Below are 115,203 nucleotides of genomic sequence, written 5' to 3'. Positions count from 1 at the left end.
ACAACGTGGAAAATTTTGCGAAAGCATTTAGGTGTGAAGCCTTTCAAAATACAGCTGGTGCAGGAATTGAAGCCGAACGACCCACCGCAACGCAGAATTTTTGGTGAATGGGCTCTTGGAAAGTTGGCCGAAGATCCACTTTTTTATTGAAAAATTGTATTCAGCAACGAAGCTCTTTTTGGATCAATGGTTACGTAAATAAGCAGAATTGTCGATTTTGGAGTGAAGATCAGCCAGAAGAATTGCAGAAAAGGTCACAGTTTGGTGCGGTTTATGGGCTGGAGGTATCATTGGACCGTACTTCTTCAAAGATGCGGCGAATCGCAACGTAACTGTGAATGGTGAGCGCTACCGTGAAATGATATCCAACTTTTTTTTGCCCAAACTGCAAGAGCTTGACTTGCATGACATGTGGATTCAGCAAGACGGTGCCACATGCTACACAGCACGCGTAACAATGGACTTTTTGAGAGGCGAGTTCGGTGAACATTTTATTTCACGTTCGGGACCTGTCAATTGGCCACCCAGATCGTGCGATATAACGCCTTTAGATTATTTTTTGGGGGGCTATGTTAAAGCTCATGTCTATTCAGACAAGCCTGCTTCAATTAACGCATTGGAAGACAACATTAAAGCATTTATATGTGAGATACCGGCCGAAGCATTGGAAAGAGTATGCTAAAATTGGACTAAGCGGATGGACCATTTGAAGCGCAGTCTCGGTCAACATTTGCATGAAATAATCTTCAAAAATTAAATTATATGGACTGTACTAACGATTTAAATAAAAATTTCACGCATTTTTCTGAATGTTACGTGTGTTTTTTTGAAAAACTTTCCTATAGCTCTTAAAAAATCACCCTTTAGTTCTACAGTCCGTTCAATTTTAGTCTAATATTGTGCCGCTTTAAAGTAGCTCGTAATTCGCTTTAATTTTTATTTAATTTTTTTATGCTGCTATACGTTTTTTTCTATCTTATGATTGCTCCAATTTTATTCGTATGGAGAAAATGCACACGACCGCTGGTAAAACAAAAAAAAATGTCCTAAAATTAACACAATTTCTGAGCCACTTTATACTTGAATATTATTATACCAAAATTAATTGGGCTGTAAAACTGCATACTCGAAGTTTTTGTAAAGATTCTCATATTTTCGTTCATTTATGTTTTTATTTTGTACAAAGTTTGAAACTTGAAGTTATATTATATTGTAGTTATATTGAAGGTTTTGTTGTAGTGTAAACTATATTTTCATAAACGGAAATATTTAAATAGGAAATAAATGAATAGTCGCGTTGCCATTATTGTGAGCACAGGTGTATGTATGTGAGCTGTAAATTTGTGCACTTCACCCTTTACATAACACTGAATGCAAATACGTACACCCTAGAGGACACATATGCATGCATTTCGTATATTTTCTATTTCTGTACACATTTTCAATATTATAACTTGATTAAAGTTTTTTGATACGTCATTTGCCTATTATTAGGGTGTAGGATTTTCGAATTTTTTAAAAAATCAGAAGGTATTTACATGAAAAAATTTCAAACTTTTTTTTAACCAGTTAACTGTGGCGCTCCCATTTAAAAGTGCGCACAGTTTTGTGTCGCCAGAATTGAGCTATGACGAGTATATTCGTCAATCACAGAGTAAGTTGCGCTGGTGAGATATTGGATGAAAAAGATGGGTTAATTTTATAAAATTGGAGACAAATGAACTAAAAATAAAAAATAGTAATTTACAGAACTTCTGGACAACTTTATAATATTTACGCACTTGAAATTCTTACGTTGCACTGTACTTATTTGATAAGAACCGCCGACACTTGGTAAGATATGCACTGACACACACGAGTTAGCCTTCTAGTTTACAAGTCCACTTTTTGACTTTTGCCTTTGCCCCTTTTAGGTTAACATCTAAAAAACGTTATCATCGTACATAAATAAATTCATTATGCGAACTGGTGAACTTTTTCAACCAGTGCATACGGGGAAGCGTGACATTATCTCAAACTTTATACTTTCTATTTGTTCGTTTTATTCAGGCATAGCCTCAAAATATTCTAAACATCTTGAAATTTGAGAATATGTGTTGTTTTTCTCAAAAATTGTAATATAATTTAAATAGCCAATGGTCACTAATTTATACGCATGACGAGTATACTCGTCAATACACAAAATTTTGCCACTTCTCCATGACGAGTATACTCGTCAATCACAGTTAACTGGTTAAATGAATACTTTGTTTATTTATCACTAACGGACCCGACAGACTTCGTTCTGTCAAAAAAATTTTGAATGTGGCAGTTAATATTTCGACCTTAAGTCGTTTTTAGAATTAAAGAAAAGGGTCAGCTCGGGTGACCTAAGTATCTTCGCTTCCACGAACTTTGGCGACTCTTTTGGGACCCACTAAAAACCCCGACAGGGACGTTTGCCAGAGGGCGTCAAACTAAGAGGGGAACTTAAGGTTCAAACCTGATTGAAAAATCTAAAGGGATAGTGGGAACCTAAAGGTGACAAATATTTATATATTAAAATGGATGCTTCAATGACAAAACATAGAGATAATTAATTATTTATTTATTATTATTATTAACATAGGGTTAAGAACCGATATAATAAAGATTAATGAAATAAAACGTATATAAGTATGTATTTTTAGTAATCGCTTTATTGTAAAACAAGTGAATCATAATTATTAACAAAAAAGAGGTTGTCTGTAAAGTCGGTTTACTGACGATAGTTTAACGTGACAACGTCATAAGAAAATATTGATGTAATGGTTGCAATTTTCAAAACAAAATTTTAATTTTATTTGTTTGATAGATATTTTGTATGGATATAGAGGAGGAGGTAAATGGAATTGCAATGGAATAGGTCAAGTTACATTTACCCAAACGTGAAAAATGACGAAACATTTATCAAATTCATGAAAGATATCTTCAATTTCGATTGTGCATCAGACGTTAATAAGTCAACAACACTAAGAGGCATGATCATCGATTTGCCTTTTTCAAGACACTTTAAACTCGAAAAACTCCCTTTCATTTACTACTTTTTCTACCATCGTCCTATTCTCGACAGAGGAATGGTTCATTACCATGCACACAGGAAGAAGGCATATGCAAATACAAGTATGTGAATTTATATACAAATGCGCATATACATATGTACATATATATGCTCACTCAAGTAGGACAGAGCCAGATGTCGAACGTTGCCGAACGCGGGGGCCGATTGTGCTCTTTGTCGTTCGTTCCGCGCTCTCGCTTGCAGTGCAAGCACATTAGCTTACATTTGCTTGCGTACGGAATAGATTCGTATATAATATTTGATATGCCCATATGACTTGTATGCATCTTTACATATAGATTTGTTCTTTTTGAAAATTGCGCGAAATTGTATATGTATATGAATGTTTATATACATATATTAGTATACAACATATCTTATAAGGTATATGGTAAATATTACCATACATTTTTTCCTTCATATATAATAAAAAAATTAATAATAATAACATAAAAACAACAGGTATTATTAACAAACTTGGTTTTATTTTAAATTCTTCAAGTAAATCAAATTAATAATAATCAATAAGAAGGCATATGCAAATACAAATACGTGAATTTATATATGTACATATGCGCATATACATACATATATACGCTCACTTAAGTAGGAGAGAGCAAGATGTCGAACGTTGCCGTTCGTTTGCTTTGTTTGCTTTGTCGTTCGTTCCGCGCTTTCGCTTGCAGTTCATTCAAGGTAACGGCAATGAGCAAGGTAACGACAAATAAGCAAGGTAACGACACATGAGCAAGGTAACACTAATGAGCAAGGTAACGACACATTTTTTCGTGCGTGCAGCCGGCTAAATCGAATTATAAGACGTTATCACGTCAAAATCTGTTTTATTTTTATTGTAGTGCTTTATGTTTTTTGTTTGATTACCTGGTGAATATATAAACAAATCTGATGGTTTTCCAACACGGGAACAGGCAACATACAATACCACAAACACCTAATGATTGCCCCTGGGACTTATTTATGGTCACAGCAAAAGCAAGCGGCACTGGAAACTGTAGTCGTTTAAATTTAAATGGCACACCAGTCGGAATCATTGGGATGCGTGGTATCAAAACGTCTTCTCCTTATACTTATATATAATAGTTACTATAGTACTGTAGTTGCTTCTATCACGTTGTTCAATAATTTTTTTTATCGCTAACCGTGAGCCGTTGCAACATTATAACTACCGATCCAACCTTTAATTGAAGATTGTGAGTTGGCAATCCTGGTAAATCCTCAATTCGACTGTAATTTGTTCTTGAATTTTGAAATTTAATTCATTTACATCTATGTTTTTTGCAGCCAATATAGTCCGTTCGCTCAACCAATCATTGTTTCTGTAATTTTGAGCAACATCTGGAAACACCTTTTGAATAAGTTAATCTTTTGATCGAGTTAACTGACAAAAACTTTGAGGAAAGTTAATGCGAGCAGTCAAGGTGTCTATAGGAAATTCGCCATTACCAATGTCAATGAGTTGTTTAGAGAATATGTCTCCATATTGATCATTTTGCAACTCGACATGCATATTCTTGCTTAACCGTAATACCTTGACATGTTTCCACAAATTGGAGGACTTTAAACATGCATTGAGTTTATCAGTTGGCGTTGATCGAGGAATCACTGACAATGTTTGACGAAAATCTCCTGCTAATAAAATCATTGCACCACCAAATGGGTTATGATTGCTCCGTAGATCTTGTAAAATATGTTTATCTTTTGTTGTTCTTAAAATATATTTGGATTTGTTCAGGCCTACATATGATTATTTTTAGAATTTACTTAACTATTTTTATTTATTATTTGTGAATGAAATCATTCCTTAAATCTCTCTGAAACTAAAACAAAAGAAAGAATATTGTGAGGCCGATCAAATCTATAGCTCTTACATTTTTTGACTTTTCAATTTGGTCGGGGTCACGATATTATCACTTTTGTGTGAACGCATTAGATCCTCCAACGCGAACACGCACACACACGGACGCGCAATATTTTTATGGGAAAAAAGAAAAGGGCTGTTTTAAGGGTTTCCCGGAAATTCTTCGAATTTTTCTCACCGTACAAACCATCCTTGGACTTCCAGGAACATTTAAAAAAAAGAATTGTTAAGATTAGACCATGCGTTGTTGAGTTATGCGCTTATCAACACATTTTGCGATTCATTTTTATATTATAGATATGAGTACTTATAAAGGGTGATTTTTTAAGAGCTATAGAAAAGTTTTTCAAAAAAACACACGTACAATTCAGAAAAATGCATGAAATTTTTATTTAAATCGATAGTACAGTCCCATATAATTTAATGTTTGACCGCGACTGCGCAAGGAATGGGCCATCCGCTTAGTCTAAACTTGGCATACTCTTTCCAATGTTTTGGCCGGTATCTCACATATAGATGCTTTAATGTTGTCTTCCAATGCGTTAATTGAAGCAGACTTGTCTGAATAGACATGAGCTTTAACATAGCCCCATACAAAAAATAATCTAAAGGCGTTATATCGCACGATATGGGTGGCCAATTGGCAGGTCCCGAACGTGAAATAAAATGTTCACCGAACTCGCCTCTCAACAAGTCCATTGTTACGCGTGCTGTGTGGCATGTGGCACCGTCCTGCTAAAACCACATGCCATGCAAGTCAAGCTCTTACATTTTGGGCAAAAAAAAGTTGGATATTATTTCACGGTAGCGCTCACCATTCACAGTTACGTTACGATTCGCAGCATCTTTGAAGAAGTACGGTCCAATGATACCTCCAGCCCATAAACCGCACCAAACTGTGACCTTTTCTGAATACATTGGTAGCTTTTGCAATTTTTCTGGCTGATCTTCACTCCAAAATCGACAATTCTGCTTATTTACGTACCCATTGATCCAAAAATGAGATTCGTCACTGAATACAATTTTTCGATAAAAAAGTGGATCTTCGGCCAACTTTCCAAGAGCCCATTCACCAAAAATTCTGCGTTGCGGTAGGTCGTTCGGATTCAATTTTTGCACCAGCTGTATTTTGAAAGGCTTCACACCTAAATGCTTTCGCAAAATTTTCCACGTTGTTGAGTAACAGAGGCCCAATTGGTGCGAACGGCGACGAATCGATAACACTAGTTTACACCAAAAATGGTCCTCGACCAAAAGGCGTTTTTTAAACTAATTTGAGGTCGCTGAAAGCAAAAATGAATTTTTTTTTTTTTTTCAAAGAACGGTTTCCGAGATATTCCCAAAAAACCTGTTTTTTGGGCAATAGTGCAGTTATCACCTGCAATCTCGAAAACAGTGCGCGCCATTTCTTTGAAGTGCATAAATTTCGAAAGGCACATACATAACCTACATGGCAATATATAATTCGTGTCAATGGAAGTCGTAGTTTTCGCAAAACAGCTGTTGAAAGTTAAAAAAAAAGGCATTTTTGACGTTTTTTACTAAATTACACTAGTCTACAAGGAAAAGTATCCGAAATAATTGAAACTAATATCTGCTTCTCTGTCCATGCAAAATTCGGATTGATAACTAAAATTAATTTATTAGTTTGAGTTTTTACGATAATCGTATCTTTCGTGTTTAATGGAACTAGGCCGACAAAATTTAACCAACATTCAGACCCAGAAACCAGACTATATATTTCCGAAGGTTTATGATGCGCTGAATCCAAATCTGGCCTCAGAATTGCTCTATCAGCTCTGGTTTTCGAGATATCCTAACCTAAAAGTGCAAAAAATACAAAAAAAACATGAAAATTTCAAAATGCGATATCTCTGCGAAAAAAAATGATATTTGAGCAAACAAAACGCCATTTGAAAAAAGAAGGATTGTATTTAAAGATGCCATCCTTTAATTTTGGTGAAAGAAAACATCTGCAAGGCTACATAACCTCAAATATGGGCAAAAATGGTGTTTTTTGCACTTTTAGGTTAGGATATCTCGAAAACCAGAGCTGATAGAGCAATTCTGAGGCCAGATTTGGATTCAGCGCATCATAAACCTTCGGAAATATATAGTCTGGTTTCTGGGTCTGAATGTTGGTTAAATTTTGTCGGCCTGTGTTATCAAAGTTTATTAACTTTTTTCTGGAACAAACAATTTTTTTATATCGACATAGGATAGGTTTTCTGAAAGATAATTTTCTCACCTACATTTGAAGTCTAAGTTTGTTTGAATCGACGAAAAACTGTAGAAGTTATGACCCATAAAGTCAACACGTGTGATTTTGCAGCTTTTGACTTGGCTATGTTTGAGGTCGAAAATACGTTTTTACTCTCGAGCTTCTTCTTTTATGTTGCACGGAATCTTCACGAAGTTGCATCCAGCAGTAGTCGCTCATCATTCCTTGATCCCGAAGTCCTCATAACGCTTTTCAATCGTAGCAATATCTTGATGAAATCGCTCACCTTGTTCAGCCCCCAAATTCCATACGCTTCGGCCAAACTTGTTGAGTGAAATGTTTGTCATCCGCTCTGCTATCCCAAAGACACAAAAAACAACTGTATTTGGTATAACCACCCTGCAGACCAGTCAGTAGAGCGACAACTTTCAAGTCACAGTATATTTTCCAGTTATACGAACTGTAGTCAATTAATTGAAGTAGCTCTTTCATTGTCTCATAAGTTTCTTTGACATTCGTAGAATGAGCAACGGGGATCGATGGTTTCTTGTTGCCATTGTGCAGTAAGACAGCCTTAATACTATACTTGCTACCATCAATGAATAGACGCCACTCATTTGGATCATGAGTTTCTCCAAGTGCCGCAAACAACTTATTAACATTATTGCTGAACAAAAATTTTCTGTTCACTCACATGATCAATAGGATTCCTCCACTCAAATGGCTTAGCAAAAGATAAGTATGACCGTGAGCCTTTGGTAAATTCGTTCAAACGTGCAGAACATGTAGCGCAGACAGAGTTTGGAGTCCACGTTTTGTCCATATCTTTTGCTCGTAAAGAAAAATATTGCTCGTAAGGTGGTAATAAATGCGTGGTCAGCTTTTTTCGAGCACTTTCTTTGAAGATATATAAACCACAAATAAAACAGAATTTATCTGGTGCGTGCTCGCACATTTCAGTGTATTTTCTTATAACACAGATATAAACAAAGAAAAACAAAGTAAGTTCTGCTCTAGTGTAAGGCGCAATCTCAACTGCCCGACCGCCTGACGGACTTACGAAAGGAGCCTGTATAATTTCATCATCTCATTATTCTATTGCTCTCTTTCTTTCACTTATGTATTCCGCGCCTTACGACCAGACCTTACTCGACAACAGAGTCCGTCTCTTTTCCTCTGTCGTCGTGCACAAATTTATACTTGCAGAAATATGGCGTCACCGAAAATTGTATATTATACAGACGTACAATGGTCATACCTACAAGGTCATACCTCTTATTTAGCTAGAATTGGTACAATGGGCAAATAAGCCTATTCTGCGACATATATGTATATATATATATAAATATATATATCTATTTGTATGAAACAAATATTGTTTTTAATTATAGTGAGCCTAAGAACAGTTATTTTGCGTGACTCACTACGCAGGCTGGCATGAGGGTAAGACTCCGTCAGAAAATATGAGATTTGCAAGTGGTCTTTCGATTTCTTTGAAACTTTGGGAAATATTAGTTCTAGGTAAGATACATTCAAGCCTAAAAGGATTTTGAAAAATTTTCAAAATTGAGTCATCTACGCCATGTTGAATATCGGGACCGTGTTTTTTCAAAAATCAATATTTCTTGAACCGGTGGATGGATTTCAATGCAATTTACAGACAATATAGAAACAAATAAGTAGTTTAAATTAGTATTATGTAAAAAAAAAATTTCGAAATTTTGACCAAAAAAAAGTCAAAAAATTTTTTTGAATCAATTTTTAGTTGATTTGGCCACTTTTTTAGATTTTCTGTTATACACGTAACGATTCCTTATGATTTAACCTTTATTTTGAAAAAAAAAATTTTATGGTGTCTATAATAGTTCTCGAGATATTGCGATTTTAGTGGAAGCGCGCACGCACTTTCGCGTACGCACGCACGGTTCGCGCTGCGTTATGTGTTCCTGTATGAAGTGACTGGAGCAGACTGCTGCAGGTCTGTGCGCGTTTTTCTACTCCTGCGCTGCGTAACCGCGAAATTCACGGTGCGCGCTTCCACTAAAATCGCAATATCTCGAGAACTATTATAGACACCATAAAATTTTTTTTTTCAAAATAAAGGTTAAATCATAAGGAATCGTTACGTGTATAACAGAAAATCTAAAAAAGTGGCCAAATCAACTAAAAATTGATTCAAAAAAATTTTTTGACTTTTTTTTGGTCAAAATTTCGAAATTTTTTTTTTACATAATACTAATTTAAACTACTTATTTGATTCTATATTGTCTGTAAATTGCATTGAAATCCATCCACCGGTTCAAGAAATATTGATTTTTGAAAAAACACGGTCCCGATATTCAACATGGCGTAGATGACTCAATTTTGAAAATTTTTCAAAATCCTTTTAGGCTTGAATGTATCTTACCTAGAACTAATATTTCCCAAAGTTTCAAAGAAATCGAAAGACCACTTGCAAATCTCATATTTTCTGACGGAGTCTTACCCATGATTTACTTTTGTTCGAAACCGTATTGTATACATCAAAAGGATATTTGACAGACGATGAAATTGTCTTCTTTCACATAATATGTTATAACTTCTACAATTTTTCGTCGATTCAGACAAACTTATGCTTCAAATGTAGGTGAGAAAATTGTCTTTCAGAAAACCTATCTTATGTCGATATAAAAAAATTTTTTGTTCCACAAAAAAGTTAATAAACTTTGATAATTTATTAAAAAACGACAAAAATGCCTTTTTTTTACTTTCACCACCTGTTTTGCGAAAACTACGACTTCCATTGACACGAATTATATATTGCCATGTAGGTTATGTATGTGCCTTTCGAAATTTATGCACTTCAAAGAAATGGCGCGCGCTATTTTCGAGATTGCAGGTAATATCTGCACTATTGCCCAAAAAATCGAATATCTCGGAAACCGTTATTTGAAAAAAAAAAAATAAAATTCATTTTTGGTTTCAGCGACCTCAAATTAGTTTAAAAAACGCCTTTTGGTCGAGGACCATTTTTGAAAGTGAAAAATTGTAAACTAGTGTAATTGATGCTCATCATTAACACTGGCCGATACAGCTGCTATATTTTCTTCAGTTCGCAGTCTACGTAAGCGCGTTGGTGGTTTGATATCCAATAATGTGAATTTGGTTCTAAATTTAGTCACAATAGCTCGAATAGCCGCTTCAGTGGGTCGATTAAACTGACCATAAAATGGAAGAAGCGCGCGATAAACTTTTTAACAGAACACGCATTTTCATAATAAGATTCAATGATTTAAATTATAGACCAAACTGGAGACGTTTGACAGTGAAACAAAACACGAAACGTGCGTCAGCTGTTTGAACCAACTGTTTAAAAAGATAATAGCTAAAAAATCACCCGTTATATTATTGTATTACTATTATTATAAAGGGTGTTTGTGTTTCAAAATAAAACATGCACAAATTTAGATTCTTTCAGGTTTCACTTTTTTTATTCAAAATACGATTCTTAACGATTACATGAAAAAAATGACATCATTTAAATGTCCACCTATTTCATATTTTACCTTATCTACAGATGAAATCCGCCAAACAGTCGGTTCATGAATGCCTAATTGAAGAGAACGTCGAGATATAGACAATGTCGAAGGCTGTTCAGCAACACTTTGCACTACAGCAGCAATATTCTCAACGGAACGTCCAGTTTTCAGTCTGCCCATCCTTTTTCTATCCTCGACATAACCAGTTTCTTGAAATTTTTTCACCAACCTTTGAATTGTCAACTTATTCGTAGGATTATTTTCACCAAAAAAATCACGAATTCATAATAAGTTGTAAATGATTTTAAGCGTTGTTCTGTCGTGTAAAATTGTGTATCTGCCTACTTGACATAAGGGGTTAGGGGTAGTCAGAATTTTCAAAAAATTGGATTTTTTTACATTTTCTTGAAGTATAATATCTTAAAAATATTGTGTGAAAATTTGAAGTGAATCCGACAAGTACTTTTCGAGTTATTCAAGAATTAACAAAGGGCGCTCGGCCGCTCCGGAGGGTTCGTATGCTGAAAAAATGGATGGTGCACATATGAAAGTGGCAGATAAGCGCGCTAACGATAACACTCGAGAAGGTAGAATGCTACGTAGGCAACAGCAAATCAATACTTTGCCAGCTGCTATGGCGGCTGAAGACTTATTATAAAGGGTGTTTTTCTTAGAGGTTAGGTTTTCAAGATGAAATAAAACGTATATAATTTAATGTTATGGCTAAGAATTTAGCTTTATTATAAAGATAAGGGTTTGCCATTATGTTTTAAAAATGATTTTGGGCAAGTGGCCGCCGCGGCTGACTCGAATAAATTCCAGCCGAGAGGCCCAATTTTCGACCACTTTTTGCAGCAATTTGGGCCGTATGTCAGCAATAACGCGCCGAATATTCTCTTCCAAGACGTCAATCGTCTCGGGCTTATCTGCGTAGACAAGCGACTTCACATAGCCTCACAAGAAATAGTCCAGCGGTGTTATATCGCACGATCTTGGAGGCCACGCCACAGGTCCACGGCGCGAGATAATGCGCTCACCAAAAGTTTCCTTCAATAAATCGATTGTTGCGTTGGCTATATGGCATGTAGCGCCGTCTTGTTGGAACCAAAGGTCGTCCACATCAACATCGTCCAATTCAGGCACGAAAAAGTCATTAATCATGGCTCTATAGCGCTCTCCATTGACTGTAACATTATGGCCGGCTTCATTTTTAAAGAAATATGGACCAATGATTCCCTCTGCCCATAGAGCACACCAAACAGTGACTTTTTGAGGATGTAACGGCGTCTCAGCAATGGCTTGTGGATTATGTTCACTCCAAATGCGACAATTTTGCTTATTGACATACCCATTCAACCAAAAGTGAGCTTCATCGCTGAACAAAATTTTCTTGTGATGCGTCGCGCGAACCGAACCATTATTTTCGTAATAAATTTGCACGACTTGCAAACGTTGTTCAGGTGTAAGTCTATTCATTATGAAATGGCAAACCAAACTGAGCATAAATCAAGTGACAGCTGTCAAAAAGACCATCTACGAAAGAAGTAGTGCCAACTTGAAAACCTAACCTCTAAAAAAAACACCCTTTATAGCCCAGGAATAGATGATTCAGTTGAAGTAATTAAATAATTCGTATAACTCTACACAAATCGATAGCAAAACTATGATATAAATGCGTTTTTCTCAAAACTATGTTTTTTGAATTAGTGATCACTGTAACTTAACAACTGGTTGGTTGATTTCAATAAAATTTATACTGCTTTTGAAAATCATACAAAACTCGTGTCTGATCGATGGATTTGTCTTATCAAAAATTACGATTTTTTTAAACAATTAATTGTCGGTTTTTTTCTTTATTTTCAGAGGCCGCCATATTGTTAATTTAAAAAAAAAAGCTTCGATCAGGCAAAAGATTATCTATTAATAAAACTAATTTAATTAATTGATTTTAGATGAATCTCCACGGACTTGTAATGATCAACGCAAGGGACGTCTGGCTCCACACAAACAGGGATAACTTTTACAATTATTATACTTTTTTTTTAATTTTGCTAAAGTCAAGTCGAAAAATGATGTATTCATGCTATGTTTTTATTCTTGTAAAATAAAGCAACTGACTAGCAAAACACAAATTATTAAAAATCATAATTTTTTTCGGCCCTCTAACCCCGTAAGAAAAGATACCGTCTAGAAATCACTCACTACTGACATCTAGGCGTAACTTTAGAAATACCCTTTATTATTTTATGCCTACTTGAGCTCTAATATAGGGTACGTTTGTTGCTCCAGATAAATTTTGGTTTTGACGACGTTTGATAGATGCAGAGAGTGGTCGAGTTATGTTCATTGGAAAACAGCGCTTCGTACCACTTGGGGGTTTAGTGTGTCGTTTACCCAGAGACAGACATATTTTTGCCAGCGGCAGTTCTTGTTGGACAGACTATACAGACTTTATGTGACTCTTAAAGCGAATTCCATTAGATGTAGTAGATGCTTGATGGCAAGTGGCGCAAAATTAATCACCTTATCGGAAGATTTCAAATTTTAGTAAATTGCTTCGTACATCAGTCATATTGGATACTTGTGAACTAGACATCTGTAGTATACAAATCAACAAAATCGGAGCGTGTGAAGGTCAAAGTAAAGATTTCCATTACTCAAAATTATTTTGTTGTTGTGGTAAGAAATTCTCTTTAACTTTAAACTTTAACTCTATTTAAGGAGTTGGCACATAAAGCATATTAAGCTAAATTTTTATGAGCTTTTACCTTTATCGTGTATTGATGAAACTATTTTTAATTACGCATCCTGTGATTATGTCAACTTAAATAATTCCCTTTTAGAATTTAAATGGGATGCATTATTGTCAAAGCTAATCCGAAGCCATTTTGGAATTTTGTAAAATCTAAAATGTCAAGTTCGAGTATACCTGCTTCGGTGATGTTGGATAATAAATTAGCAAGTACACCTGCTGAAGTAGCTAACTGATTTGCAGACTTTTTTATGTCTAATTATGTTTCAGTTGATGAGGTATCCCCTGACTTTCCATCCGAGATATCCTCATCTCTAAATTTTGCCAATCTGCACATCTCCTCTGATGACATTTACAAGGGGATGCTTTCTCTCAAATCGTCGTCAAATACAGATGCTGATAGTCTTTCAGCTATTTTGCTTAAGAATTGACTAGCGTTAGCAATTTCTCTAGAGTTTATTTTTGATAAATCTTTATCTACTTTCACTTTCTTAAATGATTAGAAGTTTCCAATCATTACACCTTTTTGACGTGATAACGTCTTATAATTCTATTTAGCCGGCTGCACGCGCGAAAAAATGTGTCGTTACCTTGCTCATTTGTCGTTACCTTGCTCATTTGTCGTTACCTTGAATGAACTGCAAGCGAGAGCGCGGAACGAACAAAGAGCACAATCGGCCCCCGCGTTCGGCAACGTTCGACATCTGGCTCTGTCCTACTTGAGTGAGCATATATATGTATGTATATGCGCATTTGTATATAAATTCACATACTTGTGTTTGCATATGCCTTCTTGCTGTGTGCATGGTAATGAACCATTTCTCTGTTGAGAATAGGACGATGATAGAAAAAGTAGGAAATGAAAGGGAGTGTTTCGAGTGTAAAGTGTCTTGAAAAAGGCAAATCGATGATGGTGCCTCTTAGTGTTGTTGACTTATTAACGTCTCATTCACAATCGAAATTGAACATATCTTTCATGAATTTGATAAATATTTCGTCATTTTTCACGTTTGTGTAAATGTAACTTGACCTATTCCATTGCAATTCCATTTACCTCCTCCTCTATATCCATACAAAATATCTATCAAACAAATAAAATTGAAATTTTATTTTGAAAATTGCAACCATTCCATCAGTATTTTCTAATGACCTCTTTTTTTTTAAAAGGGGAAGAAAAAATTATGTTCGTAATTATTGGCCGATTTCCAAGTTATCAATCATTTCTAAACTGTTTAATTAACCCAAATCAACATGGTTTTGTAACTGGCCGTTCTACAGCTACTAATCTTGCTGTTTTTAGCGCAGAACTCCAAGTTGATTGCGTCTACACTGACTTCTCTAAGGCATTTGACAAAGTGTCGCACGAGATTTTAGTAAACAAGTTGGTTTGCTTGGGCTTTCACTCCACCTTTCTGCAAGGGCTTAAGTTATATTTGATGGACAGACGGTGTGGTAAAAATTGATAGAGTTTTATCGAACCACTTTATTGCTACTTCAGGTGCCCCCCAAGGCAGCATCTTAGGCCTACTTCTTTTTGTCGTTTTTATCAATGACATGAGCAAATGTTTTACTTTTTCTAATTTCTTGCTCTTCGCGGATGATTTAAAAATATTCTCATTTGTTAAGGACTCAGTGGATGCTCAGAAGCTTTAACTCGACTTGAACAATCTTCATCGTTGGTGCAAAAGATCGCGTCTGTTCTTAAATATAAAAAAATGTATTCATTTAACATTAACGAGGCGTCGGTGCAATTTTAGCACATCCTACACCATTTCAAATGATGTACTACAAAGTGTGACGAGTTTAAGGATTTTGGAGTATTATTCGATTCAAAATTTTCCTTCAGTGGCCACAATATTTTTATTCTTTGATTCTTTTATTCGGTTCTAGGCTTCATCCGTCGCAATACAACTGAATTTTGTGATCCGTATACCTATAAACTGCTGTTTACGTCTCTTCTTCGTTCTCACCTAGAGTACGCTGTTATCATTTGGAGCCCTTACGACCAACTCTCGAGTAATAGAATAGAACACATTCAAAAAAATTTTCTTAAGGTACTTGACCACCTTGGAAAGCTAAAAAGTACAACATATTCAATAATTTTTTTTCCATGTTCTGTATAATATATTAAAATAAATTTTTTTTTTAATTTTTATTTAGAGCTTATATAATACAAAAAAAAATTGATTTATTAAAATTTCTTTTTTTAACATATATCCAGGAGGCGCCAAAATCGAGGCCTGAAGAAAATCATGTTTTGCGGCGGACATTTAATCTTAGAAATGGTAATTCTAAAACAAAAGAGAGAAACAAAATTTTCAAAAGGAAGGTTCCTTGCGTGAGAATTTACCACAAACTGACAAAAAAAAAATAATAAAAAAATGGCGGATGTTTGAAAAAAAGTTAAGAAAACACCCCTGTTTTTCACAATGTTATGCTTAAAAAGCAATACTTTATTAACTTTTTTTTTGCAAAATGTGGTAAATTGGCATACAAAACATCTTAACAAATAAAACAAGACCAAAATCATTAAAATCGGCTAAGCAGTTTCGGAGATAAAGTGTCCGCAATTCGAAAAAAAGTAATTTTTGGAAAAACGCGTTTAAAGTTAAAACTTGCTATTTTCTTTCCGCTGAGTCAGCAAGTAATGAGGATGCGCCTGCACATTTCACTTTCGCCCTGATTTCACTTTGTTAGAATTCGAATTTAAAAAAACAGTTTCAGGTGATGATTTTTAAAAGTATAAGGATTGAAAAAATGTAAAAAAAAAATTTAATTTTTTGAAACTTATAAGGTGGTCAAGTACCTTAAGCAAGCATTACTTTCGCTCCGATTGAATCGCCTGTTCCATCCTATAATTCTCGGCTAAAGTTAATTAATCTATAATCTCTTGAAAACAGGAGGACAGTCCTTTCTATTCTTCTTCTTAATTGGGACGATAACCGCTTACGCGATTTTGGCCGAGTTTAACAAAGCGCGCCAGTCGTTTCTTTCTCGTGCTAACCGGCGCCAATTGAACACACCAAGTGAAGCCAAGTCCTTCTCCACCTGATCTTTCCAACGCAGAGGAGGCCTTTCTCTTCCTCTACTACCACCATTTGGTACCGCATCGAATACTTTCAGAGCCGGAGCGTTTGTTTTCGGACGACATGACCCAGCCAACGTAGCCGCTGGATCTTTATTCGCTGCGCTATGTCTATGTCGTCGTAAAGCTCATACAGCTCATCGTTCCATCGCCTGCGAAATTCGCTGTTGCCAACGTGCAAAGGTCCAAAAATCTTCTGCAGCATCTTTCTCTCAAACACTTCAAGCGTCACTTCATCGGATGTTGTCATCGTCCACGCTTCTGCGCCATACGTTAGGACGGGCATGATGAGAGTCTTGTAGAGTGTAAGTTTTTTTCGTCGAGAAAGGAATTTACTACTCAGTTGTCTACTTAGTCCAAAGTAGCACTTGTTGGCAAGAGAAATTCTACGTTGGATCTCAAGGCAGGCATTGTTATCGGTGTTAGTACTGGTTCCTAAGTATACGAAGTCCTTTACAACCTCGAAATCATAACTGTCAACAGTGATGTGGGTGCCGATACGCGCGTGCGCCGACTGTTTGTTTGACGACAGGCGGTACAGTCCTTTCACTTTCGTTTATTTTCAGTGTTGTTAATGGCATCGTCGACTGTCCAGATCTACTTGAGCGGATAAGCTTTAATGTTCCCCAAAGAAGACTTCGAAATTTTTACTCTTTTTATGTGGAAAACTTTAAGACTAAATTTGCGAGTAACGCACCCCGCGTACTTCGAGACTATAATTCATTATGTAATACCAGTCTGCTTGATTTTGCATTATCCAGATCTAATTTTGTAAAAAAATTAAGATTAATTACTTAATATTGTATTTATATTCATTGCTAATATTATAGTTGCCAAATTTGGCTTGCTTTTCTTTACATTTGTGTCTAATCTGTAAGGTAATTTATACTGCAGATTACACTATGTGACAAAAAAAAAAAATTAAATATACTTTTATGGAGACCTAGCACAACTTGTGGCTATAGAAAAACTAAGCACAATGGTATAAGAGAAATTTGATACAATGTGTCGTTCTGAAGACTTAGAACCAGACGGAAAGTACTCTTCATCATCAGGTTTATTGCTATCAGTTTGATCATCATCAGCAATGAGTTGAACTTCCTTCAGTTCATGACCTGCAGTTGAGTCAATCATATCGTCCAAGACTACGGGGTTCTTAACAGTTGCAGCATCAGCATACTTTATGTGCTTTCAAGTTTTATAATGATGACCGTTTACGTCCGTTTTACAAAAATAACAATCATCTGATTTATGATAAGGCTGATGATGCCACATCATCGGAGAATATTGAGAAATTCGACTTTTCTGGCAACGTTTTGATTTATATCTCTTGAATGTCAATGAAACAAACAATAAAACTTTGACGTTTTAATAAGGTTAAATTATAATAACAAACTTCTTTTGTTAATCAATGTACAGTGTGAACTTTGGTACACTTGGGAGCTTTTCCATATTTCCATTGAAAAAAATGTGCTATAATATGTCAGATATTTTCGTAAGTTCTAACCAGTTCTGTTGTGTGCAGTACAGTGTACTCTTATGTATACATATACACTCCAATAAATATTACGGATCTATAATAACGCATCAAAACACGTCCTTATTCCCATTTAGAGTAAGTTATGCCTACATACCAAATTAGTAAAAAAAAAAAAATAAAATCTTAAAACTCACACAACTCTATTAATTTTAATTCAATTACAGTCAAATATAGCGCATTTGACGCAAAATTAAATTTACTATAACAGTAGAGTACTAAAAAAATCCTCAATATCGGATAATATCGGATAATATCGTAAAAATTTTGTCAAAGTTGAAAAAATAGAGAAAAAATAAAAAAATTCCAAATATTTCCGTCTACACTCTCGTCAGTTGTCATTTCAGAAAATTTTTCAACACACTGTCAAAAAGGCTTGTTTTTGTTCTTTCGAACTAAAAAAGCAAATTCGAAATCGGATGGAAATTGGCGAAGTTAGGAGTTATTCTTCACATCAACCTACTGAAAACGGTTTTATGGCCATAAAATGAGATTTTGGGGGTGTATTGGAAATTTCTCCTATACCATTTTTCTTAGTTTTACTATACCTACAAGTTGAACTAGGTCTCCATAAAAGTATAATTTCACTGTCGCACAGTGTTATTAAAATAAAATAAATAAATAAATTTGGGGATAAAAAAGATTAAATTCATAGTTCTAACAGTTACTGAAATAATACAAATAATAGAAAATATTAGGGTATTCACAGTTCCATTTTAAAGTAAATATGTGATAATATTAGAAAGATAGGACTATAAAATTTGCAACACCTCTCTGAATTTTTCAGTTATAATTTTGTAAAATCAAATCTGTTAAAAATCAAATTAAAGAATTCTTAGCTCTGGTTGAACGAAGAATGCATTAAATGTATTAGGTCGTTGCTTCTATTATAAAAAGCTCCTCATAAAAATATCTGCCGTTCGGAGTCGGCTTGAAACTGTAGGTCCCTCCATTTGTGGAACAACATCAAGACGCACACCACAAATAGGAGGAGGAGCTCGGCCAAACACCTAACAGAAGTGTACGCGCCAATTATTATTTTTTTTTTTAATAAATTCAGTCTCAGTTCAAGTCAAATGTTTTAATCCTTTCAGCACGAGTAATTCTAAAAATCGTCAAAAATACAATTTTCGTTCTATTTAAATAAGAAAGAAGAGTTATTTTATTTTTTTTCTTTATGCAATACAAAATTTTTATTCTAAAAAAATTAATGAATTCAAAATAAAAAATATATAAATGTACTAGCGAATCACTGCCTCCAATGCCTCAAATGCCACCCAACCAATAGTTCTAAGGACACTAGTAGAATCTGAATGACGAGCTCGGGTTAAATGTCTGCAGCAGTCAGCATTGCCTGGGAAATAATTGGTCTGTCGTATTGGTGGTAAAGTCAGTAGTGAATCGGCAAAGTTTAACTATCGACATTTTCTTCAGGGTTGTTTTTCATTGCAATTCCTTCACAGTAAACTCCGTTGGATGCGCACGAAATCAATATAGCAAACAACCCAATGGGACATATTATCCCAAGACATGTTTTGCTACTAAAAGATGCTAGATTAAACCGATATTTAAAGCAATTGGTTGGCCGGTTCTGAATACGCTGCGATCGACTGACCGCCTAACTGACCTGTCAGAATAAAGCCATCAGGATGTTACTTGATGTTTCCCCTGTAAAATCTTCGCAACGACGCTTCCGTACTCCCGATTAAGGAGATGCTCAGCAAGCAATTTCTGCTGTGTTGCTACCGCAGGAATCACCCCTGCTGGCGCTTCTTATTCTTCTTGATTGGCGAGGTAACAATTTAAGCGATTTTGGCCGGGTGCTAACCAGCGCCAGTTGGACAAATCAAGTCCTTCTCCACCTGATCTTTCCAATGCAGAGGAGGCCTTCCTCTTACGGGGTTAAAAGGCAAGAAAATGCCTTGATGATTTCGCAGGAATGTCAAAATTATCTTCCATCAGAAGATATCTTTTAAGGCGCAAAGTAGAAACTGTTTTTAACAAAGTTCCAGCCTATCTATGCATGCAAATTTGGTTAAGCATAAAATTCTCAAAGGTTGGCAAGGACAAAGGGTGGCAAAACACTGGGTTGACTCAATAATAGAGTGCCAAAGTTATTTGACACTGCAATTTTTCATACGTCTTCTGCTACCACCAGCTAATATCGCATCAAATACTTTCAGAGCCGAAGCGTTTGTATCCATTCGGACGACATGACCCATCCAACGAAGCAACAGGATGGTTCCATGTCATTCACTTGGGAGTGACCTGGGCATTTCATCTGCATATTGTCCAAGCAGCTAACAACTTCCGAGCTTCGCCCAAGTATCCTCTGGGTAGATTCCAAACACCCGTTCGAGTGCGATCTAATGTGAGAAGACGAAGCAACCAAGGGTAGCTGTTTATGCGCTGGGTTTGGTATTTGCTAGAGGTTAATCCAGCTACCAAGCGAGTCAGAAGACATCTCTTTGAGTATACTGACGAGATCCAGGTTCGAGTATAACTACAACTACGGCTTAATAAAACCCCTCTCACTCTGAACACAACCCGTCGAAACAGCATGCTTTCTGGGTCCGCCGTTAGATGAGATAGACGGTGACGATCGGTGACTGCGCCGTACTGGCAGGGCTTTATAAACTGCTACAAAAGCCAAAACAACAAAGAATGAGCATCCTAAATATTTCAAAAAGCTAGCCTAGTCGTTAGCCCTAAAAGAGTAAATTAAATTGAAAAATTTAGTTAATCGACCCCACTGTGATTCGATATGAATGTGCATAATTTAGAGCGTGGAGAAATAAAAAGAACTATAGCAACCGGAGAAAAAGGAAACAATCTTCCATTTTCTCTGTGAATGCCCTGCCCTATGGGAGGACAGAGTGCTAATCCTGGGTAAACCGCCGTTCGAGAAGCTCGAACAACTGTCTGGCTTAGACGTCAACAACCTGATAAGGTTCTTAAACCGCACAGCATGGCTATAGTCTTGCTGTAAATAACTGTTAAACAAGTTGGTAACGAGGATGTGGTAACAATATGATGCGGAAGCGCTAGCTGGATTCTGGATGAATCACTCTAATCAACCTAACAAACCATAGCACCCTGCCGCAAACACGTTAGACCCCTGCACTTCAACGCAATTAAGGCGCACACTACAAATTCAAGGAGAAACTTGGTCTAAGCACCTTTTAAGGGCCTGTCTTTTATTATTATTATCACCCTAATGTGAATACTTTGTAAAGTATATAAATTTCGCGCCATATGCACCTACTCGTATATTAAAGACATTCATTGGACTGGTATGGGAAACTGGAGAAGGTGAGTGGTTACCGAAAAAGTAGCGCTTGTGCAACTGCATTCCAACAAAAATAATATAGAACTGTGTGGACCGAGGAAAGTCATTAACGTATGCTTATTTGTTTGTCTTTACTCAGGTACCTACCTAATAAAAAATACATAGCTGTAAAAACAATGGGAAAATTTAAATTTATTTATTATAGGTGTACTATTTACATATTTACGTATCTATGTATGTAGGTATATGCAGTTTGAATAGCAGGTGGCGTATCCATTTGGTGGCATATGCAAAACAATATGCCAACATTTTTGTTTACAAAATACATACACACACATATATGAACACACTAGAGAGCTTGTTTGTGGTTTGTGTGCCATCTAGATATATATGGAGATACATTAAGAATAACCGAAGGGCTTCCAACTAAGACTGCAGCACACTTCACGCATATGAATTTATTTCTGCTAAGGCACAGATAAAGGGAAAATCGATTCGATGCTATGAGTTCTGGAATATAACGATTTTCAGCACTACAGTGTACTTGATATTTGTGCGTTAATATTGACCTGCGGCTACCGTAGACGAGCGAGACTAACAAACACGTCTTATCCAACATGTTAAGCTCACATACCATTCAAAAAAAAAATAAATAAATAATTGGCGCGTACACTTCTGTTAGGTGTTTGACTGAGCTCCTCCTCCTATTTGTGGTGTGCGTCTTGATGTTGTTCCACAAATGGAGGGACCTACAGTTTCAAGCCGACTCCGAACGGCAGATATTTTTATGAGGAGCTTTTTCATGGCATACCACATACCATTCGCATACCATAAATTGGAGCTCGGAGCTTGGTCAAACGCCCAACGAACGATATAGGTACGCGCCGACTTTACACTTATATGATATCATATGTATGTATGTATATATAAGAGAGATAATTTATTTAAGAAAAAACGAGAAATTTCTCTCTCTAAAAATTGCTACTTTCTACTAAGTAGATAATTAAGTAGTAAAGTCCTCTATCACGAGCAATAACGCTAACTGAGGCCAAGTGGCCAAAAAGGCGGCCTTTGGAGTGTTTAAGAGAAAGATTTACTGGAATATATTCGGACCTTTGCACGTTTTCGATGGTGAATATGGCAGATGATGACACAATGAGTTGTGTGACCTTTCGCCGGAATGGATGCAAACGCTCGAGCTCTGAAAGTATTAGATGCGGTACCTGCTGGCGGTAGCAGAGCGAGAAGAAGGTCTCCTTTGCGTTGGAAAGTTCAGAAACAGAACGACGAGGCTTTACTTGGTGTATCCAACTTCAGGAAGAAACGACTAGTACACTTTTTAAAAGTTGAATTTGAGGTGCCATAACCACAATCACATAAATCCGCTGATCGAACATAAATTAGCGAGCAATCTATTAGAGGTAACATACCCTAATCTCGTAGCCATAACCGTGACCGTACAGAACAACTAAATGTTGGTTCTTTGCCATAACCATAACCAGCTGATTATTGGTTTGCTGATCCAAACCCATAGTTTCGAAGGATACTTGAGTGCCCATAAGTGAGGCTGAGGCTAAAGCCATAACTTCTCAGCCAGATTGAGGTACGTGCAGCGGCAGTTTTACTCGCGATGTCTCTACAGGCATCACATTTCATATTACATGAAGCGTTAGAGTAGGAGTGTTTCGAAGCGCCGCACTGATTCCTTTGAACTCTCTCAGCTTCTTTACCGATGTCATCATCTCCAGTGAGTTCCACCAGACAATGACTCCATATAACAAAATTGGCTTTATAATGCTATTATAGAGCCAAAATACAACTCTATGCGAGCGGCCCCATCTTTTTCCAATGGCGTCCTTGCATCCATACAGGGCTATTGTTGCCTTTCTTATCCTCTCCTCATTGTTAGGCTTCCAGCTTAGCTTGCTGTCAAAGATTAGATCCAGGTACTTCATCTTGTCAGAAAGCATCAACGAAGAAGTTGAGCTCTGGGTATTTTATATTTCCTCGTAAATAGTACGAGCTCCACCTTGAGAGGATTCACCAACAGCCGCAATACGCTACCCATCTAACAATTACGTTGAAATATCCCTACGTCAAATCCTACAGAGTATCTACAAACTTTCCTATAAGAACTAGTGCCACATTGTCAGCGTAGGCAATCACCTTGTAGCCCCTTCTCACAAGCTCCACACACACCGCTCACAGAGAACACCGCCTTTCGGAGGTGTGAATTATCAATTTATCAGAAATCATCGGATACCGGATATCGGAGCGTTTAATTCAATATAAAATATATACTACTCTTCATGTGTAAAGCCGATCACAAATCGTGATTTTTTTTCTTATTCACTCCTCTCGGGAGCATAGGGCCCCGACAAGACATTTGTCTTGTGTTGGTTTCCTTAATCTATTTTGATTTCTGACAGGGTAGGTGATTAGCCTGCCGCTACCAGTCCTAAACTTAGGAACAACGTCTTCTTACTGCTTGGAGCGCCTTCTGTGTTTGAAATTTTTCTGCCAGAAGTTGATTTGTCGTGAATACCATCCCAATAATTCGCGTTGCCCGGTGGATTTTGTCGCAAGCTTCTGCTACCTTGGCTGCACTATCATGACAGATGGCAGAGCAGATGAAGATGTCAATTCCAGACTAAACAAAGCAAGGGCGGCGTTCGGGCGAATGCATACAGTATGGGCGAGTTCCCAAATCTCCAGGCGCACTAAACGCCGAGTATTCAGCAAATGTGTTAAGTCAGTATTGTGGTACCGAAGTGTAACATGGCTGGTTTCCAATACCATCACACAGAGGCTACAATCCTTCCTCAACGAATGCCTCTGCATCATCTGCAGAATATTGTACTTTGGAGATTAACGAACGAGGAACCCATCTAATGGCAAATCAAACGCAGAAAGTGGTGATGGATAGGTCACACATTGAGAAATCCACCAGATAGCATCACAAGAATGGCACTGGACTGGAACCCGCAAGGAAGCAGAGGTCATGGTTGGCCAGACATTACTTGCAGAAGGTCGATATTGCGGAAACACCAGCCTAGAACCGTGTACGATGGGAGAGTCTTGTCGAGGCCCTATATGCTCCCGAGCGGAGTGAACAAAGATATAAACAAAATTCGCGTTCATTTGAATTTTTTTATCAACAGCCACTTATACTTCACTCACTCACTGTTTTCATTTAAACTGACACGGCAATTGTCACTACTTATACGTACATTCGACATCAGGGAATTCCGTGCAAACAGTCTGAATCGAAACAAAATTTACACCCTTCATACTCTTTTTTGTTTTTTGTTAACAGTCGCATTTGTCTAAGGCTGACCAGTGCGTTGCGTTGCGTTGACAAAACCTTTTCTTCTTCCATACTATCCATAATTTGGGCAAAATATTTTCTTTGTTTTGTACTACTACTCAAAAGCCAATACTCAATGGGGAGTACTATAACCGCACTGGCGCTGGCAATACTTTAATTTTATCCCGTCACTGTTTCGCTATTACCTTCAAAGATCGCGTGTTAACGAACTTTGGTGGTTTGGTGGTGCACACCTGCACAATTTGGCCACTTTCCAGGCTTTTGTTGTGAATAAAACAATTTTCGAGTAAAGTATTCGGCTGCCGTTCTTAGTGAATAGTGGGCTGGCGGCAATTGTGGTGGATGTCTTCGGGCATGGTCAGTCATTGTCGCGACTTAGTCTGCGTTATCCAGTACTACATATTTTGTATTTTCAGCTTTGGCGGCAAAAAGTTACCATGTCAAAGTACAAACAGTACTGAAGTGACTGTCTACCTGGTGATGGGGATGTCAATTACTTACATACAAACAATAACATACAATTAGACTCCTTTTATTATTTTGTAGTAGCCGAGTTGTCACTCATTGTTTGACCCAATTCGTTTTGATATACCTATGTATGCATTTTGTTTTTATACCGTAAAGTTGAGGAAATTGAATTCTTAAAATAGTAAGGAAGCGAATGACGTTTTCGATGAAGAGCTAACCACGAATATATTTTCAAATATACAAAATAAATAGAATAGCGATGTACATACATACATACGTACATATACACATGTATGAGCATAATTGGCGCTTACACCCTTTATCGGGTGTTTAGTCGAGCTCCTCCTATAATTTGTGATGAGCGTCTGTATGTCTTCCCACAAATAGAGGCATCCGCAGTATTATGCCGCCTTCGAACAGCAGATGGGTTTTTCTGAGGAGTTTTTCAAGTCCAAACTGCACTCGGGGACTTACCATTGCCTGCCGAGGGGCGACCACTATTACAAAAAATTTCTTCTACAATATCATTTGGTGTTTCATGCCCGAAGGTTTGAGCTCGGGTACTATCGAAGGATAGTCACGCTAATAAATAATAAATTCCATTTCAAAATATGTATCCAATTCAATTTAGAAAAAAATCTTACTTAAGATTTGGTGACCAGGTAGCAATGATGATTTTTATTACTTTTTTTTTTGGAAAGGCAAATCAAGAAGCATCGAGAGATTGCTAACTCCTAAAACACACAAGCTAAAAGGCTCATTGTACGTATTCAAGGCTCTGGAAACTAAAAGGGTAGATAGTCAAGGAGAAAATGAGGGAACAAAAAGAAATAAATAGGATAGAATAGACACAGAGACAGAGATAAGTTGTCCTTTGAGAATTTTCCAGATTTTTTTGGTAAATCAGAAAATATCCTCCAGTTTGAGACACCGAATATCATCATTTTCTTGACATCGGAACCCAAAATTCGTAGCCTTGCTCTAGCAAAGGCAGGCCACTCACAGAGAAAATGATCAGTTCTATCCGGCTCCTCTAAGCAAAACAGCCAAATCGAGACCTCAATGATTCCAATAGTGGTCATATGCTGACTCCACGGGTTGTGTCCCGTAATAATACCGACCATCAACCGAACGTCTTTTCGATCAAGTTTTCGAAGAAAGTTTGACAGTTTTCTGTTCGGGTATGTCACAAAACAATTTGCAATTCTAGACTGGACCATCGCTCTCTGTGTAAATTCCATACATAATCGCTGATCGCTGCTGCATTCAGAATAGGAGAAATTTCCGTTAGGAAAACAGTTGTCATTCCTCCTGTAGCGTAATGATACTTATTAATATCGTTTATGTATCATCTGGCTCCAGAATCTAACGTTGTATCCAAGCTGTGATTCCAATAACACCCGCCAGAGGCCATACCAGGCCATTCTGGAAGATATGAAGGTGATATTTTTCGGCTGGGTTATCTGGGTTAGGTGAGCGTTAATCAATTGTCTTGTGCGACGAAACGACTTAATTATTTTCTCTGAGGCTACTTGTAGTTTTTAGTTTACGCTAATAAGCCATCCTCTTTGAACGAGCTCAAGGTCAACATTCGAGATGATATTGCCCGAATAATACCGCACATATTGGATCAAATCATTAAACATTAGGACCAATCACTTGAAGTACTGGCAGCAAAGCTCAGGCGGCCATTTAAATGATTGCTATTCCACGCAGCTCCGAAATAAAGCCAGATACCTCACAACTTTGTTGTTTTATTTAAATTTATTTTCTTATCATTCGTACCTGGTCACCCTATATTACAAAATCAGAATACATATTAAAATTTTTTTATCGACGCATTTTTTTATCGGTCGCAGTAATCGAGTGGGCATTACCCACATTCGCTTATTTCTTACAAATTCCGGATGTATTTTTGTCGGGAAAAAGTCTCGTAAAAAGCCAACTGCCACTCGAATGTGGCATACAATTTTAGACCCTTCGATTTGTAGAGCCACATCAATAGCGGTGACTAAGGTTTACTGTAGAGGAAGGGAACAAGAAAGATTTTAATGTCTTACACCAAAAGAAAAATACTGGGAGGATATGGAGTTTAGCCACGGTGGATCTATCTATAATCTATCATCCGTGGGGTTCACGGTGAAGGGAATACAGAAGGTGTGGTCAACTTCAGACCATTAACCGGCTCTCAGCGATTGTAAAGGAACCAGCTGATTTGCTGACGTAACAGAGAATGTGACCGCGGTTTGTTTACAAACGAGGCCGACAAAAACTGAGCAACAATCAACACAATCTGCGCCCAAACTGCTTCGTTGCCATCGGAAAAAAGACTGATTGGATGAGTATATGAATACGTGTGAAATGAGCAGGCAGAAGTTACTCTCACAATTTCGTTTTTCACTATACTCAAAGGCCAAAGCTGGAATCTATCATCCGTGGTATTCAATTAACCTTACTTTACACGTTTTTTTCCATTTAATTCATCTCTCTCTCCGTTGAATCTGCTATTACGTAGTAGCCACAGTGATTTTCACAATTTTCCTTTGGATTGAAAAACCTGTCATCTATCATCCTTGCTTGGTGTTCCCTACTCGAGTCTCAGATTGGATCTATACAGCTGTTATGTATACGGCAAAAGAGCCAAGATAGCGAAACTTTTCGCGACTGGACATAAGGAATAGAGAGGAATTAACGGGCAGATATGTTGGCCAAGTCAATCATCGGAATTGAGCTAGACATGGCAATAATATTATAAGCTAGAACTACCTGGGATGCGCAAATGTGGCCTGTAATTAGTCCTATCACGGCTCGCTCACTCTTTCTCTGTCTGAGAAGAAATTTTGCTACCACCCTATTACTGAGAGCCTTGTTGTACTCCGGTTCAATTGGACACTTCAAGCAAACGCAGTTTGCCAATTCATCAGCCAGTTTGTTGCCTTGAATACCACAGTCTCCGGGTATCCACATAAGTTTAAGCTCATACTACCTTGGAACAGAGTTTAGCCTCAATTTTGGATGTATCCAGTTCCAGACACTATTATTTTATTTGACTAAAATTTATTTTATCAAACTATCATGTTTAGAATCTCTTTTTTGTTTAATTTTATTATTTTATAATATTGCATCTCAATGAGTTGAAAATGAAATAAAACATATATACTCTTAAGATCTTTAGGGAATCCTTATCTTCCGGGTATAACCCTAACTCATCGAGGAAGGTCAGGTTAGTCTTTATTCCATAGGCAAAAAAACCGAGCCATAATACTGAGCCAATTAGCGCTCTTCGTTTTTACTCGAAACATTAGAAATACATGCATCAGTTCTGTTATCGGTGGAACTCCTGCAAGACGCATCGAAAACGGACTATCTGGTTCCGAAGATAGATCTGAACAAAGGCTATAAAATAAGAATACTCGGCAGAAATTATTGGCAGACCAGAATCATATTAGATGCTAGTTGTCACCATGTTTATACCGACGGCTCAAAGATGGACAATGGCACTGAATAGGGAGGGTACTCGGAACAAGTATTCTTAAAGCCTTTAGACTCACAGACCGGTGTGGCGTCTTCCAAGCTCAGATCTACGCCAAAGACAAATCAGCAAAAACGATAAGACTAATGGACTTACCTCCAGCAAGACCATTTTCGTCGATAGCCAAGCAGCGATCAAGGCACTGACCTCAGCGCACCTCAATTCAAGATGTGTTAAAGAATGCAGGAGGCCGCTGTCGCTTATCCAACAACACAACACCACACTTTGTTGGGCCCCCGGCTCTAGAGTGAGTGGAGGGAAATGAAATAGCGAATGAGTGTGCAAGGCAAGGCTCTGAGCTTGACCTTCAACGAGTGGTAGAGGACATTAGCATACCTCTAAACGAATTGTACACTGTGATTGAATTGAGCGTAATCGTGGAAACCAATAGACGACGGTGGTCTCTGACTACTAACTGCAAGGTCTCCAAAGCTTTCATGCCCAAATTGAATTTTTAAAGGACAAAATATCTGTTTGGATGCAACTGATCAACTACCAGCAACCTCACAGATGTTATAACGGGTCACTCCACAATTGGCACTCTAGCCGGTAGTGTGGGTGTACCTAACAATGACTGCAGGAGTTGTGGGGATGAAGAAGAAATTGAGTCGGTACAACATCCTCCCTGTGAATGTCCTGCACTTCAAAGAAGCCGTGCCAAATATCTTGGCAGACCTGGGAAATGTGAAAACGTCTTACGGGAGGGGCCAGTTAAAAAAGATCTAAGTGGTTTAAGCAACTTAGTTAGGGGATGGAAATCAAATGCAGGTATCACTATGCACTTTAGAGCCATCAAGTGTCTTGTCTTAGATAAGCAATCTGGCTGACATAACCTATATAGAGAAAAGGAGAGGAAAAAACCTCAATTTACATATCTGAACGATTTTTGAGGAGGCGCGAGTGTTTTCGAGACCTTTCAGCGCAGCTTGGCTGTCACTAGATCTTACTTATGGACATCTCTCAATCTTCGCAAATTTGTTTATGTTGTATACAATTTTTATTCGATTTCTATTTCACCTTACTTACAGTATGACCCACTACTTTACTTATTGTAGTATTACATTTATTTTACAACAGGGAAGAGCACTTCCATTCCACCTTTATTTTACAACAGGGAGGAACACTTCCATTCCACCTTTTTCTTATGGCGTTTGCTGTTGCAGTTGTTATTCTTGCCACCCACACCGCTAGTGCACCTTTGTTCTCTAACTATAATAACTTCACTACATACAAATGTGCACACATTACAGGCAGGTACATACATTCATAGCATGTTGTTCCTGTTCACCTGTAGTGCCACAAGTCCATGGAAACGCCATCACTATCCTCACCACCATCACCACCTCATAGACGCCAGTCCGGCAAATAACTCACCCACTCAAACGACGGATACAAAAATTACAAAAGCCTGTTGTGGGTTCGTTTCACTCGCTTGGCTAGTCGGTTGGCCTGTCGGTCGTCGCTGTAGGAGTGCCATAGGAAAGCACCTGGCAGATAACAACCACATACGGCAATGTGGCAACACCAGTCGCTTTTAAAGACTTTTTCGAAAAGGTTCAAAAATTGAATGACCGCGATATTCGAGTTCACGTTGTCGAGTGCGCTAGGTAATACACAGCAGTAGCTAACCAACAATGTTAGTTGTAACGGAATAACCTTAAAGCAAACGTGGAGATTTGTGTGTACATGCAAGGGATATGCATTAAAGTGCTAAATATTAATATTAAGGAAATATAAAGCGCTGCTTACGCGCATATTGAATTCAATTTGATATTTGAAGCAAGTAAAAACAAAAGGAATAAATATTAAAAGGTTGTGTGATTTAATTTTTATCTTTTTCCCACAAAAGAAAAGAAAGCAATTACAACCCAAGAGCTCTATGTGTGCATGTAGTAGTCGACCATTATGAGTGAGCTATCAGTGAGCGACAAGTAAAAGTGGCATATGCACACGTATGTACATATGTATGTATATGTGTACGCACATAAGGATTAACGCGTAAAAAAATTTTTGTAGCCATAACAAATTTTAAGTACACCGTTGTTGTTTGTGTACGTCAATAGACTAGCACTAATTGTTAGTGTCAATTCCGCTGTCAATTCTGGTGTCGGTACGAGTGCTAAGTGCGCTTTGAACCTTTTAATTGGTTTCGTTTAAAGTGACGTTCAGTGTGATTAGTCTATTAAACTGGCGTAATTGCGAAAGCAAATAGAAGAAGAAATTTTTCAACAAGATTTTTAACGCATTTATGTACATACAAATGTAGTGAACAACAATATAATATAAATACGAATGTAATCGGACTCTATTAAAGCATTAAAGCCGCGAAACTATTTCAAGTACCTTCGACGAAAGAAAATAAGATAAGCAAAAAATATACGTATATACATATGTGTGTGGGGTTGAGGAAGTGATTAATTATATTGTAATAACTAGTTTTCGGCCAATTTAATGATTATTGATTGAGTGGAAAAGAGGAAAATGAAAAAAGTAAAACGAAGGTCGTATTAGGGGTTGCTACAAATAGACAAAAAAAAAAAAACAAAATAACCTTAATATTACGACAACAGCAAAATTGTATTTGTAGATAAGGTGTTGCATGATGTATGCATGTAAAGTCAAATACTGCAATACAGCGCTGGAATACAAATAATGCCGAACAGTAAACTAAAAAAAAAAACAACAAAACAAAAAAAAAGGCGCAACGCTGAAGCAGAAAAATTATAAAGTAGATACATAAAAAAACGAAAAAAAAACTAAAAAAAAAAAAATTTAAATAAACAAACAAAAATGTGCAACGCTGAAGCAGAAAAATTATAAAGTAGATACGTAAAAAAAAAAGAAATAAAAAAAATTTAAAAAATAAACAAAAAAAGTGCAACGTTGAAGCAGAAAAATTATAAAGTAGAAACATACAAAAAAAAAACGAAAATAAACAAAACAAAAAAAAAAAATTTTTAAGTAAACAAACAAAAATGTGCAACGCTGAAGCAGAAAAATTATAAAGTAGATGCGTAAAAAAGAAGAAATAAAAAAAATTTCAAAAATAAACAAAAAAATGTGCAACGCTGCAGCAGAAAAATTATAAAGTAGATACATAAAAAAACGAAAAAAAAACAAAACAAAAAAAAAATTTAAATAAACAAACAAAAATGTGCAACGCTGAAGCAGAAAAATTATAAAGTAGATGCATAAAAAAAAAGAAATAAAAAAAATTTCAAAAATAAACAAAAAAATGTGCAACGCTGAAGCAGAAAAATTATAAAGTAGAAACATACAAAAAAAAAACGAAAATAAACAAAACAAAAAAAAAAAAATTTTTAAATAAACAAACAAAAATGTGCAACGCTGAAGCAGAAAAATTATAAAGTAGATGCGTAAAAAAAAAGAAATAAAAAAAATTTCAAAAACAAACAAAAAAATGTGCAACGCAGAAGCAGAAAAATTATAAAGTAGAAACATAAAAAAAAAACGAAAAAAACAAAACAAAAAAAAAAAAATTTAAAAATAAACAAACAAAAATGTGCAACGCTGAAGCAGAAAAATTATAAAGTAGATACATAAAAAAACGAAAAAAAAAAACAAAACAAAAAAAAAATTTAAATAAACAAACAAAAATTTGCAACGCTGAAGCAGAAAAATTTTAAAGTAGATACGTAAAAAAAAAAAAAATTTCAAAAATAAACAAAAAAATGTGCAACGCTGAAGCAGAAAAATTATAAAGTAGAAACATAAAAAAAAACGAAAAAAAACAAAACAAAAAAAAAATTAACAAAAAAATGTCCAACGCTGAAGCAGAAAAATTATTACATAAAAAAAATTAAAACAAAAAAAAAAAAAAAAAAAGATATGTAAAAGTGCATTTATGGATTTATGGCACTAAAATTAATGAAATAATATGAGGAAAAATTCAATTAATTAAAAGAAAAAACAAAAAAAAACAAAAAAAGGTTTAACAATTTGTTCAACTTACCACAACTACCACTAATAAAAAACACGTCGAATATATTTAAACTGGATTAATGCTAGAAATCAGCTCATTGCAGCATTAAACCGGTATGTGTGACCTGCAATTCTCTCTTAAGCTAAAATTACTATTTTTTATTTTTTTATTTTATTTTTTTTATTCCTTGATAAATTATACATGGAGATGCCACTCTCAATTAAAGATAAACAAACTATTTAAGAAAACCTTTATAATGCATATTAGATCGTTTCTAGTCGGAACATAGAGCGGCAGATTACAGTGACCAAATTGCAGGGGGGGCCTTCCCAATTTCCATTTCGCGTGTATTTCGATGCGGAAAGCTATTTAGTTTTTTAATGTTTATAGCACTGCCGTTATGTTATATGAGTTTTATGCGTGCTTTGCATGAATCCATTCACAAAAGTAGGTCAGATTTCCACACTTGGTTTTTGCAAGGACACTAATGTGGCGCTCCATGCATTGTATTCACTATACGTGCACGTGTGACTAAAAACTCAACCGACAGACATACATACATATATTCTATAATAAATATTTAGTTACTTCAGATGACTTCTGGCTATTCAATAAATTATAAAAAAACGCTGCTTGCACACCGTTCCAAGTCCACATAATGGATTCAATGTGAATTATTGGGTAAGCTGAAAGAAGGTCGGAAAAATTTTGGAAAAATAAAGAAAAATTGTAAAATTTATAAACAAAGGAATGTTTCTGTTGCCAACAGTTAAATAAGATAATAGAACCTAAGCAATTTATTCGTGCTTTGTTAAGCCCAGGGCAGTGGCAGAGTAGATGACAACCAAGTTTGTGTTAATTTAGCTTTTAATTTATTCTGAAGCACATTTTTCTTTGAAGTTGCATAAGAACAAATAATTAAGAGTATCTGGTCGTTGGTAGATTTACCGCTCTTAATGCTCCTTCACCCAACGAAAAATCGCCTAAAACGTGGGGATGAGGAGAGCATTGTACAGAATTCTATCGAATTTTAGGAATACTATCAGCCCGATTCTAACTTTGGCTGCTACGTCATAGGGCTATTGTCGTGGTTCAAACTAGAGGTCTGAAACTGTCGATAGTGGCGCCTCCGATAGTGTGCGATAGTTTTTGGCTAACCATCGATAGTTTTCGATAGTACAAACAAGGATATAAAGGTTGTCAAAAAAGTCTTGCGGTATTTTTATTGATTTTTTAATTGTTCATAAAATTGGTTATAATAATGCGATTTTAGTCAAATATGCGCCGTTTTGTTCGATGACGAGTTCCCAACGAGATGCCAACTTCATAATGCCCCTCTTATAGAAGCTCGCTTCCCTATTGTCAAAAAACTCGGAAAGCCAATTTTCACAGGACTCTCTTGTGGACTATACGGTGGATGCAAAAGAACCTCCCATCCGAGCTCCCGGAGCTTCTAACGCGTCACCAAAGATGTGTGTGGCCTGGCGTTGTCCTGATGGAAGACAATTCGGCCTCTGTTGATCAAAGATGGCCTCTTCTGCATGAGTGCTGCATTCAAGCGGTCCAGTTGTTGGCAGTACAGGTCCGAATTGAGCGTTTGGCCATAGGGAAGCAGCTCATAGTGGATGATTGCCTGCCAATCCCACCAAACACACAGAAGAACCTTCCTTGGCCACCGTCTGGCCAGCTTCACCGCTTTTCTACCACGACCTTTTGCGCTTCACGTTGTCGTAAGTGACCCACTTTTCATCGCCAGTCACCATCCGCTTCAAAAACGGGTCGATTTTGTTGCGATTCGCATGCATCCATACGGACAAAAACGTTTTTTTGCGTCAAGTGGTGTGGCACCCATACATCGAGCTTCTTTTTGAATCCAAGCTTCTTCAAATGGTTTATAACGGTTTGATGACTCATGCCCAGCTCTTGGCCGATGCTACGGCTGCTACTATGCCGGTCTCTTTCGATCAATTCAGTGATTTTATCGCAATTTTCGACGACAGGCCTTCCGGACCGTGGCGCATCTTCGATCACCTCTGCACCAGAACGAAAACGTTGAAACCATCGTTGTGCAGTGGAAATGGAAACTGTATCGGGTCCATAAACTGCACAAATTTTATTGGCAGCATGAGATGCATTTTTGCCTTTATCGTAGTAGTACTGTAAAATATGCCGTATTTTCTCTTTATTTTGCTCCATGTTTGCGACGCTGAAAAGAGCTTTCCAAAAAGCTCTAGCGTGAACCGATGCGACGAATACAACTAGAACTACGCGCTTGCAAAGACAAGCTTGCGGAAATACCACAAGACTTTTTTGACAACCTTTATTAGTTTGGAAAAAAAGAAATCCATTATTGTTACGTAAAATTTTTGCGCAAATGGTGTAAAACTGTTTTCTGATCGATCTTTAGCTTCTGGGCGATACTACGACACTTCCGATGATGGGCCTGCGAGGTACATTTTCAACTTTAAAAATGCCTGAACAGAATCGACGAAACTAAAATTGCACGTAATTAGCTGTTACAGTAACGGCACCATAAACACCATTCACAATTTAAGCGGCCTTGCTTGCATTTTCGCCTTTATCAAAGAAAGACTGTAAAACGTACCGAATTTTCTCTCTGTTAACTTCCACTTTAACACCCTTTAACTCACAACTGAATAGAACAAGCAAAAAACAGCAACAGATTTTATTTAGTGAGAAATGCCATCTTGACAACGAGCATAAACTTTGAATTGCTTGATCGATACTTTACGAGTTATCGATCACTACATCCATCTACCGTGAAAATAATGCATTTCTTTTTTTCCAAACGAATATTTATAGGTAAAAAATTTTGGAGAACTTATTTTTATTTAAAAATAAGACTATATCCACATGTTTAGATTTTAATCTGGGTCTACAGTCCGTTATTATAAGTTCAACCCTGCTGAGCATTCAGTTGGATTCAACAGCCGTCGCTGATTTGCAAAAATACTTCGTCATAATCGTCTGTAATGGCTTTAAATCATCCGTTGAAGCCTGCGCAATAAACATATAATGCATTTATTATTAGTCTACATCCTTTTCAGAATCCAATCTTTCTATAGAATGTAAAATTTACTTACTTCCCAAATAAGAAGTGGATCTGTATCTCTTGATGCATTTTGACGTTCGAAATACTGTGGCAATAGCATAATTGCAACTGCCCGAGATGACATTCTCTTTTCTTCGAGCCTTTTCTCAATAAAATCAAAGAACGATGATCTGTTGTGGCATCTTTCTGTTGACTTAGTATTTCCAACGCTTCTCTTTTCGTTTGCAATTATTTTCGAAATTTTTTGCTCAAGAAATTTTGCTGCTTCATTTGCATTGCTTTTGACTTGAAATGCCTCTTTCTTGATCCTAAGGTTCAATGGAGTGCCTGATCTTGTGACGGTCCATAATTAATATGGTGAGAGTCTTTTGGAAACCGATGCTAGTAGAATATTACGAAGCGAATTAGCCTCCGGCGTTGTCAAATCCGTTTGCATTGCATTCAATTTCTCACAGAATCCAAAAGAAATTAGTATTATTAGAAAAATAGTAACATAACTACTCCCAGATATCTGTTAAAATATCACTGCTAAATCTTATTTTAATTCCATTTAGGAGTTTTAAAACAATAAGAAATTTAAATACAATCAATCAATCAATACTTGGACTTAGAATGTGGACAAAATTTGTGAAGCCACCACACAGTATGTTTATGGGTTGTTAACCCCCAGTCACTAAACGAGCCAAAGTGTAATCGATGTCTTTTTTTCTTTTTGAGTCCTTGGCATATTCAATGGCTCGATCGACTATTTCCAGAGGGGCTTAGATAGTCAATGTTGAAACACCTTCGAGTGTATTTCTGCCATGAAAAAGCTCTTCATAAAAAACCATATGCCTTTCGGAGGCTGTGAGTAATTATTCTTCTCGCGCCAGTCGTTTCTTTCTCGTGCTAACCGTCGCCAGTTGGACACCCCAGGGGAAGCCAAGTCCTTCTCCACCTGATCTTCCCAACGTAGAAAAGACCTTCCTCTTCCTCTACTACCACCAACTGGTACCTCATTGAATACTTTCAGAACCGGAGCGTTTGTATCCATTCGGACGACATAACCCAGCCAACGGAGCCGCTAGATATTTCTTAACTGTGCTATGTCTATGTCGTCGTAAAGCTCGTACAGCTCATTGTTCCATCGCCTGCAATATTCGCCGTTGCCAACGTGCAAAGGTCCAAAAATCTTGCGCAGAATCTTTCTCTCAAATACTCCAAGCGTCGCTTCAACTCATGTTGTCATCGTCCACGCTTCTGCGCCATACGTTAGGACGGGCATGATGAGAGCCTTGTAGAGTGTTAGTTTTGTTCGTCGAGAGAGAACTTTACTCCTCAATTGCCTACTTAGTCCAAAGCAGCACTTGTTGGCAAGAGATATTCTACGTTGGATTTCCCGGCTGACATTACTAGGTTCCTAAATAAACGAAGTCTTTTACAACCTCGAAATCATATCTGTAAACAGTGACGTGGGTACCAATACGCGAGTGGGCCGACTGTTTGTTTGATGACAGTAGGTATTTCGTTTTGTCCTCGTTCACCACCACACCCATTCGCTTTGCTTCTTCATCTAATTTGGAGAAGGCAGAACTAACAGCGCGGTTGTTAAGGCCGATGATGTCGATATCATCGACATACGCCAACAATTATACGCTCTTATAAAAAATTGTGCCTGAGCAATTAAGTTCTGCAGCTCGCACGATCCTCTCCAACATTACATTAAAGCAGTCACACGACAGCGAGTCACCTTGTCTGAAACCTCGTTTGGTATCAAACGTCTCGGAGAGGTCCTTCCCAATTCGCTGCTGGTGTTGAGCAACATCATCTTGCATAGCCGTATTAGTTTTGCATGGATACTAAATTCAGACATCGCGGCAGACAATTAACACTTTCCGTACTGTCGAATGCAGCTTTGAAATCGACGAAAAGATGATGGGTGTCGATTCTCCTTTCATGGGTCTTTTCCAAGATTTGGCGTATTGTGAATATTTGGTCGATGGTAGACTTTCCAGGTCTAAAGCCACATTGATAAGGTCCAATTAGTTGGTTGATGGTGGGCTTCAATCTTTCTCACAATACGCTCGCTAGAGCCTTATAGGCGATATTTAGAAGACTAATCCCGCGGTAATTGGCACAGATTGCAGGATCGCCCTTCTTATGGATTGGGCCGAGCACACTTAAATTCCAATCGGCAGGCATGCTTTCATCCGACCATATTTTGCATAGAAGCTGATGCATGCATCTTACCATCTCCTCGCCGCCATGTTTGAATAGCTCAGCCTGCAGTCCGTCGGTTCCCTCGGCTTTGTTGTTCTTTAGCCGCTAGTCTCACCTCGTCATGGTCGGGTAGCGGTATGACCATTCCGTCGTCAACGATTGGGGGTCGGGATCTTCACATTCTCTGAGACATGCGCTGCTGTCGAGAAGTGTTCCCTCCATAATTTAAGTATAGTCTGGATGTCAGTCACCAGATCGCCGTCTTTATTCTTACTGGAAAACGCCCCGGTCTTAAAACCTTCTGTAAGCCGCCAAACTTTCTGGTAGAATTTCGGGCTTTGTTCCTATTCGCCAATATCTCAAGCTCCTAGCACTTACGTTTTTCGACCTCTCGTTTTTTTTATCTGATAATACGTTTTTCTTCACTTTTTAGGTCCCGGTAGCGATCCAATATGAGTCGCGTTGCGCCCGATCGCAGCATGTCTCTAATGGCAGCATCTTTTCTCTCTGCGGCAGGCAGATTTCTTCTTCGGCGGCGGTACGTAGAGAACTTGAAACGTTGCTCCATTGCTCGTGCATACCGGTTTGTTGGGCGGAAATTGAGCAATTTCGCCGCAGTGTTGCCGTTTTATTAAAAGTTTGAGCACAGTTAGAGTGAAAAGCGGCATATTTGGTGGTAGCTCAAAAACTGACAAACGTAAATTAGAGAGTATAGTATCGAAAACTATTCATAGTCCTAAAAACTAACTATGGCTGCGCGATAGTCAAAAACTTTCAACAGTGTCGATAGTGTCATTGATAGTTTCAAACCTCTAGTTGAGACAGCAACGCAGTAATATGGGCAGTGGCTCTTAGCAGCAAATCAGCTGCTTCCTTCAAATTCGCTGAGAGTCGAATAACTGCTTGATGTTGGCTTCACCAGTTCAGTCTGTACATCCTCGCTAATTGGAATGTCAAAGTGTCTTGCTTCTTTGTTGTTGCCTTATTAGTTTTTGACATTCTCATCGAAATGTCGACATTCGAACGACCAAAACGATAACCCGCCCAATCCGTTGACGGTAAGCGCATTTCAAAGAAAACCATCCAATGGCACCACTAGACCCCAATACGGACCAAAAAGTACAATACATGAAAGAGATGTAAGGGCTTCTCAACATATTTTCGCGCACTTTCAATGCTTAAATATTATAATTTTGTTCGTTTACGTACTCGTTCATTTACCAAACTTTTCGATAAAAGGCACAAAATATAAAGAAAAGGGAACTCTCGTATAATACAATTCATAGTAGGAATTTTAAATATTTTTGTTTCGTGAAGCGAAAATAAATTTATTTTAAACGACTGCCACTATTTGAATAATTCGGATATGAGCGAATACTTATAGTGCGCACAGTCAACAACGTAAACGCAGGTCCGTGTCAGCTGATATGACGCAACTAATAAGAGCCAATGAATTCTCACCACCGTTCCGTAGTATCGTAGATTTTATCGCAGGATTTTGGATAGTTCCGTAGAATTGTGTCAGCTGATTGCTCTCTCGCCACACAGTGTGGCCAAACAGTACATTCCGAAATCATTTACAAAATAAATTTAGAAAAATTTTAATTTTTATTAAAATAACTTTAAAATAATGTTGAATAATGTTAATTATAGATAAATGAACTATTTGCGTTTGGTGGTTTTCGACTTTGGCATACTATAGAAAAATTGTAACTGATAACGCGGATATGCGTAAAAGTGTGTATGCAAATATATCAATTTTTTTTTTCTACAGGATAAGTTTTGCTCAATTTTGTATATCCTACGGGCTGCGGAAAGGGACTACGATACGTAGGTGAGTGTGAGCACCATTAACCGAAGGGGAATGAAAGTGGCAAGTCGGTTACTTATAATTCGACTATGAAAAAGTGGATAAACGCTTATTCAAATAAAAAGCCTCTTTTCACGAGGCTGTAAGTAGAGTTCTCACGCATAGTGAGGCGCTGGCGCTGGAAATGACCAGAAGGGAATTTATGTTTTCACACAGTAAAAATTAAAAATTTATGTAGTTGCTTACGTGTGTCTACAAACCCATTGAGTTGCTATTTTTACTACGTTTTTATCAATACCCTTTTTTGTTTTCCAAGATTTCAGTAGAAACGTTGCAGTTAAATTTTAAGACACTTACCAATGAGCTGGAGACTTAAAACTTTAAATATATCTACATAGATAAATTCTATATTATTGTAACAATTTATTGTGCACGAGAGAACGAAGAAACAATGCTTGCATTTGGATGCCGAAGTTTTAGTTTCGTCATCGGTAAATGATAGGCCAGATTTTGTGTGTAATTTCTTGATTAATATTTTTGATACTTTGGCACCTTACTGGCTCACTTGGACTTTTAAAAGACGCGCCTAGTTGCTGTTTTAAAATAAAACATGTAAAAAGTAAGATTTTTTCAGGTTTCACTATTTTTATTATGTGAAAAAAATGGCAGCAAATAACATTTAGAGTACGTAGTGCGGGACTTTAGGTCGCCCAAGATTAGTTTTTCTTTAATAACTTCGTAAATAATATCTTTCTCTCTTTTTCTCTTTAGGTAGTCGAGTTTTATTTTAAATCCTGTATAAAAACTTATTAGTGGCATTCTATTTTTAATTTATTTCTAGATATAAGGCAAGTTTTTCGTTTGAGGGACCCAAGTTAATCCATCCTTTATGTTATAAAACACACTCCGTACGCTAGTGGGTAAATTCCGTCAAATAGTCAATTCGTGAACGCCTAATTGTTGAGGACATCGAGATATGAAAGCTGCAGGCAGCATCATACGTATTCCTCTGACGAAAAATCCGAGTTATTTTGATTTGATCCATTCATTGAACCAGTTTGCGATGCTCTCATAAGAAGTGAGCCGCTCTCCAATAAGGGCTCACTGCTTTGATCGGAACAGATTTTAATCCGAAGGTGCAATGTCTGGAGAATACGGCGGGTGTGGCAAAATTTCCCAAATCAGTCCCTCTAAATATTTCTGGACCGACTTAGCAACGTGTGGCCTGGCGTTGTCCTGAAGCAAAATTAGTTTGTCATGTCTACCGCCCGGTTTCGGCCGCATTTCTTTGAGAGCTCGATTCAAACGCATTAGCTAACGGCTTGAGAAAAATAGTTACTTATGTCACTAATGAGGAGGGCAAATAGCAGTGGACCTAAAACACTCTCTTGAGGGAACCCTAACGAAGTGAAAGAGAACGCAGAAGATGTATTATCTTTTGTGATCACGCAAAGATTATTGGGTGCAATACAAAAAATACGAGTGAAATCCTAAACTGGAAAGTTTACTTATAAGAATTTCATGTGACACAGTGTCAAACACTTTAGCAAAATCTGTATAAATCCAGTCCACCTGGTAACCAGCAGCGAAGGCAGAAATACAATATTCAATGAATAGGGATATATTAGATAGATAGATAGAAAATGTGTGCCTATTGGAAACAAACCCAGGTAGGTTAAGATTGATCAATGATTTATGAATGAAACAAAACATGGGCATAGTTTGAAGACAGTCACTACAGAGTGCGCCATCTTTTATGTCGGAATGTAAACCTTTGAATAGCTTTGTCATTTACCAACCGATAGACTTCAACATACATGTTTTCGATACGTCAATTCAGTACAATTTCAACCATGGATTGCTTTACACCGAAACAACGCGCCGAAATAGTGACGCTATACATCGAAAATAGCCGTTCTATTGTTCTAACTCAACGCGCATATCGCAAAAAGTATCGCGGCAAACAGGCACCGTCTGACAATACTATTCGCCGTTTGGTGTCCAATTTTTTTGAGCACATGACAGTAGAAGATCGTCAATATGCCGTTCATCAACGACCAAGACGTTCCAGTGAACTTGTTGAAACAGTGAGGGGGAACGTTGCCCAAGAGCCAACAGTGTCGTATCGTCATCGAGCTCAGCATTTTGGCGTCAGTGGAACCACAATGCGCCGCATTTTAAAGGATGATTTAAATTTTTTTCCGTATAAAGTGCAATTAACACAAAGAATATTGCCGACAGACCATTCACGTCGCTTGGAATACGGCCAAACAGTCGCTCGAATGGTTGACACTGAACCCAATTTTTGGAAGCAAATTTTAATGATAGACGAGGCACATTTTAACCTCTCTGCCAGTATGAATAAACAAAATTGTTGCATTTGGGGAACTGAGAATCCACACGAGATATATGAAACGCCATTGTCTGATTGGAAAGTAACTAGTTGCGCCGGCATTTGCGCCAAAACCATCATTGGGCTATATTTTTATCGAGAAAACGAAACGGCCGATTGAAACCGATATCGATGGATGTTGGCTCATTATTTCGGCCTGCAAATGCGTGAGAAAGGTTTTGACGGTGGCTGGTTTCAACAAGACGGTGCACCATGCCACACTGCGAATGCAACAATTGAATTTCTGCAACGAAAATTCCCGGGACGTCTAGTGTCAAAAAGAGGCGCCATCGACTGGCCCCCCAGATCACCTGACTTAGCCCCCCGGCACTTGTGGCGTTATGTGAAAAGTAAGGTTTACGCCAAAAAGCCGCAGACTATTGACCAGCTTAAGGCAAACATGAACGAAAAATACTTGACAAGGTGGTGAAAAACGCAGAAAAAAGATCTAATAAAGGTGGCCACTTGATTGATTTTGTATTCAAAAAGTAGTTTTAATAAATTGTAAATAACCAAACCAAATAAAAATACCTCACTTATATATACAAATCAGTTGTTTTTTTCAAAGTTATTCAATGTTTTCATGCCGACATAAAATATGGCGCACCCTGCATTTTGAGAGAAGTCTATAATTTCGTACATAATTTTTTACCATTCTTGCGAATTGAGGTAATGGAACTTGTTTTATACTCAGCTTTAAGCTTGTCTAAAGCTAGAAACTTGTTAAAAGTAATTTTAGGGAGCCGAATAACTCAGTAGAGAAACCATCCACATCGGTCTGTACGGAAAGATTAAGGGATATTATTCCCTTAGCAATATCTACAGAAGATGTCATTAAAGCACTTTTACTTTTTTTTGTAATATATATGAATCCTTTTAATGTGAATTTTAATTAAATATTGAAATCTTTCAAATAGAACCAAAGACTTGCTTGCCACGAGGATTTGCCATGCCACGCTTTCGCTCAATTGCTTGGATTTGTATAACTTATTTTTGTGCAATATACATATGTGCCTACATGTATATGTATGTATGCAGGTATATGCAGTAACATCCATACGTGCAACCGCAACGTCGTGCCTACACTCATTTCTAGTGACGAAGAAACTATTTATTTTTACCTGTGATGTTTTTTCTAGAAATACTTGCATTCAAAAGTTTATATTTACTCATTATAATTAAGTGTTTTCAAGTTGCACTTGAAAGTTCATATCTCTGATGACTGTATACAAGTTATACAAACACGCACACGCACACACACACTAACATAATAGCAAGCGCCTATAAATGTGTCTGTAACCGGGTGCGGCTATACCTAGGTAATATACTTATGTATGTGCATACATGCACGTATGGGTGTCGGTATTCACATATTTTCTAGCCATTCCATCAATTTCAAATCAAATAGGAGACAAAATGAAAACAAATAAAAATAAAAAAAAAATGTTTTTAAAAGAAGAAAAATAACTTTTAAACTACTAACCAAGAAGTTTTGGTTGTCTTTGTCGTTGTTTATGCGGACTATTGTATATTTGCTATTTATCTACTGTACATATATACATATATGATTGTTGTAGTTGTTGTTATGGGTTTTATATAACAGTAAGCATGGCAACGGACTTTTGGCAGCGCCTCAAAGTAACTGGGTGGCAAGCCTATTGTTGAAAGTGCTACTGGGTGTACCCGTTTTATTACGACTGTGGAGCGCTGCGTTCGCGTGCAAACTAGCAGTGTGTGTGTGTGTGACTATTATATATATATATATACATGGAGTTGTTGCAAGTCATTCTCACACATACACATCTTCACCGAAGCAGCTGCCCATTTTTCAATGCGACACTTGCCTTTCTTACTACTCGAACGAGGATTTTAGCGCGCTTTTATAACACCGTATACATATATACATATATGTACATATGCGCATGTGTGTCGATACAAATGTACGTATGTACTATCTGTTTAAACATTTATATACCAATCCATTAATAGTGAAACACATTCATATCGATTACTCACCGATTTGGTGGTGACTATTATTTAATATTGATAATTATTACATACACACGTGCATACATGCATATGTGAATACGGGATGTGAATGCATACATGCAGATGCTATTTGTAAGCATTGATGTGCGTATATATACACATACATGCGAATGTATAAATAAGGATATTACATCAAAAGCCTAAAATTAATTAATTATTCTCACTGTAATTTTCCCAATCATTCGAGAGCGAACGCACTCAGTTTTAAAGTTAAACGCCTGCCAAAAATTTTACCCACTAGAGGATTTCTGTCTTTAAGTTTTTTGAAAGCAAAAGTGTGTGCCATAGCCCAAGAACAATTTCTGAACTGAAAGAGAAGATTCGATGCACGAATGTTGAAATTGAAAAAAGGACATATTCCATTCCACGCATAGCCTCCATTTCTGCACTCCTGTACAAAAAAGCTTTGTAGCAAACATTTTGTTATTCGAATTATAAAATAATCCACCATAATGGAACACCCAATACTTACTTTACTTCACCCTTGTTGTTTTATCGACGGAAGTACGCCTTTGAATTAGTAGGTAGTACTAAAATCATCACTCTTGTCTAAAATGGGCTGGGTCAACGGGAATATGAAGGGAAGTAAACGTTTTCCGTATTAGCTTTATTAATTAAAAGAATATCTTCATAAAGAGATTGCACATCTCTTCAACATTTCATTATAAATCAAAAATAAAGCAAGAGTGGACATCAAGCGGTACGATACCAATTTTAAAAAAAGGCAAGGATGATGATCCACAGAATTATCGCGCTATAACCCTGCTAATCTCAGTTCAAAAGCTTTTCACTAAGATTTTATTGTCGCAATTCCGTCCTTACTTACAAGAAAAAAAACTTAGTTATTTATATTTCTATATTTTTTTATTAATTAATTTATAAAAATATTATACTGCATTCAAGCTTTAATAAAATATACTTACAAACGTCCTTAGTTGTTTGCTATTCTGCATTTTTTTTGTTTTAAAAAATCGCACGCTTTATATGCAATTTCAGTAAGTATTTGATTGCGTATACGCAGTGTAGGCCAAAGAGCCCGGGTAGAAGCTGAAAGCATGCAGTGGCCTTTTGACTTATTTTTAACTTTCGCTATTCGCTATTCGGCATTCAAATATTTTTATGTTGACAGCATTAGGATGATTTACAAAAATTTCTCAATCAAAAAATGTATTTATTTCGCCAACTAAAACTTTCTTATTATTTGTTAAGGGCACAAAATTACCACTCTTATATAATAGTTCAAATTGAATTAACGAATTCATATTTTGAATATTCATTTATTTATATAGAAAGTCTATGAGCAACAAATTCTTACAGACTACTAACACAAATTAAGTAAGATTATTATAAAGGGGTTTTTAATAAGAGGTGTTATTATGATATTCAAAGAAAATGATATTTTTTAATATTATATAAATGATCGGATGTTTATTTCATTATAAAGAGGAACATATGCCATTAATAGTGGAAAATAATATCAGGCAAATGACTACCACGATCACGCTTACAGACCAATATTCTTTTCATGAAATTTTCCATAACCGAATTGCAAAGTGGCTGCGCTATGTCCTCAATAGCCTAACGAATTCCATCTTTGAGGTCTTGAATCGACCCTGGGCTTGTGGTGTAGACCTTCTCTTTCACGAGGCCTCAAAGAAAAAAGTCACAAGGTGTTCAATCACAAGATCTCGGTGGCCAATTGTGATCACCTCTTCGGGAGATGACACGGTCCGGAAACTTTTCCCGTAAAAGATCAATGGTTTCGTTGCATGTGTGAGACGTAGCGCCGTCTTGTTGAAAATAAACGTTGTCCAGATCAATACCATCCAATTCCGGCCATAAGAAATCGTTAATCATCTTCCGATTTCATCGTTAATCATCTTTCGACTCTATTCACCTGTAACACCTGTTATTGGAAAACCCTTTACAAGATTTCAGAAGGTTAATGAAAATATCATTAGACATTGAAAAATCAAGGGATAAGAGGTGAGATCTGGCTGAACTCATTAAGAGCGCGAGCAGTTGGTGCGTTTCGGGCATGGTTGGTTGGTTGATTAGAGTGGTGATTCATCCAGAATCCAACTAGCGCTTCCGCACCATTTTGTTGCCACATCCTCGTTACCAAATTGCTTAACAGTTATTTACAGCAGGCCTATATCCAGTCTGTGCGGTTTAGGAACCTTATTCGGTTGTTGACGTCTAAGCTAGACAGTTGCTCGAGACTCTCGAACAGCGGTTTGCCCAGGGTTAACATTCTGTCCTTCCATAGGGCAGGGCATTCACAGAGGAAATGGAAGATTGTTTCTTTTTTCTCCGGTTGTTTACAACTATGACAGTATGTGTCGTGAGGGATGCCCATTTTGGCGGCTTGTTCTCCGATAGACCAGAAGCCAGTTATGACTACCGTAAGTCTACAGGTGTCCCGTCGTTTCATGTTTATCAATGTCGACGATTGCTTGATGTTGTAGGTGCGCCATAACGTTCTGCTGATTTTGCATTTCGCCTGGTCTCTCTATCTACAATCTGCAATTCGAAGGTATTTTAGGGAAATTGCATTCTTGACCGCACCTAGTGGAGTGAATACTGGTACTGCAAGAACGCTATTCATGGCAGATCCCCCTCTTGCCAGTTCATCAGCTTTTTCGTTACCTTCTATGTTCCAGTGTCCCGGGACCCAAATTAAGGTAACTTTATGGTTTTCACTCAAGCTGGTGAGGCTATTCCTACTTTGCTCCACCCTTTTAGAGGTTGTTACAGTCGCGTCTAGCGCCTGGATTGCGGCTTGGCTATCCGAAAGAATAGCGATATTGCCCTTAAAAGAGAAATCTGCGATTAGTAACCTACAGGCTTCCCCAATTGCTAGTACTTCCGCTTGGAAGACGCTGCTGGTATTAGGGAGACGCACAGATTTTTCAATTCCAAGTCTATGAGAATATATACCAGCTCCAACACCACAATCCATTTTACTGCCATCTGTATAGACTGTGGTATCGAAGTTGTTTAGAGAGAATCCCTTATTCCTTTCTTTTTTAGATGGAAAGAGTGTGCCAAAATTCCTATTGAATGTTACCGTCGGGACGATGTAGTCAGTCCTCACCGAGGTTAACTGAGTTTGTCGCAATAATAGACTAGCGTGACCATAAGTTTTTGAAGTGAAAACTTCTTTAGAATCGTTGGGAGTGATTTGAGAAAAAGTGAAACGGAAATAGCGACCCTCTTGGCTACGAAGCGTTATATTATATGTTGATATAAACGTAGCGACGAACTAAATAACTTTTATTTTTTCTTGTGATTCGAACCAAGGATTTTGGATCGGAAGCTCACATTGCTAGCCGCTCGGCTACCGCGCCATGCTGTCGGCGCTGGCCTAAAAGTTATTTAGCTACGAAGCGTTATATTATATGTTGATATAAACGTAGCGACGAACTAAATAACTTTTAGGCCAGCGCCGACAGCATGGCGCGGTAGCCGAGCGACTAGCAATGTGAGCTTCCGATCCAAAATCCTTGGTTCGAATCACAAGAAAAAAAATTTTTTTATACAGTTATTTTTTTTTTTTATGATATGTTTATGAGGAGCTTTTTTTCATGGCAGAAATACACTCGGTGTTTTGCCATTGCCTGCTGAGGGGTGAGCGCTATTAGAAAAATGTTTTTCTTAATTTTGGTGTTTTCACCGAGATTCGAACTGACGTTCTCTCTGTGAATTCTGAATAGTAGTCACGCACCAACCCATTCGGCTACGGCGTTTGTTTAATTTTACTGATGCAAAAATGAGGGAAAATATTTGAATAAAGTTTGCTTACTGTTTACACATTTTCCAAAGGTGACGGAGAACCAAAATCAATAAATAGCATCACGGAATTCATTCACGAAAATTTAATAAAGTATACACCAGAAGTATCGCGGATACGATAAAGTTCCAATGATTTTAAGAGGTGATTTCAACGTAAATTTTGCATTGGACACAGCGGTTCCTTCAATTGACTTTCTCAATACAACATTCAATTTAAAAATGTGTAACAATCGCACTGAATCGACAACACGATCAAAAACAACAATTGACGCGGTATTTCAAAGATATGTTGACAACATCGAAACCAAAGCATTTGTATCATATTTTAGCTATCATAAGCCACTCGTATCATTTGTTGAAATTGAAAACATTGAGGATGAATAATAATAAAATGAAGAAAATAAAATATGAACTTTATATCAATATTATAATGAACCTATAATTATCCCGCCCCTAATGCTGTTTTCGTCTCATTCTCTCTCAGTTTGTTTTACGGAAGGTTTCACTTCTATCGCGTCTAACCGTTAGACTGGTATTTTTTTTCTTTCCAGCGACCCGCTTCATTTACTTCATGCACTCATGGTTGCCGTCTTCTTTATATGTAGGTCTATTGGTTTTGGGCATATTTGTTTTATTATTATTTCCATAAAAAGGGTGGTAATTTCGAAGGTCTCTTCTTGAAACATTCAACTTTCTTTTTGCAGAAGGCCAGCACAGTCAAAATCTTCCTTTACAACGCCATATACAAAAGTTAAGGAGATAATAAATCTACTTTCTAGAGGTTTGAGATTTAAAAGAAGTAAACGAGCAAGTTCAGTACATCGTAAAGATCGCAAAGCATACTTAAGAAAAACTTTCTAAATTCTCTTAATCCTGTTGATTGAGATTTGTTGATAAGGCCACCAAATAGTGGCATACTCAAGTTAAAGTTATTCGAGTTAAAAATGTCGATAATTAAAAAAAAAGTGCTTCAAAGCTTATTGGACATGTTTTGGGCAGTAAGATGTTAAAATCTTAGTTCGATGCGAGGGCACACTGCACCTCACATACGCCACAGAGCGCGAAAATTTTTCGCCGATGTCTAATACAGCCTTCGCAAATATGTTTTAGACGAATTCCAGTCATTATTTACGTGCCTAATGCAATCAAAATGCCTTATCAAAGCTGTTATAGGACTAAACCAGAGTAAAGTTTCCACGAATTTACTGATGATGACCCACGTTTCCTCGCTACTGGTCGCTCTTGTCGAGAAGCTTAGGTTAGGTTAGGTACAGTTGGCTGATCTGTAAAAGATCTCACTTTCCATTATCCATTGTGCTACCAATGCTATATTTTTTAATGCACGTCGGCGCAAGTTAAATAAGCCGCTTCGCTTTTTGTGAGCAAAATCCTTCAAGGATGAAAAACAAATTGATCCTAGACACATTTGTCGCGTCCTACAAAGAGGCAAGGCAGATGTTCCAAAGTACCCCTAGCATTCGCTTCATTGCCTGTGTTACACGAGCCCCATTTTGGCTGCATGATGTGAGGTGAGTTAGTGTCCCGTCAGTACTCCAACCAATAGTTTGCAAAGTTTCTTAGACAGTGATAAAATAAAGTTTGCAATCTTCGTATTCCAAATCTTTAGCATAATTTTGGCAGTTTTGTACGGGGTGAATTTTCATTGGAACTTTCAGCCGGAATTCTTGAACTCGTCACGAAAGGACGAACGGTGAAGAGGTGTCTGTGTGAGAAATTTTTGACCAAACAATTCGTTAAATCGGCATGACGACAACTCATCTTTGCATGGGGCAAAGATTATATACGAATTCAAAGTAAAAACGACATGAATATCACCGATTGCCAAAACAGATATGCTTCCGTGTGAGTTTTTCCCTTTCCCAAAATAGAAATCACCAATGAAAGTTTAATACAAAATTCAACATGCAGCGTTAGCTTATTAAAAAACTCCGGTTGAAAGATTCAGTGATTTCAAGGGGTTTATATTGTTATTACTACATATTGACCGTGTTTTACCTAGTACGTTTAACGCATAAAAATATACATTTTGGTGGCATAGTACCTTTTCCAAATAATAATCTTAGATGCCTTAAAATACGCACATATAATAAATATGTTTACCTAACTCATTTAGTGAATTGCCCTTTTCAGCGATATAGATATATTCTGTCAAAAAAGTACCGGGGCTTGATCTTTTAACCCTTTGGGAACGAGTGTCGACATAGAGCCGCCCTAGCCGTTTTACCGTTCCGGACGCGTGTCGGCAAATTACTTCGTAGCTGCAAGGCTCGCGACGTCTGTCGTTCTGAGCCATAACATAAGCAGATGTATAGTAACGGAGTCACGTTCTCATTCAAAGTCATTAGGGGCCATTAGCGATGAAGTCTTATCTTCCTTATAATGTAAACTTACGATGTGAGACGGCGGTAGAGTCAGAGTGAATTTCTGTTCTTCGATTCCGTCTCTCATCAGGGTCTCTGCCAGAGGAACCAGCAGACTTTTTATATATTTTATATTTTATCCTACGCACGATGGCTAAGTGATCTAGGGATGATACGCTAGATAGTGACAGTTCTGACGAATATTACTTTTAATCTGATACGAGGGGTGCCTTTTATATGTCGGGATTAGAGAACAAAAACAAATTTGAACCATCGAAAATCACTTTATTGTTTTTCAAAATATTCTCCATGAAGATCAATACACTTTTGCGTGCGTTTGAACCAATTGTCGAAGCACTTTTGCCACTCTGAATGAGGTACCTCCAAAACATGCACTCTGAATGCCGCAACCGCTTCTTCAGGTGTCGAAAAACGTTGACCTCTCAGTTTGTTTTTTACGTACGGGAATAAAAAGAAGTCATTCGGTGCCAAGTCAGGACTATAAGGCGGATAACCCATTAGTTCGATGTTTTGGGTGCTCAAAAATGCAGTTGTTTGAGCCGATGTGTGAGAGCTCGCATTGTCCTGGTGAAGAGTGATCCGTCTTTGGCGATTGGTTTTCCTAATTTCTTGGAAGACAACTGGCAAACAAATGGTTGTGTACCACTCAGAATTTACTGTACCCCGCGTTGTTCCAATGGTACGGTTGCGACAAGTCCAGTTTTTCCGAAAAAACAGGCGACCATTTGCTTGGAAGTGCTTCTGCGCGAACAACTTTTGCTGGATTTGGCTCATCTTGAAACACCCATACAGTCGACTGCTGTTTACTTTCGGGCTCATACGCGTAAATCCATGATTCATCACCTGTCACGATGTCATAGACGTGTTTCGAAGCCCCGCGATCGTATTTTTTGAGCATTTCCTTCGACCAATCGACACGATCCTTTTTTTGAGCGATTGACAAATTGTGTGGGATCCCACACGAAAAAATGTTTTTAATAGTCAAATGTTTAAGCAATATTGAATGTATGCTGGTCCCACTAATGCCTAAGATTGTCGCAATCTCACGATAGGTCACATGACGATCTTGCAATATCAGTTCGCGCACAGCATCAATGGTTTTCGGAACAACAACTGATTTTGGACGACCTTCACGAAATTCGTCTTGGAGTGAACTACGACCACGATTGAATTCACCATACCATCGATAAACACTGGTCCTTGATGGAGCTTCATCGCCAAAAAATGAATTAAGTTCATCCATGCAATGTTGCTGAGTTAATCCACGTCGAAAGTTGTAAAAAATAATCGCACGAAAATGTTATAATAAAGCCTTAGTTTTTATAACGTTCAACGTACATATTTATTTTCTTTATTGCGCACTCCAATACCTCTCGTTCTCAACGACGCTCGTCCGTCGAGCGACTTCGTTCCCAAAGGGTTAATAAATCTGTTAAAAGGGATCGCTAAAAATCAAAATAAAAAAGTCAAATGGTATATAAAAAGCTGGGCATTAGAGAGAGAGCAAATCAAAGAGAAAATTCATCAGAAATTACCAGGTTTGTGCAAAAAACTCTTAGATTTTGTAGCACTGTAAGGGACCACTTCGTTCTTGCAAGCATATTTCTGCTCAAGAATTCAACAAATATCATCGAATATCACCGTTATTTTATTTATATAATTTAAAATATTAATAGAATTGCCTTTTTTTATTTGCTTCCATAAAATGTTAGAGGTGTCTTTAGACAATGGGTATAATAATTTAATATACAAGGCGATGGAATCAGATTGATATTGAAGAACCAATGCCCTCAAGCTCATTTAGAAGAAATTTACTTAGCATTTAAAACAACTGACTAACAAAAATGACAAATACGATTTGTTGATTATTAACTTAATAGATTTTGCAAGATCTGTTGGTGGTTGACGGTTACGCTGACTTTGGGTAGATTTCTAGATATTTAGGAGTCTTCTCATCATAGGATTAGTGTGCGTCAATAGTCTATTTATGTGAGCGATGTCTCGTCAATAGTAACGATATAAAGGTCGCGATGAATATCTGCGTTAGGTAAGTACCAAGGTGAATCAGACATGGTCCTAAGTATTTTAGACTAGACTCGTTGTTGTATACTTAGATTACCTTTTGCAGCTGTGCCCCAAACCTCAATTCAATATTTCCAGATCGATGCATTTATCGTTCGATAAATAAGTAACTTATTTTGCCAAGATAATTTGGACTGAGGTCCAAGCAGACAGTACAATTTTTAAAACGATTTTTAACCACATTTCGTTTTTTCTTTACATGCCCCTGCCAATTTATTTTGAGCCGATCGTAATGCTCAGATATTTTGCTTTGGTGTGAATTTGCGCGCCGTAACTGCCAACACTAATTGGCTCGGTGGATATTCTTCGATTTGTGTAGTTTAATGGTATTGATTGACATATCTGCGTTAATCTCGCTGCTTAATTTTTTGAACCAGTTAAATCTCACATTCAACTCATTTTGTAAATTTTCTTTTGCGAGTTTTTCATCTTTATGAGATACCATTAGGACTGTGCCATCTGCAAATGTTTTCTGTTTTCGATACCGGTAGATCAGCAGTGTATAAGAGATACAACTTTGGTTCTAACACATTGCCTGGGGAGCACGGTTGGGCATTTTACACTACCACTAAATGGCACTATCACTAATTTTTCAGTGGGTAGTTAAAATAGTGGTTTCATTATCACTAAGCCTTCAGTTTTACAGTGATTTAACTACCTGCTTATTGCATTAATAATAATAATAAAAGTGCACTATGCCCTGCGTTCATAGGTTGGATGCCTGAACATACGTCATTGTATTTCACATAGAATTTCCTGTCTCGGATATAACTCTTAAGGGGTCCGATGGTATAGAGCTTGAAAATTTAGGGTATTTTCAGATATTTTTTTACAATAAAAAAATGAAAAACGATATTTAAATTTTTAGACTTTTTATTTAACTTATTTTACATCCAAAAATGAAAAAAAAAATGTTTTTTCCTAATTTTAATAATTTTGACCCTCCCGAAAAATTGGACCTGGGCGGTGTTGTCCATTTTGGCTCTTCTATTTATCTGAAACACAAAAACGAAAAAATTAATATATGAAACAGTATGACTGTAGCTATGTCCCATACTAGAATACAAAAAAAAAAAAATGTTTGCAAAATGGCGCGGTTTTGCATTTGACACTCCAAAAATCGGGGTTTTTTCAGTTTTTTAATCAAAACGGCGAAAGCCATTGATGTTGCACACGATTTCAGACGATTCAGCTGAATAGTGTTTTTTTCGACAAAGTCGTTTCAGGACAAATGAGTCCAAAGTTTAAGGTACAGGAGCGCGTGGACCGCTCTCTATCTAGTTAAGGGGCTGTAGAAGCTATAATAATGGGAGTTTCTGTCTGAAAATTTCACAGTATATTCTCAAGATACTATGCTTCGAAAAAACAAAAAATCGATTTTTTGAAGCATCAGTCTAAAGTAGCCGTGTTTTTAATTTATGGAGCAACCCAGAGTGTCATTCTTTGCACACTTTTTTTATTCAAGACATCAATAATTTTGTGAACTACTATGAATCTGCTGGATTGTTGAATGATTTCATCTAAATCCAAATTGATGTTGGGGTAACAGATTCATCAAATTGTATTTTTTTGAAAATGTTTGATACCATCGGTAGTAAAGGGGTTGGCCGATGTGATGTTGCTAGTTTAGCATTTTTGTTTGATTTTAGGATCGATATAATTTTTGCTTAACTCGTAAATCTTACGAGCCAGTTGTAAAAAAAAGCAGTAGCATCGACGCCTTGCGCTGGTCATGTGCGCACAGATTTACGGTACTTTTCTATCATATAATAAAATCTATTCTATTAAGACTATTGCCTTATATGGGTAGTGCATATTTGAAATGGAGTAGGATATCGGGTGTCGTAATTTTTATGTCCGGATTGTACGTGCATCCATTCGCGTTAGAGTTAGTCACGAGATGTTCGTGTGTAGTCTTTGTGTGTCCAAGACGGAGTCGTTCGAATTTTATGACCTGTACGGAATATCACTGCATTCTTTTCATTGTTTGCAGCTAATTTTTTTCGCTTTCAAAAACTCAGGGACACGCATTTTTAATCGATTACTATTTATAGTTGCTATCGCGACGGCTCTGGGCGATAGTCGTTAGTGCCGATAGCTGATAGAAGAGACATCAAAGAGAATTTGCGGTTTGAAGTTGGTTGTGAAAAATGCGTTTGAAAAATATTGGGATTATTCGTTCGTATAAGAATTTTATTTCGGAAAGAATCTATTTTGAAGAAGAGGCAATAAATGTAAATGAATAAAAAATATTATGTATTTTCTTGACCCATTCCCAGTACCTTTTTGACAGAGTGTAGAGTGAGTAGTATTATAAAATTCTTTATTGTTCACTTGTTAACAATGTATAAATATTAGCCAGATAGCGAGATTTAGATGACTACAGGTGTGTTTTGGTGCAGGTGCTCGTTACACAGCAAATTCTATGCTTTAACCCTTTCACTACTATTGGGTTTTGTATCACAGAAAAATATTTACAAATAATTACAAAATATTTATGAGTATATTACATTCGGTTTAAACAAAAATAAGGCAATACACTCTCAAAGGCGTTTTGATTTAAGAACTAGTAAGAATTGTAAGAGAAAAAAATAAAAAAAAACTTTTCACGGCTCAACATATTAGGGCTACTCACACCAATTTCATTCCTTTGTCGGTTTGCTAGTTAGTCTTAACATTGTCGAATTTTTCACTGAAAAAATAACTTATTAACGTTTTTTCTTCTTCTTAATTGGAGCGATAACCGCCAGTCGTTTCTTTTTCAAGTCTTTCTCCAACGCAGGGGAGACGTCCTCCTTCCTCTGCTACCACAATTGGTATCTCATTGAAAACTTTCAGAGCCGGAGCGTTTGTATCCATTCGGACGACATGACCCAGGATCTTTATTCGCTGCGCTGTGTCTATGTCGTTGTAAAACTCATACAGCTCATCGTTCCGTCGCCTGCGATGCTCGCCGTTGCCAACATGCAAACGTCCAGAACTCTTGCGCAGTATCTTTCTCTCAAACGCTCGAAGCGTCGCTTCATCGGTATTGTCATCGTCCACGTTTCTGCGACATACGATGATGAGAACCTTGTTGAGTGTTAGTTTTGTTCGTCGAGAGAGGAATTTACTACTCAGTTGCCTACTTAGTCCAATGTAGCACTTGTTGGCAAGAGAGATTCTACGTTGGATTTCCAGGCTGACATTATTATCAGTGTTGATGCTCGTTCCTAAATATACGAAGTCTTTTACAACTTCGAAATTATAACTGTCAACAGTGACGTGGGTGCCGATACGCGAGTGGGCCGACTGTTTGTTTGATGACAGTAGGTACTTAGTTTTGTCCTCGTTCACCACCAGACCCATTTTATCCAGTTTGGAGAAGACAGAACTAATAGCGCCGTTGTTAAGGCCGATGATGATCATCGGCATACGCCAACAATTGTACGCTCTTATAAAAAATTGTGCCTGAGCGATTAAGTTCTGCGGCTCGCACGATCCTCTCCAACACAGGTTAAAGAAGTCACACTACAGCGAGTCTTTATAATACTATAATATATTATACGAATACTTTATTTACTAAATTTAATACTCTGCCTAACCTCACATCTACACCTTCTAAATAAGACTACCAGCCAAGACTAGGGGAAGCATCCGTGCCCGCTTAAAAGCTGCGTCAGGAAAAAATCAACGTCTCCATGTTTTCGTGCATCGTCTGACACCGTCCTGCAAACACATGCGGTGAGGTTTTTGGAATGCTAGGATATTTGGTCATAGTGTTATCTTTGAGAGCGAAAGGCTTATTAGCATCTCATCAGATTTTACTACCGCTACCCTAGACTTTAGAAATGGGATTTGAATTCAGTGGTCAAAGAGAATACAACTGCATGTTACACTGATGGATTCAAGATGGATTGCGGAGTCGGCGCCGGTGTGTATTTGAAAGACCTCGAAACTTCCAAGTATTTTCGTCTGGAGGATTGGAATCTTTCAAGTATAAGTTCTTGGGATAAGGGAAGCTTGCAGCCAATTAAAAACTGTCGAGAACAACTGTCGAAAGTAAGCTTTCGTCAAGCAGGCATCTCAGCTTTAAAGTCACCTAAAACCTATTCAAAAATCGTCAAGCAATGCAAAGAAGTACTTAATGCGTTAGCGCGCACGACAGACACCACTCTCATCTGGGTACCTGACCATAGAAACATAGAAGGAAATGAGAAAGCTGATAAACTGGAAAGACAGGGGCCATTCTATAACGAATCTGAAGCGGTAGAAATAGGCTGTCCCCAAGGCGTGCGCAAAAGTGAGATTTTTTCCCTTTTTCAGAAGCAGACCGTTGACGGATGGACCACCACGGCTACCTGTACAATAACTAAACAAAGGTGGCTCAATTTCAGCAAATCCAGAACTGATGAGTGGTTAAGAAAGCCACGAGCAACCATTTTCAGAATTACGTCAACAATAAGCGGTCACTGGACTTTGGGAGACCATGCCAGGAAGGTGGGGTGGCCGTACAACGATTTATAATCTGTGTCAGAAGAAACGAACCGATTTTTTTCTTGTACCTTCATGATATATTTCGTTCTGCGTTTTGCTGCATAACAGTCCCACTCAAGGGCTACGAAGCCAGTGCTAACTCAAATGAGTGAGAAGTACGCGAAGCATTTTGAGGCGTTATTTTTATGCATGCATTCGAAAGGGCAGAAATTATCTTACGCCACGGCTGCAAAAGTGATTAAAAAATCAAAAAAGTTTGTTTTGATGTGGAATCAGCGGTTTAAAGTGTACAAGAAGGTAGATGACTCTTCCGAGCGCGGCTTGAAGCGAGTGGCGACAAAAAAGCAGGATAAAGTGATCGTCCAACTTTTTAAGCGGGACCCTTTTTTGTGACTCCGCCAAGCACAATCAGTTTTTGCTAAAAAGGGAATAGATGTGAGTATCAACACCATCGAACGTCGACTGAAGGAGGCCAACATATCCTACCGTCCACATCATCAAAACCACTGCTCTCAGAAAAACGCATTGAGAAACAACAAAACAAGAAAATTGCGTCACAGTATTGGACTGGCCTTCGCAGTACCCAGACGCCAACCCCATTGAAAATGTGTGGAGAACTATAAAAATGCATCTTATCGGAAGGCCAGTATATGATCTAAAGCAACTCGTGCGTCAAGTTCGCAAAATCTAGTGCTGTTTATCGACTATCTACCCAGAAAAGCTGATTCAAAGCATGAGGAAAATACCAGGCTATACTCGACAACGATGGAGACTACACGGTTTATTGAGTAATTGCATTCTCTTTGATCTCCTCCATCGACTGAAATCTCCTTCCACGAAGTGGTAACTTCAACTTGGGAAACACAAAGAAGTGGCACGGGGCCATACCAGGTGAATACGGTGCTTGTACGATGGTATTTACTTGGTGTTTGGTCAAATAATCCAGTACAATTTGGGCTCTGTGCGATGGCGTGTTATCATCATGCAAAATCCAAGAATTGTTGGCGTACATTTGCATGTAAGGTATGGTATTATGTTTTTCTTCCGTTACTGGTTTAGGGGTGGTGTATAATGGAAGTAATTTAATATTTTTGTGTGTTTTTGGTATTGATCTTTTAGGTGAAAGATCCAAAACGTGGAGTTTAGAATCATGTAAAGATACTTTGTAGAACATTTCATAAGGTTAGTTTTTCAAGAAACGCATTGATTGAGTTTTCAGCAAAGAGACGGATTCACCCGCGGTTACTCTTTTTGTTATTGATTCTTCTAGTGACTTCGTCGAAATAACATCCGGCTGCGTCATTCGTTTTATCGAAAATGGCCTTTTCCTTCTACACTTTTCCATCAATTCATAATAATGCTCAGGAATGTATAATTAAGTTGCTTTTTTTATTTTCATTTCTATCAAACCGAAATCACGATCACTCGGTAGAAAGGAATGACCCGATACCAAAAATTTGTGGTCTACCGTTTCAGTATTACTATTATTTGACTGAGCAATTTTCATCCATGTTAATGCTATTTTAATGTACGATTTTGGCCTGAACACGCATCCCTGTAAGCTACCAAGCGTTTTTGAGTAGTTATCCTCCATTTGCGCTAAAATGCTTGATGCTACTCCCTGTGCCCCTCTTGATGCTGTAGTTTCATCCCATACATACATCTTGACATTGTCATTATGGAAATTATGGAAGCCCAAGTTGCAAACATGCATTATTCGCTTATAATAGACTAACGAAACAGACCGTTTAGGGTACGGAAGTGCCTTTTGTAAATCATATGAGAATCCATAGTATTCGTTGGAATTTTCTTTCGCTTTTTTCTGGCCCTCTGCAAGACAGTTCCTAGCTCTTTTGGTATTTTGTAAATGTACATCGTGACTTTCTTTAAGATGTAATTGCTTTTCCCCATTATTGCACACTTGGATTTTTCCATTCAGTAAATATCATGCAAATTATACCTATGTAAGCTCTTCAAATTGTTTTACTTAGACCACTTTCATAATTATGGGCACATATACACTCGATGTTAGTGTAAGGGTTAAATACAATAACGAAAACAGGCCACATACATATAAGTATATACAGAAGGCCTCAACGAGCAAGCAATAACGACTAATTATTCGACAAGATAAGCATAACACCCAAATAAGTAGCGAATCGGTTAGACAAATGTAGTTTTGTGACTAACTCACTTCGATTTATTGTGGCGATACAAATGAGATAAACACCTGCTAAACTTGGAAATTCTTCGATTTCGATTAGATTATTGTAAACGATTAGGAAAAGTATTGCTCTAAGACTTAGAGTCTAAGTAGTGATGAATTGGATGGTGGGTTAATGTATTTTGCTCAGTTACAGTTAGAAACTCACAAAGTGAATGTGCATTTGAAAAAAATGACGCCAACAAGTTATACTCGCGGAGTGGTGGTACTGCTTTCCCTCGGCATCATTGCAGGTATACGAGTGCAAAGCCGCGACTGCAGTGATTTATTTGTGAATTTATTTGTGTAAAAAGAAAATGTACGATTTGTACGATCACTTTCAAGGAAGATCCGAATAAATCGGATATATTTCTTGTTATATTAAAATCTATTGCCAATTCGCTAAATACAAATTGGTATTGTTTAAATCTGCCTTATGGAAGTAGGATGCGAAAAAACGAATTTAAAAAAAAATTTTTTTTTTGTCAATAATTAATTCATACGAGTACTTCTTTTTAGGTGTTCTGAAGTTATCTTTTCATATTTTCAAAAAAAAAAAAAAAATATATAATAATAATAATAAAAAGGTGTGTGTGTCAGCTCCGACACGCGACTGGAGTTTACTCCTTAAGAACGATTACCGTGATATTTAAAAATATATTTAATATGCAAAATGAGTAAATGAAGACCTTTTCTATATTACTGGAAAAATATAAATTTATTTATACTATTCGCTATAGTAAGCCACCTGGAATGAACAATTTTTTTGGGGTTTTTCTTTTTTAAGCTGTCGCTGCAATGTCCACTTATAATAGCACTACAAATATCAAATAGGTATTTTTGATCAGTACTTAAATCTTTTTCACTGGATATATCTGGTAGTGTGAATATAATTGGTTTATAATTGACGAAAGAAAGCTTCTCACAATCCTTCAATTTTTTCTCTATTTCACCGTTAAAGCTTTCAGACGTAGAGCCATCAATGTATTCAAACAAATGTCTAAGCGGTAGTTCATTGGCGTGTAATTGGCAGATGAACCATTGTAAGGGTTTTTGAAGACAATCTCCTCCAAAGGTTCAGACGATATCACTGGTATATGTAGGTTCTCAACGAACGCACAAGCACTAGATAGGAAACGGAAATAAGCACCAAAATGTGGGCAGAAATTAGCACCCACAAGGAAAATATATTTCCTACAAGTTTGCACTAACAAAGTAGCGCCACAAGGTAGGCAGTGCTTTTTCTCACTAGAATATAGAAAAAGGGCAACGCGTCACTTCCGTCAGCGTACACTTCCGGTGATTCACGATTTTACTACCCATATTTTTCATACCATGGGCCTTATATATCGTTTCTTAAGGAGTAAACTCCAAAAAAAACGATTGTAGCGTAATTTTTTGTTAGAAGTGTTCGATATTTTTTTGTAATAAAATGAAAACAGACATGCCATTATCGCTTAGTGGACGAAATCGACAAGCTAATCAAAAATTTTCTTGTAAATTGCGTATATTACTTGATATTTACATCTCCATATATACAGAAATTTAGAGTAGATCCAGTCAACATAATATACTTTAACATAACATAACATAACATAACATAACATAACATAACATAACATAAGATAACATAACATAACATAACATAACATAACATAACATAACATAACATAACATAACATAACATAACATAACATAACATAACATAACATAACATAACATAACATAACATAACATAACATAACATAACATAACATAACATAACATAACATAACATAACATAACATGCTGTTCAAGCAAGGTAACGACGCATGAGCAAGATAACGACGCATTTTTTGGTGCGTGCAGCCGGCTACATAGAATTATAAGACATTATCACGTCAAAAAATAATATTGTAATAACATCAAAATAACAGGTATTATTAACAAACTTGGTTTTATTTTAAATTCTTCAAGTGAATCAAATTAATAATAATCAATAAGAAGGCATATGCAAATACAAATACGTGAATTTATATATGTACATATGCGCATATACATACACATATACGCTCACTTAAGTAGGAGAGAGCAAGATGTCGAACGTTGCCGTTCGTTTGCTTTGTTTGCTTTGTCGTTCGTTCCGCGCTTTCGCTTGCAGTTCATTCAAGGTAACGGCAATGAGCAAGGTAACGACACATGAGCAAGGTAACGGCAATGGGCAAGGTAACACTAATGAGCAAGGTAACGACACATTTTTTCGTGCGTGCAGCCTGTTAAATCGAATTATAAGACGTTATCACGTCAAAAATAAATAAATGGAAATCCTCGCTAAAACCGTAACATACAAAACTCCAAAAAACACGAACTGACAACACTTAAGCCCATACGAGGGTCGCATTTTATATTTTGCGCCCAATAATGAAAATACAGTAAAATAGTAATGAAAATGGCTTCATTATTTTTCAAATTTTCCCTAATAAAAAAGAAAAAATAATAATATGGAAGCCAATAAACTTCTGCATTCGCTTGAACCAATTTCGAAAGCACTGTTGCCACACAGAAGTGGATACCTCCAAAACGAACTGCTTAATGGCTTCAGTAGCTTCTTCAAGCGTTGACAAACGTTGATCTCACATTTTATCCTGTGTGCCAAATCAGTTTAAACTGTAATTTCATCCTACAAGGATCGATGACCTTGTTGAAACTCGTTGTACCAGCATTTCACAGTGACTAAGTGTAGTGCTTCAACGTCAAAAGTCGAAATAAGTTGATCAATAGACTCCTATCTCGATAAACCACATAGAAAAACGTAGAATCTCCCGAAGTTTTCGCGTGCTAATTCTGAGATAAATTTGTCTACTCATTGAAAAAGAGCAAAGAAGGTTCGTAAGAGAAAATATTATATGTACTTATGTTAAGTTTATGCCAGAAAATATCAAACTTTTCGATAGAAATATCAAACTTAGTGTTGCAAAGGCGCAAAATATAGAGGGAAACCCTCGTAGGTGATACTTAACCACAGTGGATACTTAATCGTTCCGTAATTAATATTGGGTATGGGAATAAGGTTCCGTTCTTTCTAAGCCAAAGCTACAACTTTACTCCATATTTCAGGCAGCATACGGATTCCGTTGACGAAAAATTCGAGTTCTTCTGACTTGATCGATTCATTGAGCCAATTTTCGGTACTCTCGTAAGAGGTGACCAGCTCTCCTATAAGGGCTGACTGCATTGATCAGAACAAATGGTAATCCAAAGATGCAATGTCTGGGGAATACGGCGGGTGGGACAAGATTTCCCAATTCAGTCCCTCTAAATATTTCTGGACCGATTTAGCAACATGTGGCCTTGCGTTGTCATGCAGCAAAATCAGCAAAATCAGTTTGTCATGTCTACCGTCCCATTTCGGCCGCTTTTCTTTGAGAGCTCGATTCAAACGCATTGGCTGCAGTCGGTAACGATCGCCAGTGATGGTTTCAGATTCATTCCTTATCACTCACGTGGAAATTGTTGTATTTGATGGAGTGTGATTACCGTAAATATTGATCGACATATCGAATATATCGAGCGAATATATGACACGTTTCAATAAAGCAGCATGACTTACCGCAAATGCTGTTTTTTCGAGATGCACGTAGATGTTTTTGACGTCAGGTAAAAAAGGATCATTACGCTTCAAACGAATGACAACTACTGCAATCGAGACAACACACATACATCTTCAAATAGTATCAGTAAAGACACCTCTTTTACGAGGGCGGAAACTTATTCCCATACCCTATACTTCTTTGCACAATTATGTACTCATAAACTAACATAAATGTGGAAATATTTCAGCTCATAAAAGGTCTCTCAAAATACGCGCAAAAATAAAACATAAAAAACTTTTAGACTATTTCAGATTTCTCTTAACAATTTTATGTGAAAAATAGGATGATTTATTCTGAACAGAACGACCAGTTTTAGGTTTGCCAGTAATTTTTCTATCCTCGACAGAACCAGAGTCTTGAATTGTTTCACTAACCATAGAATTGTCAACTCTTCTTCTTCTTCTTCTTACCGTCGGAGCGCTTGGTGAATCATTGCTTCATTCACAACCAACGCGTTAAGCTTTTTAAGGCCCATTTCCACATCTTCGAGCCATATTTCTCTGGGACGTCTTCTTCTTCTGCTTTCAACAGGGCGTAATTCAACAGCCTTTCAAGTTTTTCTCTCCTTGGGCATTCCAAGCATATGTACGAGCCATTTGATCCTCTCAGATTTTATAAATTTTATCACAGTTTCGTTTTGTCGACTCATTCGGACGATTATTTCCACTAAAAAGATCACGAATTTTGCGACATGTCGTCTAAATGATCGAGCATTTTTTTTATAAATTTCTATATTTCTATTTTAACGAGTTGCTCTATCGTGCGAAATTGTACAAATCTCCAAGTTGACATAAAAAAGACATTATTCACTATTGACATCTAAGCGTCACTTTTGAAATATGTTTAATAAGATCAAAGAGGAGCATCTAACTATGTTTTTATCTACGCCATCAGTTCAAAAGTAGGCAATAAAGTAAACTTTTAAAAATAATTAATATTAAACAAAACTCTTGAAAGTCTCTTCTAATTGTTATAAACAGATTAGTATGTAATAATAAAATATCTGGCGAAGACATACATAGGCGGATTTGTTAAAAACCACTTTGCACACAAAAATAATACACCAACACTCAGCATAAGCCACTTAGCGCCATAGCCGAATGGGTTGGTGCGTGATTACCATTCGGAACTCAGAGAGAACGTAGGCTCGAATCTCGGTGAAAGACTAAAAAGAAGAAAAAGTTTTTTGTAACCTCCGAGTGTATTTCTGCCATGAAAAAGCTCCTCATAAAAAATATCTGCCGTTCGGAGCTGGCTTGAAACTGTAGGCCCCTCCATTTGAGAAAAAACATCAAGACGCACGTCACAAATAGGAGGATAAGCTCGGACAAGCACCGAAAAAGGGTCTACGCTCCAATTAATATATATATACTAGCGTACCCTCGCCCGCTTCGCTAGACGATAAATTTAATGATTTGCTGAAAGAGAATAAAATTAATACGAAACAAAGCAAATTCTTTGATACAATTTCATTCGAACTTTATTGTAACACTTTTTCGTAGAGAACGTTTTTGGTTTTTTCATCTTTTGCGTGAATAATGACGATGGTTTGCCAACTCGTGAGCAAGCTACATACAATTGTCCATGAGAAAAAATTGGGTATTCTAAATTAATACCTCACATTTGTAGAGACTGTCCTTGCGCCTTATTAATTCTCATAGCGAAGTACGGCGAATAGGGAACTGCAAACGTTTGAAATCGAATGGTAAATCCACCGGAATCAGTGGAATTCAGGGTATCAAAATGTCTTCTCCTTTGTACTTCCCTTTCAAAATTGTTGCTTCGATAACGTTACCCATTAGCTTCTTCACAGCGAGTCTGGTACCGTTGCAAAGTCGGGGCACATTACTATTGCGCAGCATAATAATCGGTGCTCCAATTTTTAATCGTAAATTATGAGGTGGTAAGCCTGGCAAATCGAGTGAGTTTAAGAATGCAGTTGGATAATTTACGACCTCATCTTGATCAGTAATAGTGTCCATTGACTTATACGCAACTATGTCACCAGGTATTTGATCTAAAATAGCTGAATTTATATCATTGACGTCCTTATTTTTCCCAGCTAAAATTGCTCTTTCGCTGAGTCAATCATGGTTTTTGTAATGTTTAACTATGTTTGGAAATACACTCTGTATCAATGCCTCTTTAGACTGTGCAAAAGTGCAGAAATTGTTAGGCAATGTTATCATTCCTGTTGTTTTTGAAAAAAGTTTTATTTTTTTGGTTAAAAAGTGTTTTTTGAAGTTTTGAAAAACACTTCGCTCTAACAAATTTCTTCTCAGTTAATTGCTGAAAATTAAATATTTTGAAAAAACTATTGTATTTTTTTTAATTTAACGTTTTTGAGAAAATTTTGTTCTTGAAAAAAGTTTGAATTGATTTGTTAAAAAAGATTTTTTTCCGCTTTGAAAAACACCCCCTCGAAAAAATGTATTCTCTATTAATAGTGGAATATGAAATGCTTTGAAAACACCATTTTTTTTTTTAATTTTGTTTGGTTTTCAGAAAATTTTGTTTTGAAAAAATTTCATACCCTTGAAAAAGTTTTATTTTATTTTATTTGTTTAAAATTTTTGAAATTTTTTTTTGTAATTTTAGAAAAACACCTCTTCGAAGAAATTTCTTTTATCTTTTTGAGGAAAATTTGGTTTTGAAAAAATTTCATGCTTTCGAAATTTTTTTATTTTACTTTATTTCTTCAAAATTTTTGAAAACAATTTTTTTTATAATGTAATTTTCGAAAAACACCCCTTTGAAAAAATGTTTTCTATGTGTCATAGTGGTATTCCATTAACTTTTAGGATTATAGTCAAATATCTACGCTTTCACAAATAGCAACAATAAATAAATTTCCTCAAAACCAAAAAATTTACTTTTTTTCTAAAAAAATTCTAAACAAACAACGTAATAAATTTAGAATTTTGTGTTCACGAAAAAACAGTATTGTTTTTATTGTATTAACTGAAAACCAAAATGTTGCAAAAAATCAAAACAAAACTAAATTATTTTTTTGTATTCATTTGGTCCATATGTTCCATAAAAAGTTGATATGGTAAATAATATGCAGGGTCTGATACACACAAATTCCCATTGACCATTATAGTGACAAAATTATCGATCACCAATTCCAACAGGATTTCAAAATCAGAGTTGGAATGAGTTGTTGTGTGGTGTACTTCTGAAAAAATGAGAAATAAACAAAATAAATCTAAAAATTCGAATTCTAACTTTATCTTGTGTATGTTGTTATTACCTTTGAATTTTTCCAATGAAGCACCATTCATTTTAAATTTTCCAAGATTTTTTTTTATCATTTCGCGTTTCTTTCCTTTTTCATTCGATTCCAACATTTCTTCATAGCCGAAAACATCGTTTGCAAACGCATTCATTTCCATATAGAATTGATCAAAGAAAGCATTGCTCAATTGAATTGAAACATTATTTTCATAAGTACTTAGGACCTTAACTAATGCACCTTGGTACATACCTAACGCAGATATTCATCGCGACCTTGACATCGATACTATTGATGAAACAATACAAAGCGCTAGCAGAAGACACATAAATAGACTATTAACGCATACAAATCCTATGATGAGAAGACTACCAAATAAAGAAAAATCTACCCAAAGTCGGCTTAACCGTCAAACACCAACAGATCTTGCAAAATCCTTGTAATCAATTGTCAACTAATCGTATATGTCATTGTTTGTTAACCACTTGTTTTTAAATAATATGTATATATTTCTTCTAAATGAGCTTGGCGGCATTGGCCCTTCAATATCACTCTCATTCCATCTTTTTGTAAATCAAATTACTTATTGTCTAACGACAGGTGTAATATTTTATGGAAGAAATAAAAAAAAAAAAAAAAATTTTCATTCGAATCATTTGAAATTTCTGTATACAATACATTTCTGTATCACAATTTAAATACAAAAAATTCAAAAAAAGTTGTACACATAAAATTACACATAAAATGAATGTCGATTCGAAACTTACTTTAATCTAACAATCGAGCAAGTTTTGTTTTGTACAATATTTTGATTTTTTCTTTTTTTTATATGAAGAAAATATTTAAAAGAAATTTTTTTTTGCTAAAAACCTTCCCCTAGTGGATCCCTATAATATGAAAAAAGAACGAATAAAATTGGCCTAGTATCGGCCCAAAAAAATGCGGACAAACGAACATCATTTCATTTTTATATATATAGATAATAATATCTATTTTTTCTCTTAAGAAATTTATTTAGTCAGAACATATGTATGTAAATGAAAAAATTAATTTAAGTGAGTTATAGAAAAGAAACTAAAAAGTTCGAGCCAAATTGGGGGACATCAGAATTCGTTTTAGAGGTATGGTTCCTTCAGCAAAGTTTCTTATTTTGATCCCTAGATTATGATTTTCACAGAGCAATGGGCGATTTTTTTGCCTCCCCACAAATCGACCCGGCCTAATATATATATAAGCCACTTAATTTCAAATGCCCCAAATTTCGATCTTCCACAACTCGAATATTTCTAAACTTCAACTCTCTGCTTTTCGATTCAATTTGGTCAATCCTGCTTCCTCTCTCAATCCATACGACACACAAAGTATAATAAAGTTATTAAAATCCACTTATTAAGACCAGCACGTTTAACAACAAACCAAATAAAACCAACACATACTCAACATGATTTAAACTCTGACGCAACAACATCCACATATGTGTGCATGCACTTAGTATTTATAAGCTGCGCAGGTCCAGCCAAAGCTGAAACAAAAACTATTAGTACAGAATTTCAATTTTTAGCTAACCACAAAACGCCACAAAATGGAACGAAAAAAGGACAAGAGTGCTGTGTGGCAATGATGTAAGAGGAAAAATTAATGTTGGACCACCCGCCATTTTGTCTCTATAAGTGTATATAACCCCTTAACCGCTTCAAGCTACCCATAGAATCTACCAGGTGTGTGATATCATACTTAAACGCCAATATCCGCAGGTGTAGCAAAAAAGTGACCGTCCAGATGTCTAAATATTTGCCAAACGTGAGCAGGCAAGAAAGGACTTGAAGCATTCCCAAGTCTCCCCGCATGGACTTCTAACGGACAGTGTTCGGTAAGGATACCTACCAAATTCGAAAGCTCCGGCTTTGTAAACTTTAAAATTGTCTCATCAACTGTGACCGGAAACTCAGATGAGCCTTATATCGATATATTCGAATGAAGTCGAGAGAGAAGTCAGGCATTCCCCGACTAATTCCGAACGCACAAATTGGCCCTAATTACCGCTTGGCAGTCGGAGTAGGTATTTACGCCTTTTACAGTAAGCAACTAATCCACTGCTGCCTTAGTTGCGGCTACCTTCACTTGGAAAACACTACGAGGGTCTGGAAGCTTAAATTTGAGCTTCATGGGAAGCTCCTCGCTCCTCCGTAAACATGTTTGTCATGTCCTTTCTCCAAATGTTGCATACCGGAGTGGGTATAGTGGAATATGAGTGGAAAATGTACCAGTCGGACCCACTAGCTTCCCAAATTATTTGGAAAAAATATTGCCTCAGAGAAAACAGAGCTAATATTTCTAACAAAGAAGCACATCCTGTTAGAACTTAGCATGCAAACTTGCTTAAATACGTTAACCACAAAAAATGTTCTGAAGTACCTAGGCATAAGACTGGACCCAAGACTAACCTTCTGGGCCCAAATTAAACACGCAGCAGAAAAAGCCGCTTAGATCCATCCCAACTCAGTAGACTGATGACAAACATAGGCAATAATTATGATTACCACGCTCTCCGGTCTCTTATACGGAGCTGAACTATGGGCAAATGTGCTCAAGGGAAATTACCGGGGCAAGCTCCTAGCACCGGCACTACGAACGGCAGCTCTAAGAGTTGTGTCTGCCTATCGCACAATATCAGGGCCAGCTGTTGGAGGGATAAGTTGTTCGATACCGACAGATTTATTAGCCTTTGAAAGGAAAAGTTGTTAGGCATTAAAGAACGAGAGAGTGGAAGAAAGAGTAAGCAAACATGCACGGAATAAAGGATGAAACGATAAGGCTACGGCAAGAACGCTGGAGAAAAGAAACACGAGGCAGATGAACGGCTAGGCTAATAAAAGACGTCACTACATGGTTCAGCAGGAAATTCGGTGAAGTCAATTTTTATATTGTACAACCTAAATGCTTTCAGGGCACAGGTATTTCGAGAAATACCTATTCGAAATAGGGTAATACGAACACTGTAAATGCATATACGGTGCCGCAGCCGAAAATGACGCTGAACACTCCTTTTTCCCGGCGCATGCATTGGATGGATGATGCATAGAACCACTGAAAATGTAATCGACAAGATACTAAGCACCGAGGAAATGTGGGAAATCATCAGTGGCATAGGCCTTCTAATGAGGAAGATGGAATGCCACTCTGAAGTAATGCGAAAGCGGTTCAAGTGTGGACGACGGTTCCAAACGAGGGGGACTATTTTAGTCTCCGGATATACCATTGCTGCGACGGTGGCTTAGTTATTTTAAACCTCCCCATCCGCAAAAAAAAAACATAGCAAATATTTAAATCTATAAAACACACTTCCCAGCACCACATTGGCCTCATATTTTATAAAGTCCAACGAATTCTAACAGATTCAAACAAATTCTAACAGCTTCAAACGAATTCAAACAATTTAGGAAAACTTCAGCACTTTGTAAAACAAACGGTAACGTTTCGGTTCAAAACGGTAGGTGGCCCAATATTCCTCTTTCGTAATTTCTATGCCGCATTTACATCCTTTTTGGGCTACTGCACGACGTAATTCATTTAAATACGTTTAATAGAGTAAGATTAAGCTACTTAAATAAATTCACATATGCATTAGGGCGGGTATATTGTTTTTTTTGGATATCGTTCGTAGGAAATTCGGTTTGGCTATTAAATTCTAAGAAAAAAGGCCGGCTCTGTAGTCAATTTCGAGCGTCCCAAATTTTAAAATAAATTATCTTTACTTATTTCGAAGTTAATATGAAGATATTGACGAATGTATTATTAATATACATTTTTTTTGCAATAATAAAAGTTTGTACTTGGGAATTTTTTTCATATCTAGTTTTCTTTTAAAGAACCGCGTGGCGCTAATATTGCAATGGAAAAAGTTTTTGTTTTCTATTATTATTCCACTTGCGAACATAGGTCTTCAACAAAATCTTTATCTTTTTCTATTAACTGCTGTTCTCTTTGCGACATCCCACCTTTGGTTAACTGCTGCTAAGTAACAAAGATTAAAACACTTCCAGGTATTTCGTGGACGACCCATCGTCTGTGTCCTTGAGGGTTCTATTCCAACACTGTTCTGCTTATGCTTTCCTTGTCCTTTCCATCGCCACATACGACCTCTTATCACCTGCTCGGTGATCTGCCACCAGTCCACATTTCTCATAATGCGCGGCCAAAAAACTTTACATATAATCCGAAGTCATTTGCTTGTAAAGCTTTGCACTTTCTGCGTAATACTTCTCGACACCAGCCACGCTTCACTGCCATATACGAGTGAGGATTTTTCACATGCATTAATTATTCTTATGCAGTTTTTTTCGAAATTTGTAAACCTTAAACGTTTTCTAATTGGCTGTAACCATCCAAAAGCTGACCTAGCTTTACGCAGATGACTTTCCGCCTCTTCTTCAGCTCTTCCCTTAGTCGATACTATGCTCCTAAGATAGCAGAAACTTTCAGCATACTGCACCGCTTCTCCCTCGGTTACAATATTATTGTGATTTTTATTATTGAGTCGTATTGCTGCCGTTTTTTTGCTGTTTATTACCAGGCCAACGTTTCGTGGCGAAGATCAATTTTGGTCTGCATGTCGAAGTGTCTGTGTGAAAGCAGCCAAATACCGTTCGCGTAGTCCAGGTCATGTAGTTGGCGGGATAGCGTATTTTTAATTTTTTTTTTATTATTTTAACTTTTAACAATAGTTTTATTTTTCTAATTTCTATCTTCATTACCATATTTTCCGCTCAATTTTCGTATTAATTAAAAATTGTTTCTTATCAAATTTGGGAGGTTTGAAATATAATTTTTTCATAGAATTTTATAGAGCATCCGAATATGCTCGGGACAACATCGAGAAAATTCGTTCCATACAAATTGGCCCATCCTAATATACATATGTACAGTCACACAGCCATGCATGCATATATACATATGCATGTAGACACACCTGCCTCACAAGCAACAACAATATTAGTGAAGTTATCTATAAATTAATTCAACTCGGAAATGTGAGTAGCAACAATGAATGTCGCATTCATGTAACAGGGATGCCAATCCCGAAATCCGATAATCAGAGAAATTTTTCAAGTGTCGAAAATCCGGAAATTAGTTGATACGACTCTTGTGGTACTTAAGAAATATTTGAAAAAAAGATTCATCGAACGAAAGTTCATTTGATCCAAATTAAAACAAAAAAAAAATGATCTTTGCCGTGCTAGGTTTTTTTTCCTTGTTCACTCCTCTCGGGAGCACAGGGTCTCGACAAGACTTTTCCATCCATTTTCCATCGTACACGGCTCTGTGCTGTTGCACATGAGATGTCGGCATATCTGCTAGTTCGCGCAGCATCGACCTTCTACAAGTGTTTTTTTGGTCGACCGTGACCTCTGCTCCCTTGCTCACCACTTTCTGCGTTTGATTTGCCTAAGAATGCGTTCCTCGTTCGTTAATCTCCACAATGCGTCGTTACTGATGGTGTTTGACCAGACTATTCTGCAGATGCTAAGTTAGTCCAGGTTATATTGGCTGGCCGAAGTCATGTAGAGTGCTTTTTGGCCCATAGCGATACCAGATCAGGGTCCTATTTTAGCGAAAATATGAATCACTCAAGATGCGTGTACTGTTCGCGAATTTTAGGAGTCGCTCAAGTGCCAGTTCAGGGATAAGTTCTAGTCTTTCAAAACTGAGAGTACCCTGGTAGCATAGTCCAGTTTTTAAGAAAGCCAGACAACAGCATAGGGGATGATCCAGGGTTTCTTTTGTACCCGGCTCATTACTTTTCCTGCAAGCCGTGATTTGCCGTGCTAAGAACCAGTACAAATTTGCAGCATTGCTAATTCGAAAGGCTACAGAAATGGATGTCAGGTCCTCCCCTTGCTGTGCAAAAAAGTCATGGCAATAACATATGGAAAGGGTCTTTCAAAAGACGCGCAAAAATAAAACATGTACAAGTTCAGATTCTTTCAGGTTTCACTACTTGTATTCAAAATACGGCTCTTAACAATTGCATGTGAAAAATGACATCACTTAAATGCCCACCATCAGCACGTCTTCAGATAAAATTCGCCAAAAAGTCGATTCATGAATGCCTAATTGTAGAGAACGTCGAGATATTGATGTTGAAGGTTGTTCAGCAACACTTTGCACTACAGCAGAAACATTCTAAACAGAACGTCCGGTTTTTGGTCTGGGAGTTTTTTTCGTATCCTCAACAGAACCAGTTTCCTGTAAGTTTTTCACCAACCTTTGAATTGTCAACTCATTCGTACGATTATTTCCAATAAAAAAAATCAAGAATTTTCCGATGTCGTTCTTAAAGATCGACCATTTTCATAATAAGCTTGAATGCGTTGTTCAATGGTGTAAAACTGTATCTCTGTCTACTTGACAAATGTCACAGATGACAAAAAAAAGAACCGTCTAGCAATTATTCATTACGGAAATATTGACGTCACTTTTGAAAGACCTTTTCTTAACAGCAGGTATCGAAGTGGATAAAATGTGTCTTTATTTTTATTTAAGGTTGCATAGTAAATTAAAAACTTCAAACGTTTTTCTAGCTAAGAGCGATATGAAACACTCGACGGTTTAGAAGACTAATTTTTAATGAATTTGTTATTCTTACCAAAATAGTTTAAATGTAATGTACTTCTCCGTAAATGTAATGTAAATTTCCGAATATTGACACTCGTGTTAGTGCTTAGGCTCGAATCTACGTACATGAAATACCAAAATGATAGAACAAATTTTATTGTTCCCACGACAGTCGGTTCTACGTAACCGGAACGACCCGGATTTATATCCGGCCAAGGACTGTCACTTCAGCAGCATTCCTCGTATATGCACGAGGAATGTTTATGCTGCTACAACAACAACAACAAATTTTTTTTTCGGTCGACCTTCGGCAGGCAATGGCAAATCTCAGAGTGTATTTCTGTTATGAAAAAGCTCCTCATAAAAAATTATTTACCGTTCGGAGTCGGCTTAAAACTGTAAGTTCCTCCATTTGTGGAACAACATCAAGACGCTCACCACAAATACGAGGAGGTGCTCGGCAAAACACCCAAAAAGGGTAGCAGCGCCAATTATTTATATTTTATTGCTTTTATTAGCGTTTTCAGTCAAAAGGGAAGTTTAAGAAACTTAAAAACCAAATTTTTTGAATGTGCAAATATTACACAGGTCTGCGAAATTTAACTTTTTTCAGTTTCTAGAATGGCTGTACTTGTTTCTTGTAGTTTTTTATGCGCTGAAAACGAATCTGGCCTTCAAAATGCTCCATCACGTCAGGATTTTTGGTAAATGAAGCCTAAAAGGTCAAAAAATGGCCATTTTAGCCATTTTTGATAATTTTTTTTGGGATAGAAAATTTCTTTTTCAATTTTCGATGAAAAGGTCGCATAGTACCACTCTTTAGCTTTAAAACCCATTTTTTTAAATTTTTGTACGATTTTTTAAAAAAAAGTTATGACATTTTGAAATTAACAGTTTCAGTTACGCCAATAGACGTTATACCCAACGTATACGTAACTGAAATTTTCAATCCCAAAAAAAATTATCAAAAATGGCTAAAATGGCCATTTTTTGACGTTTTAGGCTTCATTTACCAAAAATCCTGACGTGATGGAGCATTTTGAAGGTCAGATTCGTTTTCAGCGCATAAAAAACTACAAGAAACAAGTACAGCCATTCTAGAAACTCACCGTCGCAGGACTGTGTTATTTTTGCTTATTTAATTTCTATTGAATTTGAGATTTTGTACCAAAGTAAATTCTGGGAATCCCGAAATTTCGAGAGCAACGATTGCGAGCTATATTGACTTCGCTAGTATGTACGAATATGTACTCATGTACACATATGTATATGCCTACACGTGCTTGATACATCACACATAGCTTTTGACCTATTGATTTTTACATTGGCGTTACGGGTATTATTAAACCATTAATATGGCGCAATGCCATTCCATTAAAAATATATTTAGGTCTTGAGTCGAGAACTTATTGTACCAAAATACTTCATTTAATACACCTAAAGTTCGAGTACTTGACTGAATTGGGTGTTTTTGTTAATATCCTAAAAAAAATGTCTACGTGATATTAAAGTTTCTGTGTGGTTCAGTTGTTGTTTATTGGTGAATTGCAGAGACTTCTCAGGTGTTAATGAACTTTTGGAGGTACCCCGTTATTGCACTTATCGTGGATAATAATAACCTAAACCCAGCGAAATGTGATCACATTTTCAGCTGAAATTTACTGATGCCCCCTATGCCAAATCCCACAGGGGGTTGTTTCACAGGAAGCGTAGAAGAGTTTCCTTTCTATTGACCTGTTGACATCTACAATAGATCCTTCTATATATACAAGGTCCGGCACTCGAAGTGTAACCAATTAAAAAGGCCATAAATTTAGTTTGGAAAATTACTTTTTCTCGGCCAGGTGAAGCAACTCCTTCGCTCTTTCAAGTCTGACTTGTTGCTGCTTTGGTGTGAGATCATGCGCCTTTTGGATCTTGTAAGGCTTGACTCTGTTATCATTTTTCAGTATGTGGCGGATGCTACGGTCAGATATTTTCAGTTTTTTCGCCATTTGGTTGGCACTTCGTCGGGGACTTCGCTGAAGTCGCTTCTTCACTTTTTGAACCATTTCACGTGACGTTGCAGTCTTTTGATGACCACCTCCATGGCGTTTCACGATACTACCAGTAGCGTTGTAACGATTAATATTGCGATAAATAAAAACTTTATTTACTTTAAGGTGCTCGAGCTGACGAACAATCGCTGGTTGTGATTTTCCAGCCAAATATAATTACGTTTGAGATCCATTACTGATTTTCTTTTTTCGCGTTTACTCTCGGCAAAGTGCTTCCACGCGCTTGTACACAATACTCTGGACTATCATTTAGCCAACTAACAGATATTTGATGCCCGTGCATCAGTTGCGGGAGTGTTAATTACACTTCGAGTGTCGAGCCCTGTAGTATACGCAGATGCAGCACAAAAAATATTCCAGAAATTGTATACCGTCTAGAACAAGATAGCAAGAGAAAATCAAATTCGTAGTCAGAGAGAGAAAAATTTGTTTATTCTGTTCTTAAGTTGGGTCCTGAGAATAATAAAAATGAATATATATATAACAGGTGGCGCTAAAGTAATCCTCCTATAAGAAAATGCTATAAATTTTGCGATTGGCCCCTAATGTCAGTTCTGTTTTGACATTTGTGTAGCAAACACATGCGAAATACACGTTAATAAACAATGTTACGCCACACTGCTCCAGAACGCGGAATATTGCTGACTATTTATTTGACCAATAATCGGTCGGAGACTTTGGCACAACGTGAATTTCGTCGCAGATTTCCTCGCCGTCCAACGCCTACTGGTGAAACACTGCGACGTTTAGGCGCTCGCCTCGAAGAGACTGGCACAACACGAGATGCTGCCAGGCGTGGCAGACCCCGGAATAGCCGTTCTCCAGAGAATATTGCTGCTGTAGCCAAGGATGTCATGGAAGCGCCGTCGACATCGACCAGACGACGTGCTACGCAAATGGGTATCAGTCGACGGTCTTTACAGCGAATTTTGGTACAAGATTTGAAGATGTTTCCGTACAAAGTCCAGACGGTGCATCAGCTGTTAGCTGCTGACCGCCAATCGCGTCTAACATACGCTCAAGCCATCCTTAATCACCACCAAGAGGAAGATGATTTTTCATCAAAAATAATCATGAGTGATGAGGCCCATTTCCATCTTAGCGGGTACGTAAATAAGCAAAATTTACGCTTCTGGGGCACTGAAAATCCACGTGTAACCCACGAAGAGCCATTACACCCGCTCAAAGTCACTGTATGGTGTGCCGTTTTCGCTGGAGGAGTCATAGGACCTTTTTTCTTCGAAGACGTCGCGGGCCAAACGGTTACTGTGAATGGTGAGCGCTACAGAGCAATGATCAACGAGTTCTTTTTGCCGCAACTTGATGAATTAGGATTGGAAAATATGTGGTTCCAACAGGACGGTGCAACGGCACACACTGCACGTGTCACAACCGATATGCTGAAGGATGCATTTCCCGGGCGCCTAATCTCCCGTTTTGACGATTTGCACTGGTCAGCAAGATCGCCTGATTTGACCGCTCCAGACTTCTTTTTGTGGGGCTTTTTGAAGTCGCGGGTTTATGCCAACAAGCCTCAGACTCTTGCAGCTCTTAAAGACAATATCCGTCAAAAATGTGAGGACCTATCGCCGGAAGTTTTGGCCAAAGTGATGGAAAATGCCATAAAAAGGGCTCAAATGGCAATCAACTGTGGCGGCGGCCATTTACATGACATCATATTCTCGACTTGATGTAAAAAAAATTAAAAGACCAAATAAAAATAATCCACAAGAAGAATCAAAGTTTTTCATTTTTTTTTTAAATTACAGCCAAAAAAACATCGCAAGGTTACTTTTGCGCCACCTTGTATAATATAAAATTATAACAAATTGATTAACATCGGTTATCGGTGTTATGCTAAATGAAAAAAGGTTTGCGGTTGGAGTCTCGGAAAACATGGAATATTGACTCCTACGTATTTCGATGAAAATTTGCTTTATCAAACTTGAGTATTAGTCGCCCTAGTACTATCCAAAAAATTTTGTTGACATAACGGTGAAACTTTGGAGAGTGGATCAGAGAAATAGTTAAATGCATGCTCCAATATTATAAGTCGTCTAATTTTCGTGTGCACTTTGAACAATTTTGCTACAATTCTGGGTTATTTTGTATTCCATAAAAACAATTATAATAAATAAAAATATAATATAAATAATAATTTAATTAAAAAATGACTAATGAAAAAACGTTGACAGAATTCGTTTTGTACATTCGATTTATGGAAAAAATATTGGCTTAAAACTGTTTTAAGGTTGATCTTTAGCGCCTGGGCGATGCTAACATGGCGGTCAACTTCGATTATCTCTACGATTTTATCCACACTTTCGACCTTATCGACATTTTCTTTAACGACGAAACCAAAAGTGCTTATAATTAGCTATCACAGTAACCGTTCCGTAAACACCACGCAAAATTTCAGTTATCAAAGGATAACTGTAAAATTATTAACACCCTGTAACACAAAACTGAATGGAACAAACAAAACAAAGCAAAACAGTTTTTTTTAGTTAGAAACGTCACCTTTACAACGAACGTAAACTTTAAATGTTTGATCGATACTTTTCGAGATATGGATCACTACAGCCATCTACCGAGAAAATAAAAGATTTTTTTTCTCAATACATAGAACGAGCTTGTACTTGTATATCACTCTGCAACCAATTGGGCCTTGTTAAGCGATTCCCCCATTTTTTTTCAAAAATAAGTAAATACGAGTAAGAATAAAAAGGTATTTTTTTCTGATTGTTTTTAACTCTGATTGCCTTAAATTTGTAATGGAATGCCATTTTAAAAGAAACGCCCAATTTTTCAAAAGAAAATGTCGGCATTGGAAATGCCCTGGTATGGATGCCATGGGTGATTTGTCCCACAAAAACATTGCATCCCCAGTTTTGTTGAAAATAAATGAAAGCAGCGACTACAGACATCTCTAATGCAGTATTATTCTTCTTCTGGCCTACGTGATGAACAAATTAAATAGATAATCAGTTACTCGATAGGCCGTCATGTTCTTCTGATAACCGATGTAAAATATCTGTGGAATCCTTTTTTTCACAACAGTCGGTTCTACGTTACCGGAACGACCTACATTTACAATGTGGCGCAAAAATCAATCATCCATTTTCAATTTTTAATCACTTTTTTGCTAAATAAAAAAAGATGATTTGGAGCGATGGAACGGTTTATTTCGTCTTTTACGAGCTCCATTACTTGTATACTGCAACTGTCTAGTTCTTCTCGCTCTTGGCGCGATAACTGCTTACGCGAATTTGGACGAGTTTAACAAAGTGCGCCAGTCATTCGTTCTCATGCTAATCGAAGCCAGTTGGATATACCAAGTGATGCCAAGTTCTTCTCCACCTGATCTTTCCAACACAGAGGAGGCCTTTCTCTTCCTCTACAACCACCAGCTGGTACCCCATCGAATACTTTCAGAGCCGGACCGCTTATATCCATTCGGATGACATGACCCAGACAACGAAGCGCAGGATCTTTATTAGCTGCGGTATGTCTATGTCGCCTGCGATACTCCCGTCTCCAAAGTGCAAAGGTCCAAAAATCTTCCGCAGAATCTTTCTCTCAAACACTCCAAGTGGCGCCTCATCGGATATTGTCATCGTCCACGCTTCTGCGCTACATATTAGGGCGGAGATGATGAGAGCCTTGTAGAGTGTTGGTATCGTTCGTCGAGAGTGGACTTTGCTACTCAATTGCCTACTTAGTCCAAAGTAGCGCTTATCTAGTTCACAAGTGTGAAATATGATTGACGATCGACGATAGAGTGAATGAAATTGAAATTTAAATAGGTTGAGCCAAGGAGCACCAAGAGGTTTGGTGGCTCCTAAAATACTCAAGCTAAACAGCCCATTCTATTTAAAGCTATGAAAAGAGGGTAGATAGTCAAGGAGAAAAGTATCTTTGACAAATCTGTAAATATCTTCCAGTTTGAGAGAACGAATTTCACTCCTTCTCATGACGTCGAAACCCAAAGATTGTAGCCTTGCTCTAGCAAAGGCCGGACAGTCAACGCGAAAATGCTCAGTGCTATCCACCTCCTCTAAGCAACAAGCAAATCAATAATTCTTATGCTGACCCCATGGGTTGTGTCCTGTATTAATACCGACCATCAACCAAACGTGTTTTCTGTCAAGTTTTAGAAGAGAGTTCGACAGATTTCTGTCTTTATATAAATTGCATACATAATCGCTGATCCAGTTCATGATTCCTGTGGAACTGATTCCCATTATTGGCTCTGGCCCAAGTGGGGGAACCGTTGGTCCACGGTTGGCCAATTCATCGATTGATTCATCATAATTGAACACCGGAGTGTTCTGGAACCCATATAAGTAGAAGCTTAATTCTGTCGCAAGACAGCACTGAGTATTCACATTCTTGAACAATATTTGAGGTTTGCTTCGCGCTCTCCAGGGGCCTCAGTGCAGCCTGACTTTCAGTGAAAACTCCAATCTGTTTCCCGCTCCATCTCCTCTTTATTATCCATTCAGCTACTTTCAGGATGGCAAAAATGTTCGTTTGGATAACAGTTGCCGTTTCCCTTATAGCATAGTGATACTTATTACCATCGTTTAAGTACCATCCGCCTCAAGACCCTATTTCATTCCTTGACCCATCGGTAAAAAAAATATCCGTCAAACCTCAATGAATGCATTCTGGATTGCTCTATTGCTCACGCAATGGAAATCTGACATCAAATTTCCTTCTAAATGAAACTATGGGTATCAGGTCGTTTTTATGGTGATTAATTTTGCGCCACCTTGTATACCCGACCAAGGTCTGTCTGTCACTCCAGCAGCATAACCAAAATATTTGTGGTTTCATGCTATTACAACAACAACTACATCTGAGAAATCCTTGTGCGCCGAATTTGTGAAAATATGCAGGAAATCGTCAACATCTGAGTAATAACGTCGAGGAGAAACTAATAGCCGCCATCAGCGTGGAATGGGACAGTTGGACTCCATCTTGACAAATAACTTTGTTTTAGTTACAAATAAGCAAATTTTTTAATTAATTAAAGCTAAATGAGCGAAAATAAATGATTAAACTGAAAAGGGTAAATTTTAATTTACACCTAGGCCAAGTGTAATGAACAAATACTTGAGCGGCCTTCTAATTTTGTGGCACATGCTTAACTAATTTTCTTTTCCACACTCCAAAGTTTGCTCAATATGTTATTAAAATTATTTGAATACTCGTAGTACTCGAGTTGTCAGTACACAAGTTTCATAAAGGAAATTTTCATCGAATTACCTACCGGCTCTCGGACCCATAATTTTTCTACAGGATGTATATATATATGTATGTAAATGTAAATATTTTTTAAAGCGACAAAATTATTGATGTTTACTATCTTCTCTGTCTTTTGAAACAGTAACTGACGCAGCCATCTGGCCATGCTCGTCGAGCTCTGATTGCACGGCTGTAAAATCAACATGCAACACAGAGACGGCAAATTGTGAATGTGACAGTTTTGATTATGTACTTGCCAGCAACTTGACAGAATGTCTGAAGACGTCACTGATTGGTGACCAATGCGAGGACACAGTTCAATGCAATCTTATGCCATCGGGAGCCAGTTGTAAGTCGGGGGTCTGCGATTGCGCCGATGGATACACATATGTTGGTGGACGATGTAGACTATTGAATGGTTTGAATAGCTCCTGTGAAACGGTGAGTAGAGCAAAGAGAAGGATAAAGAAGAAGAACGAAAGTTTTGATCGTTTTTTTGCAATTGCAGGATATCGATTGCTTATTTAGTTACGATCGTGAATCGGTTATCTGCAGCGACAATGTTTGCAAATGCGCTGACGGTTATTATCACAGAACTGGAAATATATGTCGTCGTAAATCAATGAGTAATTATAGCATACTCGTATTCGTATATGAAATAATCCATAAGCCTAATCACTGTTTGCATTGTTTGTAGAAATTGGCGATGCCTGTGTCGTGCATACGGACTGTGAAGATTTAGGAACGAATGTGCAATGTAATAATTTGATCTGCGCAGAGGCATCACAAAGCGACTCAGGATCATCAAAAACGGTTTTAAATGCCCGCACATATACACCCACATCTACCGGTGCAAACACAAACGCAGGCACGACGAGCACAAACACCCATACGAAAACGGATGTTGGCAATGAGAAATCACCGTCATCAGATGGTACATCTCAACTCTCAAAATCCACGTCAACCAATAGCACGAGCAAAGATACATTAGCACTGGTGAATGGACGTAGTGATTTAACGGACGATACAGAAAACGAAGCGGAACACGAAGAGGGAGGTGAAAGCGAACAAAAGCGGAAATCACGTGAAATCGCCGTACAAACTAGCATCGATGCTTTTGAATTGAAGCCATTGGCGACACCGTTAGTGAAAAATGTTGGCACTGGCACCACATCGAGCAGCAGCAGTCGACGTTTCTCACGCTATAGGCGCCGTCAACCCGCATTCCGCTACGACTACGAGGATAAGAGTTTCTCGACTCTATCGAACACGGATGATGATACGGAGGATAAGCAATGTACGTAAATAAATACCATGAACAGTATTGTGTAATATGTAAGCGATGAGAAATTTGAAAAATTCATATCTAAATAGCATTTATTATCACACAAGTGTTTAAATATGTATATTTTCGCCCAAACAGACGGCAGCTCTTGCACAGAGAATGGAAAAGTGTGTGCCGGACTTCCGCATTCGATTTGCTCACGTAATATTTGTTTCTGCCGCACTGGCTACTATCCAAGCAATGGGAAATGTTTTGCGGGTAAGTTTGCATTTTTAGTAGTCAAAAATGTATATATCATATATTTGTTCACCATTTTACAGAGCTGGGCGAGATAGCGGAGAGTGCCAACGAATGTGAACACACATTCGATACGTCAACCAAGAAATGTATTTGCCAAACTAATTACTTCTACGAAAGCAATCTACGCTCTTGCCGAAAACGTAAGTCTTGTAAAGGGTGACAAGATGAGAATGATAGGAAAGATTTAAATACAGCAACAACGGTTTGTGATATCAAATTGCTTGTGTGCGGCGTTATTCCATCAAAATAGTCTCGAATTTTGGGCTCGAGCTCAATCAAAGTGATTGGGTTGTTAGCGCTAAAACGCTAAAAGCATTTACGGTTCCAATTAGTAGTGTGGAATGGACACACAAGCCAACATGGTGGGGTTTGAGGCCTATTTATACTTCTGCCGTATTATGGGACCTGCACCCGGCTGCAATGCAACTCCACGTTGAGCAAGCAAAGCTCTACCCGTATTGGGGTATTAAACCATAACCACCTCGATATTGCCCGAGTGTTCGTCCTCACGAGTTTCGAGGGTTCGTGTTCCACGTGACATCAGATTTAAGCCTCCGGTCAGACTTCGTAGCCAAGACTACTACTCAGTTGAGTTTCTATACAGCTCTGGACTGGTTGCCATACCCCACACAAAACAACAGCATAACTTGTTAGTGTACACGAGGAACTTTTTATCGACCATAGAAAATAACCGTCGCATGATCGCATCGATCAATTGATCAGCGTTCGTTGTCAGACCCAATCGCCAGAATTCTTCGTGATAACTTCAAAGTGTTGCGTCGCCTATATCCTATGTACCGCCACACTGTTGAAACCCCAGCTCGAGCATCTCGATGTTGTCGCGCTCTGGCCACAGAAATTCAGTTAACTTTGCTGTATGCCGAGGACTATTGACGGTAACGTCCTCCTTGCGAAAGAGCACAATTTATTTCTCAGGAAAGCGGATAAAATATGGAGCTCTATTTCCTCATGTGCTATTTGGAAAACCCGCTGGCCCCAGTACAATAGATGAAGGACTCAGAAAGTCCTGGGGACTTCACGCCATTCAATTTCCAAACTCGTAGCTGTGTTTATCGCTCATTGGACGAGCGGTGCACATGCGGAAAAGCTGGGTTCACCATTTAACTCCATTGCAGAAGCTGTGGGGCCCTTTCAGAGAGTAAAACTGTTGAGCACTTTCTCTGTAAATGCTCGGGTTTGGCAGCTAGACGATTAAGGTCATTGGATGTTCCTTTCTTCGACAGCCTGTGGCAGTGCGCTAACCTAAATTCCATCAAACTTTTTCATTACCTCTTTTCCATTACCCTGGCTGACTTTGTAGATATCTGCCTGTTGGAGGTCTCATAATGGCTTCAAAACGGCGCTTTAGTGCTACTTGGGGAGTCTCAGACTGCTACTTCAACCATTTCACCTACCTACCATTTCATTTACCAAAGAAGTAAGATCTCACGATCTAGACACGCCTTAATGCTTGGTCGAAAATTGTGAATTGCAGATTGGGCTCGCCTGAGAAGATTATTTTGCATCGCATTTACGTATTTCGCATTTGCAACTAGCCGCAAGTTCGATATTTCTTTGCAATAACTTCCACACCTGACTGAATACTTTGACAGCAGATGTCATTGGTGACTTTGATGGCCGCTGAAATATTACATTTGAAAACAACTGTTATTACTATCTGGTTACCCTTTAGTTCATAAGCAAATAGTTTGAGAGCTTAATATGATATTCTTAATGAGATGGTAGGCTTTATTATTAAGTGCTTTTTATTGAAAGTTTAGTGTTGATTATGGAGGCAGTATTTTACGACATTCTCTATGCTAGGCCAAAGCCTTTTGTAGTTGCCGTAATATTTACCAGTGCAAGCCTCCGTTTCTACTAAACTAAAAATTTACTTCAGCCAATTTTTTTTGGATCTGCGTTAATCAGTTTTTGTAAATGAGAAAAATGTATTCAAAAACCATTTTTCCAATCACCTGAGCAGGTAAACTGATGCTATGGTATCACAATGGATCGGCAACGGTGAGTTGGATTAAAGATCGACTGCCACTTCTACCTACCTACCTAGGAGACTTCTATTGGTATTCGTTGTACAAGCATTCATTTTAGGCTAGACATTTAAAACAAGTAAATTTTCAAACTCTGCTTAGTAATAGAGGGATTCTAGACATAGCAGGCTGATTTCATAGCTAAATGCGGAAGCTTACGGGATTCTAAAATAGCACCGAACGTACTAAGAGAATTGTTAATGGCCAAAATTTGAATATATTTAATCATAAATATCTTCTTCTTCCTGCCCGAAACAGCACACACTTTTGTGGTAAGAATAAATCAGGTGCCAAACTGTTATCAACTGATTTTTCTTTAAAAATTGATAGAAAACAAAATTTTATAAAAACTTTGGATATTAAAAATATCCTAAAAATGTAGGTAATCAAATTTTATTCTCTTGCAGACAAAGATTTTTTTCTCTAATTAAGATAAAGTTTTTCTCTCGCCGTGCCATATGCGAAATAACCTAATATTCACGCCCAACTATTCACATTACAGATTTCTTGTTCATTTTTTGTGATTGAAGTTAACCATATAATTCCATTTCCGGTAAATAATTACGTCAGACTTCTTCTTTTGAAACCGGAATATTTAAACTCTTACTCCGCTCCTTTAATAAAGGGTGTTTTTTTTAGAGGTTAGGTTTTCAAGTTGGCACTACTTTCTTCGTAGATGGTCTTTTTGACAGCTGTCAGTTGATTTATGCTCAGTTTGGTTTGCCATTTCATAATGAATAGACTTACACCTGAACAACGTTTGCAAATCGTGCAAATTTGGGCCCAAAACGAGATGGCCACCGATCCCGATTTTCACAAGAAAATTTTGTTCAGCGATGAAGCTCACTTTTGGTTGAATGGGTATGTCAATAAGCAAAATTGTCGCATTTGGTGTGAACATAATCCACAAGCCATTGCTGAGACGCCGTTACATCCTCAAAAAGTCACTGTTTGGTGTGCTCTATGGGCAGAGGGAATCATTGGTCCATATTTCTTTAAAAGTGAAGCCGGCCATAATGTTACAGTCAATGGAGAGCGCTATAGAGCCATGATTAATGACTTTTTCGTGCCTGAATTGGACGATGTTGATGTGGACGACCTTTGGTTCCAACAAGACGGCGCTACATGCCATACAGCCAACGCAACAATCGATTTATTGAAGGAAACTTTTGGTGAGCGCATTATCTCGCGCCGTGGACCTGTGGCGTGGCTTCCAAGATCGTGCAATATAACACCGCTGGACTATTTCTTGTGGGGCTATGTGAAGTCGCTTGTCTACGCAGATAAGCCCGAGAGGATTGACGTCTTGGAAGAGAATATTCGGCGCGTTATTGCTGACATACGGCCCCAATTGCTGCAAAAAGTGGTCGAAAATTGGGCCTCTCGGCTGGAATTTATTCGAGCCAGCCGCGGCGGCCACTTGCCCGAAATCATTTTTAAAACATAATGGCAAACCCTTATCTTTATAATAAATCTAAATTCTTGGCCATAACATTAAATTATATACGTTTTATTTCATCTTGAAAACCTAACCTCTAAAAAAAACACCCTTTACATCTGACTCGCTTGAAGAAAGTCAAAGAAAGTAAAATTATAACTAGATGTACATATAACACATGGGCTGAAAAGTCCCGGGCCTAAAAAAAAAATACGTTTTTTTTGTTCAAAAATAATTTTATTTATCAACGTAATTTCGACCAAGATCAACGCAATTACTCCAGCGACGCTCTAACATTTCAATACCACTTGTGTGGTATTTATCTTTTGCCTCAAAATACTCGTAGGCCTCAATTTCAGCGATAACCTCTTCATTTGAGTGAAATGTCTTACCGCCGAGCATTTTTTCGGTCTACGAACAACCAATAGTTGCTGGAAGCCAAATCTGGCGAATGCGGTGGATGTGAAAGCAATTCGAAGTTCAATTCAGGCAGTTTTGCCATTGTTTTGATTGACTTGTGACACGGTGCGTTGTTTTGATGAAACAAAACAGTGAGCATACGCGGCAGCTACTTTGAACAAAGCTTTCTCATAGTCAAATGCTCATGCAATATAAAGCCCAGACGTTCTTTTGATATCTTTACGATGCCAGTTAACTCACGGAACTTCACTTTTGATCATTCAAAACGATTTTGTGGATTCTTCTGATGTTTTCTGGTATTTCCCCCTCATTTGGGCCGCCACTGCGTTGTACATCATCGGTGTCTCTACGACCATGTTTGAGCTCAGCAAACCTTCGATTTTTTGTTGTTTCTGATGAAGCGGAGCGCCCATAACACTTTTCAAGTCATTGGTTCGCTTGAACGATATTTTTTTCTGTCAAAAAGAAGTGTAAAATTAAAACATGAAATTCTTTTTGATCCATTGTTTTGAAAATAACAAAAATAGCGTCACTTTTAGCACAACAACTCACGAACTAATGAAAAGAATATCATGAAACTCTAACATCTGTGTTTTTAAAGTTAGCACTAACTGAAAAAGAGGTGCATACAATAAAACGAGTGCCATCTAGGTGTTAGGCCCGGACCTTTTCAGCACATGTGCTACATATAACTTTTATTCACCTCATTTGTTTTTTTCTTTAGCTATAGGGCAAAATCAAGGTGAATCTATTAACACATTCACTGCCACGTCGGCCATATATGTGTGACACTGTACTATGCGGTTTACGCCACGTCGGACACATATGTCCGACACGACTATTATTCTCTCTCGCCATGTCACACAGCAACGATTGACGATAAATATGATTTTATTGCAATAATAAAATATATGGCTTCCCATCAAATTTCTGTTATAGTGGCTTCGGCGCAGCTCAAAAAACAATTGGAAAAAATTGGTTTTGAAAAAAAAAATTAAATTCATTTTATTGCAGTAACGAACAATTTTTTACATATTATTTTTACAAAGTAGTTATACAAATGAACAAATTAAACTTGTTTGTGGTGATTCCCAAAACATTCTAAACACATGAATGGCTCTTGGGGACAATCCGGGCAATACGTGTATACTCTTTTAGCCTTCTTTCTGGCGATCTCCCTTCCTTCCATTTGTTTTATTCTGGAATAACATAAAGTACATGTTCGACGTAATTTTGTATGACTTGCACATAGTTTTATTTTTAAAATATGAATATTGCCTGATTTTGGCTTCATATGTTTTTCTGGCTTCTGCAAATTTAGAAGTGATGAAGTAATTTGTTCTCTAAACCATCGTATTTGTGCATTATTTTTGTTCGTAGCTTTCTTGTACACTACAAAAGCATTTACTACTGATAGTCCAAGCAGATATTCTATACCCAGTTTGCGGTACCACTTCACGCCCTTCTTCAAAGTAGTAGCATAAGAACAGTTCGGGTCTGATAAATCTATACCTGCTTTTCCTTTGTTGTAAGCAAGTATGGCAGAAGCTAATGCTTGTTCGCCATTATCTTGAGCTTCTTCTACCATTATTGGACTGTGTTTTGTTGACAGAATCCGTACATCACGAGCATCGCGCCATTTCAGTACCACAATTCCATTTTGCTCTTCTCTATGAATTACCTGACTTTTTTCCAATTTGCCATCAAACATTTCTTTGGGCATATATTTTTTGTTCGCTCTTGGTGTACCCACAACGTGTGTATTTTGTCGTAAAAAGGAAAGTGCCAACTCATAGCTTGTATAGAAATTGTCAACAGTGTTCTACCTTGATTTAGTAAGTCCTACGAAAGTTCTTCGCAAACTGATCGTCCCAGGCCAAGATTTCTTGCGTAAACCTCTGATTTTCCTGAGTAAATCTTACTTACCCATGTATATCCTTCTGTAGAACGTAGCTTGAATAATTTTATGCCATACTTATGGGCTTTGTTTGGAATATACTGTCGAAATACTAAGCGACCCCAAGGCACAGAGTCTCATCAATTACAAAATCCTCAGCTGGGTATAAAGTTTCTTGGTATTTTTTTTGCAACATATCTATAAGTGGTTGAACTTTTCCAGTCCTATCCCCTTTTGGAATGGTTTCATTGTTGGCGAAGTGTATATTTGCTAGTATTAACTCAAAACGGTTCCGCGGGATTACCTTGGGCGCTACATGGTTCTTATAAATTTCACTTGTAGACCAGTATGATGGAATACTACCACATTGAACAAGACCCATCCATAATACAAGTCCCAAGAACTTTTTCATTTCATCGCTATTAGTTGGAGTAAATTTTTTCATTCGACTTTCGCGTTTCAACTCTTTTGCAATCAGTTGTTGCTCAGAGTATCTATGTGTTTCTAATACGATGAGGTTGATTATTTCATCGTCAATAAACAAACGAAAAACGTCAAATGGGGTGACACTTTGTGGGACATCTACTTGTAGGCCTGATTTTCCCGAAAAAGTAAATGTTTTATGACGTACCTTCGTATTCAGACCAGACAGCATTTATAATTTGGGGTTCACCTGATTTTCTTGTTCTTCATCGCTTTCTTCCCTATTCTCTTCTAGTGCTAGGCTTTCAAGAACTTCTTCTACATTATTTATGACTTCCTCATCTTCTTCACTTTCCGAAGAGTATGCAGTAGGATTATACATAGGATCCTTTACAGAGTCATCAGAGCTATAATCTTCATCTTCTTCACTTTCTGGAATTGCGAGTATTTTTTCTAACTCAGTATCTGACACAAATTTTCTTTTCGACATTCCGTAACACAAATATTATCAACCAATATAACGCGATCAAGTCTTCTTGTTTACTGAGCATGTAATAAGCTTTGACTTGTTTCTGTTTGCAAAAATAACGGATTCAAACATCAAAATACATTGTCGTCATATAACGTTGTTTGGTATTTGTTTGCAAAAACAACATACTCCCAATTGTTTTGTTTTTGCAAAACGAAGTAGAGCTTGTATGACGACGATGTATTTTGATGTTTAGCCAATGTTTTTGTCGTGCATATATGTCCGCCATGGCCCTGAGTTAAAAAAAGTCGGTAGTCGCCACGTCGAACATATGTGTGTGACATACTAATTAGTTAAAAACTGCCTGTTTCCAAGCAGAAAATATTACCAGCACTACCCTAAATTCCAATTTTGACGTCTCTGATGAGATTTAAAAAAAAAAAAATGCTGTGGCCCCAGAGCATCTTATTTGCTGAAAGTGCCTTGGCAGTCAATGTGTTAAAGGTGGTATCGTTAAACCAGTTGATTTGCTTGTTTTCATTCATGAAATGACGAAAATCAGTTCCATTCGCACTATCGTCGTTTAGCTCCAATTTTATGTCGACTGTACAACATAGTTCGACTTTTTCTTTTCTACTTCTTTTTGTCGTTATATTTCTATGTGCAACACGTTGCGGTTGGCCTAGTGCCGCCACCTTTAATGAATGGGCCTTGGGCAGAAATCAAAAAAGGTAAAAAGACACGCATGCCATTCGAACTAAATAGACCAATTCGCTTTTGGCTCTCATTTTCTTTGGATACATTGACTCAGGACTCAGGACGTCAGGATTTTCCGTTCTCTAAATGTGGCTATTCTGTTTGTTAACCTACATAACTGCCCAGATGGAAATATGCCTTTTGAAGAATAACGAGTCTTCATCCTATTTACACATTTCTTTCGAGCTGTTCTGAGGTCGAGACTGAGTAGCGGATGGGTGTTTGTCACCAATCGCTGATTGATTTGATCCTTTTAAGCGAATTATCTGAAATAACTATGCAAGATTCCAAAATTCTCATTCGGCTGGTGCGCAAAGTGTAGAAATGTTTAGGATGAGTAGTGAAGAGTTCTAGCCTAAGACTATTCAATTAAAAATACTCCCATTTAGGAAATTTTAAGGTATACAATTCTAGACTAATGCTTAAGCAAATATGAAGCCTTAAAAATATAATACCTTAAAATATTTAATTCACTATTTTATATTTCACCCAATTTGTAATAGCAATTCTATACACCTTATCGTGTACCTCGGATAGCCAATGCAGTCCCTTCGGCTCTGCCTATTGTCCTACGCAAATTCCCAGACGTTGCACCTGCGAGGAATATGCCGAGTACGATGAACTAAATCAGATGTGCGTCTACAAACGGGGATTGGGCGAGTATTGTGAAACGAATGACGTCTGCAGTACGGTTACGAATGCGGTCTGTACGAATAATTTATGTGCATGCAAGGAAAACTACTTAGCGAATAATAATACCTGTGTACCCGGTAAGCGCATTTTACACATACAGCTCAAATGAAATATCCGAGAGTCCAATGAGGTTGAACTGTTCTATCTCTTCTACTTCTAGGCATCGGTGCCACGTGCACAGAAGATGTCGAATGCGGAGTAGACAATTCGGCTTGTGATCTCACCTCACCGACAAGTGAGGAAACCGGCAGAACTTGCCAGTGCAAGAAGGGATATGTACATTTTAAGGATGAGTGCCTAAAGGAAGGTAAGTTAAAGCGAAAGAAATGCAATTTTTCTATAGTCATTTCAAAACTCGATCCCTTTAACGCATGCAGCGGAGGAACTAGAAGACGAGTGCATTGAAACAGAGCAATGCACACCACTGTTGGCCACCTGCATCGATAAGAAGTGTTCTTGCACATCCGAACAACACTTTAAGCTCGGAGTTTGTCAGGAAAAGAAGGGTAAAGTTTACGGTTTTTGTCCCTGAGGATGTCAAGTGTTTTCCAACTTTTTACTTCGATTACAGCTCTTGACGATTCTTGTACTCGGTCCACTCAATGCTTTGTTGAAAAGGAACCGGAAAATGTTGAATGTCGTAATTCGGTTTGTCAATGCAAGTTTGGCTATCAAGCGGATGAAGAACAGAAGACTTGTATACGTGTCGTATCCAGTACCAAAAGTAAGTAATAGTATTATATGAAAATACCATATTTTGTCATCAAATACAGCACGAATATTTCGAGAAATAGTATGCAAACAATTCACTTCTCTTTGATTTATATTACTAACATAATGCTATGCCATAGCTTTGAGATGGTCCAGAAACAAATCACAAACTGCCCGACTGACTTGCAGGTATTTTGGCCCACTCGTGGCGTTTTTCAGCGATTCGAGACTGGATAATCTTTTACTTCGGACCTTGCCCTCCAAAATGGCCCAAAGAGAATAATCCATCGGATTCGCGTCTGGTGAATTTGAGAGCCATTGTGTGGACGTTATGAAGTTCGGAACGTTGTTTTTTAGCCATTCTTGGTTCACTCGAGCTTTGTGAGTCGGTGGTGAGTCCTGTTGAAACGTCCATGGTCTGCCACTGAAGGGTTTGTCTGCCCACGGCTTCAAAGCAACCTCCAGAATACTTTCCCGATAATATTTCGAATTTACCTTGACGCCAGGCTCGACGAAAACGATTGGAGAGCGCCCTAGCTGCGGTTACAGCGGCCCAAACCATTACCTGTGGTGGGTGCTCCCTCCTGGTGGCCAATCGATGACTCAAATTCTCGTATGAACGGTCGGTCCTATCGTTTGGAGAGCTTACGAATTGCTCGAATTGAAAAATTTTCTCTCCAAAAAATACAATTTTCGGAAAGTGACTGCTTTCGGTGAAGCGAAGCAACTTCTTCGCTCTCTCAAGTCTGACTTGTTGCTGCTTTAGTGTGAGATCATGCTCCTTTTGGGTCTTGTAAGGCTTGACTTTGAGATCTTTTTTCAGTATGTGGCGGATGTTACGGTCAGATATTTTCAGTTCTTTCGCCAATAGTTGAATATTTACGTATGTTTTTCACTGCGCCGCATCACTAGTATTTCACCTTAGCTCATTTTATAATTGTCCTAATTTTAAGATTGATCTACTTTTTGTACTTCAAGACTTGAACTAAATCTATGCAACAAGTCTGTAAGGTTCTTGTAAGGGGGCGTCCATAAATTACGTGAGGTGTTTTTTCAATTTTCTGTACCTCCCTCCCCCCCTGATGAGATGTCGTGAGATTTTATTCAAACCCCTCCCCATCCCCCAATCTCACGTGAGATTTTTCAAAATGTGGGTTTCTTATGTAAACGCGTTAGATTGTTATTGTAAAAAGAAAAAAAAAATTGCTTCGGTCTTTTATTTACGACTAGTTAAGACTAGTAATCAATATTGCTGAGAGTTATAAGTGTAATAAAAATTTAACAATACTCGTAGAAGACTTAAATCGTAACTACTGCGATTAAAAAAAGAATATCTACTCTAATTCAGTCCATGGAGAATCATGCGCGGTTTCAAGAGAGACTATTGGGACCAACATGTCCATATGACTTTCAGTAAAATCATCTGCTCCTTCAATTTCGTTCTGATCTATCCACTCTAAGCCGTTGACGCTCGCGCACAGTAACTCATTAGCTCGTCTTTCGACAATCCGTGAGGGTCGCACTTTGCGGTACATACGCGCTTGCTTAGCTGGTGCAATGTGAGCTGCTCGCCTGTGCTCTTGTGATAGATGCGAAGTAAATACCGCATGTACTGCATCATATTTTCTCTAAATCATCACGTATACTTGGGCAATAGAGATCATAAGGCGTGCTGATAAAGGCATTCAGCGGTTGAATCGGTAGGCGTATTAGAAATGACGGGCTACACTGTACCGTAAATTCAGATTAAATTGAGCTATTTGGTATAAAACAAATATGGTGTCGAAGTATGAATGAAATTATTTTCTTTCGAACGAATTAGTGAATGATCTTAATCATACTACGATTACGCTTAAGATTAAATCTTAAGCATGTACAATCTGGATAATGGACCAAAATAGTATAATTTTTTTTTTGTTTCAATCAGAAAAAAAATTGCATGATATTTGCCGAGACCGCCCCCTCTCTCTAACGTACGATCGTAGCATTTCATGAAAAAATTAACATTGAAACTTCTTAAAGGATTATTTAAAGAATTACAGTTTTATAAAAATAAATAAGAATTAATATAAAATACTTTTTGAACAAAGCTACATATATATATAATTTTTTTTTTTTTTGTTTCAGATTCTTCCGGAAGGCCAAGTGCTCTTAAAATAATAACATTCCTATTAATAGGATCAGCTTTCTTAATAACAAGTGCCGCAATTAAACAGGCTTATTACGATTAAATGTCACCTACGTTATTTATATGTTAACTAAGGGGTCCCGGTGGTCTAGAGCTCAAAAATTTAAAGTATTTTCAGGAATTTTTTCGTACATAGAAGGCTTTTTATTTAACTTCTTTTACATACAAAAATGAAAATTTTTTTTTAAATTTTAATACTTTTAAAAACATCACTGAAGTTAACCCATTCGACCTGGAAGGTGTTGTTTTTTTCGGCTTTTCTATTTATCTGAAACACAAAACCCAAAAAAATTATTAGTCAGTATGACTGTAGCTATGCCCCTCTACTAGAATAAAACAAAAAAAGAAAGAAAAAGAATATTTGGCCAAATGGCGCTGTTTTGAATTTGACACTCCAAAAATCGGGGTTTTTTCAGTTTTTTAATAAAAAAAAGTTCAAAATAATTGAAATAATAATATGATTCTAGTACGGGCGATAGCTATTGTTGCTGTGAACAAAATTTTAGACGATTCGGTTGAATATTTTTTTTTTTGTACAGCACCAGGCCGCAAATGTCGTTTCGAGATAAATGAGTTTAAACTTTGAGGTACAGGAGCGCGCGATCCGCTCTCTACCTAGCTAATGGGCGGTATAAGCTGAAAATTCCTCAGTATATTCTTAAGATACTATACTTTCGAAATATTGCAAAAACCAAAAATCGAGTTTTTGAAATTTCTAAGATAGATCACCGGGTTCCCTTAAGAGTGTAAATTATTTAGCAAGCAGAACAAAAAATTTAAATCAATACACTAACGCATTAACGCATACAGCGCAACAATGTGCATGCAATTATATAAGATTGAAAATATACTAAAATTCTGATTTTTATCGCTTAGTATAACTACGTTTTATGCTAAAACCGAACGCCGGCCTTAAAATCCACCACATTGTTGAATTTCCTTTAAAATAAGCTTAACTAATAGAAAAATGTGCATAAAGTATTAGCAGATAAAATATGCATGAAGTATAAATTAATAAATTATGTATAAAATATTAATTATTAAAGCAAATTCAAAGAGCAATACTTAAAGCAGCGCGAAATTATTAATTCACTTTGCGATTACTCACATTTAATTAACTAACTAAATAACGAGTAGCCTAAGAAACTTTTAAGTCAATCATGTAAACTAGAAACAAATTTTTTTATCTTAAGACTCTTAAGATTATGAGCGCCTGTGCACACACGTACATATGTACATCCTATAACCTTTAGTGCATATTTGAGTGCATGACAATGAGATAATTAACAAATTTGTTTTAGTCTAAGGTTATAATAGTCAATAAATCTTTTGAACTTATTGCCAAAAACTAATTAACTGCATTTTTATGCTAATTCTTGAAAGAGTAGAAAGGGTGTGGCTAATCAGATTTTTTAACCCTTTCGACCGCAACGTTGCCTGTGAGCAACTTCTGCAGTTTAACCCTCTCATGCCCGAATTAAAATGGGCAGGGCTAAAATTTTTTTGAGTAGATATATAAGATAGGGTTAACATCAATATTAACTATTCAAAATTTCATGGTCCTAGGAGTCCTGGTTCAAGAGCTACAGGATGTTGCGTATATGCAACATTGGGCAATGGTGGTATATATTTAAAAACAAGTTTATTTCTTTTACAAATGCCGTTTATTTATATTTTATGAGTGATAAGACACGAAACAGTTTTTTTGGGGATTGGAACACAAGTGCACATTACATTTGCTGCATTTACAGCTTGGAAACCCAGTGGTGCATACTCTACATCTGCCTCTTGTTCCCCATTCCGGCCAATGATTATAACCATCAAGTCTTAGTGATTTTGGTGGGTCTTCAATATAAGCTCTTTTACAGGGATTTGATTCGGATCCTGTAGAAGCAGCTGGTGATGATGGAGCTGGTGATGCTGGAGAAGATGGTGCAGTTCCTGAACTCATTGTCAAGAGGAGTGATGATGGACGACCTCTCTTTTTGGCGACAGCTGTAGTTTGATTTGCGTTCGAAAGTTCGGCAGCAACATCCAACTGAAAATTTATAAGCGGCATATACTTTGATTCGCCGTCTGTATGTGCAATGTCTCTGCGGTACAACAACCAACTGTTTACTAAACTCGAATTTATGCACCAGTATACTATGCGCATGTACCATTTATTTGAGCGGTGGTTGATTTTGTACAATTCAAGCAGCATATCTGCAAGATCAACCCCTCCCATGTGTTTGTTGTAACATTCAACTATACCTGGACGAGGTATAGTTATAAATTTCTTCTCTTTGCGGCACCATCTGTTGCATTCAGTCATGGGATTCTTACCTACATAATTTGAAACCAGTTGTACGCTCTTATTATCATACCAACGGCAAGCAATCAAGTTGTGCGTTGCTTCATATCTGAAATCGCTTGATCCACGTCCTCGCTTTTGAAGGATTTTCTCACTACTTAGATCACAATTTTTCAATCGGTTGCTTCGAATTGTACCAACGGTCAAGTATGCCTTTTTCTTTTAGAGCACACATCAAGCTTATTGAAGAAAACCAATTGTCAAAAAACAGTTTGCAATTTTGGTTTACTGGCATATTTGATGATAAAAAAAGCACAATATCTGATGATATTCCCAGGCCATAAGTCTTGCACGTTCCTTCTCCAATGTACAGACTAAAATCATATATAATCCCGGACACACCAGCTCTCGTAAACATTTTGAAACCCTACTTGTGGGGCTTCAATGGCAGATACTGCTTCAAATTATGTTGACCTAAAAAAGAATTTTATTCAGAAACGTATTACTTATGTTCACAAATAATAAGTTACCTTTATATGCAATCATTTGCTCATCTATACTTTGGTATTCTTCCTGTGAAATATCATTGAATTGTTTTTTTATGATGTCCAACATAGGCCGAACTTTGTACAACTTGTCATAGTTAAGCGTTCCTTTCTGAGGCTGTTTAAAATTATCATTCAAATGGGAAAATTGTTTTATTTTCTCAAATCTGTTTCTTGCCAATGCATTTCCAATGGCCGCTAATTTGAAATTGGACGCCCACGCCATTCGATAGGTTGGTATTTTCACAACAGCAAGATAAAGAAGTATGCCAACAAACCTTTTCATTTCAGGCACAGTGCATTTCAATTGTATTCCTTTTGATTGCATGGCATATAAATTCGTTTCCTCACATATTTTCAGCCACAGTTCATCCGTAAAGAAAGTAGTAAAATATTCTATGGGTTTTTTCACCGCATTGCTGCATAATTTACTTTTCCAGGAGGTCTCACATTCCATAAACTCAGCACTACTCCACTTCAAACTATTGAAATCAATTGTTTCCATTACCTCCTGTGCAACGATTTCATTTTCATTCAAATCTTCAACATCTTTGCTTCCAATAATTTGATCAATCAAACCAACTTCCACATTTTCAGCTCTGTTATCTAAATTTTTCAATGTTTCCTCTATAATTTCCTCCATATTTTGATCTTCTTCTTCTTCAATTTCATCGTCAGCCGAATCATCCCAATCAAAGTTGGCAAATCTTTCAATCTCAGCTTGAGTCAGACCTTTTGGACGCATCTTAGAAAGTGTATACTGAAATAAATTATATTTTTCGAAAGTTACCACAATAGACCAATGTTGCATATACGCAACACGAAAATAACAAAATTATTACACCCAAACTAAATAATATTTTGATGTAGGGTTTTTTTCTAAATACTCTCTTACCTTTCTATATTTATGTAGTAATGTTGGTTTCAGGATGAAATAATTATTTTAATAATTTTTTTCCACTTTTTTAGAACACCGTTTTTTCGCAAAATCAATTTTTCAACTTCTCGCTCACAAATATAGCTACAGACTGAAAGCGTGTACAGTTGACTGCCAAACAACTTGCTGTTTGCTTTCTCAACACAGTAAGCTATAATTTAAAAGAAATTTCAAAACAATAACCAGAAAATAACGGGAGTTAGAGGCTCGGAAACACAATGTTGCGTATATGCAACATCGGGTATGAGAGAGTTAACAGCTTACGTAAAGCGTTCGTTTTGTTTTTGTCTGTTCGTTATAAACGATAACGATACTTTTATGTACCTAGTCAAAATATAAGCAAAAAAATATAATAGCATTTGTAGATCAATTAGCGAAGCTATGTTGAATAAACAGTACGTGCAGCGCAGAAAATGAAAAAAATTTAAAAAGTTTATATGCCACATTTTTTAGCAAGGATTTAACTTTACGAAACTGAATTTAAATTTCTTTAGTTAAAACTATTAACCAGGTGAGTAATTTTCAAAGTTGCAATGTTGTTTGTGGGCAACCTTGGACCATTGTGGTAATAAATATTTTTGTACTTAGTTATAAGACCGAAAGAGAAAGGATTGTCAGATGACTATATTGAGAGGAATTGGGATGCCCCTTCTGACACGGAAGTGATGACGAGATGGACGACATTTCTGCAGTGCCACAGAAGATTTGGGAAGGGATCGTGCAAAGAGGGGAAACTATATAGATTGACTTTCTCGATAATATGATTGCAGAAGAATGTGAGCCGAAATCTTGTGTGGCTGATAATTGCTTTGAAAACGTTGACACCAAGGCACTAAAGTGGAGAAAAAGGCCATTTGTACCTTCGGAGACCAATTGGGAAGAAAATACTTTCATGTTCGACGATGTGATGACGCCAGTGCAATATTTCTGCACTTTTTGAAGTGAAAACTTCTTTAGAATCGTTGGGAGTGATTTGAGACTCGATGAAACGAAAAAGCGACACCAAAAAGAAGAAGAAAAAAGATATACGTATATACATATATGTATGTATAGAAAATGCTTCATTACCAGGCACACAGAAGGATGGCATAAGCAAATTTAAATTTGTGAATTTATATATGTATGTATATATGTGGATATATGTATATATGTTGTGTGTATGTACATATGTGCCTCGCCACAGCAAAACATACGGTAAAATTTCTCAAGAAATCCAGCGCGCATTCATAGGCACAGCATTGCATGTACAGTAGGGCGGGTCGATTTAAAAATCGCTCATTGCTCTATGAAAATCGTATTCTAGAGATCAAAATAAGAAACTTTGCTGAAGGAACCATACCTCTAAAACGAATTCTGATGTCCCCCAATTTCAAAATATCACCATTTTTGGCCTTTACATGAAAAAAATCAGCTAAATGGCTATGTTTTTGCTTTATTTTTATTTATTTATAATATTATCTATTTTTTCTCTTAAGAAATTTATTTAGTCAGAACATATGTAAATGAATAAATGTGAGTTATAGAAAAGAAACTAAAAAAGTTCGACCCATATTGGGGGACATCAGAAATCGTTTTAGAGGTATGGTTCCTTCGGCAAAATTTCTTATTCTGATCCCTAGAATATGATTTTCACAGAGCAATGGGCGATTTCTTTGCCTTCCCACAAATCGACCCGGCCTAATGTACAGTAACCTTGAACAGGCAGCTGCGGTTGTCGAGCATTTAGAAACATATATTTACATACATATATGGGTGCAAACATATTTACGGAGCCGCGGGCACTCGACTTGACAAAAATTGAATATTGGCAAATAATTCTACGCGAAATATTCCAATATTGACTATTTTCGAATTGTCGAGAAAATTAGCATATGGGCGGCTCGTTTTATGAATGAAAGTATTTGCTCTTAGAACTATGAGCTCGAATTTATAAATCAATATTTTGATGATGAGTTTTTGTTGCACAGTACAATAGTTGAAACTGTTCGGCGCCGCCGCGACTGTTCAGCGCTATGGCAACTAGGATGATGGCCGCTACGCCTGCGCCTATTAATGCATTTTGTTCTGGTAGTCGCTAGGCATAGAATTTTAGCTTTGGACGACATACGCATTTACAGGAATAAAGTGAGTGGCCTGTGTGTGCGGTTGTATGTAGATGCATATGTGTATATTAATAAGCATTGTTTTGCTGGAAGTTCAGAACACAAATATGTACATATGTACGTACATAGGCTAGGCCATAGTATAGCATACATACATATGTATAAAAAATTCAAAGCAAGCGTCCTACGAATGTTTTGCGTGTATGTTAGTACGTCTGTGTATTATACGCGTTACGACGCTCATAATAGCAACCGCGTGTGCTGTATTGCGTCCGTATTTTTATATTCGTAAATATTTTCATTTTTAAATATTTACCGCAATTATGCCGAAAAATAATGCAGAAAAGTGTCGTGAATGTCGACAGAAAAAAAACAAAAAGAAAATGAAACTAAAAACCAGATTGAGCAATGGAAAAACAGTTTTAATTGTGACAATTTATATTTCACCGAATCAATCAATAAATAGCATCACGGAATTCATTCACGAAAATTTAATAAAGTATACACCAGAAGTATCGCGGATACTTAGAAAACATTACGATAAAGTTCCAATGATTTTAAGTGGCGATTTTAACGTAAATTTTGCATTGGACACAGCAGTTCCTTTAATTGACTTTCTCAATACAACATTAAATTTAAAAATGTGTAACAATCGCACTGAATCGACAACACGATCAAAAACAACCATTGACGCGGTATTTCAAAGATATGTTGACAACATCGAAACCAAAGCATTTGTATCATATTTTAGATATCATAAGCCACTCGTATCATTTGTTGAAATTGAAAACATTGAGGATGAATAATAATAAAATGAAGAAAATAAAATATGAACTTTATAGCAATATTATAATGAACCTATAATTATCCCGCCCCTAATGCTGCTTTCGTCTCATTCTCTCTCAGTTTGTTTTACGGAAGGTTTCACTTCTATCGCGTCTAACCGTTAGACTGGTATTTTTTTTTAATAGCCGAGTGTTTGGTTTGATCACACAGCAAACAGATTTGCATGCGCTGCAAGAACACGGCATTGAGCTCAAATGCTCTGTTGAAGATATTAAACGCTATATTAGTATTTTGTTGTACATGGGTGTTTTAAAATTGCCTCAACTCAAAATGGCATGGCCAAAAGATTTAAATCTTACCGCTATAACAGATTAAATGCCGCGCGGAAAGTTTGAAAAAATAAAACAATGTTTACATTTCAACGATAACACTAAACAATCCAAAAAGGCGAATTGAGCTATGACAAGTTGTACAAAATACGTCCTTTACTAGACAATCTCAAAGAAAATTGTGGAAAGCTACCCCAGGAAGAACATCAAAGCATTGATGAACAAATAATTGCGTTCAAAGGTATACAATCATAAATGTCATAATGCACATTTTAGTTTAAATATTTGTTACAGGTCGATCGTCATTGAAACAATACAACCCCGCTAAGACTCAGAAAATGCTTACGCGTGCTGTAACCTCTGGATTAGTGTACGACTTCACATTGTATGTTGGTGAAGGTACCTGCCCTGCTTATGGATTGGGCCTATCTTCGGATATAGTTTTATAGTTGGCAAAAGGTCTTCCTAAGGACAAACATTTTAAGCTTTATTTCGATAATTGGTTTACGTTATTAAGCCTTTTGATCTCGTTGAAAGAAATGGGCATATTTGCAACAGGAACTGCACGTAAAAACCGCACAAGCAATTGCCAGCTACTTTGAGATGCGGAGTTAAAAAAGCGTGGAAGAGAATCTTTCGATATGAAATGTGAAATCAGCAATAATATTGTATGCGTCAAGTGGTTTGACGATAAGCCAGTTCAACTGATATTCTCGTGTGAAAGCATTGAACCTGCTGTTATATGCAAACGTTGGAATCCAAAGGAAAAAGCTTATATTGATGTTGCAAGACCTGCGATGGTTGTTTCTTACAATAAGTGTATGGGAGGAGTAGATTTGGCTGACATGCTCATGGAGCTCTACAAGGTCAACCACCGTTCAAAGAAGTGGTACATAAGAATCTTCTATTGGTGTCTCGGAACATCCGTTACAAGCGTATGGCTATTGTACAGAAAGCTTTAAACTTGATAAACCCCAGGCAGAAGCATATTCCTCTAATAAAATTTCGACTAGAAATTGCTCATGAGTTGCTTAATGCCATCGAATGTTCAAAGAGCTAGCTCGATAATATCCCTGGGCTCCCCATCAAGCAGCGTATCTTCCCAAAAGTCGAAAAAGTACAGGTTCCAACCGAATCTTTCAGTTTCACAGCGTTACGATAAAATGGAACATTGGGTAGTGAAAAGCGACGTTGCAGATTGTGCAAGACAGGAACCCCAATGTCCAAATGCCTTAAATGCAAAGTCCACCTTTATCAATTAATTGTTTAAAATAAATCGGAATTTTTGAAATAAATTCTTCAATCAGGTACCAGTTCTTTATGTTTTTCAAAAGCAGTATAAATTGTATTGAAATACATAGTTTTGAGTAAAACGCATTTAAAGTTTTGCTATCGATTACCGGGGCGCTCAAGCACCCTTTGTTAATTGTTGAATAACTCGAAAAGTATTTGTCGGATTCACTTCAAATTTTCACACAATATTTCTACTTTAAGAAAATGTAAAAAATACAATTTTTTGAAAATTCTGACTTGATGCATTCAATTGTTATTAATTTTATCGAAATGTGGAACTAAATCTATGTAGATAAATCTCATTAATTCAAGTCTGAAGCCATACGATATTTTCTCATGGTCCACATTTCTGTATAAATAAAATACGATCAGATTGATCTATTGTGCGCCCCTAATTACTTAATTATAATTATTTATTGTAGTATACCGAGGAATCGAACCTTAGGAGGGGGCAATTGTACGTCTTCCTCCTCTAGTAGGTACGAGCCCAGGATTCTGTGTCACCTGTGGCCTAATGCCTCACAGTTGGTGATTAAGTGTTCCATAGACTCCACTTCAACACAGCAGAACCCGCCTGATCTTGTACTAGATAACTTTATTGTGTTAAAGTGTTTATTACAGGCAAAGTGACCTGTAAGTGCTCCAGAGAGTAATCTGAAGCCCTTTTTGTCTAGGGTTAGAACAGATTTTGCTCTGTTGGCATTGAAGTTCAACAGCTTTTTGGAGTGATTGCAAAATAGATTAACGAAACCAATGCAAGACTGAGTCTTGTCGAGGCCCTATGCTCCCGAGTGGCGAAAGTTTGGAGCCTTCTGTAGGTTACCACAACTAAATTTTGCTGTGCGCCTTGATGTTGTCCTCCCAGTAGAAGGACCTACAGTTTTATGGCGTCACCGAATGGCAGAAGGTTTTTATTAGAAGTTTTTTTTTCATGGTAAGACTAGGTTAGGTTGAGTGAGAAAAAGGCCGCTTGTGCCGTTCCAGTGTTCCCTGATTTTTGTTTGGATCCATTTTTTGGTTTCCTGTTTTATATTATTTTTGTTAAAGCCGAAAAATGGGGTTGACCCAATAAATAGCCCTTCAGCCCCTTTTTTGGCATAAAAGTCTACCTTCTCGTTTACTTCGTGTCCCTCATGTCGTGAATTGAATGTGAGGCTTTGAGAACCGATTTGCTGTCCGAAAGTATTTTATTTTTCACTTTCTTGAACCCTCTTTTGGATACGATTTCCACCGTTTCCATTATGGCAAAAAGCTCCCCAAGAAAAATTTTAGTATCTGTACTCAGTGTTAAAGATTTGTGTGCTCTAGGCCCCCTGGAGCGTTTTGGATCCATCTGAATACCATTTTTGCGAGTCATCATGTAGCCATGTTGGGCTGGTGTTCCACTTTTGCCCTAGACGGTTTTACAAATACTCAGGGAAACAAGAACGAGTTGCTTTTTAGAAAAAAATAAGGAAGTAACGATAATAATAACCAATTTAAAGGTAGTCTGCCTAAACCGCATAAGAATTTTTGCGCGTATTGTGAGAGCGACTAACGCCCATTCTATCAGTGTTGCTTTAAGTCTGATAAATCTAACTAATTAATATACTTCAAATATTGGAAAAGAGCTACGAGAAACGATCGACACCCGATCTCTTTTTGGGCAGCACAAAGAGGAGCTGTATGCCTATATATGCCTCTGTGCCTGAATTCGGAGAGCGCTGGATTTTTCAGCAAGATTCCGCTCCAGCCCATAAGGTGAAAACCACCCCGCAGTGGCTAATAAACAATATTCCTAGGTACATCAGATGATCGGATCAGAAGATCTGAATTCATTTGAGTGCATTTTGTGATCAGAATTGGGAAACATTTCTTCGAGCAGCGACGTCAATATCCATGGAAACAATGCGTGCTGCAATAGCTGGATGGTTTAATCGTTTGAAAAAAAGCAAATGGTCACCATTTTGAATGAAAACTATTTTTTTTAATATTTACATGATTAAATAAAACTAACTTCATTATAATTTCATATCTACATCGGATTTAATTTGTAACAGAACTTAAGGCAGGACTAAGTATAATGTCTTGAATCTTTTTCTCGACGTTTTTCGATTCGGATGCTTCATTAGGCAAAAGAAGAAATTCGAAAGTGTTTTCACTTGTCGCTTAGCCAACGTACCCACCAGGCCTCCTAAAGCAAGCGATATGTCTCAACTAAATTTTTTTCAGAAGTAATAGTGGATTGGCGAATGGTTTGGTGCGTGACTACCATTCGGTATTCAGAGAGAACGTTGGTTCGAGTCTGGGTGAAACACCAAAATGAAGAGAAAGCTTTTTCTAATAGCGGTCGCCCCTCGGCAGGCAATGGTAAACCTCCGAGTGTATTTCTGCAATGAAAAAGCCCCTCATAAAAATATCTGCCGCTTGGAGTCGGCTTGAAACTGTAGGTCCCTCCATTTGTGGAACAACATCAAGACGCACGCCACAAATAAGAGGAACAGCTCAGTAAAGTACCTAATAGAAGTGTACGCGCAAATTATTTATCTATTTTTTTATACTGGAGTCCATTTTTCCGCAAATGTAGTTTATTTGGTTTCAGATGTGCGAAATGTGTCAGAATCGTGATGGATTAATGCTGACAGATAGATGTCCAGTATATATAGGAGGTTGAATTAGTTTTAAAGGTGACACACAGATGGCGCTATTTATCACTTTATCGCGTTGGCAATACTGAATATATATTCATGACAAAGCCTCATCCCTAGGCTTTGTTTATCAGTATCTGTCATTTCGCTGAAGTATAAACAACGCAGTGTTTTCGTGCTCCGAGTATGTCAACTTTCGTGCCGTCGAAACGCAATTTGCGGGAAGCTTTGCTTTTCTGCTTCAATTTGAAAAAAAAAATACAGCCCAAGCCCGTGAATTGCTGCAGGAGGCGTACCCAGACCATACTCCGTCGATTTCAACATGTGAGTACTGGTTTCGACGATTCAAAAGTGGTGATTTTCACACCGAAGACAAGGAGCGTCTTGGCCAGCCCAAAAAGTTCGAGGACGCGGAATTGGGGGAATTGGTAAACGAAGACTCGTGCCAAACCAAAGAAGAGCTTGCTGAATCATTGGGCGTTGATAAATCAACCGTTTACAAGCGTCTAAAAGCGATGGGAATGATCCAAAAGCAAGGACATTGGGTCCCGTACGAGTTGAAGCTGCGCGACGTCGAACGGCGATTTTTTACGTGCGAATTGCTGATCGAGCGACAAAATCGGAGGAGTTTTTTGCATCGGGTGGTGACTGGCGACGAAAAATGGATCCACTACGATAACCCAAAACGCAAAAAATCATGGGGTTTGCCCGGCCACGCATCAACGTCGACGGCCAAGCAGAATATTCACGGCAAGAAAATCATGCTCTGCATTTGGTGGGATCAGGTCGGCGTGGCTGGGAAGTGGAACGCTTGGCTGGGAAGTGTTACCCCACCCGCCATATAGTCCAGACATAGCTCCCTCCGATTATCATTTGTTCCGGCATATGAGTCTCGATTTGGCGGACCAGCGGTTCTCCTCGTACGAGGCTACCAAAATATGGGTTGAGTCATGGATAGCCAAGCAGCGGCCAGAATTTTGGAGAAAATTGCCCGAAAGATGGGCGAAACTTGTAGCTAGCGATGGCCAATACTTCGAATAAAATATTTTGTACCGTTTTTTCACAATAAAGCCCCAAATCTTCGAAAAAAACCTTTAAAACTAATTCAACCTCCCATAAAAAAAAACCAGAGTTATATCATCAAGTGCAAGGTGCGCAAAAATAATCACTCTATCGAAATATTTATAATTTTCCCAAATGGCGTCGTCCGGCAATCGTGTTTGACTCTTGCGAATTAGACAAACTGCAGTGTACAAAGAGAAAAGACAAAATAAAGATTTTCATCACTCAAATTATTTTTTATTTAATAAAAAAAGTTATTAAAAAACAAAATTGGATGATTAATTTTGTGCCACCTTGTATATGCCAAGGTGCCAATAAGTATGTGACAAACTCGAAAGCTTAGTTGGCCGTTCTTGCGTGTTCTGTATGTGAAGAAGTCCTGCCCGATGTGGGATTAGCCACCTTTTCAAGTGCGCACCTGAATCAGCTCTTCTAACACACGTGTCACTGGCGATCTGACCTCGTCCAAATAACTCCTTTGAACACCTAGTGGAAAACCAACCAAGGCTGCTACCAGAGTAACAACAACAGCGCAACGTCATGCATTATCTATGAATATTCGTCACGCATTTTTACATAGTGAAATATGTGTATGTATGTATGTATGTGTGCGTATTCTTACTTGATTGCGCCAAGCTATTAATCAGGGTATGTTATTCATGTAAACTATGTATCTTTTTACATACGCTTATACATATTATATAAAATCTATGCGGAGTATATGCGGCTATTTGGCCACAATCACGCAATGGCTGTGACATACAGGCAGCGCCCAAATACCACAAAACTACTATGTATTACATTTATATATGCCCTTATATATTTTCACTACGCCATTATCCGCTTTCCGTAATTTTCAATGCTTTGTTTTCGGCTGCTTGACGCCACACTAATGACGTCACAATGCGGTGTCCTGCGGCGTTGTGTCGTCATTGACAATTTACTTAATTAATTACGCCAGCTGTGCCATGCCACTCAGTGATTTTGTTTTCCTTCGTCGATATCTATGCATCTACCATCAAAGACGCTTGGAAAGAGTATTAAAGAAATTCAATCACGCAATTCGACCAATACCCATGAAGAAATCGCGCTCAAATCGAAGCGAACATTGAATGCTCGTGAGTGTTGGCAATTTACTTATCGCGCTAAGGAATTTTCGCTTGTAACTACCGTGGTTTCAATGTTTCAGTGCTTAAGTTTAATTGGTCCAAAGGCATGAGATGGTATAATTAACGAAGCGCCTGGGTTTGTGCACAAAAAAAAAAAAAAATAACAAAGAAAAAAATTCAGATTTGGCAATTATTATCGCAAAGTCAAAATCATTTAAAATGTCTAGACATTTAGGCTGAGAAAATTTCTGAAAAATTATTATTTTTCCGCTTTATTGCTTTATGCATTTTCTAGTACAATTTCATCATTCTACTAGTTTACAATTGAAATAAAAAAACATAATTTATTATTTAAAAAAATTACAAGCTACAAGCCTTGAAGGAACACGAAATAATCAAAAACTGCTGGTGACCCTAACTTTTTTTGTCATTGTCAAATGTGTTACGGAAATTTTAAAATTCAATTCAGTCACGCTTATTAAAAAAAAACTTCAATTCACCGTGTATTTATCAGAGCTCCAATTATAAAAGCAACAGCCATAAGATGTCATGCTTGTGCCAGTATTTTGGTACATCGAAAAATCGCAAGTTAATTGGTCTTAATTCGGAGGGCAGTGAGGTTTCCGTGCTTACGCCGAATGCGCTTCCATTGACTAAAAACGTACCGAAGGACGAGCCAAAGCAGGAGTATAGTGCCAAAGGGGTCTACACCAAAAGAGTTTCTTAATTTATTCATATTTCTTCACATTCTAGCACGGCCAGTAAATTGAATGAAGAAGTATCGGCTACAGAATTGGCTGCTGCTAAGGCGGAAATTTGGATACTAAAAAAGCATCTCAATGAAGCGCAAATATCTATTGAGAATTTGGAAAATCTTGTGCGTACGATTATACTCAAGCAAAATGAACTGCTGGGTGAGATGTACGATCTAAAGCATCAGAATTATGAGTTGCAAGATGAATGCCGTATGCAACGTGACTATCAGATGATGGAAAGGAATGCAACGATGCGCGAGATGCACGAAATCAAAACGCTGCTGGGCGATCGCACAAGGGTGCTGGTATGCATAGAAGCCTACGTTGAAAACTACCCCGTACATAAGCTGTTCTTTTAATTTCATTTCCGTCGCAGGAGGATACCGTTTCACGAAATTCAGAGTTGACTTCCGCCCTGCAGGATGCTAACGAGAAAATCTATATGATGGGCATGAAGTTTTTGAAATTGAAAGCATCGCGTTCGAAACGCTCCAATGTGGCGAACACTACATCGGGTAGCAATACGGAGCGTTCACATTCGGGTTGATGGATAGAATAACTTATAATAGCAGTTCAACTTGTATAAGCAGCTGCTTCGAAATCAAATTGTCCGTTTATGCACAAATGTTTATTTTACTAAGGCTTTATTTTTCAGTTAGCCTTAAGCTAACGCACGAAAGCTGGCGTGAAAAATATTATTAACTAATTCGTGACCCTGATAGGGAGCTGCTATATTTTGGGGTACGCTAATTGGCAAATAAAGAAGTATTTAAATAAAGGGTGGAGGTCTTTGGTAAGAAGATAAACATTTAACTCATACATTTCCAAATGTGTGGCCAGCGCAAATCTTTCAATTGCACAGAACTATAGAAAAAAAAGTGTCTCCCGGGATTGCGATGTATTGGGCAAACTGTGCTTGGTGTAAGTTTCGAGGTTGTGGCAAGTACTGAGGTTTTTTACATACAAATCAAAGTAGTTTTTCTACTGATAGCAGTCCAAGTTCTTTTGTTTCAATTATATTAGTTAAACGACCTTTATGAGGAAAAAAAATGAAAAAAAAAAATTTTTCTTGTAATAGCGGTCGCCCTCGGCAGACAATGGCAAACCTCCGAGTGTATTTCCGCCATGAAAAAGCTTCTCAATATCTGTTCGGAGTCGGCTTGAAACTGTAGGTCTCTCCATTTGTGGAAGAACATTAAGACACAGACCACAAATAGGAGGAAAAACTCGGCCAAAAATCCAAAAAGGGTGTACGCGCCAATTATATACATTTGTATATCCAAAATAAACAAGACTGGGGTCATAAAGTTGTTTTTGATGGCGCCATATTTTTAATGAGTTACTGCGTTGGAAGTTACAACCCTAGCTAATTTCCCGCGAAAGCTTGGTGACATTCGGTTCAGCGGAAGCGAAGTTGTTGTGTCTAAAGTGTCAGTATGTTTATGTCATCGGTACAAAAATGAGTTTCGAACAGAGAGCTAATATCAAATTTTGTTTTAAAATCTGTAAAACGTATACCGAAAGATTTAAATTGATGAAAAACGCTTATGGCGATGACTGTCTATCTCGTGCCATAGTTCATGAGTGGTTTACACGTTTTAGATATGGTTGTGAGGACATAAATGACAATGAACATATGGGCCGCCTAAAATCAGTAATCACCATCAAAATTGTTTGTAAATTTATCAAAAATGAACCGAAATCATCATTGAAATTCATGGAATCGGAGTTGAATGTCTCCAGAACATCGATTTATCCCATTTTAACTGATTATTTGGGCTTACGAAAGATCTGCGCACGTTTCACTCCGGACAAGTTAACTGAGGACCAAAAATTGCTCAGAATTCAACATTCGAAACACCTCATTAAAGAGGCAAGAAAAGACGAGACCTTCCTTTACGACATTGTAACTGGTGATGTAACGTGGTGTTTCCAACATTAACTTGAAACTAAGCGTCAAAGTACCGAATGAAAGGCCCCAGACGAGCCACCACCCAAAAAATCGCGTTTGGAGAAGTACAAAATCAAGTCAGTGCCCATCTGTTTTTACGATTCCAAGGGAAGTGTCCCCAAGGAGTTCGCGCCAACGGGCCAAACCATCAATGCAATTTTCTATCTTTTCGTTTTGAAGCGTTTGTTGTCGAATCCGCCCTGAATACCGCGAAGGAGGCAGCTGACGCTTATTGCATGATAACACACCATTTCATCGACCTACTCTTGTGACTAATTTTTTAACTAGAAATCGCATTTTAACCATCAATCCCTCACCGTATTGGCCTGAAAAGGCTCCCTGTGACTTCTACCCATCCGGAACATTGCATTTGACCATGAAAGGAAAACGTTTTGCGTCCGTAGAGGCCATCCAAAAGGCAGGTACCGATATTCTGAAGGACGTTCCGGTCAATGACGTGAAGCACTCTTTCGAACAGCTTTTAGATCGCGCAAAACGGTGTATCGAGGCCAGAAGGGACCATTTTGAATAAATAAACTCGAAGTTATCAGAGTAAAGCTCCAGTCGTTTCTATTTTAGCTCAGTCTGGTTTATTTTGGACTTCACCTTGTATATAAATAACCTTTAAGGCGATAAGTTTCATTTGGAATTAAAGAAATTTTCGATTTTGATTTATTTTGTACCCATGCGTTTGTTCAGTACAAAACTTTTTCTGAGCCTCTGAAGCGTTAGAACATAGTTTAGGCAAGCATGGTTTTATTCTACCCAATCCAAGCATACATATATATGTATATTGAATGCTAATATTGCCTCCTTCGATGTAACTGTATTCGTATTTAGTTCCTTCCCCGACTGTAGCAACGTCTTCATTACAGTATTCTTCATATAAAGCTATGGGTTCGGAAAGGCGTTCAACAATCCATTGCTCGATTTCAGATACGGAGACTTGCTGCAATAGTTCTACTTCCCGAAGCAAAGTTGCAATGAATTGAATATTGGATGCGTCGTCACAATCCCAGTCAGATGCTTTTTCAAATAGTAAGGAATGTTATTTTCTCCTTACTAATCTTATGCTCCGGAGCCGAGGTTTCTTTTGAGCGCCCAAGATGTTTATAGGTTAAGAGCTTCCAAATAAGCCAGACTCATCGACTTTATATATATGCTCTTTAGCCAAACTTAAAACCATAAATTGTCTCGTTAAATTTGTCCAAAAATGGGTTGATGAAGTCACTTTTATTCGATAATTTTTTCAGCAAATTTTTATCCATCGTATTCCATGCCTCTTTTTAAAGTTTGCAACCCTACCATTGCTGGCGTGGAAGCCTCCAGGCTTTTCCTGAATTTTGGCATATAATAACTTGGCTTTCGTTTTTAGTATAGCAAGGTTTTTGGCTTTTTTCATCCGCAAACCAGTTACACAACGCCCTTTTCCATGTTTGGAAAATCAGAAATCTTAAGAGTTTTCCTTTTAGCTGGATCTGATTCAGATCGCGTACAAACTTCTTTATGGAGTGTTCTTTTTTTAGTACGAGTTATTGTAGCTAGTACCAATCGGAATTCCTCATAAAAAATATCTTCCGCTTGTGGAGCAACATCAAGACACACAGCACACGAGGAGGATCTCGGCCAAACACCCAAAAAGGGTGTGGTGTGGTGAATGGATTGCGCTATCGAGAGATGATAAACGATTTCTTATGGCCGGAATTGGTTTGTATTGATCTGGACAACGTTTATTTTCAATAAGACGGCACTACGTGCGACGCAAGCAATAAAACCATTGATCTTTTACGGGAAAAGTTTTCGGACCGTGTTATCTCTCGAAGAGATGATCACAATTGGTCACCGAGATCTTGTGATTTAACACCTTGTGACTTATTTCTTTGGAGCCACGTGAAAGGGAAGGTCTAGAAGGTCGTGGTGGTCATTTGTCTGATTTTATTTTCCACTATTAACGGCATACCTTCCTCTTTATAATGAAATAAACATCCGATCATTTATGTTAAAAAATAGCAGTTTTCTTTGAATATCAAAATAACACATCCTTTTTAATAACCCTTGATATTGTCGCTCTACGCACGTGAACATTTTTAGCTAACGCAGTAATGGAGATTCCTGCATTTAATTTATTCAGAAGGTCAGCTTTTGCTTTTATTGTAAGCAGCGTAAATTTTCTCTTTGCTATTATGAGACCAAACCATACAAAAGTGAACGCAAAACAGTAATTTCGTCAGCAAATGAATTAGACGGTACTTCCTTTCAATTCATTCAGCTCAATCAATTCAAAAAATGTTATTACCAGAATGACATCGACGGTACTTCCCCAAGCTTTATTCTCAAAAAATTCAATGTAAACAGCGGAACAGAGAAAGATAAAACAAAAAATGTTGCAAGTATCGAAGTATTGAAAAAAAAAATTGTGTGGCAAGTATCGAGGTGTGCTATTATCGTGTTTCTACTGTGTCATATTTGCTTTAATAACCAAGCTAGTATTAATTGCATATATAACGATTTTTTAGCGAAGCCATTCATTTCATCAAAATCTAAGTGGAAGCCGTTCCAAGCACTATGCAGAGCGATACAAACCTACGCAGCGCAAGTTTGGGGATATGCCTCATTCGATGAAGTAAATAAACTTCAACGTTACTTTATTAAAAGAATTCTCAAACTACCCAATATGCATAAACACTATGCAATAACACTAGAAACTAATTTAGAAGATAGCCACATTTATTCCTTAGAGCTACACATGAAGTATGGTATATTTGAAAAACCATTTATAAATATACGAGTCATCTTAAGTAAAAATGTGTTTTGACTTAAGCATCTGAACGACATGGGAATGCAGTTCAGCCTGAATTTGAAGAAAACATCACCGCTACGGACTGGCAAGATCGCTGTGTTCAACTTCTTACCAAAATGAAAATAAAACATATCAACAAGGCAAGGCAAAAAGCAGTGTCAAGCGCGACGTGAATTTATAAACATTTCGACTACTCAAAAGGGGAATCATATATTAAAGAAGATATGCGGCTAGCTGATATTATGACAATTCTCAAAGCAAGATGTGGTTTACTGAAGCTAAATGCAACTACGTATGGAAATGCTCAGAAAATATGCACCCTCTGCAATTTAAACGAACAAAAAGATATGCAGCACTTCTTAGGAAGATATCCGGTACTGAAGGAGATCAGAACAAAATACCTAAACGCAGCGAAGCTAAATGAAGCAGAAATAATACACATACTGAATGGCCATAATTGGAAAAGACTAACTTGCTTTATATACTCAGCCTTACGCTACAGAGATTTTATTTCTTCTTTCTTTATTTATTATTTCTTTCTTTATGTAGATATTTATATATTTAAACGAGTTATTATAAAAATGATTGAAATGTAAGATGCTAAATAAAGAATTACTACTACTACTACTACTACGTGATCGTGTCCTCATGACTTTGATTTGGTTCAAGATTTTGAACGCCATCATTGCACAGGTAACAGCTTTCAATCTGGAATCGTCACTAAATCGAAATTTTCGAATGTTCACAATTTTGAAAATTTCATCTCCCATTTACAGCTAAGCCTAAACCAATGTGTTCGCATGCTCTTCTTCTTCTTCTTGATTGACGCGAAACCACTAAAACGATTTTGGCTGAGTTTAATAAAGCGCACCAGTCGTGTCTTTTTCATGCTAGCCTTGGCCAATTGGATACAACAAGTGAAGCCAAGTTCTTCCCTCTTCTAACTCAGATAGAGCTCTGTGACCACCTGCTGGTACCGCATCGGGCTCTGAAAGTTGCTGGGTTCGCATATTATCCGAATTTAAAATAATACTCATACAATTAAGGTTTTTATAATTAATAAATAGATAAATAGATTAATTCGAGGTTTCCACTTCGAACTCACGGCCTTTTGTGTCTTCTTTTATTCATAGTATCTCATACAGACCCAGTTCCTTTATTACAGTCAGCATAGAGCTGGGTTGGATTGAGCGTATGTGCCTTTCTTCTGGCTGCAACTGGCGAAAATGTCTCAACCTTCAACGTAGCGCTTTGGAGAAGGCGGATTGGAGTTTTGGGATTGGTCGCAGTAACCGCAAGAATCAATGGGATATATTCCGATCATGGGCAAATGACTTCAGTTTATCCTTGGGAAGGTTATGAAGTTTTTAAGCCTCTTTTAGTTGTACCCTCCCAATAAGGGTTTCGAATGGCATGGCTCTATACTCTTCACTCCTGAGTTCCCGCTTGATGGTGTTCTTTCCCATGACAAGGAAGGGCTCGAGTCCTAGTAATGACGAGGCGGCAGCATGTCTTGCAAATGCGTCCGTTACTTCGTTCCCAGTTATACCCTCGTATCTTGGAATTTATCTTCATTCCTTTCTGCCTAAAAATAAAATATAAAAGAAATCGGCATACGCAGGAAAATGATCGATTTTTAGTCAAAAATATTTTAGTGATGGTTGGCTTGATTTTTGCATAACTTTCATATAGATTTGGTGACATGTACAATTTTAACACTACTTTGTTAATGGCAATTCACTATGGATGATGATAGGATTCATAGTTGTGATACAAAATTTATCAAAGAGCCGAAATGAGCTAATAGTCCGGCACTCGAGGTGTAGCCAACTTCAGACGGCTCGCGCAGCTGTTGCACGGGCAGTGCCAATCAAATGGCGAAATAACTGAAAATATCTGACCGTAGCATCCACCGCATACGGAAAAATTATCCCAAAGTCAACCCTTACATGATCTAAAAGGCGCTTGATCTCACACTAAAGCAGCAACAAGTCAGACTTGAAAGAGCGAAGGAGTTGCTTCGCTTCGCCGAAAGCGGTCAATTTCCGAAAATTGTACTTTCTGACGAAAATTTTTTTGAAATTGAGCAACTTGTAAACTCCCAAAACGATAGGGTTTATTTGACCCACCCTTCATACAAGAATTTGAGTCATCGATTGGCTACTTGGAGGTAGCACCCGCCACAGGTTATGGTTTGGCCGGCTGTACCCGCAGATAGGGCGCTCTCCAATCGTTTTCATCGAGCCTGGCGTGAAGGTAAATTCGAAATATTATCGGGAAAGTCTTCTGGAGATTGCTTTGAGGTCGTGGGCAGACAAACATTTCGGTGCCAGACCACGGACGTTTTAGCAGGACTCGGAGTGTCTCACAAACCTCGAGTGAACCAAGAATGGCTAAAAAACAACGTTCCGAACTTCATATTCTCCACACAATGGCTTTAAAATTCACCAATCGCGAGTCCGATGGATTATTCTCTTTTGGCCATTTTGGAGAACAAAGTCCGAACTATAAGATTTAACAGTCTCGAGGCGCTGAAATAAGCCATTGTCCGCGAGTGGGCCAAAATACCTGCAAGTCATGTCCGGGCAGCTTGCGATTCGTTTCTGGATCGTCTCAAAGAAATAGTCAAGGCAAAAGGTGGTCATATCGAGCAAAAGTAAATTGATTCCTAATTTTGTATTATTTTTACACATTTTTTGCTTTGAATTGAAAACAAGTAATTTTTTGGTGCCGGACCGTGCACAATTGGTGCTTACCTCCTTTTGGGTGCTTGGCCGTGGGCGTCTTGATATTTTCCACAAATGAAGGGATCTACAGTTTTATGCCGCGTCCAAACTACAAGCGGTTTTTTTATGAGGAACTTATTCACGGGAGAAATACTTCGGAAAATGTCGCTACAACCTAACTTAACTTAATCGAATCGTATACTTACACTCTTTTCTACGAAATTACAAGTAGGTTTTAAGCGTTTTGGACTTTTATTGAAAATAAGGTACGAAAGAATGTTCACATACAATATAAACATTAGAATTACGGTTGAACATAAACTACCACATTTGATTGAATTGTAAATTTTTTCTATTATGAGTTTTTGTGGGTGCTACTGCAAACGTGTACATTTACATATATCGAATGACCATAAAGGCAGATTAATTATGTATAAAATAGCTCTATTATTACATGATTAATTACTAATGCACTTATTTTTAAAAAGACATACATGTATAATATTTTTGTTCACTAAGGTACAAATGGCAAATTATGTCTACAACCACTACATATATAAGTATGTACATATAAGTTGTCTGAGTCGAAGCGCAAATGTGTATACTTTTAGGTCCAAATATAAGTTTTTATTTTTAATTATAGTTGAGTTTTACCCGATCGATAGGGCACATCTCCCTCGAAACCTTTATATATAGTCTGTATCATAGCATCGCATCGCGCACGAAAGGCGGCCGTGTCTCAAATTGATAACCCCTTAAAACACGGGCGCCGTCACTCTCTCAGGCACTCACATATGCAAAATGGCCTACGCCATTATATCGCCCGTCGTAAATTGGTAGGCCTGCAGTTATCGCAATTTTTGCACGATAGAAGAATATACTCCGTTACTCTTTAATCTTCATCTATGTTACAATGCTGTTAATGGTAACATTAAGCTTTTGCACACTCATACATATGTATATTCCAATATGTTTCAGCGACTGTTCATTCAACTAATAGAACCTCAGTGAGCGAATCTCTCACTCGCTGCGCACGATTGTTTAACAGCAATTTAACAGCTCTTGAAGTTACTGATTTTAGTGTTAATGCTGTAAAGTTTAAACTCAATCTTTTTACTATTTTTAATTAAACTAATTAGCTTGTAAGATATTATTTTGTAGACCGAAATAAATAAATATGAATGTGAATAGAAATATTGTTGAAAAAACCTGTATTTGGACTACTCTGTATGCAATTAAGCCAATTTTCTATTTTTTATTCTACATCAGTGCAGGTGCTTAAGTGTTGAAAGAAATGCTGCCAGTGCTGAGAGCTAAAAAAATTAAATAGATACATATGTTACCTACAATAAAATTTTA

At 37.4% G+C, this 115,203-nt stretch overlaps 2 protein-coding genes across 3 annotated transcripts; both read left to right on the top strand.

Moving 5' to 3' along the window:
• The first annotated feature begins 32,581 nt into the window (after positions 1-32,581).
• Positions 32,582-92,914, top strand: LOC129236353 (prion-like-(Q/N-rich) domain-bearing protein 25). Of its 2 annotated transcripts, none has more exons than XM_054870695.1 (11): positions 32,582-32,744; positions 80,044-80,342; positions 80,410-80,527; positions 80,599-81,198; positions 81,325-81,444; positions 81,507-81,626; positions 89,441-89,707; positions 89,791-89,937; positions 90,008-90,136; positions 90,202-90,354; positions 92,469-92,914. In XM_054870695.1, the coding sequence occupies exons 2-11, from the start codon at positions 80,232-80,234 to the stop codon at positions 92,570-92,572; spliced, it is 1,869 nt and encodes a 622-aa protein (XP_054726670.1). In that variant the 5' UTR covers positions 32,582-32,744; positions 80,044-80,231; the 3' UTR covers positions 92,573-92,914. The 2 variants fall into 2 exon arrangements, with proteins under 2 accessions (XP_054726670.1, XP_054726669.1); XM_054870694.1 differs by lacking the exon at positions 32,582-32,744 and adding an exon at positions 59,298-59,366.
• Positions 92,915-105,969: 13,055 nt separating this feature from the next.
• LOC129252946 (uncharacterized) lies at positions 105,970-107,147 on the top strand. The gene is made up of 3 exons (XM_054891140.1): positions 105,970-106,299; positions 106,366-106,672; positions 106,744-107,147. The coding sequence occupies exons 1-3, from the start codon at positions 106,157-106,159 to the stop codon at positions 106,912-106,914; spliced, it is 621 nt and encodes a 206-aa protein (XP_054747115.1). The 5' UTR covers positions 105,970-106,156; the 3' UTR covers positions 106,915-107,147.
• Positions 107,148-115,203: the final 8,056 nt, after the last annotated feature.

This window comes from Anastrepha obliqua, chromosome 1 (assembly GCF_027943255.1).
Source record: "Anastrepha obliqua isolate idAnaObli1 chromosome 1, idAnaObli1_1.0, whole genome shotgun sequence".
Taxonomy (NCBI): Eukaryota; Metazoa; Arthropoda; class Insecta; order Diptera; family Tephritidae; genus Anastrepha; species Anastrepha obliqua.
Note: the sequence above shows the minus strand (reverse complement) of the source record. Positions and strands in the feature narration are given on the sequence as shown.

Coding starts and splice junctions, on each gene's coding strand:
- LOC129236353 (XM_054870694.1), top strand. CDS start 59,306: ATGACGCCAACAAGTTATACTCGCGGAGTGGTGGTACTGCTTTCCCTC. Junction 81,445..81,506: donor CAATGGGAAATGTTTTGCGG/GTAAGTTTGCAT, acceptor ACCATTTTACAG/AGCTGGGCGAGATAGCGGAG. Junction 90,137..90,201: donor AGTTTGTCAGGAAAAGAAGG/GTAAAGTTTACG, acceptor CTTCGATTACAG/CTCTTGACGATTCTTGTACT.
- LOC129252946 (XM_054891140.1), top strand. CDS start 106,157: ATGTCATGCTTGTGCCAGTATTTTGGTACATCGAAAAATCGCAAGTTA. Junction 106,300..106,365: donor AAGGACGAGCCAAAGCAGGA/GTATAGTGCCAA, acceptor TTCACATTCTAG/CACGGCCAGTAAATTGAATG. Junction 106,673..106,743: donor GCGATCGCACAAGGGTGCTG/GTATGCATAGAA, acceptor TTTCCGTCGCAG/GAGGATACCGTTTCACGAAA.